Genomic DNA, 118,525 nt, shown 5'->3' on the forward strand with positions numbered 1-118,525 from the left:
TACCCCTAACAAAGCTGACAGGAAAGAGTCAGCTTGGCAAAGTTTCCTGCACGCAGCCAGCAGGCTGATTCAGTCACCTCAAGAAGCTCATGGACTTTGGTCCTACCCACTGCCCAGAGCTGTGTGACAATCTGCATAGTTTATGGTTGCAAAATACTCCCCTGGTAATGATGGGGCTTTTGTTTAAAGGTTTCTTGTAGCTTGCAGTATCCCACAAGCACAGAAAGAAATCCCTGCCCACTTAAGAAACAATGGGGACAGCTACCACCGTGCCCTGGAGGGGCATCATCAGGAGTCGCTTCTACATTGTGCTGCTGCCGGGTGAAAGCTGGAAGTCCCCTGCGACTTTGAGACAGTTGGTTCTGGGAAGCAGCAGTGAGGTAACTTCTGTTACCGGGCAGAGCAATACTAGAGCTGTTGAAGTGCACTTGAGTGACGTGGGATGCTGGCGTGCGCCGTGTTTGCGCCGTGGCTCTGTGCTTTCATCTCCAGGAGCTCAGTCCCGCGCGATAACCTTTACACCGATTGCCTCTGGAGACACACTCAGCTAGGGCTTGTTCATGTAAAGCTTAGAACATCCTTGTCAGTGGATCGTGTGTGCTGGAGGACGTAAGGAGCAGCCTGCCAGCTAGATCAGAAGCAGGCTTGCTCTTTCCCCAGCCTCTCTCTCAGCAGGAGTGCCTCAGACTTTTACTAGCACTGCTATTCCAGGACCGTGCTGTCAGTGCAGCTTCTCACGGGTCAGAGCTGAGCTCATCCATTTATCTTCTACCTAACCCCTCCGTGGTGTTTGTTGTCTGTGTGACCATGAGGACACCAGCAATTCACTGCTCCGAGGCTCTCTGCACTGCCTTGAAAACAGAATCAAAAGAGTGCCACAGGAGTATTCCAACTTGTCCTCTCGTGGCCTGAGGTTCCAGTGCTTGGGACATGGAATACTTGTTAAGGGGGTGAAGGAGGAGAGGGGAAAGATCTCTGCTTCTTTAGGATGTCGAGCAGTGACAGGACTGGGGGGGGAATGGATCCAAGCTAGGGGAGGGGAGGTTTAGATTAGACCTTAGGAAGAAGTCCTTCACCATAAGGGTGGTGAGACACTGGAATGGGTTGCCCAGGGAGGTGGTGGAAGCCTCATCCCTGGAGGTTTTTAAGGCCAGGCTGGATGTGGTTCTGAGCAACCTGATCTAGTGTGAGGTGTCCCTGCCCATTCAGGGGGTTTGGAACTAGATGATCCTTGAGGTCCTTTCCAACCCTGACAATTCTGGTTCTATGGGCTCAGGGGTGGGCTCAGGATACACCACATGTGGATGGCAAAACAAACCAAACTTTCGCCATTGGATTTCAAGACCTTTGCAGACAGGGGAGCTCCAGCAGCATAACAACTAAGTTATTAGGATATATGCTAATTCTTTTTAGGCCAGCATGGCTGATAAAGCCATGTTGACATTGGTAGTCACCTGTCACCTCTTTTATATATATATATATATAAAATAAAGCCTAGCCAAGTTTCCTATGTCTTGTTTCCCTCATGCACACATCCAAATGTGGGGCTAAGGAATAATTCATTTCCCAAAAATGCAGTGAGAAAACAGGATCCCCCTGTGGAGCCAGAATAGTCCTGTGTGCTAAATTCCTAAATATAACTCTGCTGAGCATCCCCACAGCAGGTGTCAGGCTCATGCCACGTACCACAGCTTAGGATAGCCAGGACTAGATGTCCCCACTGCATAACAACCATTTTCTTCAGCTGGGTGCAGGGGAATGAAGTTACCTGACCCTAGAGCCACTTCCTGCCAGCCCAAGCCATTCTTCCTGCAAGAGGAGGTCATCTGTGCTGAGGGATGGTTTGTAGCCTCTGCACTGACCCATCTGATGTGGAGGTTTGCATCTGGCTGAGTGAGTCCTCTGAGGGGGTCTCGAAGTGGGGTGAGCACAGAAGTCTGCTCTTGGGTTCCAGCTGCAGTGGTGGATGCAGGGGGGTGGTGGATGCAGGGGGGGCGATGGATGCAGAGGGGGCGATGGATGCAGGGGGCGATGGATGCAGAGGGCGGTGGATGCAATGTGCCGTTGCAGGGCAGCTCCAAAAGCAAGTCCCACGTGCAGAGATGGGAATAGAGATTCTCCAGCCCCCAGGAGCAATGTGCCCACCTTACAGAAGTTGTCAGCACACGTTGCAGGCAGTGGGTGTCGTGGGAAGGTGCCAGAAGCCCCTAGGGCGAGAGTAGCATGGCTGCTGTGCCGCTCTGCTGCCTGGGACAGCAATCTGCTTTCTCAGAGGCTTTACAAACCCTAATGTGCTTCAGAACAGCTCCCTGGGGCCCAGCTGCATTTCTTGCCCTTTGCTCTTTGGAGCTCAAGCGGCTGGAAGCATGGCACAGACTGGAGGCAGGAGCAAAGTGCCAGCCAGCACAGCGATGGGCATGTTGCACGCTGCCTGTGCTCCCCACGCACACCACTCCCCAGGGCCTTGGGGCAGGAGAGGCAGGGCTGGAAGGTGCCACGTGAGGACCAGCTCACTCCTGATCGTGAAGAGGTGATGCACAGAGCTGCTGCAGCTCCCTGCTTCCGTGCCCCTGAGGAACAGGCCAGCAGTACCATGTCTTCCAACACATTTCAGGTCATGATGCTTCCTGAGGGGTCTGATGGGCCCTACACAGGGGTGAGGGCAGGGGTTTTGGGAGCTTTGTGTGTTTTGAAGTGTGTTCTGCTCTTCTGCTGTGCCCCAGATCCAGCCTTTGTTTTGCTGTGTTTAAGGTCCATCCTACTGGAGTGTCACACAACTGGCAGTTCACTGCATTTGAATGGGTTTAAGGGAGGTCTTGGTCCCCTCTGATCTTTTTTCCCCACTCTTGTTTTCACCTGCTGTGGCTGCTGTAAACTTTGGCTAAAAATGCTCCTCTTCATACCATGACCCAGCCTTTCCCAGGCCTACACAAACTCTGCTCAGATGCCTGGCAGCCTGCACCTGAAGATGCCATTATATAGCTAGTGGTAGATGTTCAGAGAGCCCTTGGTGGTGGTTTGTTTCCTGCTGCTTTTACTGCTATGGAGGATATTCTGCTGCCAGTGCTGCCTGGGTCCTAGCTGTCCTGGGAGCTGACAGTTCTGTTGTTTGTCTATCAGGGTATCTAATATTCCAGCACATATTTCAGAGCACAGCCTGAGCCATCTTGGGATTGTTGTCCTCGAATTTCCTTACATATGGATGAAGGCATTGTACATCTCGTGGCAGATTGCTGAGGAAACTAGAAGGAAGTGCAAAATCCTGCATGGGAGAGAGCCAGCCAGTTCAGCAGGATGGCAGCCAGCATCTGCCATGAAGATGGAGCTTCTGCTTGAGGACATGTGTCCCAGTGACCTGTAAGTCAAAGAAAGGGCTGATGGAAACTTGGATTCCTTGGCCACGACAGGCAAAAGAAAGCCTGCAAAAGCCACGTGCAGGGCTCCTGCTGGCCCCTCCAGATTAGGTGATGCATGAGCTCATGCAAGCCCTCTGCCAGCAGGAACTGCTGCCTCTGTAAGCCATCCTCTGGGCCAGTAACCTCGTCCCACCATGGGACTGAGAGCAGGCAGCAGAGTGGCTGAAGCAAGAAGGGAGCCACCTGCACTACTGCAGGGCTGCAGGACGATTTGCTGCCTCAAAATGGCAAGGAGGGGCCTGGCTGCCCCTTGTGCTCTGTAGAAGGGACCCTTAGCAACCCACCAGCATTATCTTCCTGATCTCCCTCTGCCTGCCCTGAAGTCCCACGTGGTACCAGCTTTGGGGGAATGCTACCAACAAAAGACCTCCACTGTCTCCCATGACTTCCCCACTCTGAAGGAAGGCAGCAAGAGCAGGACCTTTCTGGGAAACCCCTCAAAAATGAACACTTCTGCTTCCCTTTGCAGGTGCTGGCAGGCAACAAGCACAGAGTTATTTAGGGAGGATGGGAAGAACCCCTGCCAGAGCCCATTAGAGTGACTGACGGCCTGGGAGGAGGGGAGAGCTTGGGGGAGGCTGCCAGGCCTCGGAGGCTGCTCTTTTATATTTCATTTATGATCTGCTGATTTGCATCTGGCTGGGGTTTGAGCCCACATGATTCACGTTCACATGGGCAGGTGGGAGCGGCTCCATTGTTTCCTTTTGAATCACCTCACATTGCTCTGTCACCAGAACAAGCTTTAACAGCCACCTGTGCCTCTGTGTCTGGGTCTGTGTGCACAAGACCCAGCGAGCCTGCTGGGAGCAGGCTAGACTGACTGTCTCAGCAGTGTTGGCTTCATGGTTGGACTCAATGATCCTCAAGCTCTTTTGCAACCTGTAGGATTCTATGATGCTATGATAGTAGTCAAGAGCCCCTTTATGACTACTCCACTGGGCTCTTGGACACCAGTCTGCTTGTTCTCCTTGGTGTGCAGCTGGGCAGTGTGAGCCTGCAGCAGTCACTGCTGTTGGACCTTGGTGGTGGTAGGGTCATCACAGACCTGCAGTTCCCACACCCTGTCCAGGGCCTTGTAGAATAAACTTGTCTTGCCTGTTGCATGACAAAGGGTAAAGAGGTAAGTCACTTCTGACTTGTCACTTCTAGCTACATGTGAGCAGCATCTCAGGAGGAGGACTTGGAGTCAGAAGATGGGATTATCATCTGCTACTGCATTTAGGGCAGCTCAGCTCCCAGGCAGCAACCCGAGCTGGGGCAACACAAGTCAAGAGAGGTGTTCAAGGTATGGCTCACAGCAGCAATGTGACAGCGTTCACCAGAGGCTGCTCTGTGAAGCTACTTGTCACAAAGTGCAGCCCCCTCTCTTGGAAGGCTGTTGAAAGCTCCAGAAGCAACCTGAGTCTGCGAGCAAAGGGCCTGAAATCACTCTGAGCCGGCCCAAATCTGTAGGAGTTAGGGGTTTGCTGTGTGGGATTCCTCTTTTGATAGGCAGCCACACAGAAATGCTGAGGATCACATTTCTGCATGGGAGTTTGGCTAAATGCTTCTTCACGTAACTGTGAAAAGTTTGAGCACAGGTCTGAGCCAGTTCCTCTCCTAGAGCCTTGTCACTGGTTTCACTGGGAGGCTTCTTGAGGCTTGAAAATGAAATGTCTGTCTCTAGCTGTTGCCATGTGCAGCTTGGCAAGTCTCTGCCAGCAGCCTCCGAGGTGCTACAAGAGGGTTTGTCAATGCAGGGTTTGTTTGCTTGTGTCCTGGGCAATGCCCAGGCAGGGGGAGAAGGAGCAGGGGCCCCATATCTGGAGCCTGCAGTGCGGTGTCTGTTTCCTCCTTGGTGCCTTTGATAACGAGCCTCTTTTCCTTGCATGCAAAGCAAAAAGGGTTAGTGTCAGAGGCTGATCTGCACAGACAGCCCTGCATGGAGTCCTGCTCTGTCTCCTACATTGCAATGCTGAAGTGTTTCTCTGGGCTAAATGGCCAGCAGGTAGCTGAGAGCAGCTCCCTGCGCTGCTGGTACTGGAACCAAACACCTCTGTGCACTCTTCGCTGAACACTGGCTCCTATTCATCCACCTCCTCACGGTGCAGCAACACCCCCCCGCCTCACTGCACCCACACATCCCGGGGGCGCTGTCTCGGTGCTGCACCCGCTGCAGGCACAGGGCTGGAGATGACCAAGGAAGCGGCAGGAGAGCCGGGAGGAGACCTTTATGCTGTTTTGTAGGGGACTAAGGAGCTCGGCAGCCAAGTGCAGCTGGCCAGGACCTCTGTGGCTGGCGAGGACCTCTGCCAGGGGTTGCCTGCCATCTGCTGGCAAATCTCGTGGGATGGTTGGAGGCCAGGAGGGAGCTGGAAAAAGGAAAGCTGTTGTGGTTTGGTCGTACCACTCCAGCCAGATACAATAGTATGTTTGGGCTGGCAGGACCAGGGACCCCTCAGAGAGTTGCTTCCAGCTGGTGTGGCTGAAAGCTGCCTTACCACCCAGCCTGTTTCTGCAAACCCATTGCTCTGGCCGGGCTGCAGAGGGCTGCAGCCCTGCAAAGCAAAGCCCAGAAATACCTGATCTGCCCTTGCCCTGCATCCATGTACCTCCTGGTGCCAACATCTCACCCCAGAGCCCAACATTTGCCCACCTCTGACAGAGCCTGCAGTGCCCACAGAATTAGACTGTTCTCTGTCATGTTCCATGGCCAGGAACCGTGCTGGATCCAAGGCTGTGGCACCTTCCTGCCAGGGCAGCCATCATCAGTGCCTGTGTGGGGCGGGAGGAGGAGGGGATGAGGATGATCTCTCAGGAGTGTTGGTTACAGGGCCAACAGGGCAAGGCCACAAGGGGCAGGAGCCCTTCACCTGCCCGAGCTGGAGGTAGTGCTGGAGCTGAGGCTGAAGTCCTGGGCAGGCAGAGCAGCTATGTCTGTCTGGGCAAGGGAGTTGCAGGCAGCTGGGCACTCTGGTGATGCGGTGGGGCAGATGGCAGTGAGTTCAGACTGGCCAGCTGGAGTTTGTGACTCTGGGCAGCAGTGCCTGAACCTATTTACATAGCAGAGTGCTCTCCTGGTCTGGAGCCTGAGCAACCAGGCAAAGAGGATCTGTATGTGCTCGCAGAGCAGGAAGAAGGCTGTGATTTGCAGCAAGTGCCTCCCTCCCTTGTGTCTCTGCCATGGAGATAAGCTGTGGCCTGAGCCTTGCTGCTTGCACAAGGAACCTGTTTTCCAGATTGCTAGGCACATATTCTGGCTTCTTCACACCCAAGTTGTTGCTGGAAACTTAAGTTAATGCACAGAGCAGAGGCACCCCAAGAGCCCAGCCTGCCAGGTCAGGCACCTTTAGCAGGCACAGCAGTTTTGCCCACATGCCACAGGGCTGCTGTGGCTGAGCTGGGATGCTCCATGCCCCTTCCCTGCTTAGCTGCCGTGCTCTTCTCTGTGGTGGAGGCTACCAGCAGTGGGGACACTGGGCAGCCCCATCCAGCACAGGGAGTTTTGTGGCAGAGCAGTCTGGAGTAGTGCCAGCCCCTGGTTTTGAGCACTGGCAGTTGTGTGGGACAGAGATTTTGGTGAGCTTCTGTGGCATGCCAACGTATCTGTCCATGCAAAACCAGGCAGTCTGTCTGCTCTGCCCCTGCTGCACATTTTGAACCATCTCTGAACTAAAGCTATTCAGAAATGAAGCTGGGGGCAGTTCTGGCGCAGGGTGACAGGCAGCCTGGGGTACCAAGCCTGCCTGCTGCCACAATTATGTCTTTAGGGACACCAGAGCCAGTACCTGTGAGGCTTTTGCTGCACCTTGGCTTTGACTTTTTTCATCCCACTCTGATTAACTCTCACTCAGGTGTGCTCAGTGTGTCTCTTTGGCAGCCAGCTTTCAATCTCTTGCAAACAGGACTGCATCCCTCACCTGGGGAGGGGATTATTCCTCATTGCTAGAGTTCCCATCTGGAGCAGCCAGCTCCTCTGCAGTGGCTTCGTAACAGCACCTGGAGGCAGACACTTGGGCTTAATGTGAAGTGGGATGGGTTCTGTGACTGTAAGAAGAAAGAAGACCCTGCTGCCTGAGGAGGCTTTGTGCTATGTATGTGTGCACCACTTGCTCTAAAGCTGTAAAAACTCTCTGTCTTCCTCTCCAAGCCACAGCTTTCTGGCTGTGTTTCTCTATCCACCTCCCCCAACCCCTCCTCCAAATTGGAGCTGTTGAAATAGTTCTAAGCAATAGGGAGGGGTGTTGCAAAACTTGAGATAACACTGCCAGGCTTGGTCAGTAGCAGAGGGATAATACTGGCAGGATCTTGGGGGGGAATACCTGCAAGGAGAGATCCTGTTTTCATTTGCTTGCTTGTTTGTTTTAAGCTGAATTGCTCTGTTTGCATTTGCTGTTGCCAAATTCTTTTGCTCCTTCTGCCATATAACTGAGTGCTGGTTTAGTTACCTTAAAAATGCAGCCTGAAATAATTCCCATGCTTCATCAACTGCTGCCATCCATGCAGCTGAGGAGAGAACTCAGGTGTTTTCAGGAGATGCTTTGGCAGTGCAAAGTGAAGGTGATGCCCAGGGGGTTGGCACCTCCCCTGCAGCTCTCCAAGGGAAGGGGGTAAGGAGGAACAGCACCGCTCTGCTCCACTTGCAGAGCTGCAGCCTTTCACCCTGCTTTCCCTGAGCCACCTCTCTACCTACCCAGCACTACCACTAAAAATCATACCCTATTCATCTCTGCCATTAAAAATAGAGGACTTTCTGTCCTGCCAACAGAGAGGGTGTCTCTGCCCAAGAGCACAACCCCTGAGCCCTTCGGTGCTGATGTGAGGGCTGCCATTGTCTCTGGTGGCTCCTGGCTCCTGGCCCAGGATAGGCATTGCTCCAAGAGCTGGGCTGCTGCCTGCTCTGCAAGCGAGAACCTGATACCAGGGCAAAACCCAGGACAGCTGCAGCAGGCACACCCCAGTGTGCCATTTGGAGACTTACACAGGGGCACAAAAATGAGCTGTGCCTTAATATAACCTATTGCAGCCAGCTAAGCCACGCTTTGCAGGCGAAGATGACATCCTCCACTGTGCATCTGAAAGCTGCCGATGCACCCAGGTGCTCTGAAGGGCAGAACGAGGTTTAAAAAAATGCATCAGGCAAAAGGAAAGCATTTCCTTGTGGTGTCCCAGACACCCCAGTTAGGGCTGGGATGCACCAGTGTGCGAGATGCAGGGCTTCTGAAACGGGAGCTGTTGGTGCGAGCGTTGCCTTTGCCCTGCCTGCTGGGAACAGAGCCTCGACAGGAAAACGGCATCTGCAAACAAATGAGCAGAGAGACACCAGCGAGTCCGCAGCTCGGAGGGAAATTAGCATTTTAATATTCTGCACGGGGCTCTGCGGGGCGGCCAGGGCTCGGAGGTGCTTTGTAATCATGACACCGATAATTAATAATAAATCTGACGCTGAAGCGCCGCGGAGTCAGGGCTGCCCGCGGCCCCGGCGGCAGCTGGGGGCTCGGGGGGAGGGCTGCTGGCACGGCAGATACCTCCCCGAGAGCGTTGTAGAAACGGGTAGGAGATGAAGGGATAAGAGGGGTGGCTGGTAAGAGAGCTGAGTGGCGTGAGAGTCATGAAAAAACTTTGGCGCTGAGGGAATTGAAGATGAAGGTGTTCCAGACTTGATGCTGCTCCTGATGTTGTGCTGGGAACAAGCATCCTTCAGCAGCACCGGCCCAGGTTTTCCAGCCCTTGCAAGCAGCTGGTCCCTCTGGCAGAGACTGCAGGAGAGTGGTGTGGGGAGCAGGATGAGTAAGGGTGGAGGCAGGGGGCGTTGGGGTCCCGGCAGCTCACAGGTGGTGAGTGACTCAGTGACACTGGGGAAAGCAGGGGGTAGAGCCTGATCTAGGGGACAGCTCTGAGGCTTCTCTCAGCAGAAGGAGAGGATGAGGCCGAGCTGATGGCAGCCCAGGGGAGCAGCATGAAAGAGAAGTAGGAGAGGAGATGGCAGAGAGGATCCCCATGTGCTTGCAGGGAAGTGGAGGCTGCTGGCGTGAGTCTGAGCTCCTGGTCTGGGGACTCACATTTCTCTTCCACAGCCTTGCACAGAGCTGGGAGGAGATGCTGCTGCTGCAGTTCCCAGCTGCCCCATCTCTGCCACCCATCTCAGCTTCTTGTAAAGACAGGCTGCAGAAGTCATCAAAACCGTGTGGTGCAGTTTGCATGGGGAACCTCTGCCACAAGCAGCTCCTCTTGTGCCCAAGTCGAGACCACCAGTTTGAGATGATGAAGGTCTGAAGCCTTCCTGGCATAAGGTATTGAACCTCCACCTGCCCCAGCCCCGTCCCAGACTGTGGGATCTAGGCTAACTGGGAGTGTTGATCCTGCCAGACAGCTTGAGGTGTTTTATTCCCCAGCATCACCTGGAGAGAAGCGCTGAATGAAAGTTTTTCCCAGGCAAGGCACATCTTGTACCATCTCAGCGTGTCACATAGCCATGGTGAGGCATTTCTGGCAGCATCTGTGGCTGTGGCAATTAATTAACAGTGGGCACAGCAGGTGCCTCTTTAGCCCCAGGCTGCAATTTCACCACAGGCATTTCCCCATAACCTGCCTCTGATGTCATTTTGCTGTCAGATGTAGCTGTTGCTCTCACTCTTCTTTCTTTCATTATTTCCCCCCCACACACACACATTTTACCAATGCCTTTTACTGCTCTCACCAGAGCCATTTGCCAGCTGCTACCATCAGCTATTCCTTGCACATGCAGGAGGGGCTCAGAGCAGGATTTCATCTCACAGAAGGTGAGAAACTCCCAGGCTGAGGCTGCTGCCTGGCACCACTCCCTCTCCACGGTGTTTTCAGAGCCCTGACTACATTTTCTCTCTGTCTTAGGCCAGGATAATCTCAGCCTCACTGCCCTGGACAGGAGTTTCTGAGGGCTGATTGCACTTCACTGCTCATCTCCTATTTCTGTGTATTTTGGAGGCCTTTCTCAGAGCTCTTCCTGGGTGGCTTTTGCCTCTTCTCTGGGATTCTAAAATTATCCCAGCTGATGCTTATTCTCTTCATTGAGTGAAATGGTTACAGCCTCTTGCTAAAGCTCAATGGGTCCTCTCTAATTAGGGTTTATGGCTTCTTCTGAAGAGAGAGATATTTTGAGCCCAAATTAGTTGTCTGGAAATTGTACTTGGAAGGGAAAAAAAACCATACTGCAAACCACTGCTGACTGTGCTGTAGGTAAGGCTAAACCCCAAGCAGTAGCTGTGTTCTCTTGCTGGGGGAGATTTAACTGGTCCCCTCAAGTGCCCCTTTTGCTGTCTTGTAAGAGTATGAACAGAGTTAAGGATCCCTGTTTTCCTAAGTGTGCTGCAGCCTCTACTGGTAGCATCTTAATGCCCTGTGCAAACTACTGAATTGAGATCAGCTTCTTGTGTTTGGAGTTGCACCTTGCCCTCGCTACCACCTCAAGTCCACAGGTTTGGCATCTGCTGTTGGCCACGAGCTGCACAAATCACAGAAACATTCAGGTTGGAAAAGACCCTCAAGATCACCAAGTCCAACCCAGAACCTCACTCTACAAGGTTCACCCCTAAACCATAGCCCCAAGCACCACATTCAAACCACCTTTAAACACACCCAGGGTTGGTGACTCCCCCACCTCCCTGGGCAGCACATTCCCATCCCTGACCACTCTTGATAGGAAATTTTTTTTCCTGATGTCCACTCTAAACCTGCCCAGTTGTAGCTAGAGGCCATTCCCTCTGGTTCTATCACTAATTACCTTTAAGGAGAGACCAGCACCAGCCTCTCCACAAGGTCCTGTCAGAGAGTTGTAGAGAGCAATGAGGTCTCCCTCAGGCTCCTCTTTTCCAAACTAAGCATCCCCAGCTCCTTCAGTTGCTCTTCACAAAATCCCAAGCAGGGAATGCCCATGCAGGCTGGTGGTGCTGAAGCCACAACCTGGAGCACCTGTGGAGGCAGGTAAAACAGGGATGGGTTGGTGAGCTTGTAATTTGTCCAGGGAAGGTCTAAGAAGTGCACCTGCCCAGGAATGGCTCCCAGCTGAATGGGTGAGAGTGTTTGAGCGGTGGGTTTTGGACAGGCAAAAGGACAGCACATGTAACCACAGAGCTTCTGGGAGAGGAAGATCAGGGCTGTAATTGGAGCTGCTGATGCCTATGGTTTTTCAGTCCCTTCCAGCACGCCTTCTATGCAGCTTGGAGGCAGCTTGGGGTTAGGCAGAGCTTCCTTATCCTGCCACCCTCTCCCTCTGCTTAGTACCACATCATTCACCACCACACCAGCCTTGCCCCAAAGTAAATGATGCATCAATAAAGCAGGAATGGCAAAAATGTTGCTGTTGCCATCTCAGGCAGGAGTCAGCCAGATCTGCTCTAGTCTTTATTCATTTGTTTCCTTATGGCTGGGTTAAGTCCTCTCACAAGTGCAGCTCTCCAGGCCGTCTGTAAGAGCTGGAAGTGCGAGAGCACACTTTCCAGAGCACACTTTCCACAGTGGACTGTGCAGATCCCCAGTGTTACACTCTTCACTTGCTGCAGGAAGGTAAGTCTGGAACAGCAAGGGAGCTGTTCAAGAGATGTCCAAACACCCCTCCATGGTTTGGCTTCTCTCCCTGGAGAGGGTGAGGATGTTACCTGCATTCTCAGCCATAAATAAAATGTCTGCATCCCTCTGCTGCCCAGCCCCCAGGAAGAGCTGCTCCTTCAGCCTTCCCTCATGCACTCCTTCAAACACCCACAAAGGACCACACCAGGAAGCAAGTCACAGAGCCAACGCTGCAGTTTTTGCATCCCTGAGGATCCAGCCAGGGCTCTGGAGCGAGGTTGGAGATATCAGCTAGAGCTCCCAAACCAGCGCCTCCCCAAGCAGGAGGCTATCTGGAGCCTGACTTTTGGATTTACAAATGTGTTTTATTTCTCAGGTTCTCCTCAAACCGCCTGCGGTGCTGCCTGCCTCTGCTCTCCGGCGCTCACATGCAACCTGGATGGAGATAAAGCATCACCATCTACTGGCGGCTGGGAGGATGACGGCAGAACGTTTCAGGAGGTCACGAAACAAAAGCGTTGGCTGTGCTTTTGCCAGGTAGCCACGGGAGATGCTGCAGAGTGCCCTGCTCCTGGGAAGGAAGGGCAAGGTGGCTCACGGTGACACTTTGCACCGCCTCATCCTGCGGGTCCCCTCCCCAAAACCTCCTTGCCTGCTTCAGAGCAGCTGAAGCCTGGTAGGATATTTCTGATTCACGCTCACTGGGGTTGTACCTGCCCTTGGGTCTCCTGTGCAGGAAAGGGTGGCACTCCTGGCACTGCCCAGGGTCTGTGTGACAAACTGGATGGTGCTCTGATGGGCTGGAGAATTTGTGGCTTGGTTGCTTGGAAATGGGAAGCGAAGGCTGTGCCCACAAACCACCCTACCCCAGGAAGCAACCAGTCCTTCCTTGCAGGACATGGGCTCTGGCCAGCTGGGCAGCTTCCAGGCTGGCACAGCCAGGTCTCAAATGCAGAACAGATCCTGTTTCTGCTATGCCCTTTGAAGTGAAGTGGCCAATGAACCCAGGGCAGGGGTGTCTGGAGATAGGAAGATGCCATTTGCTGCTCTGAATCACAGGTGTTGCAGGATTGTTGAGATCAGACAGGGACATGACAAGCTGTGGTCACCTGGAGGACAGAGAGGAGGTGAGTTCATCTCCTGGTGTCAGGGAGGGCACTCCAAAGCCCAGCACCCAGCAGATGGGTCATGTAGACTTCTAGGTTAGATATCACCTGGCTCTAGTAAGTGTTGGCAATCAAAGTTACAAGGCAGTCCCATGGAATGGGGACCCCATCTTTAAGTGGTTTATGCTGTTCCTTACTCTGAGGACATTATGACTTCTCTCTAAGAAGCATCATATCCTCCCTGTTTGCAGAAGACCCTCAGAAACCAAAGAGAAACACTTCTGGATGTCAAGAAAACACTGCTCATGGTGAGCCTCTCTGCCCACCCATCACTGCTGTTCGATGATTTGGGTTTGTCTCACCTAGCTGCAAACCCCCAGTGCACCAGATGTTCTACAGGAGCAGCTGCAGCAAGGCTCAGAGCATGGAAACCCAGGGGCTGTGGGCTCCTGAGGGGCTGTGGGCTCCTGAGGGGCTGAAACTTACGTGGCTGGGTGCATGATTCCTAGTCAAGCAAGCAGGGAACAGCGTGGGACACGTGTGGGCTCTGCTGGAACTTTGCCAGTCACAACCTTTCCACAAACTGTTTCAGCATCACCAAATTGGCAGAGCCTTAATGAGAGGAATGTTTCAGCTGGTTTTTGTCTAACTTTTTCTTGTGGGTGACACATGGAACAAAGAGAAGAGGGGAGTTAGGATTCAAAGAGAGAGAGAGTTTTCATTTTCAAGAGGCAACCCTTGCAAGCACAGACTAGGATGCATTGGGATACAACATTCAGCTATGCAGTCACTTTGCAGGGCAAACATAGAAGGGACTAGGACTGAGGATGCAGAGGCTGCTGTAAATCCAGTTCCTTATCATTTTCTGACTCTCACTTTTTCAAAAGGAAGAAAAGCTCCCGTGGTCTTCCATGCCAGTGTATGCAATAACACAAATCAGTGTGCCTTGGAGCCAGTGCAGGAGGACAAGAGCCCAGCATAAGAAGTAATCATCTTTCTGGAACAGCAGGGAAGAAACTGTCCGGCAACAGGGTTGTGCCCCAGGCTAGAAAACACAGCAAAACATTTTTTTGCCCCATGGCAAATGCAGCTGCAGCAGCTGCCTGCCTCTGCCAGAAAGGAGAGGGGGACAGAGGCTCACTTTCCTAGGTGACTGCTGCTAGAACCATTAAGATTTTGGTTGTTCTCAGATTATTTTGCTTCCACTTATTTTCATTGGAGCCAAATGAAGACACTGAGACTGCAAATGACTAATGTCTGAGCTAAATGCCTCTACTATTTTTTTCTCCCTGTACCACCATGAGACAGAAGAGAGAATGAGGTTCAGCTTTGTGGTCCTTAGCTATTGAAAACATCTTCAATGTGCCAGTGACTGCACAGGGAATAGTTGTGTGAGTTTTGAGGTAAGTCCATGAACCATTTGCCCTGCTATTTTTTTCTCCCCCACTGCTAGTGGTTTTGCAGTTCATTTTGGCTATCTCTTTAAAGAAATAACCCCCCCCCCAACCAACCCCCACCAACAAAAAACCCCAAACAAACAAAACAACCAAAGAAAAATAAGCTTTAAGGCACACCAGGCATTAAATTGTGCACTCTGGTTACCCTCTGCTGCTCTTAGGAGTCCCACAAAATCAGTACACTTCTAAACAGGGCATTGTGAAAATACCCTGCAGCTGGGGGAGAAAACAAAAGGGAAAACAAAGAAAGAAAAGTGGGTTTAATATAAAACTTTGTGCCTCAGCCCTGTTTTTCCCCTCACTGTTTTGTTGGCAACCACTGCTGTTGGATCAGAGGGAAAAATGTGTTCCAAAATATATTTTGCAGTGACTGTTCTGGCTCTTGGTTGCCCATTTGGTTGTGCCAAGCAGGGCAATGGTCAAAGCACCTTACTAATAAGACTGACTCCTGCTTGTTTGCAGAAGCAGAACACCAGACCGATGTGCTGGGCAGAGAAACACTTGAAAAGATATTCCACCCTCTCCAGTCACGAGCAGAAGCCAGTTGTTTGGTTAGCTCATTGTCACTTCCATACAGACAATTCTGCTTGCTGAGGGCATGGTTTTCAGAGAGCTGCTAGCTGGAATCAGGGTTCCAGCAGCCCTGGGTCTCCCCTTGATGTTTTTGACTGTGTAATTTTGTCTCTGACACCTGCTGGACCCAAGTCCTCTCTGTCGCTGGGGAGAAAGCTTGGGCTTGCCTTGGTGGTTGATGCTGGGTTTAATAATTTGCTCTGATTTTTAAAGGTTTGTTTCCCCCAAATGTTATATTTCAATACTCAAAGGAATGCTCTGGAGAGCAGTGTTGGGACACCTTCCTCAAGTCTCACCTGAGATCCTAACACTGAGCTTGTCAGCTTCAGGAGTGCCCTCCTGGCACTGGGTTCACCCACTGAGCTATGGCTGGTGTTGCTGTGCCTTGCTACGTTTAGCCAAAGTATTCTTTTGTCTGTGAAGCATTGTCCCCAGCACAAGGGCACTTGCAAGACTGTGACAGCTTTTAATCCCATAGAATAGAATAGAATAGAATAGAATAGAATAGAATAGAATAGAATAGAATAGAATAGAATTAACCAGGTTGGAAGAGACCTTCGAGATCATCGAGTCCAACCCATCATCCACCACCATCTAATCAGCTAAACCATAGCACCAAGCACCCCATCCAGTCTCTTCCTAAACACCTCCAGGGATGGTGACTCCACCACCTCCCTGGGCAGCACATTCTAATGGCCATTCACTCTCTCTATGAAGAATTTCTTCCTAACATCCAGCCTAAACATTTGGAGTGTTTTGGAGAGCTGGAGCCACCTCAGCCAATGCATGAAAGAGGCTCCAGGGAAAGCCTGGCTTTTGGCAGCTCTTCAGTGGGGTAAAAGCCCAGGACACAGGAGTCCCATTAGGTGCTGATGTCACATTGCTTCTCCAAGCACTGAAGAGCTTTTGGCCAAGCTGCCCTCCAGTACTTTTCGGCCAAGTCAGTGGTTAAGTGGAGATTCAAACCCCGAATCACACTCTGGCAGAAGTATTTTGGGCTTTCATCTGATAGTCAAATAATTTTACAGCTGCAAGAAAGTCTCCAGATGTGCCATAATCCTGCTGCAGTAAGCCTTAAATAAATGTTTACCTGCTTGAAACAGGAAAGTTGAAAGAGCTGTAATGTTGCAAACAGAAATAGACGTGAAAGCTTGCTCCCTGTGTTAACAGCAGCACCAGGGCTCCTGGCCAGCCTGGGGTCAATGGCTGCACCAGATATTAATGATCTCAATCAATATGAGGCTCTGGTTTGTTCTCAGCTGCACTGCTACGAATCCAAACCTTCTCCCTGCTGGCAGAGGAATTGTTCCATACTGCTGGCCTTAGGAAGAGCTCTATAAGTAGCAATGATATAATTATATCAAGCAGTTAGGATTAAAAATGGGCACCCAGCAGGTTAGGTTGTAATTATGTCTTTGATTTCTGAAGTGGGGTGCAGTTCCACACAGTGTGATTCAGAAGAGGAAGATCTGAGTTACCTTACATGGTGTTTCCTTGCAGATTTGCTTAGACACTTGGTTTAGAAACAGGTTTCCTTTCACATAAGTTACAGAGATTTGCTCAAGAATCACACAATGGTAGGGCTTGGGGAAAGGATTTACTCTTGACATTAAACAAAATGGATAAATGAGCCCCTGAGGTCAATGGGTTTGATAATCTATTTCATTTATTTGGATCCCCAGCTGTATTGTCAGCAGCAGAAGTGTTCAGTGGAAGGACTTCATCCTTGTTTTGAAACTGCAATCTAATTCTGGGAATAAATACTTCCAGAAGTTTGTTTTCAAAATGGATAGTTTTGGTTCCTAGCCCTGCTCTTGTGTGCTGAAAAACTAAATAACTGTTGCCTGTCTATCTCCTCTGGGCCACTCCTGATTTTATGGGTCTCTGCCATAGCCTCTCTCTTAGCTGGGGATCCATCCAAGTTTTAGTTTATGTAGTTTCCCATTGCATGGAAATTACTTTTTCCCTCTTGCTTTTCACTTTGTCTCTAGTTCTAGCATGTCTGTTTTGGAATGGAATGGAATGGAATGGAATGGAATGGAATGGAATAGAATAGAATAGAATTAACCACGTTGGAAGAGACCTTTGAGATCATTGAGTCCAACCTATCACCCAGTACCATCTAACCAACTAAACCATGGCACCAAGTGCCTCATCCAGCCTCCTCTTAAACACCTCCAGTGGTGGTGACTCCACACCTCCCTGGGCAGCACATTCCAATGGCTAATCTCTCTGTGAAGAACTTCTTCCTAACATCCAGCCTAAGCCTCCCCTGGCACAGCTTGAGACTGTGTCCTCTTGTTCTGTTGGTGGTTGCCTGGGCCAGGTTGCCTGTTGGTGGTTTTGGGACAGAAGGGCAAAACCTATGCATGTGCAGCACAGCCATACCTCGTGATTGGCACAGGAATAGGAAGACTTTTGATTTGGTTCACTCCAAACAAAACACAAAGTCTCTGACCAGACACTTTGGCGCAGCACAGCTCAGCTCTGGATGGAGGACTCCACTCAGAAGCATGTGGGGAAGGAGGAGCATCTCTCTGAAAGTGGTGCTGCCATCTGGAAGCTTTCCCTAAGCCAGCCAGTTGCCATCTTTCCCAGTGATTTATGGGAAAGTCAAACTCTTTCTAAAAAAATAATAGATCTGACATGGTTTAGAGCTTCATCCAGAACTTGAGAATAACAACCCCCTGGTACAACATGGGAACTCGTGGTGAATCCCACAGGAACATCAGCTGTCCAGCAAGAGCATGGCAGGCTGGAAAAGGGTGCAGGAGAAAGCTTGAACTTCCCTTTCCTCCACTGTCCAAGCTTTTCCTCACCCTCATGCTCAAGCTTTGGCCTCCTCCACTCAGAACAGCAAACTCTCCCTTGTGGAATGGCACAAACCCCTCCTGCACCAGTTTGGTCTGGCTTTGTCTTCGTTTTCACTTGGAGTTGAAGTGTGCTGGCTGTGCATTTGCATAATCAGGAAATGATGTGGACGCACAAAAGGGAAGAAGAGGGCACTTCGCCAGGGAAAGGACACAGCTTGCTGGAACAGCCCCTTGGGTAGCACGTCCAAAGCCACAAATTGGCTCCTTTTGTCCCCTCTGTCTTTTTCGTGTGTGCTTGAAATCAATCAGAGTTGATGTGCCCCGAATAAAAGGAAGAAAGTCCAGCTCCTCATTATTTGGCTTCTTCCACTTCACAAGGCTTTGCTCACTTTCTCCCTCTGAACTGTATCAGCAGACGAGGGCCCCAGTTATGCCCTGTCACCAAGTTTATGTCAGGACTAACTGTCCTGGGATGATTTGTGTTTGTATGCTGGGGAATCCCAGAGAAGCACAAGTGCCAAAGTGCACAAACCCACTCCTTCAGTTTCCTGAGCTGCTGGTGTTAGAGTTGTCAAAATACTGATTGGGTTGGGTTGGGTTGGGTTGGTTTTGCAATTGAGTGCTTCTGCTAAGCCCTGCTGTGTTTTAATGATGGCCTTTGGAAAATTCAGCTGTGTTTCATGTGTTATTTGTTCTGAACAGGAACAACATTTAGTACCTTAAAATAATGGTCTTGAGAGGACTGGAAGTCCTTCAGCATGTGCAGATTTAGTTCAGTCCCTCCAGAGGCAGCCAAGCAAATGCAAAAGTAACAGGAGCAGCATTCTGAGTAACCACTGCTTTCTGCTGGAGACCTCACATGGGCCAGTGTGACAGGCTGTAGGAGGAATACTAAATAAACTGCTAATCCCAAACCCTTGGCAAGAACTCGCTGAGAATACCTGCCTCACTGTGGTCTTCTAGCATATAGCAGGCTTCAGCACGCTCAGTGAAAGATACACTGGGTCAGCTGGGAGAAAAGCAACTGCAAATAAGTGGCAGTGTAATCCAGGCCATTTTTACTGCAAGTTTTGAGAGCCAAGTGTGTCAAAGGGAAAAGCAAAGCAGCAGAGATGCTGTGAGCACATTGCCTTTGCTAGCACCTCGCCAAAATCCACGTTGTACTTTCACAGCAACGTTTACCCAAAGAACAGCCCTGGTTTTGCTGGGACAGGATCCCAGGCTAGCCATGGGCTAGAGGTCATCAGCAGGTGTGAGTCAGCCAGGACAGCTGACTGGAGTTGGCTGCAGGTGTGCCCCAGACCATCAACATCCCACAGTATAAAGGAGGAAGCTTGGTTGGGCTTTCTCCTTGGGCTCCTTCACACTCTCTTCTTCCTGCCCTTGAAGACTGCCTGCTTCCCTGATCAGTGTGACTGCTGTGCCTTTGGTGGGCTGAGTATAACTTTATATATCTTGCACTGACAGGGGGGTTAATGTGGCCATTTTGTTAAACCCCTTTTCATTCCAACCTGTGGGTCTCCTCTCCTTCTCCTGATTCACTTTCTCTGCTGGGGAGGGGCTGTGTGGTGATAGAACAGTTACTGGAGTTTAGCCCCAGATACAGACAGCCTGCAAACAGAGTTGCTTGGTTAAGTCTTCTGTAAGGTCTTTGCTGTAGTGTTTGCCATTTCCTTGACTTTATCATTATCTTCATCTTTTCCTGCTTCCCTTGCATTAATTCTGTGTGGAAAAAACCCATCTGGAGTATTGCTTGATGAGAGTGAATGCTTCACATCCCTTAAGAAGTGATGGATGTGTCAATAAGAGTTGGATTAAGATTTTCTATGGGGTTGTGCTTGGGCAAGGTTGTAGATTTGAAGTTTGGGTTTGCTTTCTAGTAATTTTTGGGTTTCACCTGGCTCATCTTTGCAGTAACCCTTAAAACATTAAAGTGTTTATGTAGCAGATCTTAACCTGAGGTCAGACTTTGAGTGAGGGATGCTTGCATGCTTCATCAAAGGTTCAGACAAATCAGTCTCATTTTTCTCCTTGGCTCTTCATAGCCTAAGTGCAATTGGTCCAGTGAATGCAAACCCAGTTGTGGTGTTTTGTATCCCTAACTGCATGCAGAACAGGAGTGATTCTACAGCTCTGTGTAGTAATAGCTTTGGAATCTGTTGGCAAAGCTGTCTAAAGTTTTTGCCTTCAGATGAGACTTTTTGATGAGAATATCTGACCTCACCTCCCTGCCTATCAGTGTATAGTCTCTGTTCACTTTTTGCTAAGCACATACAGAATTTCAGTTACTCTTCACCCTGTGTTAAAGTCCTTCTACAACAGGAAATAAATAGCTCCTACTGCTGTAGGGACCACAATTTCTGCTTCTCAGCTTGATGAGCCAGGGTGCTGCTCTGCAGCGTACAGAGCACACAGTGTGTACTCCAGATCCCCAAGGTGCTTGTGCTTGGCCTCCTTCCTGCTCTGCAATCTGTGCTGCCACTTCCTCACTGCTGGGACCACCAACAGGCAGGATGCAGGAGTCCAAAATGCAGTGGTTTAAGATGCTGCTGGCACTCGGGTCCAACCCACCTTTCTGCCAGCGTATGAAACCTGTACCTCCGCCAGCCTCTTTCACAGATCATATATTTGCTGAGGCCTCAAGCAGGGAGCCATGGAGCAGACAGCTGGTATTGGTATCATCTTCAGTCACTTCATCAAAGTCTGACAGATGTCTCTTGACTGTGTCCTTGGTTATTCATGTTAAATAGCTTAAGCTAATGTGATATGCTGCAGGAGTTTTGTTTCCTGCGCTGTTAAGAGGCCACGATGCTGTCTGTGAGGTTCCAAAGAAACTCCAGTTTTACTCCAGCTTTCAGAGAGAGCTTCAAACATCAGCATGGCAGCAGTGGAAGGACTTCAGTAACTGCCAGCATGATTTAACTAATCAACTGCAGGCAAAAAGAAATTAATCTCCTAAATTTTCTCTCTAAGCTAGAAGTCACCACTTGCATAGCTGCCCACTGGCACGACGAAGGCTTTCAGCTTCTTTTCTTATCCAACTCCTTTGATGACTATCTCTTATATAAAGGGAACACCCATCTCTCTGCTAGGCATACATGAGAAAAACAACTAATTTGATGATGTTTAGAGCACTTCAAGGAAGTTTCCATGATGAAGTACTCTGTTCACATGCATTCATCATCTGTATGGTTGGAGGAACTCCAGACAGAAGGATGCCATGCAGGGAGAGTTCTTGGACATGAAACTTGAGTAGCCTGTATTGAAGTATCATGATTAGATGTGTCCTTGCAGACGCCCACAGTACAACTAGGAGACACTTGCTAGGCTTCCAAAACCCTGTCTGGGCCTTTATTGCACTGAGTAAAAGTCCTGAGTGGGCTCTTGTCATTATTCTGGAGTCTCATTCAGGAGGCAGTGGAATTAAATACGACCAAAGCCATAGCTAATGACTTCAGGCTGTTACAACTGCCTTGTGCCTGCCTGCTCCGCTGTTTGAGTAGCAGCAGTGGTGGAAGGAAGATAAATTGAGCATATATGTTGAGTAGCACCTGCTGATAAACCACTCTCCCATCGTCCTTGCTATGGTTCTGGTTCTTTAAGGTTGATGAGAAAAAAGCTTGGGCTGTCATGAAAAAACACCCACCACCACCAGGGAATTGTAGAGTTCCTTCCTAGTAGTTCAGAAGAATCCCCAAAAGAGTTTGCATAGCTGGGTGCTGATCCACTTGCTTGCTACACTACTGACCACGTTTTGATGTCTGTTAACTGCATAGTGATGCAGAACCTATTGCAATCTAATTGCAAACCAGCACCACCCCAGACCACTGACGTGAAACCTACAATGCCTCATTTTACTTTCCAGCAGACAAAAGCAACATCTGCATCCTCCCTACCCACCCCTCCCCCTACTTTCTGTGAAGGTGAGTTTTCTGCAAGCCTTTTTTTCAAGGCCAGCAAGTGGATGGCTAACAGACATTTATGTAAATAAGGCCCTTTTTTTGGCTTCTTCTCTAGAAGATTCCAGTGTGTTTTCATTGATAAATGCATTGGCAGTGGTCCTGAAAGGGAACAGAAACTGACAGCTTCAAAACAAGAGGTGGCAGGAGGTTAAGTTTGAGCTGTGTTGTGGCTGATTTCAGGGAGGTTTCTTCCCTAGTGTGCTAAAAGCATTCATCAGAGATGGATTCCACCCACAGGATTGACTTGAGTGCTGGTGGCAGCAGGTGGATCTGTTTCTTGCTTCACACAGCTGCAGCTCCTGCACTCCCTGTAATGCTGCTCCTCATCTGTGGGTTACAAGCCTTGTCAAAAGGAGTGGGGAAACACATGGGGGAGAAACTGGGCTCCTGTGTTCATGGAAAGGTGTTGGCACTGCTGCCAGGTATCTGCTGTCCTCACTACTTTGGCATTTAGGGTTCAGCTGTGATCTGAAGCTCAGTGGGCTTGGTTCAGTGATGAGAACACACAGAAATGTGCATCACAGGCATGTTCCTCATACACCTCTTGTATTATGGTGACATTGTCATTTGACCTACAAAAAAGGGGACCAGCAACAGCTCTTGCCAGTAGAAACCCGTTTTTTCCTAGTGGGAACGGCAAACTGAAGGAGATTGTTTTGTAAGCCATCTCTTCTCCCATTACAAGTCACTCAGATCACTTCTTCCTCCAGGATTGTGCAATATTGAATGTCTCTGAACAACAGCCTGCTTGTGAGTGCCAGGAGGGAGGCTGAACCTGTAACTGAAGCTTTTTGTGATGAGCTGTTGCATGTTCTCCAACATCTTAAACCTCAAACCTGTTGTGAATGCCTTCACTCTTCCCACTCTAGATGTTTCCAGGAACGTTATAGGAAAGGGATTACAATTCCTCTTCAGTTTCTTCAGTAAATATCCCCCCTAAAATTCTGAAGTATGTAGAGCTTGGGTGTGGATGGTGTCATCTGGATGCTTTTATAGGTATCTTTCATTTCTTCCTGACGTATGCCCTGTGTCTTCTGTAGCACAAGGGTTTACCACATGGCACAATCCTCTGGAAAGCAGCCATGCACTGTATGTGAACAGCACTATTTCTAGGTGGCTCTGGTGAAAAACCGACTCTGAGTACCAGCAGTGACTAAAAGCACAGCAGCCCTGGTGTAACAGGGTAGGAGGAAGGCAAACTTAAAGCATGTTCTGCCTCTTCTCAGGCTTGAAAGGGACAAGGCAAAGGTGTGACCCCCACATGTTTAAGAGAGCAGGCACTGCATTGATAAACTTTGGAAATGAAGGTATAGGAGTTCATTAACTTCAACAAGAGTAAGTGCAACTTTCCTCACTCTGATGTGGGCTATAAAGTCCTGCTTATCAGGGAGGCAAATATAGAGAGGGATGTGTGCAAGAATGCCTGTGAGGGAAAATTATTTATGGATCTTCTTAGGCCTTAAAAATGGTGCTGAAAGTGACTACATTTCTTTCCTGCTTGACTTTTACACCAAAAATAGATATTCCCTGTACCCTAATGGTGTTGAAAACGTGAATGTGCTCCTTGTGGGAGGCAAGACACTGCAAACAGGCATGTGAACGGAGAGGCAATATTTAGCTGGAATGTTTACTATACACTGGTGTTTGGTTTTGCAAACAACTATTTAACTAGTGTGGCTCTTTGGGGAAAGAAATGCTTTGTTAAAGCACCAGGGCTGCATTTCAGCAGGTACCACTTCAAACCTGAAAAACATTCCCCAGAAAATGACCCAGGAGGATTAAACTCAGTGCTGATATTTACAAGGTAAAATGCAGGCAGCTGAAAAATGCTTCCTGAAAGCAAACCAGGCTTACTGACCTGTCCTAAGAAAGCAGCTGCAGCAAGCCCTAAATTCAGGGTTACAAACATCCTCTGCAGATGCACAGGGACATATGTGGGGAGCTTTGTGCAAGGCAGCAATGCCTTCAGAAGCGCTGGGTGAGGTGAAGGGCCTGGCAGCACACTAGCCATGAGGAGCAATCCTCTGTTGATCTGGCTGTTCAGATTCCCAGTTGTGTAATGTGAGATTTGCTCACTTTGCTGCTCTGACCAGGAGTCACTCGGAGCCAAGGAGCCTGACAAACATCTGCTCTTTCCAGGTCTATGCTGGAACAGATTGTCACCCCAAAGCCCCAACATCTGCTCTGCACAGAGGAACAGTTGTGGTGCCTGCCTGGTGCCAGAACCTCTTAAAGGCACATTTCCCTGCAAAGCAGTGGAGCCTGACAGCCTGTGTTGTAGCAGGCTTACTTGGGTCTGGTTTTGGGAAGGGAAGGTTAACTTCCAGTGATTTCAGAGCTTCTTGGCTTCTTCCTAAACATTTGTGCATATAGTAAGATTGAATTGATTTTGTTGTTGTTGTTGGTTTGGTTTGGTTTTCCTCCCTTGTGTTTTTCAGCACAGCAGCCCAGAAAGGGCTCTCACAGTCTGCTGGAAATGTCTTTCATCACATAATAATATAATTTAGGTTGGAAGGAGACTTTGGAGGGCATCTGGTCCATCTTCTCACTCGGAGCAAGGGCAGTTTTGAACCTGGATCTGTCCAAGAAGGGAAATTAAGTGTGTTGTGGAGGAAAACCTTCTATGTGAGAGGGTATCTTCTGTAATTCTCAGAGCTGAGCTGCTAGAACCTATCTGTTCCAACAAAATCTACTCCTAAGTTAATTACAGAGGCTGGACTCGATGATCTCAGAGGTCTTATCCAGCTTCAATAATTCTGTGATATCACTTTGAAACTGGGGGTTAGCAAAGGGATTATCTTGGCCTGTTCTGGGTAGGACAGAAGAATAAGTCCAATACTTGAGGCTTCAATGTCAATTGGAATACTAGTGATGGTCATTAGGGCAAGGGAAACGCTGCCTATTTCACCTTCAATGACAATGTTGTTTTACACTGTGTGATAAAACTTTGGGGGTAAAAAAACCCCCACGAAACTGCCAAGCAATACATCCAAATAACAGAGCAGATTATAAGGAGACTGAAAAAGACTTTTATTAGCATTCAGATAATGTCGGGGCGGGGGGGGGGGGGGGGAAAGAATTGTTTATACCCTCCTCTAATTGAAAACGTCTGCATGAAATACACCAGAGCCTGCAATATCAGATTATTGATGACTGCCACAGGAAGGTTTAAACACGTAATTGCCTCGCTTAATTTAATTTTAATGGGGGGTGGGGGTGGGAAAGGATCGCGCTGCAGATGCTGCCCGACGGGGCAGGCAGAGGGTCATCTGTCAGAGGAGAGCTGGAGGCGTGAGAGGCTAAATCGCCCCGCGGAGCCGCGGCAGGACGGCCGGGACCGCGCCGCCCGCTCCCTCCGGCCCCGCACCGGGCAGCGGCCGTTGGGGCGGCGACCGTTAGGCTGCGCCCCGCCTCTGGCCCGCCCGCTGGGGGGCGGAGGGGGTACGGGATGGGACGGGACGGTGCCTCTTCCTCGCCGCGCCGGGACAGCGACAGCCAGGCTGCCGGCTTGCTGCCGCCCCACCATGGCTCCCAGCTCCGAGCGGCTCTTCGATTCCGTGGGACACTTCGGCAGGTACCGGGACAGCGCCGTCCCGTCCGATCCCGAGCGGGGGCACTGTCACGCTCGCACGTCCCTGCGAAGGGACCGGCGGACGGCCACGCAGGACGGGGTGGCAGAGCTGCGCCCGCGGGGACTCACCCGGAGGTGGCACCGGGTGGCATTGCCGCGCACCGCGGGGGCTGGCGGCTCGGCTGGGGTGGGGGCGGGGACAGGCGCACGCTGCCGGACACGCGCTTACACACACGGGGCGTCCCGGTGTGTGAACTCACACCTTACGGACACTGCACCCCCCGTAGATACCCATCCGTGACACACGTGCTCGCACATCTGTAATGCGCCACCTTCATCCAGGCACCCTCGCGCTGTCCGTTCACACCCCTGCCAGCTCCCCGTGTGTTCAGACACACACTGCATGCAGTCACACCGATGTGTAGGCTCTCGAAGCCCACACATTTCCTGCACAGACGGATGTACGCCCCCCAAAACACACACACATGCACCCCACGCATGCTGAGCCCCAGCCCTCAGAACAGCCTGGGCACTGGAGAGGTGATAGATGGGCACAGGGCAGTACATAGAGGAGTATTTGTGTGGTACACAGTCACAGGGCTGTTTGCACAGGGGCACAGGCTTGTGTGGGGTAGATTATGTGTTTTTATTCGAGGTTGGGCAGGTTGCATGTAATTGGGTAGATATGGAGGTGTATATAGGTGATATGGAGGTGTATATATTTACTGGCAAGGGATTATCTGGTAAATGGGGTGAGAGGTTATCTGGAAAATGGGGTGATGTGCCACGGCGAGTTGTCTTTGGTGTGGTTTGTGGCTATGTTGTGCATCTACAGGCCTGGGTTTGTTCTGTGGGTTACACAGGTGTGGGGAGTGTGTGTAGCTGTGGATGCAGGGCTGGTATGTGAGGCTGCTTGTAGCAGGTGATGGAGAAGAAACATTTGGAGTGGAAACAAAAGTTTAGAGGATGTGACTAAGAGGTGCACAGCCTTGCAGCGGGGTTCTGTCCAGGGCTTTCTCGAGGTGCTGATCAGCGTGGGTTTTGCAGGCAGGTACTGCCTGAGCAGATGTCTGGAGCACACCCATGTGTCACAGTGTGGCTACAAATTCAGGTTGTTGAATTGCCCTGTTGTACTTTGCAGCTGGGTCACCAGTGGGCTAGCCTAACCCACCTCTCTATCAGGAGTAGGCAGGAGTGGGGTTTTGAACAAAGCCTGGGAGCTTGTTTTAATGGTAGAAGTGCACACTTCAGTAGAACAGGCTTTGAATATCATGTGCAAGTGTGGTGGGTATCAATAGCCTCTGCAGGTGGCTAGGATGGAAAGACCTTTTCTTTGCCTCACTAGGACCTATGCTTAAATTACATGTTTGGCTGAGTTGTGACTTACAGGCACATCTATCTGAACAGTATCTCATTCATTTCCAGTTCTGGGTCAGTAACCTAAATACCTCCTTCTGTGCAAACTAGGAGAGAAATCATAGTTTATTCTGCTGTTGCTTTTCTGTCTTGCATGCTCTTTGTGGAAAGCAGGCACTTGAATACCAAGATAACACAGAAGTTGTTATTCTGAACCTGAAGTAGATCTCCTACTTGGAAACATTTTTCAGTACTTTAAAGGTCTCACAACTACTTCTTTCAGTTAAAGGGAGAACAATTCTGCAGTGATAACCTCACTGTCCAGGGGGCAGATTATTTGAGATGCAGTTCAGTAGGGGTTGCATCAGGTTTGGGACCTTTGCCATGAACTGCAGGCTGCCCAAATTTGCATAGTCCTCTTAGACTCTTGGTTCCCAAGACCACATGCTCAAAGTAAGGGTAATTGTAGCCTAGGGTCGATGCAGCTGTCTAAAAGCTGTTGTGAAAACCTTTTTATTCCCTTGATATCCTAAGATAAATGATCCTGCTTTGCATGAGAAGTTATTCTTAACTGTAACAACAGAGTTAATTCTGATTAGTTTGTATTTATGCATCGTGGTGGCACTGGCAGAGAATAAATCATTTCTTCAGTTCAAGTAGTTCGTGCTCGAGAGGTTCATGCAGCCTGTGCACTAGATACAGGTTCTGTGGATTTGCCACAGTCAGATTCTGAGCCATCCAAGGATGACTGTTAGTATTTTGAGAGTCTTTGGATTTTCCTGAAACCTGACAGATGCAGTAAAGAAGGAGCAGCTGTTTATGAGTATGTAAATATATATGGGCAGAGTGTGTATGCATTATAACATACATATATATAGGGCTATGTAACAATTATACAGATAATAAAGAAACCTTTCATCATGAATTTGCAGAACTGACATTCACATGGATGCTGACAACAGTTTGCTTTCCAGTTGGACTCTCTTGCAGAAGTCTCAGTGATGCTGTAGTTCTTACTGGGGTCTTGAGACATGTGTGATCAACCATAAAAACATAACAGCTTCTGTATGCTTTGCCATTAAGGCAAGGCTTTATGGCTGGCTGGATTTGGGCATGGATAGCATCTGTGGCCTATAAATTCAAGAAGGTTCCTTGAAACATTGTTCTTAGGACTGGTTATGGAAGATGAGATCACTGGAAATGAGAAAAAAAAATAGTCCTGTTTGCTTCATCTCTAATGAGCTACCAGGTCTTGAAGCTCCCAATTTACCTGCACTGAGCTGCAGCCTTCTCCCATGTAGCAGTTTCTGACAGACTGTCTATGGGCTTTCACCCTCTGCCCCTTCCTCAGCCTACCCACTCCAGCTACAAAACCCCACTCGGGGGCTCATCAGGTAAAGGGGCTGTAGTCAGCCGCTTGGTGTCACTGGGAGTGGGGAGACACAACTGATGGGCATAGGGTTGGTAGCACAGCGTGGGGAGGTGTACCTGAGGACCTGGCTGGCAGCTGCTTCCCAAGTAAGGACTTCTGATACCTTCAGTAACTTTAATAGACCAGCAGGACACAGATCTTGCTTATCTGGCTGCTGGTGAGAAACAGGTTGCATCCTTCTCAGCTCTGATCTATGCCATGGCAGAGTGCTGAACAGAGGCATGATCTAATCAGGAATAGCTGTCTAGAGAGAAATCTGGCAAGGCACTTACTACAGTAAGTGTAGATGAGAATAAGGATTTGATTTCCCAGCTGGCATGTCTGGTAGCTATGAGATGCAGCTCACATGGGATGCAGAGTTTTCCCTGTGATTTACAGTTTTCAAGCCCTGGCTTATAGTTTAGCCAAAAGCAGGTGGCTGAAAATTGTCAGGGAGAGCAGGGAAGATTGGGTGTCACTGGTGCTGTTTCCAGGTTTCATAATGAAGTATTTCCAGAGTCTTTTCAAAAGTAGCATTTTCTTTTTGAAGTATTTTGTCTTCTACAAGGCTGAGTGAGTCATCCAGATTTTCAAACAGGGATTTCACAAATCATTCATTTTGCTGGCAGTTAGACTAGCTAATAAACGAACAGTGATTGCTCTTTAGTGTTGATGCAGTTTCTAATGTCTTTATCTTGATGTCTTATGTGAACTTGTTGCCTGGACTTTATAAGCAACAAGTAACAAGGCTTAGCAATGGCTGCTGAGAGGAGGAGAGAAGCAGCACAGGCTGCCAGTTAGGATGGGATGCTCACCTGTTGCAGTCAAACATTTGGTAGAAATGAACACACTTAGAATCAGAGAATTGTCAGGGTTGGAAAGGACCTCAAGGATCATCCAGTTCCAACCCCCTTGCCATGGCCAGGGACACCTCACACTAGATCAGGTTGCTCAGAGCCACATCCAGCCTGGCCTTAAAAACCTCCAGGGATGAGGCTTCCATCACCTCCCTGGGCAACCTGTGCCAGTGTCTCACCACTCCTGGTGAAGAATTTTTTCCTAACATCCAATCTGAATCTATCCACTTCTAGTTTTGCTCCATTCCCTCCAGTCCTATCACTACCTAACATCCCAAAAAGTCCCTCCCCAGCTTTCTTGTAGGCCCTCAGCATTTTCTGTTAATTTCCCTGGAACTTCTCTGGTATTTACAAACAGAACAGAAACTTGGCTTAGCTCTTAAAAACAAACAACCAAAGGCCTGACTTTTCTAGAGATTCTCACAACAGCCTTCTACAATGCAGACCCTGCTGGGCTGGGCCATAGTAGAGTAGTTTTTGAGCACTCAGTCTAACATAATTTCTCTCCTCCTTACTTTATAGAGCTCTTGGTTCACTTCTGAAGTCCTACACCAAGTGGTCTATGTTCCTGTTACACCTTTTTTTCCCAGGCTCCTATTTTCATGCTCATGCCCTTATCCTCTCTCTTGTTTCAGCCCTCACAGCTCTTGTGATCAGATTACCTCTTCTGCAAATTGTTGTGCGTGTGTCCATGTTGCTTCCAGGGTCCCTTGGGTTTGTATCAGGTAACAAAGAGCCCCAAAGTATCTCAAAGATCATGCTCACCATTTCTTTTCTGCAAAAAGAACAGACTGCCTTCAAGTAATGTTCAAACTCAAATACTTCACAGATGCCCTGAAAGGTTCTTCTCCAACAGGAATACATTTTTTTTTCAAGTGGAGAAGTGTACTTGCTGGGCATGCAAAGACATTGCTTTTCCTTTTGCATAGTTGGTGTGGAGAAGGAGGCAATCAGATTCACACACTGGCTACTCTATACAGTGGGAAAGTTTATCACAACTTCTCTGTCATCCAGGTTTCAAAACCTATCAGTGAACAGCTGTTTGTGTTTACCAGAGTATGCCAGGCAGAAGAATCTCAAATCTAAGTCCTCCCTTGACCCCTAGTCAGGGGTGGTGTTTGACAGCAGTGCCTGGGAAGTGTTCTTCAGCTTTGTATCTATGTTGCATTACAACATCTGAATCTGCCTGTGCTCTTCTCAGATGTTCATGGGATAAAATAAGTGGACTTGGCTGGGTTTCATTTCCTTCCCCCCTCCCCCCCCCTTATTTTAGGAGAGGGACTTGTCTGGATGTTTTGCAAAGAGTTTTTGATCCAGGTGTTTGCATGGCATCATAATAGCCTTGGAGAAGCAAGAGACATCCTGTGTTCTCACTGAGCAGACTCTAGCAGCTTAAAGACAGATAATATGCTCTATGCCTGACTAGGCAAAAGTAGAAATACTCTCAAAACTCACAATCAAAGTTTGGTACTGCCTAGTGCTCCTGAATAATAGCAGTGTGGTCTGCACTAATCCTATTTGCTGGGATCCAGGAGCAGTCTAGCATAGGATCTGCATAGATTTAAGTGTGCTGCACCAGAATGTGCTGGCAACCTCGCCCTGCATGTTTCTGGAGTGAAAAAAGTAGATGGTAATAGAAGTAGGTTAAAACCACAGAAAAAGAACTAAATAAAAGTAAGATGTAATTGCACTGGTACTGTCCTCTGCTACTCTAAGGCTAAAATCTGCAATAAAGCAGCACTCAAAGCTCGTGAATCAGTTATGGTTGTAAACCAGCTGCTGGGATTCAGGCTGCACCTCTGAAATCTTGGCAACCCCCGGGGTGGCTTCTAGACAAAGCTGTAGCATGAGCACACTTACAGCAGCATAAACCAATTACCACACACCTCAAGGAGCTGGTGATCAGCCATTTCATCCCAAAATATTCAGATATGATGAAATACATAAGGCACTGCACAGTGTGTTCCCTGTAATGCCTAGCCTGGGGCAGGGAGGTCACCCCTCTAAAAGCTCTGTCCATTTTCTCATCATAGTCATGATTTTCAGCAGTACTAAGGTATCTCCAAGCTGGAGAGAAATGTTTTATAACAGGGCTTACTCATGGAAAGTTTGACCAGTTCATTGCAGGAAGTGATACGATGCAAGTAGGGAACAACATCGAAGCTGGAGAATTTTTCTAAGGCCCCAGAAGCCTTCAGCACAAGCTGTGGAAATTTCTGTGCCACCATTTTGCTACAGACAGCAAGAACGGAGCTGAGGTCTATACACAGCTAACATTTTATTCAAGGTAGCCTGAGGTGTGAAGCTATAGCAGCTGAGCAAGAAAAGGAGATTCTCAACTTCTCAGAGCTATGGGAAGACAGAAAATATCAGCTGAGGTAGCTATGCCTTGGTTGCAAGGCTGGGGATGGAAAACAGCATTATTCCAGATCATTCCCTTGTGTGAGCTACTGTAAGAGAAAGGCTGAAGGGAAGAACCTGCCAGTATTGTGGAGATATAAGCAGGTAAGAGAGCATTAGAGAATATATTTAATAAGAGGTCAAAGTGAGTTCTAGCCTTGGGAACAGCCAAATCTCTAATTTACATTTCTTTGTTTTTAACTTAAACTGCTTCCAGTTTTAACAGCTTAAAGAGAAAGGTAGCAGAGTCATCTGCCTTGAGTGACAGGAGACTGAAAAGGCTGCTTGGCATTAAACAATCAAGAAGAGTATAGAATAATTCAGTGGGGCAGTCATGGAAGAGATAAATGACCAATAAACCAAATGAAAATACCTTTTCTTTGGAAAGATCAATACTGCTGTTCAGGTTTTGACTTGTCTTCTTGAGAGAGATGGCAGAAAAGCTTTGTCTGGTTAAAATGAAAACCAGAATGTCAAATGTCCAGGTTCTGTCAAATCTGCTTTGGGCATTTCATACTATTTGGAGTACTCTCCAATGTGTAAATCTCTCAGAGATTTACAGAAAGGGTTTTTCATGTCTTGTGAAGACACAGGGCTAGCCAAAGTGGTATCTGGGGCTGAAGCTGGAAAGGGATATAAATAAACAAAAATTGGACAGAAGTTCATGACCAGGCTGCTAATCAAAACAAACCAAACTGAGGAGCTCACCAGTGGGAATGAATCTTTTAATAAGGGCTTATTATGGGGGCAGATTCCCATGACCATTGGGGAGGAGAGAGCTGAGGACTTCCAGGCAAAGAGTGGGTTACACATCTGCAGTGAAGAGGACCAGTTTGGAGGGAAGGTGAGCTATGAACCTGCAAAACAAGCTGAAAGGCCTCTTGTGTCATCTTCCTTTATGTGGGTTTAGAGAGAAGCTGTCTTGCCTTGGAGAAGACAGCCTGTTGGGCACAGTAACCTGGCCATAGCTGGCTGTGCCTTAAATCAAATCCCTTCCTTCAGGCTGCAGACCTGTAGCGCTACGAGCATAGAATTCCCTCCAGGTGCAATTGCAGCAGCAGCTCCAACACCTTTGGTGGCAAAGCTGGGGTCAGGCTATTTCAGTCTAGTTATCCACTTGTCCTTTCTGCCTTAGCTGGGTCAAGAGTACATATCAGCTGCAGTTTTGAAGTTATTTAGCTTTGTTTTGGAATCATTTGGAGTGGTGCTAAACACAGCAGAGTGGCTACACTTGAGCAGTAGTAACACTTCAGGCTCTGTGCTTGGATGTTTCCATTCCAGAAATGACATTTTTATAAACACCTACCAGTTTGAAAATGTGCCTGTACCCTGTCTGCAAGATACATTACTAACAGTGCTCCTCAGAGGGGAAAAAGTCACTGCCAGACTCTTTGGTGACACTGTTTTCTTCCAGTCAGCCTCTGTTGCCATTGCAGTCTGTTCTTGCTTGCCAGCTTTGTTCCCATGGTGACTGCTGCCCCCTTTGGAGCTGGGACCTGTGTAAAATGAAGTGTAAATGTGTGGCCTTTAATTCTATAGCTTGGGTGTGGTGTTTTTTTCACACTGATGTGACTTTCTTCATCCAAGCTGTCACACCAGCTTAGCTGTAGTAGTGAGCAGCTGGTGTCTTTTCCTTCTTGACTCTGGTGAACAAGTGCTGGCTGGTGGAGCAGAAGTGTAATGGGATAGGTGTGTTACAATGCAAGAAAGACAGGGGTCTGCTGGAGAGGGTCCAGTGAAGAGCTATGAGGATGATTAAGGGACTTGAACATCTCTCCTCTGAAGAAAGACTGTGAGAATGGGGATTGTTTAGTCTGGAGAAGAGAAGGCTGAGAGGGGATCTTATTTATGTCTATTAATATCTGAGAGGTGGGAGTCAGGAGGAAGGGGACAGGCTCTTTTCAGTGGCACCTGATAACAGGACAAGGAACAACAGATATAAGCTCCTCAGCATGAGGAGAAACTTCTTTACTGTGAGGGTGCTGGAGCACTGTAACAGGCTGCCCAGAGAGGTGTTGTGGAGTCTCCTGGACTCTTTCAAAGCCAGCCTGGATGTGTTCCTGTGTGGCCTGCCCTAGGTGATCCTGCTTTGGCAGGGGGGTTGAACTCAATGATCTCTGGAGATCCCTTTCAGCCCCTAACATTCTTATGCTTCTATGAATTCTTTAGATTGATGAGTTGGTAAGTGCCTGCTGTCTGGGGACACACATTGGCACCTCCAGGGGCCTTCCTGATCCCAATAGGCTTTTTTTATTCCTGTTGCTTCTCTGCTGTTGGTGCCTTGAAACTGGATATCCAGCTTAGCATCTTCTGCCTCTGGAAATAACCTTCTTGGTGATGCTGGTTGAGACCAAGTATTAGCATGGTTTAAACTGCCCTTAGGAGGGAAGGAAGTTTACTCTTGACACTTCAAGTCAAATAAAGCTGTGTCTGCTGCTTCTAAATCTGCACCTCTGCACCACAGCAAAAACACTGCTCCCAAGTCTCATTCAGCTGCTTTCCCCTCAAGAAAAATAAATGTGTAAGGGCACACAGCTTTTTGGTTTAGAGTGGAAAGAATGCTGAATGGCTTTTCTCACATTCAGGATGGAATACAGAGGTGCAAGTGGTTACTGACACAAATTCTTTCAGAAATAGTAAATAACTGGAAATTTCTTTCCACTGAAGCCATCCCCTTGAGTGTACACTGCACAACAAAAACATGCTGTGTTTTCTGACTAAGCAGTGTGCTAACAAGGTGGTTGAGAAGACAAACACTATAAATAGTTCTTCTAAAACCTGTGGAATAGTACAAATCACAGAATGGTTTGGGTTGGAAGGGACCTCCAAAGGTCATCCAGTCCAACCCCCTCTGCAGTCAGCAGGGGCATCCTCAACTAGATCAGGCTGCCCAGAGCCCTGTTGAGCCTCACCTTGTGTATCTGCAGGGATGGGGCCCCAACCACCTCCCTGGGCAACCTGTTCCAGTGTTCCACCACCCTCATTGTGCAGAACATGTTCCTAACATCCAATCTAAATCTCCTCTGCTCTAGTTTGAAGCCATTGCCCCTTGTCCTGTTCCTGCAGGCCTTTGCACACAGTCTCTCTCCATCCTACTTGTAGCCCCCTTCAGGTACTGGCAGGCTGTTATTAGGTCTCCCTAGAGCCTCCTCTTCTCCATGCTGAACACCCCCAGCTCCCTCAGCCTGTCCTCACAGCAGAGGTGCTCCAACCCCCTGATCATTTTTGTGGCCCTCCTCTGGACCTGCTCCATCATGTCCATCTCCTGTCTATATTGAGGGCTGCAGTGTATCTTTTGCTAATCCTTTGCCTTGTGGCTCTATCCTACACTTGAAAGTATTTTAATACAAGCTTTTGATGAGTATCTAATAATCCTCCCCTTCCTTTCTTGGATGGACAGGCAAGGAAACAAGTATCAGGAGAAACATTTTATTTAGCATACATTTAGTGTCTAAGAACAAATTTTATCCCTGCTGTCCACTGCAACAACTGACAACAGTCAAAGTATTCTGAGCCTGCGGATATGTGGCCATGTCCACTTCAGGTGTTTTTGCATGCTAGGTGTAGCACCTTCCAAACAGGGTGCTGCAGATTATGTGCATGAATGCAATGTCTATTGCATCAAGCAACTAATCCAGCATGGTTTCTTATTTTTCACCATTCTGTTTGGATGTTTTTGTGTTAAGTTAGGTCAGTTTTGCAGATAAAGTTCAGAGCTGGTCCATGCAAAAAAGTGCCATCACAGATGAGAGCAGAGTGCACTGCGTCTCAGGGGATGAATGAACAGTGGGAAAGGAGAAGGGAGGAAGTATTTTACAGTGACAGTGCCACAGAGATGTGTCATGAGCTGTATCATGCAGTGCCTGAGATCTAGTTCATTAACTTCATGGAAGAGTATTTCTTCAATTCAGGGACTTGGCACTATGATGTCATTGAATCATAGAATTGTTAGGGTTGGAAGGGACCTTAAGGATCACCCAGTTCCAACTCCCCTGCCATGGGCAGGGACACCATTTTTCCATTCCCCCCAGTCCTATCACCCCCTGACACCCTAAAAAGTCCCTCCCCAGCCCCCTCAAGATATTACCAATTGCTGCTCTTACTGGTGAGATCTTCAAACCTGTACAGAAGAGGTAGAATTTTTTGCAGTCTTTCTTTCTATGAGCTGTAAACTGAAGGAAAAAAAAAAAGATAAAGTATTAACTGGGGAGAAATTTCACAGAAATATTTTAAGAAAGACTGGAACTTTTTCATGTTGTGTCTTGCTCAAGCTCTTGTGAAGAGACTTTTATGCTCATTTGACTTCTGGCATTCATTAGGTGTCTCCACACTGGAGCAGTAACCTATAAAGTCTTCTTGACTTCTATATTTGACACTCCTGGCAAGAGTGACAAAACGTGCTTGCCAAATAATTATCTTCCATGGCAAGTCACTGAAGGGATGGAAAAACACTGAGGGAGATTATCATACCTTTTAGGACAGTCATCATCTTCACACCTCTTAAAAAATGCAAAAAGAGTGGGTTTTAAGAAGAAACAAAACCCAGCAATCTGTGCAGTAGGTCACTGAAAGCTACTCTTTGCAGTAATATCTTCTGTAATCTGAGGTGTACACGGGAGGGCAGCTGGCACAGAAAATCCCCTTGCCAAAACCTGCCATTTTGGAGATCACCCCAGGAAAATGCATCACAGAACTTGCTTCCTTTTGGTGATTTTCAAGAGCATGCATTGCTGCTACAGTGATGTTTTCGTACTACTTCCATGCAGCAGTGGCTTCTTCATGCAGTAATTGACCATTGGGATGTGCTGCCCAGGGAGGCGGTGGAGTCACCAGTGTTCAACAAAAGATTGGATGTGGCACTTGGAGCCATGGTTTAGTCTTCAGGTGGTGTTAGGTATTAGGCAATAGGTTGGACTCGATGATCTCTGAGGTCTTTTCCAACCTGGTTGATTCTGTGAAATGTAACATTTGAAACGGAGTTTGGGGAGATTACTGACATGGTTATGTTACGTGTTTGCCTGCAACAGAGAGATTAAAGGAGTTTCTTATCAGTACTGTGTTCATAAATGAAGAATTTGGGGGGGAAAAAAGGTTAATAATTGACAGCAGGTAGCAAGGACAGCACAGACTTTAACCTGTGCCTCAGGGTCGGTGAAGTATGAGCTGCATACATTCTGCTGTCACTGCCTGCCCCAGGGGCAGCTCCAGGCTCCCCAAGCAGGAGCTGTTGTGCTTCTCCAGCACCAAGGTCTCCTGCAGAGAGGAGCTGCTCAGCTGTGTTTGACCATGGGCCTCAGCATTCTATGATTGGGGAAGAGCCACAGCAAGAGGGCTGAGAGCAAACTCGTGTGTCTGAAGGTCCCAAGGAAGGGGATCCCAGGCTAGTAACAGAGCAGGCAAGAGCTTTATGTTCCTCCTCACTCAGAGCTGTCTGCTGCCCCCACCTCTGTTCCAGCAAATCTGTGTCTACCATGAGGCTAGGCTTGTGCCTTTGCCCCTTTTCAATCTTCAGCTGCTCTGGAAAGCAAAGTTCAATGCATCTATAGTACTCTCCCATCCCACATATCATCCTCCCTACATACTTCTCATGCTTTCTATATGTTGTCACTACTGGCCTAATGAATTCCTTTTTGGTAACCTTAGAAGTTAACACACTTCCTGACCCTTATGCAACTGGCCTTTCTAGAAGAAAAGCTCTTCCTGCTTGCAGGAGGTTCTCAGCAGCTCATGAGCTTGGACATCTCAATCTACCATCAGTGGGGTTGCTGTTATCACTGTAGCTGGCAATGAATTTTGCCTTCATAGCACAAGAAGGTTTTCAGGGTATTTGTGGGGTTTATAGGTATATAGCTGGGGGAGTGTGCAATAAAAGGCATTAATATATATGAAAATATATATAATTAAAGTACTAATCAAATATATACATATATTTTTAACATATTTAATATCCAGTAAGATGTGTATACATGTGGAGAGAGAGGCTTAGCCAGCCCATTGTGGAATTTTACTGGACAGAGCAGTAGATATTTTTTACAGCCCATTAGTGTGGGTTGCCTTCAGCAGCTGGTGGTGTTCAATACTTTTCAAACTCCTCATCAAGCCTTAAGCCCTGCCTGTTGCTTGGCCCTTCATCGAGCAGTTAGAGGTTACGAACTGCAGTGCAATCCATCCTGCAGGGGTCTGCAGCAACATGGCCATTTTGGTGTAAACCCCACGTTTTTCCTGCTCTCCAGTGGAGTTATAAACAGCATAAATGATGGCTTTTAACATGTGTCTGGCATTCTGGTTTGGCTTTTTGTGTTGGCTTAGTATAGGTGCTTCAAATCAGGCAAGAAAAGTAATGAGGCTACAGAGGGGATTTCTTTGCTGGGACTGAATGAGATTATCATAATAATGACAATGAGAGAATGCTTTTCCAAGTATCAGTTGTATCTAGTTCTAAGTTAAACCCTTGAAGGAGGGGGTGAAATATGGCCTGACACAGATACCTCTCTAAAATGATTCTTTTATTGCTTTTTATAGAGGTGGAAACTGTTCTGTGGGGCACAGGAAAAATGAGGAAAGGCTAAGGGACTGTAATTTATATAGTTTTACGAAGTAATTGGAGGAGGATAACTGATAATTCTGTCCAGCAAAGTGATAAAAGGCAAGGAAGATTTATTCAAGGTTGCACAAGGATGTTTTATAAGCTGCTAATAGTCTTACCCTGGAAAAAGGGACAACGAGATTAGATGTAATGAGAAACTTTCCAACAGCAAGATTTGACAGCAGAGCAGTCTGTCAAAATGGTTACTGAAGTATGATCACAAGAAGTGGTCAGGAAGAGAGAAGATAAAACTCTCAAGGGAGCAGTTAGTGGAGAGATTATCTGGATCTGAGCTAAATCACAGCCCTGCTGATGCTCTTGGGACTTGGGGTTTTAAGAAATAATGCAGTGCCTTAATTCATGCCAACTTCCGAGCCTGTATTCTTCCAAGCTGTCATCTTCTTTCAAGCCCCTCCAACAATTAAGGGTATAAATACATTTTTCCTGTTCCCTCTACTGGGTAGAAGATAAGTGATGAACAGGATATTTTTATTACTGGGAGAGCTAATTAGGAAACTCAAGAAGAATCTATGGGAGTTGGAAATGGTTTTGTTCTTCCTTTGTTCTGGGAAATACCAACTGGGCTCTCTGACACCTCAGTTCCCTGCACGATGACAGGAATGCTGCAAATCCTGAGGCTCCTGGTTCCAGGTATGCCACTTTTTATTAGCTAGTAGAAGATGTAAGTGCACAGCTTCTAGGGATTCCATCTCTCAGTTTGTTAGAGGTCCTCTGGAACTGATCTCAGTCATTCCACAGAGCCCAGCTTGTTGAATTTGGTCTTGTTCTGCTATTTTGCAAATCACTTGTGTCTTGTGATGGGACTAGTTAAAATGAAACTAGAGAACAGGAACTGAAAAAATATTGTTGACCAGCATTAATGAGAGGCCAAAGGCTCCATTTCAGGATAGTATTTGCTTGTTGTTGTTGTTTTTTGGTCCAAGGTAGTCCAAAAGCTTTTCAGAGCCAGCTTAGCCTTGCCTTGCTTTATGGCCAGCTACTTAGTCCTCAGGAAACTGTTATCTTCAGAGGGAACTGATGGGCTTAAGGGTTGCTGTGGTTCTGTTCAGTTTCTCTCAACCATAAGATCTGTTGGGAAGGAGCAGCACAGCACCTGTGTGAGGATTACCTTGAAGCACCTTCATGAGGGAAGTGGAGCCAACTTCTGAGCTGCCATAGTGGGTTTAGCAATTCAGCACTCTGCTCGGACTGCTATGGAAAATGCAATAGAGATATTGTCTAGAGAAAGGGGGATTAAAAGTGCTGCTTCTGAACAGCAACAATGCCACTGGAGAGACAGGATGGGCAACTGAGTTTACATTTAGCAAGGAAAGAAATAAGAATCACAAGGTGAAAGGTCAAGGAGATTGAGGATGGTGAAGGGAGTTAGGTTGTATAAGAGAACTGTCCAACTGGGAAGGTTAATTAGATGTTAAGACAAAGTATGCAGTACACTTAGGTTATAGGTAGTTTGGAAATTCATTAGAAGTTGTCATGACAGATGATTTAAAAGTCCTAGGCTAGGTACTGTTGCAATCTTTACTGCTGGAATTCAAGATTAGATTAGATACATCTTGGAGAGGAGTGAGCTAGAGGATGCATTTGTTACAGGGGTTGGAATTGCTCTGACTTTCCCCACAAGATGTTTCAAGGCAGTTGGGGTTTAGGTATCATTTCCTGCAGCTTCAGCAGAGACAGCCTCTGCTCACTTCAAAAAATGCTGCTTTTTGTTTCATACTGTCAAGGCCTGCTGCCTACTGCAGTAAGGATGTGTATAGAGAAGATCACTGAATGCTCCTTCAAATCAGTGCAATCGAGTTTCCTTCAGGAAATGAAGAGGAGAAACCAGCCCTATGCTGTTTGTTTTCTGAGCAGATGCTGTACCAATTACATGCATAGTTTTAACCTTTAATTGAGGAACAGACCTCTTATGCTCAGGTTATCAGAAACTGTCTAGAATTTGCAGTCAGTGATACCAGAGTTCATTGCAAGCCTTTTGAAATTCCAGCAGGAGTGTGGAATTTACTCACTAAGATTTACTTCCATCTCAAGCATGTTTTGAAAAGCTATTAAAATGCCAAAATTCAGGCTATGCATAAACCCTTCTTTTAATATGTTTACTTCATGATACAATCTTTAATGGGTAACTGCACATCCTAAGCCAAAACCCAACCCTGTTTACAGCTATTTTTTTGGTACGAAGCACTTCATACTCTTTAGATTCTATCTTCCTCTACAAGTGTCCACATGTATTCTGTTTGTCTTTTGGAGGCAATAAGGAGAAATGGAAGATAGGTGGAATTCAGTTTTATAGGTACAGTTAGGTCAAATGAAGGGCCTAGTGTGTTTGGGTTGTTTTATTTGATGTGCATGTTTATCCCTGAGAACCCTGAGGTTGCAGTGTTTTGGTTCTTCATAGAATCCTACACTAGCTTAGGTTGGAAAGGACCTCAGAGGTCATCTACTCCAACCTCCCCACCATGGATAGGGACACCTCTCAACTAGACCCAGCTGCTGAAGGCTTCCTTCAACCTGGCCTTGAACACCCCCAGTGAGGAGGCATCCACAACCTCCCTGGGCAACCTGCTCCAGAGTTTCACCACCCTTGTACTGGATCCAGTCTAACCTTACTCTCCCTCAGCTTCAAACCATTCTCTCTTGTCCTGTGTCTGGACACCCTTATGAAAAGTGCCTCTCCAGTCTTGCAGTACGAGGGTGGTGGAATACCGGAACAGGTTGCCCAGGGAGGAGGTGGTTGAGGACAGCCTGATCTAGTTGAGGATGCCCCTGCTTACTGCAGAGGGGCTTGGACTGGATGGCCTTTGGAGACCACTCTGTGATTCTGTGATTTACTGATACTGTGTTGGGTTTTGTTAGTGTACAGAAGGCTTTTCCTCACTAAATGTTTTTTCTTTCCCTTTACAGATTTCAAGCATGTGTTTATTTTGCCTCTGTCTTTCAAGCTATGTCCTGTGGTATCCATTACTTAGCATCTGTGTTCATGGCTGTTACTCCCAACTTTGTGTGTGGTATCCCTGGAAATGTGAGTAGTGCTCTTTTCTACAACTCCTCTGAATCAAGTCTAGAGGACATCTGGACACTATGGACATCAGCTGAAAATTACCTTGTAGTCCAGCTGGAGAATGGAGACATTTGGGAACTTAATCAATGCAGCAGGTCCAAACGAGAAGTCAGTTTGGATCTGGCATATGAGTACAAAGGCAACAAGTCCACATTTTCCTGTTCTGATGGATTTCTCTACGATGACACTAAGTGGAAGAGCACTGTTGTTACGCAGTGGGATCTGGTCTGTGAGCGAGAATGGCTTGCAAAATTAATCCAGCCTACGTTCATGCTTGGAGTCTTGATTGGAGCAGTGATTTTTGGGGACATTGCTGACAGGTAAAGTGGAAAACTGCAGCTCTCAGACTGCACTAACTCCATGTGTATCGGCCTGTTTCGTTGTTTTCATTCATTGTGTGTCCATAAGTGTGTGTGTGTTCACTTTGCATATTGTTTATTCACAGTACTAATTTTATGTTTTATACCAGGTAGTTAGTGTACCTGTGCTTTGCTCTGAAGGCTGGTTTTGTGTTATCCTTTTCTATAAAGGAGCTTATTGACTTATAGCTCTGTTAAGTGGAGGGTGATGCTTTGTCCCACAGCTAGCAGAAAAAGGAGACCATGTGAGTTGTTTTCTGCTTTTCCAGCACAGCAGTGTGGTGGGACAGTTGCAACATGGGAACAGAAAAGTAAAGGGTGGCTTCTGGTTGATTTGGCTTTTAGAACACGTGGAATCCATCCTGCCTCTTGATCCAAGGCTTTGTAAAAACCCTCTCTAATACAAAGCCAGAATCTAATGCCACTATTTGTTCTGCATCCCTTTAAATCAGTCCTAGCCTCATTAATAATCCGAAGTGATTTATAAGGTTGTGATCATATTGTTCTCATTGTCATTAATTCAAGCCATGGACAGCAGTTAAGATAAGACACACATTCTGAGCTACAGATGTACAACTGTAGAGCTTACAGCTGAAAGTTGTTATTTTCTGACACATCCTGGCTGGTGGGAAATAAATTTGTGTGTTCCTCCCATTCCCACTTAACAGATTTCCCAACAGAAGAGCTCCAACAGCTAGGACTCACTGGGATCTCTTCTGGCAGGGACCAGAGACCAAGTGTGCATGACTCCATGTCAAGGTTGGAGGAAAACAGGAGTTGTTTCAATGTGGTAGCAAACACTCATGGAAAAAAAAAAGAAAGGAAAAACAGCAGGCAAGCTCAGAGCCCTGGAAGTCCTCAAACTCTCTGTCTACATGTAATAGCCACATCTGTGCAAAGTCAACAGTGAGAATCTTATTAGGGAAGAATAAATTATTCCATGCCTTTTGTATTATAGAACATTTGTAGACAGAACCTAATGACTCCTCAGTAGAGCCTTCTATGCCTACTGCAGATTTCTAAGCTTTGTCCCCAGCTGAGCTTCCCATTGATAATGTGCTCACTGTCTAGGCACAAGTGGCCCTACTTAATGTAGTTTCTCCTTGAGATATGGGAAGAAGATAAACAAACAGAAGTTCCCTTTTACTAAATGCCCTTCTTTGTCACTGGCAATCACTGTGTTGTTGATGGGAAGCTGGTATTTGGCATGATTTGTTCTGCTGCTAGTGTGCAAGCTTCCTGGACTTCCAGGTTTGTACATGCCTGCACGTGCACTGTGATGCCATCAAAAAAAATCAGAGGAACTATGTAATTGTTACCTGTTGGGGAACTGAAGTCTTAGTAACTGGACAAGGATATGTCACAGAAGCCTTTCATTGTTACCCAAATTGGTTGGCACTTTGGCAAGAGATGGCATGTCTTATCACAGCTAACTTTTGTTAGAAATCAACTAGACACTGCTTCACAGAACATACCTGGGAAAAGAGAGCCTTGCCTACTCTCCTCATAAACAAGCCAGAGTAAATGTTGCAGATTTTGTGTAGGTGGTAAACTCAAAACTGGAGATGAGCTTAGGGGATGCTCACTTCCACATGTTGCTTCCAGCCAACAGCTGTGAAATGAAAGTTTCATCCGCAGGAGCTTCCTTTTTCGCGGAAGTTGAAATTGCTGACAATTAATACAGGTGACTAAGCCACTGGGGTATCAAAGGAGAGTGTTTACAGACTGCCTTCCAGACAGGCTCTCTGGAGTTAGAGAGAGAATGTTTGTGGTTATTCAGCATCTCATCACTGCTGTGCTTTGCAGGCTGGGAAGACAGCGTGTTATATGGTTCACAAGCGCTGGGCAGTTCGTGTTTGGCATCGCAGTGGCCTTCACGTTTGACTACTACAGCTTTGTGATTGTGCGCTTCCTCCTCGCTATGGTAAGAAAGGGTGCTCACCTTGGCTCTTTCTGTGTGTCATTTCCTACCCCTTCTCAGGAAAAATCTCCCTTTTTGTTGTTGTTTCCTCCCCTAATTCATTATTCTAAAGCCCCCTCTGTTGCACTTATTTCAGCAGAGCAGGGAGAGTCTGAATGTTCTTGGACCACAGCACTTTTCCTCTTTGAATTAATAGAAAGCCATCTGTGTGAAGCAATGTTTGGTACTTCCTCCATCCCAACCTCTGCTGGACTGGTAATTAAATACCAAGTGTGAACAGCAAACTGGATCCTGCACTGCAGCCACCATTGCATTTCTCCTTCCTGTTAGAAATGGGGTTTATTTTAATTCAGATAACAGATCTATAACATGTATGGCTTTTACCTCTACCATTTTGCATGGTGGAGGAGAGATGCACAGTTTCTCTTCCATGCATCCCTTTTGGTCTTTTAATATACCTCTGGAGTACATGAGCAGACCTGTTGAACTTCTAGGTGTTTATAGTATACTTAAGGGTATTGCAGTGTATGTGTTTATGCATCTCTAGACACATTTGTTTCTCTAGATGGGTGATATATAGCCAATTATCTGACATACATTCAGTATTTCTACAGGGAAACCAATTTTAAATGGCTGTTTTACATTCAAAAGTATAATATTTGTAGTATTTCACTATATAATAATAATAAGAAGAAATAAAGACATTAGAATGCTGTCATAAGAAATATTAGCTTAGACACTTGAAAATAGTCTCATCATGTGTTTCATTCTTGCTGAAAGTGCATTAGTCCAGACAGGATTTTGCTCCTAGGGCTCCCTTTGCCTGATCAGAGCTCAGAAGGATTTCCTAGGAGGAAAAACTGCATGGCAATCTTAGCCTTGAACAGTGAGATCATCAGGAGCCCCTCTACTGACTCCCTTGGCTGTCAATGCTCAGGGCTGTGGTAGTTCAGAAAAGCAAAGAGCTCTGACCAGACCAATGCTGCAGGGTTTAACTGCCCACCAGAGCTCATCTGTGACATGAGCTTCATCTACCTCTTCATCTACCTCTCCCCCCATGCCACTGAGGTCAGTGGCTTCTAAATCAGAGTCTGTTAGCTGGAATATTTTAATCAGAAAAATCAATTAATTGAAAAAATATTCTGGACTATTGGGTTGGGGTTTTTTTGAGCTGTGTTTGAAAATGTTTTGAGATAGCAAGAGTTTAACTGTGGCTAGAGAAAATGAAATGTGTGTATTATTGCACATCTACAGTCAGTGAAGAAATACTCTCATGCAGAACATGCCAGGAATTACTTTTGCTAGGTGCTGTGTGAGGATCTATAACCACAGATAGGCAATTTTCTTCCAACAGTATTAAAATTTGATTTAATGGGATCATTTAGAAGGCTGTGGAAGGTAATTCTCAACACATTTGCAGTTCCCTGACATGCCAGATTATTAATAGTCTCCTTAAAAGCCAAGGTTAAGATCTTCAGAAGTGGCAGTTATTGCAGAGGACCTAATTTTAATGAGTGTCCAGTTTGTGATGTCATTAAGGGACCTGATTGTTGGAGCTGAAGGGCTTAGTGACATCAGCAAATTAGGCTCTTTTTCAGGTGTCTCTTGCTGCCTTGCTCCCACCACAGAGGAGCATCCCAAAACACTTCACATTTTTAAATACAGTGTCCAGGCAGTCTTGAAGCTTTGAGTGAACTTTGTCTCCAGCTGATTTGTTTTCAGGGTTGCCTTTATTTTTTGTCTGCCAGTGTGGGCCATGCCAGTGCTGTGGCAATTAAGCTCACACAAATGTGGAACACAGCTGTTTGTTTTTACTGCTGTTGCGCCAGGATTGCTGATACAAACCTCACTCTCTCTCTTTTTCTCTCTCCCACCCCCCCAGGTTTCCAGTGGCTATCTGGTTGTGGCTTTTGTTTATGTGACTGAATTTGTTGGCATTAAAGCACGAACCTGGGCTTCTATGCATGTCCATGCTTTTTTTGCTATGGGAATTATGGTTGTGGCACTCGTGGGATTTTTGGTTCGGACCTGGTGGGTCTATCAGATATTTCTCTCTCTAGCGACTCTCCCCTTTGTCTTGTGCTGCTGGATGCTCCCAGAAACACCTTTTTGGCTCCTGTCAGAGGAAAGATACGAAGATGCACAAAAAGTCATTAATGTAATGGCAAGATGGAATAAAGTAAGCACTCCCTGCAGAGTCTCTGAACTGTGCTCAGTCCAACAAGATGACCTGGCCAGTGGTGGAACGGGTGACAATGACACATCCTCAGCAAAGAAGCACAACATCTTAGACCTGTTCTGTAACTGGCAAATTGCAAGAAGGACCATCACAGTCTGGCTGATCTGGTTCACTGGGAGCTTGGGGTACTACGTCTTCTCCCTCAGTTCTGTCAGTCTAGGAGGCAATGAATATTTAAATCTCTTTCTCATAGGTAAATATTTTAGTACCTTATTCTGTTTATGACAGAACGAGAGCATAACATTTAGACACGTTTGGCAGCCAGGTTTTAAACTTTTGTCCATTCAGCTAGGAACCCTGCTTGAAAGTTTCTTGCTAACTGGTCATAAAGTTGACTAACAGGAGTATCACTCACTCCAAATCTCAGTTTCTAAAGGAAAGTAAGAATAGCTTCAAATTTATGAGTGTATAGAAGTTGTCCCTGTGATTGTAAAACCATATTCTGCTTCTCTCCTCGTTGCCTTGCAAGCATCCAGCAGATGCACACAAACACCAGAGGAAGCAGACCAGCAACACAAAATTCACACAGCTCTGTTACAGCCACTAACTAGCAAAATGAGAGGGAAGGAAAAAATACTATTCCTTTAATCAGTTGGAGTCATGATCTATTTGGTCTGTGTAGGAAATAGATTCATAATTCTCAGAAGCAGGAGTAATTTTAGATTTCTCAATAGTATAGCTTTAATTGAGCTGTATTCATTTGATGTGGTTGATCTGCCTGTAATCTTCCTCTGGTATGTAAGTTGTTTGTAAGGGCAGCTCAGTGCATTCAAAGCTTGATCCAAAGTTTATTAAGATCAGTGGGAATATTCCATTGCCTTCAGAAGACTCTAGATCAGGCCTGCAGCTCTGAGCCAGCAAAGAATTAAATCATGCTCTTTGCTTTATGCAGCCGAGCGCTCTCGGTAAAGTGAATGTGACTGCTCATGTACATCAGCACACGGAAGGGCCAGGACACTCATGAATTGTTTGTGTTGTCACCTACAGCATAGTGGTGGTGAAGAGTGGGTGCTGGCACTGCACAGATGGAGTTAGAGTGCACAAATCAACACAGCCACCTCTGCAAAAAATACTTTAGCAGATTGGCAAACACAGTAATTGCAACCTGCTTTTAACAACTCAAGCCCAAAAGATTGTTTCCTGCTGATACAGATAGCGTGATGGGCTGTAAATGCTTGGTAAAGGAATGCAGCATGTTTGTTCAGGGCTGTATCTTCTGTTATTTCATGTTGGACATAGTAGCATTCTTCATAACCAAGTTGGTTTAAAACATGTCTGAACTGGCTTGGGCTCAATGTGATTTGTCTAGGGGCAGATCATGTTTATGCAAGGTTTGTGAACTATTCCTAGCCAAATGCCAGTTCCTTTAGAGCTGCACAAGATTTGCTGTGGGAAGAGACGTTAGGAAGAGGTGATCTGAGAGTGGGATGTTGGGAACAGCTGTCCTCTTTTTAATGGAGAGGAGAGAAAACTGGCATCTCATTCTCTGTGTTTGGGGAGCTAACTCAGAGAACTGGACCTGGAGAGAGCCTGCCTGCTTTTTACACGGGGGTGATTCTGGGCTGCAGCTGGGGGAAGGTGCCTGTGGCTTCAGTTCTGTGTCCAGGTGGAAACTGGCAAATCCTGAGAGGCGTGTCAGGGCAACGCTGGCAATATTCCTTGTGGGCACACTTAAGCTGCTGATGTGCTTGAAGCAGAAGAGCAGCAAACAAGGAGCTTTCACTCACCAGGGCCGGTGTTGTAAAAGCAGAACCGTGGCCTTGCTGTTCTCTGTAATTTTCCACCCCACAAAGAACTGGAGCTGCTCTGTCTGTGAAACACTTGTCCTCTTACATCCTCCATTACCACATTTTAGGTCATATTTTCTACCTTCTGTCATCATTTCTTGTTACCAAGTGAACTGGCCCAACATGCTGATTAATCTCTAGTTTTCACACATTCATTACCCCCTAGGATTAAATTAATCCACATAAAGAGGGAGTCGTAACGTGAGTATGCCTATGGCAGGGGGGGGTTGGAACTAGGATGATCTTTAAGGTCCCTTCCAACCTAAACCATTCTATGACTCTATGTGCCATCATGACTTCAATAATTTCATTCTGACAGGTGCTGTGGAGTTGCCTTGCTACATCATTGCTTGCATTGCAATGGACAAACTGGGAAGGAGAAACACACTCATTCCGTTCCTTATTTTAAGTGCTCTGATCTGTGTTTTAATTATGTTCATACCTCAGGTTAGTCACAAATTGTTGGAAGCATTCCTATAGTTAAAAAAATATATATCTAAATCTATTTCAAAGGCTCTTAAGTCAGTAGATGCAGCTGCTCTAAGTCATATAGCTGGTTAAAGGCTGTTTTATAATTGCAACTGCCAGTCTAAGATAGATCTCTGTATTTTCAGGGCAGGTTTCGTTGTCATTGCTGGAATCAGATGTAAAATGTTCCCAGGGCTTCAGCGACTCAGGGCTGGTAAAAAGTGCTATGGACACCAGCTACTTACTGAGACTGACTTTTAAAACAGCAGCATGACTTTGGAAGATCTAAGTCAGTTTTGAGAGGGGCGTTATGGTCTGGCGATTCACTTCTTTATGCTCTCTTTCAATAGGATTTCAATATATTAATTATCTTAGCAAATATGGCCGGAAAATTTTCAATAGGTGTGGCATTTGGCCTCATCTATCTCTACACAGCAGAACTGTACCCAACAATTGTAAGGTAAGAACTGACACCAGGGATGGGTTTTCTGTTGCTTTGCTGTTGTTTGTTTTCCTCCGTTATCCTCCTGTGCCAGACCCAGCAGCTTTTTGGCATCGCTCTTGGTGGTCTCAAAGGCTGCTTCGGGGTTTGTCTAATGTTTGGCTGTCCCATGAATGATTTGTTTTTCATTCCATGCTTATTGATTGGTTTCACTGAGGGACCAGAATACTCAATACTTTCTTGAACATTATTTATGCCTTTCTGTAAAGTCCTGGTCGTTGATCCTGTGCTGAATGATGATTATACTTTTAATCTTAATAATAGAAGCAGGTGGATTTCACTGCAGTATAAATTCACACTGGTGTCACAACAGCTTCCTAGTATTCATTGGTTAAAGACACATCTCCTACTGATGTTTAAGTGACTGTGCATTCCTAATTGTTTCCTTTATCTGCCAGGATTCTTATCCAAGTCCTTGTTTTATGTGTAGATCCCTTGCTGTTGGAAGTGGAAGCATGATGTGCCGTGTAGGAAGCGTGGTCGCTCCTTTCTGTGTGTATCTGAGAAGTGTTTGGATTTTCATGCCACTTGTAAGTATTTATTTCAGTGGTGAATGCTTCTGGTTTTGAAAAGGCATGTGTGTGGCTTGTTTTCTCAGGAGCCAAAAGCAGAACTTCTGCTTTGAAAAGGAAGGTGAGGGAACCATTCTTGTCCTGAATTCTGAGTCTCAAAGATTAGCAGCTTTACGTTGCTAGAGGTTTGCAGCTATGGCAAAAGGGAGGCCTTGAGGCACTGAAGTCTTCTGAAAGGGTTTTGTGATGGAAGACTTAAAAATAACACTGAATTCAGTATAACATTGATAATATCATTACCCAAGGCATAGATATTCATATCCAAGGCACAGATACTCAAATACTAAAGCTTTAGGTGGAGAAGAGTTTCTTAGTTCTCTTTAAGTATCACAGTATAACTAAGGTTGGAAGAGACCCCAAGGATCATCGAGTCCAAAAGTTTGAGTGAAATTTAAATTGCTGCCCCAACTAGGGAGAAGGACATGTGAAAAAGGATGGGAAATGTTATTTATTTAAAGTTTTCTATGGTAGTTGTTGGAAGCTGCTGTACTGGAAGGGTTTGCAGTACTCAAGAGTTTGACTCTGCTTTGACTCTTTGAAGTCAGCTTTCAAATTAAGCCTCTGAAAACAACAATGAACTTAAGCAAATACTCCTGTCAAATTAACTTCAGTGGGGCTTAAGTGTACTTAAATACTTTGTACTAGAGTACACTTAAATCCATCAGCATTTAACTCATTGGCTACACCAGAAAATGATGGATTAACAGTGGAAAAGAGTTTTGACAAAGAGAGGTGAGACTTCACTCTTTTGGAGTGTATTCTCAACTATCACTCTTGCCACATATTTATGGTTCCCTCGGTGCCATTACCTCTAGTCCTATTGCTGCTATGATTGGGTTTTTAATTTATCATGGTAAGAGCAGCACTGTTTTGGTTTCACTGTAGTTTGTAGCACTCAATGCTATTTTGCTTAGTAAAAACTGTTTTGTCAGCCTCTATGTTTAGTGCAAGTGCAAAAAGAGGAATGTGTGCAGCGGTGGCAATTCTGCTCCTCAAGAGAGTGCTTGAGACAAGCTGTCCTTTTGGGCAGGAGGGGAAACAAAGGCTGCATGGTGCAATAGTACTCTTCAAGGGAGAGTTAAAGCACCTTTCTGGCTTAGCTGCAGATGGTAGCTGGCCAGTTCTTGTCTCAAGCTCTGTGCAAGAGGCATAGGCATGGTAGTTCCAAATGTTCCCTCTCACACTTGGAAAGAAAGTATTAAACAAACAGGACAGACCAGAGAATCAGCACAGGGCAAGATAAGGCTGATACAGTACAGTCATAAAATGGAAAAACACTGAGGCCAGGCAGGATGTGCTGTGTGGAAGCATTTCTGTCAAGAGAGATTTGAGTCGTTTATAACCTGCTGTTGGAAGAGTATCAGGATTTTAATGCTGCTCTGTGCTCCAGAGGAAGAAAGTATGGACTGTTCTCATTGAACAAGACACAGCAATGAAGGGAAAGGAAGGATATTCCTGGAGCATGTGTGTGCTTCTGTGACTGCCCCACACGATCCTGATCCTTCTGCTGAAGTAAGCTGTACACACCGTGGACAAATCCAAGATGTGATCCCGCTGCTGCAGATGTCTGTAGATTCCTGCACCCCTAACAGCTCTTTCAAACTGCGTTGGGCAAAGCACTCCTGTTTAGAGTTAGCTCACTCTCTGCTGAAGAGCTCCCCAGAGCAGGGATCTGCACTTCTGTGGCTCCAGGTCAATGAGCCATACTGAGAAATTCTGTTCTGGCCGTGTGCAGGAGGAACAGGCACACAGGTACGGGAGGAACAGATTCAGGAGCTGGAGTGTGAATTGAGATGACAGGTTAGAGGGATATTGGAGCTCTACGAACATGCAGCTAAACAGAAATGTATGCAGTCCTAGAACCAGTTCTTGAATGCATACCTGATAGCAGCAATGCCAAACAAAGATATCTCTGTCATTTTCTCAGACAGAATTATTCCTCCTTGCACTGAATTGAGCCCTTGTGAACAAATCACTTCACCTGCTGTTCATTAATTCTGCTGCATAATCTTTCATTCACGCAACAAAAAAAGGCAAATCTTTTTTACTGTACCTTTGCTTTACATTATAGTTCCTTCTGCTTCACTTTAAATGTACTCTCAAGCAAGATCCAAAGATGTGTAACTTGAAAGGCACTTCTACCTTTACAGCTCCTGTTCTTGTTTCTTCTAGCTGCTTGTTGGAATCATGGCTCTTCTGAGCGGAATATTAACAATAATGCTTCCAGAAACACTGGGAAAGCCATTGACTAATACTTTGGTGGAAGCTACAGAAATGGGAAGAAACAAGAAAAGCTGTTCAGAAAAGACTCCTCCAGCACACAGTGGTGCCACGTTGGAAAAGATGGAGATGTTTGGTCAAGAAACAGTCAGCACTGAGAAATAAAGCAAGAGCAAAGTGGCTGTTCCCAGCTGTAATCATTACCTAATTTATAAGGTCTTTTTATTCAAGAACTGTGACTGTTCTATAATACCTGTGCCTTTTACTTTGTATCCAGTCTTGCCTTTTTAATAGAGCAGGTACTGAAACCTTTTCTACGTGACTGAAGTACTGCAGAAACTTCGGTAGGATTTCTAAATCCCTTGATAAACCTACCTAGGCTTCAGCAATCCTATCTGGCTTGCTGTGACCAGTTGGCAGAGGTTAAATGGTGGAACCTACTGATTACATATATGTAAATTAATACACCAACTCTTTGCTTCACACTTTGTACAATTAGGTTTGTAAACCCACCACTAAGTGCCCTATCCCCCCTCATCTTGCTGCAGCTGACTTCAAAACATGGTCAGCTCAAGACAGTTACAAATCAAGAGAGAAGCCTTAACACTGCATTGAGTCATATCAACAATGTCTAACTCCTTTATTCTCTTTTCCCTCCAAGTTTTCTACTAGAAAAAGTGCAATTTCTAACCAAGGATTCTATGGAACAGCTTCTGACTGAAAAAAACCAACACCAACAAATCAAAACAACTAAGTTTGCAATATGTGCAAATAGTTTGTATATTCATTCTGTTTGAATGGCAAATGTATTTTTACTTGTAGTTTGAGGGGGGAAATATAGTTCACTGGATCTGCTGCTGTCTTAGTTCTTTTCAGTTTAGGTAAAATTGAAAAGCCTGGAGCCTTTGAAAGCTGCATTCATTCCAGACCCTTATTTCAGCGCTGCCCTTCTCGCTCACTTCAGCTCAGACCTAGCATCAGATTCTTCATCATTTCTAAAAGCTAAGCCAGCAGCTTTGCTAAGTGCCTCCATCAAGGCCTTTTCAGTCCTCAGGTGAAAAGACTAGATGAGCTGAGTCTTACTCAGGCTCTCTGCACAGAGAGGGATTTAGTTGTTAAGGAATGTTTAGTAGACACGGTATGCACACACCATCTTTTTTTCCTCACAGATCAGCTGTCTGGAGCTCATTTTTTCCTTATACCACACAAAATCAGGTAGAAAAATATAATTGAAAAAAAAAAAAAGATAACTGGAGACCACTGATTAATAGAAGTTTATTCTAGTAGTTTTAATCAGTGTCTGTAAATGTCTCACTGTTTCTACACCTTGCACGTGCATCAACACACGTGCTGGTGCAGGGATTCTGCCTTATGACTGTGGACCACAGAATACTGTTAGATAGGAATGAATCATTTCAGGTGCTACTTTTATGGCTCTCTGTCCCACCTCCCCTTTTTCAGTCCACCTTCAGACCTGGAGGTTTCTTCCTTGCTGGATCTTTATCCATTTCACTTGGCCACCCTTGGTTTGAAGGGAGCAGTGCAGGAACCTTTGGCATGTTGAGGTTCAGCCAACCCTCTCTTTCCTGGGCTGGTTTGAAATCAAGAGGCTTTGTCACCCTGGATAGCTACTGTTATGTTAGCTGGTATGATCCCATGAAAACAACTCTTTCTTGTCTTATTTTGGGACACATGGCAAAGAAGTAAACATCTATAGATATGTAGGTAAACCTCTGTAAATAAGCACTCTCTATACTGGCCATTGGAATGTGCTGCCCAGGGAGGTGGTGGAGTCACCATCACTGGAGGTGTTTAGGAAGAGACTGGATGGGGTGCTTGGTGCCATGGTTTAGTTGGTTAGATGGTGTTGGGTGATAGGTGTTGGATGATCTCAAAGGTCTTTTCCAACCTGGTTAATTCTGTATATGCTATAGAACTTTATGAGCAGAGTTTTCAATTATATCTGCACAGTCATATTGGTTTCAATGACCAGAATAATGGTTTACATCCCCCTGTAAAAGATTTTGTCTTTCACTGCACTGTCCTAAAGTGTCAAGCAGCATTTTCATCCTGGTATTAGGGTTAGTCTGTGAGGACTAACATGCTTCAAAGCACGCAAGAATTAGCAAGTTTTAAGTCCAAGGAATTTGTGTGATAAACACACAGAAAGCAGAAAGGAGTCTCTATGCTCCTTTCAATTCTGTGGGTGTTCCAGTATTTGCAGAGAAAACCTCCAAAGAGAACTGCATAGAATAGTGTGGCTTCTGTCCAGGCACATGAGTTCAGCAGGAGCATGTGCTCAACCTTCCCCGCGTGAGTAATCACATCATTATTCAGAATGAAAGTCTGAAAGCAGACTTTGATGACTAAAGATAAGATTACTCACATGCTGTGGTTTTCTGTTTTGCTGAAGAGCAGACCCAGTATTCTTCCACTGCTCTCAGATCCCACCCTGTGCTTCCCAGAGCAGAGTAACTCTCCTTATCTGCAAGATCTGCTGCCAGGCCCTGCATGCCCTGCCTCAAACAGGGGTTTAACCATGTTAAAAGAGAAAACACCATGCAATACACCTAACAAGGAATTAAACTGGTGGTGTCTGGCATTACAACCACCCTCCCCACACACAGAGCTCCAAGTGACTGCATTCTTTCAGGGTTCTTTCACACTACTACTCCTTCCTCGTCTAAAGCTCCTTAGCCTGCTGGGAACAGTACAGTCTATTTCTAACAAGATACTACATAGTAAATTATTTCTTCCCCTCCCCCCCAATTTCCTTACTTGCCAAATAACTGGTGGTTACCTTTCTAAGTACAGACAATGCATGTTCTGTACTCCTTTGACTCGAGGAATCCAGGACCTGGTCATCTGTAATCAGTATACATAAGACAAAGGCCAAAAACCCCAAGAAACAAAACTTTAAATGCACAATGAGACTGAGCAACTCCTCCAGGCTGAAATTGAGTGATGACTCTAAAAGACAATGTGGCTTGATGGCTTTTAACTTCAAAAGCCCATTTTTCCTATCACTAAAGTCAGTTGGTATTTGGCTTTTGATTCAAATGAGACCTGAATTTCTTTGAACTAATGATGTTAATTTTTTTCCCCCTGGAAATAAAATGTTTATTGGTCTACAGGTACATCTTTTGTGCTTCTGTATACAAACAGCTTAGAGAATGCCTTGGGCTATCCTATTCTTCAACCTGAAATCTGTAAGGAAGGCAACAGCATATATCTCTATGTCTCTAGGATCTCTGTTTGCTTGGTTTTCCCATATGGGCACTAATATGTTTAGCATTAGTCATACATTTTAAGTGTGGCATAGACAGGGTGAGTTGATTTCTTGTTCTAATATATTCTGAGATTATCTAAATCCTTTTGCCAGAACACACTGAGTTTGAGGACAAATACTTCTGTTCCTGTGAGGTGTATTTCCTCTCATTGCTCATAAAAGTAATTATTTTGTCATGGTTTCTTATCCCAGTCCTTAGGTTCTTCTATCTTTGTATTTGCCATCTCCATCTTAGTCCAAATTCATTGTGCTGATCAGTGTCTTGGGAGTTGCATCATGGCTTTAGGAGATACTGGCTTAGAATCCTTATCTGTCTGTCTTAATTGCTGGTCACTTGCACAACATCAAATGGTTCTGTCCTAAATTTGGTATCATATTGCATTAGAGACTGTTGTAGTTTGCTAACTGTGACTTCCTCATGCAGGAACTGGAATGAGCAGACAGGGCAAGGAAACTGAGAGTGGCAGCAATTTATAGCCCTGTTCCCTTCTCCCCTTAACCCTTCTCAGGAAGCTATTTGTTTTCCCCTTTCCTCAAATCTTCCTTAATCTTCCCTTAAATAAGTGCAAATTTCTCAATTTTCCCATGCATATTTTATCAATCTGATGTTTCCTGAGCAGGTTACACCCATCACTTGGCTTCAGCATTCATCATTTTAGTGGCTTTATGTGTGCTTGCCAGATGATTTAGGTTCCTCCCTGAAAGTAACCAGAGTGAATGGCTCAAATATTTGTTTGCTAAGGCTGGAAAGTTTGAACCACCCCTGATGCAGTGGTAGCAAGAGCACTGAGCTCCATCAAGCTGAGAAAAATCAAGAATGATGTACCTCACAGGGGGAAGTACCCTGGTTTTAATGTGACTGATCTATAGAAATGATTGCAAGAGAGGCTTGGACAAAACCAGATCTTTCAGAGCAGGTTTATGAGTAACCAGAAGTAATGAGGAATACCTCATTTAGTGACAACCCAGCTCTTCCCCCCTCTGCATTGCTGTCTAACAGACATTTGGATGCTGCTCAGGTGTTTGTTGCAGATGAGTAAGAGCAAGCCACGGAGTGCTCACAGGCATCTAGTTATTAGTGTTGCCTCATAAGGTTCTGTGTGGAGAGGAACTGACTTGCATGGGAATTAGAAGAGAAACACTTAGAGGTGATCCCTGGGAAGATTCCACAGTCTCAATGTCAGTGATGAGAATGAAAAGCAGTTTTGAGAGAGGTGATCGTGAACACAGCAAAAGAACCAGGGATAAGAGGCCAATCCCTCAGTACATGTTTTTCACAAAGCTTTTTCCAGTGGGAATGTCAATGGTGCTGGTACCCTCCTGATACTGAGAGAATTCCCTGGGAAGTAAGTAAATAACACAGGGAAACAGCAAAATGAGCAGCACCTAAACCCCTCTGCTGAAAGGGTAACTTCCCAAGGCTACTGATGTTTGACTTCATATCCTCCTTAGGATCGTAAACAGGCCAGCACAGTGTTTACAGAGGACATCTCTGCTTATAGTCACTGCTCTGTACACAAAGCAAAGGGAACGCTGAGAGCAAAGGAAACACTTAGGCAGTGTTCCGGGTGGGTTAGTGGTGAGCTGGGATGCCCCTGCCAGTCATTGTTCAGACACAGCTCCAACTACCATCAGGGCTGTGTTTGTTCTGTGCCAGAAGGCTGGCACACTCCTCCTGAGTGACTCAGGCAGAGGATACAATAGCCACACACAACTGTTACACAGAGTTTGTCAGGAGTGCTCTCGAAAGACAAACAGGTGAATGTTGCACTCGGAATATGTTTTGCCAATCGTTTGTTAGTTCCAGACGACACAATACATGAAATACACCTACACAAACAAACATCCACAGGGGTCGTTAGGAGTGGGGCTGTTACGCCCAGCTTCTGGTCTGTCCTTGTGCCTTTCCCCATCTTGCATGAAAGAGCACCAACGTCTGCAGCAAAAAACTTCTCAGGTCTGAAGGCCTCGGTACTGATCTTCATTAGTGAGGGCTCTGGGGAATAGACCACAGAGTCTTCATATTCTGCTGTGCATTGCAGGGAAGAAAAACAATGGCAGCATTGGAGAGTTGAAATTGTTTCTCCTTGTGGACACCTGCATGGATAAACAAACATTTGGGGGGGGGAAGTTGTAAATCTAGGTTACACAGAAAAGGACAAAGCAAGCTTTTTCTTCATCCTAAAATAGGATGTACCTTAGTTAGGGGCTCTTCAGTAAGACACACAGTGTTCACTGTTCCAAAACACTTTAGCCTGTGGAAGAGGAAGAGTTTCTTAATGAAATTACTGTAAGAGAGGGTGTCCCAAACCAGCTTGCATTTCTTGAGTCTCTCTCTCTCAGGAAAAGACACACTGGGAATGTCCTGAAACGCTGAGCCTTGCACAAATATCCAACACAGAAGATTTCAATCTAAGTCACTGAAATTTTGCAAAGTTATAAACAACAAGCAGTAGAATCTTGGGAGGAGAAACAGCAGGCAAGTTTTATCTTAGCTGGCACTGCAACCTCTGTTTATATCTGAAGGATCTTTTCCCTAGGTGAAAGGATCCTCTCCAAGGCTGTTGCAGACACTCTGCAATGACTTAGAATAGTGCACATTTTACAAGCAATACACCAAGTCCATCAACCATTTCATTTCTAAGCAAGCAAACCTTCTCTGTTCCTCTGCTTCCTTCCATGTCTTATTCAATACCCTATTTTTAGAACTCTCAGAAAAATCAGCCTATTATTCCTTGTTCCTTTCACTATTAAATGGGGGGGGGGGAAGTACACTAAAAATGATGCATCTAAAAAGGTCAGTGGTTACAAATGTGCAATATATCCTGCCTTTAGTTTTACCAAGTAAGAACACAGCTAGTCTAGGAGACAGGAACAGCTGGCTGTGTGTTCTGCTTGCTGTTGCTGTATGCACTGGGGCCCTTCAGTACTGTATCTAAAATGTCTATGTAGGAAAGGCACCTGCTTGGAAGAGAAAATAGTGTTCCACAGAGCTGGAGGGAATGGTCTGCTAACAACAATCAAGGGACAAACTCAGGTCATCAAGTTGGCCAAAATATCCTGCCCATGGTAAATGGCCCAGAGTCACAGAATCACCAAGGTTGGAAGAGACCTCAAAGATCATCAAGTGCAACCTGTCACCACAGACCTCATGACTAAACCATGGCACCAAGTGCCGCGTCCAATCCCCTCTTGAACACTTCCAGGGATGGGGACTCCACCACCTCCCTGGGCAGCACATTCCCGTGGCTAACAACTCTCTCAGTGAAGAACTTTCTCCTCACCTCCAGCCTAATCTTCCCCTGGTGCAGCTTGAGACTGTGTCCTCTTGTTCTGGTGCTGGTTGCCTGGAAGAAGAGACCAACCCCCTCCTGGCTAAACCTCCCTTCAGGTAATTGTAGACAGCAACAAGGTCTCCCCTGAGCCTCCTCTTCTCCAGGCTGAACAACCCCAGCTCCCTCAGCCTCTCCTCACAGGGCTGTGCTCAAGGCCTCTCCCCAGCCTCGTTGCCCTTCTCTGGACACATTCAAGAGTCTCAATGTCCCTCTTAAACTGAGGGGCCCAGAACTGGACACAGGACTCAAGGTATGGCCTAACCAGTGCAGAGTACAGGGGCACAATGACTTCCCTGCTCCTGCTGGCCCCACTATTCTTGAGTCAAGAAACCCAGCTACAGGGTCCCATCCTGGTGATGCTGCAGACAGGTTGGTTTGGTCAAGCTTGTGTTTTGCAGCTGGGGAAAGAAAAAAAAGGTTCATGCAGACAATCCTGCTGGCTGTGTTTGCCGGGTATTTGCAACGTAGAGGATTTTCTCCTCCCCTCCACCCCGGGATGACCACGGATACACCGTGTTCCTGCCGCCCTGGCTGCCAGCCCAGCTGCTCAAGCGCCGCGGCACTCTTAAGGCAGCTGCACCGACTTCGAAAAACATAATTAATTGCTTGTTAAGGCGGGTGGGGGTGTGTGAGAGCAAAACAAACAAAAACCCAACCAAAGCAAACAAACAAACAAAAACCCCCCGAACCAATATATTCTTTACAGGGCAGCGGGGCCCCTGGGTCCTCCTCTAATCAAAGATGAAAGTTGGGAGCAGCGGCGCAGGGCAGCGCACACGGGCAGCCAGAGCTCTCTCTCCCGGGACTGCTGCCAGCGCCGGAGGCCGCCTCTGTCCGGGACAAACGGCCGCTTCATTAGCGGAGGGACGGGGGCTGCCCGCTCGGGAAGCAGCCCCGGGCGAAGCGAGCCCCGGCCCCGCCAGCGCACCCCAGCTTCCCGGGACTGTGGCACCTCCAGGCAGCCCCGGGGGCCTCGTCCTCCTCCTCACCTCCAGGTATTGCCTTCTCTCCCTGCTTGTTTGTTTTGTTTGGACCGTACTTCGCAGTCGAAGAGGGAGTGAGAGCTGCTGGGTGCCACAGCCCTTTCGCTGCCGAGGGCGGGGGAAGGCGACCGCGGGGAGCTGAGCGCCGCCCTGGGGACTTTCCACAGGGCACAAAGCAGCTCTGGAAGCTCAGGCAGGGAGCGGCGGAGCCCACACACCGAGCGGTGTTTGCAGTGCATGCGGGCGGCTGGCACGGCCGCTTGGGGCGGTGAGCCACGGGGTTTGGCCGGGTGTGTGAGATCCTCCCTGCTCAAGCTCACCTTGGCCTTTCAAATCCTCATCTTCTCCCTGCTCCCCACCCCACACACAGAGGCAATAGGCTCAACAGTCCTCACCCTGCAGGGGACAAGGGCCACAGTCCTCTCCAGTTTAGGAGGAAAGGGGAAGCAGCACTCGAGGTGTAGGTGCTGTAGGTGGAGGTTACTAGCGCTAGTGACTGATAGATTAGGTATAACCTACCAACCTTTAGGAGGTATTTCCTGTGCATGCTTGTGCTAAAAGCTATCTGGTAGTCTTGGGGTCTCCTGTGAAGTCTGTCAGTGGTGCTATATATTGCAGAAGGCTGAGGGGATCCCAAGGAACCTCCAGAGTCTCTTGTTTGGTCTTCTTCCTGTGGCAGGGCCTGAAAGTACGTCTCACAGAGCAGCCCAAGTGACAAGAAAGGGACTGGGACAGAGTCAAAAGGTCAAAATCAGGTCCCCCTCTGCAGCAAACCCCCCAGAAACGAATCAAGCTTCATGAACTACCCTTAGCAAAACTCCTCTCTGGGGTCAAGTGAAGGGAAGCAGCATGGAGGGTGCTTGTAAACTGGGGAAGTGAATAAATAGAAGTGTAATCTGCAAAAAAAGGAAAGGATAAAATGCTCCAGGTCAGGCACAGATGGGGATGGTGGCTGCAGTCCCCCCCGAGGAGGAGGAACTCCTTGGCAGCTCAGAAAAGCTGGAGCCTTTGCTCCCTGGTACTGCAGGCGTCAGGTGATCCAGAAGAATGTTTCAGCATTTAAATATGGTGAGAGTTAGTTTGGAAAAACAAAACAAACCCCACACACCCCCCACAGGGCTTGTAACAGGGTTTGGTTTTCTTTAGTTAGTTCCTGTTGATCAATTTCCTGGTCACTTCCAGTTGGGCTTTTTCAGCTGTTCCTTTGGGCAGTAAATGTGCTGAGTCAGCTGGGTTGTGACACAGGCAAGGAGCAGCCAGCTGCAGGGAAGCACACACATGGAGCTGGGCCACAGGGAGAAAAGGGCAGGGCAAGGGGCCATGCCTGTAAGAGATATGCCAAAGCCGTAGTGCTCTGCAGCTTTTCCAGCTGGGAGATGCCCTTTTCCCAGAGCCTAAGGAGCAAGCTGGAAGGACCATGGGCCAAGAGGCTGTGGCTGCAGCTTGCAGAGGGTGTGCAATGTTCCTCTGTGTGTGTGCGTGTAATCAGTGTGTTTATCCATATTGATCAGTTGTCCCCTTCTAGGATGACATTAAAGCTGAAGATTAGTGGCACTCAGTGGTGGTGCACAGCTATAAGGCAAGAAAGAACACAGACATAGAATCATAGAATTGTTAGGGTGGGAAGGACCCTCAAGGATCATCTATTTCCACCCCCCCCTCCATGGGCAGGGACACCTCACACTAGATCAGGTTGCTCAGAGCCACATCCAGCCTGGCTGCAAAAACCTCCGGGGATGAGGCTTCTACCACCTCCCTGGGCAACCTGTGCCAGTGTTTCATCTGGCATACTGTGTCCTGAGCTGCAGGGGGTGGAAGATTGAGTCACATCACAAAAACGTTGCAGTATTTGTTCTGGCCTGATAGGAGCAGGAGGGGCACTGGGATGGGCAGCCAGGTGACTATCAACCAGGAGCTAACAAGGCAGAGGGAGGCAAACACACAGGCTCCTGGGGACACTGTGTGCTGCCAGGAGAGTGTGGCAGCCTTGGATGCCCATGAATCTGTCCAAGGCCATGCTGGCAGGTAGAGGGGCCCAGGATGGATGTCCAGCAGGGGTGTTGGTGATGTGGGTTCTGTTGTTTCCAAATGCAGGCAGGTAACTCTCTCCTCTGACTCTGCACCCTGGAGATGGCGGCGCCCAAGGTGGCAGTGGTCGGCGCGGGAGTCATCGGCCTGTCCACAGCACTCTGCATAGTGGAGGCTTGCCCCAGCTGCTCTGTGGCTGTCCTCTCAGAGCAGTTCAGCCCCAACACAACGAGTGATGTTGCAGCTGGGATGCTCATCCCTCACGCCTACCCAGGTGCGTGCAACCTGCCGTGGCATCGCCCGTGGCACCTCCTGCGGCTGCATGCCTCTGTGCAGCAGTACACAGAGGTTCAGGACAAAAAGTGCCATGACCTGTGCTCCCCATCTGTCTTGTCTCCTCCACACTAGCTTGTGTGCTTCTCTTCCTTGCACTGCTGCTCTCTGCATGTCTGATTTTGTTCCCCTGCAGGCACACCAATCCACGTGCAGAAGCGGTGGTTCAAAGAGACCTTTGCTTACCTTTTTGCCATCTGCAACTCAGCAGAGGCATCAGAGGCTGGCATTCACATGGTCTCTGGGTAAGAATGGCCCCTGGGGCAGCTGTTGGTATGTTTGTTCTGTGTGGTGGAGCAGGCAGAAGGGGTTTTCCATGTGGAGTTCAGGGTTATTCCCTTCATGGAGGAGCTCTTATTACCATATTCCCAAGACAGTGCATTGCAGCTGTTCAGGTGTGATGCATTTTCAAGCAGAATTCCTACAGAGGTGTGCACAGAGAGACCATCCAAGACTGGCCAGCACCAACATTTTCCATACTGTCACCCACCAGTTGCTTGCAGCAATGGTGGTGGTCTTAGGGCTGGGACTGTAGGATCCTCAGCAGCTAGGTAAAGGGATACGGACTGGGGAGTGTGTTAGGAGTGTTTTGTGCTGCTTATTATGTACACAGACATTCACCTCTTGGGAATGTAGAGGCCAGGCACGCTGTAGCTTCATGGGATACCCAAAAACTTGTGACCAGGTGTGCAAGTGGCCCTGTATGAAAATCCAGCCAGGGTGGCTGCAGCCATAGTGGGGACACTGTGTGAGGGGGCGTTGTAGTTCTGCAGCTGGAAGTGCGTATAGCTGTAGTTTACTGTAGTATAGCTGAAAGAACTTCAGTTTATTTACCCCAGTGTGTCCCCCTCAAGCTTGGCTCTGGCAGCCCTCTGCCAGTTTGTCAAGGCTGGCAGCAATGTTTCCCTGTTGCCCTTAGCCTTGCAGAGCCACGCTGATGAGTGGGAACAGCTTCCTGGACTGCTGGGTTTGTGCCACGGCACACAACATGCTATGTTCTGCAGCTTTTTCTGTGTCTTCCTAGGTGGCAGATCTTTACAAACACTCCCAGGGAAGAGTCACCTTTCTGGTCAGATGTTGTCCTGGGATTTCGACCCATGTCCGAAGCAGAGCTCCAGAAGTTTCCACAGCACCGCTTTGGTCAGGCTTTTACCACACTGAAGTGTGACTGTCCACCCTACCTGCTGTGGCTGGAGAAAAGGTTGGTTTTGCTACAGGCTGGGCACTCAGAGAAGCCCATGCAGGGGGCCTGGAGGTGAGCCCTAGGACTGCTGGAGAAGCTTAGGTTTGAACAAAACAGGGAAGGGGCTGTTTCTCACAGGGGAAACACAGCAAGCTCTCCCCTGGGGAGAAGCACAAGAAATAAATACCCAGTTTTTCCAAAACCTGGAAAGCCCCACTTATGTCCACTTTTTCTAGCACTGTGGCTCTGCAGTGGGGCTTAGAGTGGCAACACCTCTAGGCATAAGACTGGCATAGCCACAGAGGCCACGCTTTGCCAGGCAGACCTTGAAGGTACATTGGGAACCTGCCATGTCCAGGAGGGGGTTGGTCTCTTCCCCCAGGCAATCAGCACCAGAACAAGAGGACACAGTCTCAAGCTGTGCCAGGGGAGGTTTAGGCTGGATGTTAGGAAGAAGTTCTTCACAGAAAGAGAGATTGGCTATTGGGATGTGCTGCCCAGGGAGGTGGTGGAGTCCCCATCCCTGGAGGTGTTCAAGAGGGGATTGGATGTGGCACTTGAAGCCATGGTTTAGTTAGTCAAGAGGTGTTGGGTGAGAGGTTGGACTTGATGACCTCTGAGGTCTTTTCCAACCTTGCTGATTCTATGATTCTGTGATTCTAAAATGTGTGGGTACTCCTCCTTTGCCAACTTCCCATGTAATATCCCTCTGCTCTTGAAGGGCACCAACCCCTGGGACGAGAGCATGCCTGGGAATACGTCTGATCTGTGAAAGCTTTGCACTTAAGAACTGGTCAACAATTGGCAATTGGAGTAATTTCTTAATCCAGTCAGGAGAAAAAAGGTCAAATAGCATCATCTCAGTACAAAGCTTTTGGAAGTGTTTGCCTGCACGAGGCAGGGGCTGCACTCACTCTGAGGAGTTGTGGCTTCAGAGTTCATGCCTGGATTGAGTTGAACATCAGAAAGTTTGCCAACTTCCAGCTGCCCACCAAAATGTGTGGATTTTGGAGAACTGTAGGAGAGTCAGGGTGCAGGCCTACAGAGGTTCTGCCAGCTGGGATATAACATTTAATCCAGTTAAGTGGGAAGTCAGCTGTCTCTGCTTGAGAGAAAGCAATAGCTGCAAGCTGATTTCAGGTTAAGTGGAGAGATGTGCACTGACACCATGGTACAAATTGTCAGCTGGTGGCTTGGATGCCTTTCATCTTGCTGCAGAACTGCAAAGAACCATTCCTTGTCTCAGCAGCCAGCCAGGCTGGGAGCACTCCAGTGGCACCAGTGCCATGTTAGACCTGTGCTGTCTCCTTGGTGCACATGCTCTGTCATGTTTCATTGCCTAGCTGAATGGGAAACTCCTGCTGGAGCACAATGAAGTTGTACAACCTATTTAGTGTCTGCCATGCCATCCCTGCTCTCTCCTTTTTCCTGCTGCAGCCTTCTTGTTTCTCAGAGGATGTAGTTTAATCAGATGATCAAGCTCGCTCTTTCTTTTCTCTCTGGTGGTGAGAAGTGAGAGCATATTAAACATGTAACTACTTCTCAACTCCCTAGTGACCTGAGCAGTATTTATAGACCATTCTCCTGGCAGTCCACCAGGTAAATTGGTTTTGTGCCCACCTTGCTGGTCCAAAATGGACTTTGGGATGGTTTTCCTGCTTGCTTGCTCGCTCGACTTCAGGAGTTTTCCTCAGGTTTTTTTATTGGTGTGTTTTTGATGGCATGATGGCAGAGTCTCAGTTACAGTGCTTATGATGAGCTCTCCCAGCCATCTGCCCAGCCAAAGCTGCTGCATGAGACCTCCCCTCTTTTTGCCCCAGCCAGCCTCAATGTCTTGCTGCACCCGAACTCCAGTCCCCAGAGCACCAGCTGTGTCCTAGATCCTCAGCACACTCCCTCCTTTATGGGAAACCACTGCCTTTGTAGCAGTGTTGATCACTTTGCCAGCTGCCAGCATATTGCAAAGGACAGGATTTCCCACTTAGTGCATCATCATCATCATCATCATCACAGATCTATCTCCTCGTTTACTCATGCTAAAACAGCCACTAAAGACTCAGCACCTGGATCCAGCTGGCAGCATGCAGTGACTCCACCTCATGCCACTGTTTGTTTTTCAAGGGAGAGGGGCTTCAAGCTTTAGGCAAGTTCAGGTTGGCATTTAGCTTGAAGTTTAGCTCAAAGACAAACCTCAAGAAAGGTGAATTTTGCTGAAGGGCAGACATGGATGTACGGTGCTCTGAGCTGTCCTGGTTGATTCAAGGCTGCTGCTCTTGAAAGGTGTGGGTCTCCTGGGGGGCCCATGCCACATCTGCCCAGCCTGCAGGGACACCTTGGGTACCTCAGGGCTTTGTACATGATACTAGATTGCTAGGTGGCTCCTGGTACTGGAGGGTGAGTTGGAGATGAATGTGATGGTGTAGTACACGAAGAAGAGTGCAGTACAACAGCACTGTCAAGTTAAGTTGGGGAATAAATCTGATATTTTTCAGCTTGCTTGGGCTGTTACAGCTTGGTATGTGCTAGAAATGAATCAGTGAGACCTTAGAGGTCCTTCCCAACTGAAACAAGTCTATGATTCTACGAGGACCTGCTTGCCTGCCTGCCTAGGTGCTTATGCCAGACCCTTCTCTAACACAGATCAACTTGCTGTACCTTTTTCAGCCCAAACAAGCTTAAAAAACCCACCAGCTGTCATGAGACCAAATCACAACCAGAACCCCCATGGCATTGCCTCTGCTGTTGTTGAGTCGTGATCGGCATGTTAAAGACAACCAAATCACATTAACTTAATGTGCCTTGAGGGTTTAGGGGTTTGGTTTCTGCCTCACTTCTGCAGGTTTGGGTTTGTTTGTTTGCAGGTTGAAAGCAGCTGGAGTCCAGATGTACACCAGAAAAGTTTCAGACCTGTGGGAGCTGCACAGCGAGTACGACGTCATCGTCAACTGTGCAGGCATTGGAGCTCACCAGCTGGTGGGGGATGAGAAGCTCTTCCCTGTCAGGGGTCAAGTACTGAAGGTTCATGCACCTTGGGTCAAGAACTTCATCCGGGATGGGGATGGCTCCACTTACATCTACCCAGGGATACACAGGGTAACCCTAGGGGGAACCAGGGAAAAGGACAACTGGAGTCTCGCCCCTGACCCTCGCACTACCAAAGACATCTTCGACAGATGCTGCTCCCTTGAGCCCTCGCTGCAGGGAGCTCAGGATGTCAAGGTGAAGGTGGGCCTGAGGCCATCCAGGCAGAGTGTGAGACTCAACAGAGAGGTCTTGAGGCAAGGAGGAGTTAAGCTCCTGGTGGTCCACAACTATGGGCATGGGGCAGGTGGCTTTTCGATGCACTGGGGCACAGCCCAAGAGGCTGCTCGCCTGGTGGGAGAGTGCATTGCTGTTCTGCAAGGCTCCTCATCAAGGGCCAAGCTTTGAATCCTAGGGGCTCTTTTTCCATTTAGAACAGGCTAGTGTTGCATTTCCAAGTAGCAGCTTTGGACTTTTTATTGGGTAGCAGGAACCTAAGATAACAGCTTCTGCCATTACAGATGCTCAGTGGTATCTCAGCTGGCTTCTGCCACCTTAGAAAGGCATGATGGAAGGAGCAGAACTGCACACAGTACTCATGATGGGGGGGTAAACCTTGTAGTTAAGTGATGACATCTCTCTTCCCTTCCTTATTTTCTTATCTTAAATTGCTTTATAATCAGTAACAAGCTTTTAACTGACATTTGAACAGAAATTCCTAATCCCAAGTCATCTGTCCTGAAGGGTACCAGCTGGTTCAAAGCATCAGAAGAACACTGGCACAGGGGAGAGGATTAACAGTGGAAGGTCATGAAACCTCCACAACTTCCCATGCTGATGAGAGGTGCATTTAAAGAAAGACTCAGCTGTCACCTGTGCAAAGTATTTGATCCTTGTGCCATTTTCTCCCATATGTGTGCAGACAAAACTGGCCCTAGCGGAGCCATTCCCTCTGTACCAGCACTTTCTGATCTACAGTGAGCCAGGACACAACCCTGGCAGATGGCAGTCAGCAGGGCAGGGAACTTCAAAGGGGTAATTGTGGCATAGACAGGGAACTATTACACTCTGAGCCATTTGCATCGGTCCTTGAGACTGCAGACAGCAGAGGGGCTGCATGGCAGATTTTTAGCGATTGAGCACAAAAACAGTTTTGTGCAGCAGGGAATGTTGCTGATTTTCATTGCAGAAACAAAGCTGTGAAGACACCTTGTCCTGATCCAGGCTTTTGCCCCTATTTAAAACAAATTTGTCCAATTCCTGAAAAGAAAAAGGACAAAAAGCACCAGGAAAATTGGCATTCACTACAATTCTTTCCCAGTCGGAATTCTGTTTGAGATTAAACTTCCTTGTGATACATTCGAGTTAATTTGGAATAAATGCAGTAATTAGAGAGAAAATCATGGCCTGGACTGACATCTGTATTGTTTTCACAACTGTCTTCTGTCTGTGTTGCTGTGAGGTTTGGCTTTCTCCTGCTTCATTCCCGGGCTCCCACCAGAGGGGGATGTTGGATCGAGCAGTCCCTGCAGGAACCCCACACGCTCTGTCTCCAGGAGCAACTGCAGCGATGCTAACTCAGTCAACTCCCACACACTTAGAAGGCTTGGAGGACTTGGGTGCTGCTGTAGGGGCTTAAAACAATCGCCAATCAGTAAGAGAGCTGCAAAAAGTCATGGGGAATGTTTAAAAAGGAAAAAAAAAGGCATGTTGAGGAAATAGCTTCTGGTGTGCTGCTACCTTCACAGTTCTGTGGTTAATAAATAATCCTAGACAAAGTTGTTGCTATAGCAGCACTTCCCTGAGCTTTTCCCCCCACCAAAAGACTGGAGGGGAAAGCACTGTTTTGGATAACCAAGTGTCTTCAGATCCCCAAGCTGCAGGGACTTGGGACTCCCCCATCCCCTTGAGCTGTGCCTGGGACTGATAGTTCACAGGGGATCCCTGCAGAGCTACAGCCTGGACCATGAGCCCACTGCTTGTCCTGGCTCCTGGCAAGGCCACTCACCACTCTGGGTGCCTCAGGTCTTAGAAACCATCACTAGTTTAAGGCTGATCTGAAATGGTTTGTCCCTCTGGGAATCTTCTCCCCACATGTCTGTTTTTGTCAATGAAGAAGTCATGGTTAGGTATTTAGGAGAAGGAAAAGTGGGCATGAGGAAAACTAAGCCTTAATGAGGAAAGGGAGCAGCTGGGGAGAAAAGAAAGCAGGAAAAAAACTTCCCTGAAAGTGAAAAGCTTCATGAAAATGGTATTTCAAGGGAAGTTTCAAGGGAAGCTTTGCCCTGAGTTTTGTTTTGCTTCCTTTGAGACTGTCTCACACCTCTGATGGCTGCCAGGACTAGGAGGTTGCCATCCTCATGTTGCTTTGTTCCTCCTCATGTCCTTTATTTACCATGGGACAATGGATTCCTTGCACTGCCAGAAGCATGCACCATGTGCTTCTGTCACTGTCACCTGTGCTGCTTTTTATTTAACCTCTTCAAAGCCTCATTTAACCAGCTCATGTTCAAGCCCTGCATTAGCCTTTACTTACATTTATGAGCCAGATAGGCTAGGGGAAGCTTGTTTATTTTCTGTGTCACCAGAGAGTTAAGCAACCAAGCCAGCTGCAGGTGTTTCTGAAGCACCTGCATGGGCACCTCCAGTCGGTATTTTGGTCTGGAAAACAATCCTTCCACCAAGGAATGCACTGGAGCCATGGAGGGAGCCTCATTCTTGATTTTCTCATTGCCAAATGAGTGCAGGTTTGGGCTTCAGGGAGATGAAGCCTCTCCCTGCATGCCTTGGAGCTTGGTGAGCTGCTTGCTGGTAGGACAGCTCATCTCCTTTGAGCATTCAAGGAACTGGATTTGGACTTCTCCATCCCATAGTGCTGAGACAGGGGCTACAAGAGGAGCAATCACTCTGGTAGGTATGCTCTGAAAGAAAAAGCTCCTTTCCTTTTTTTTTGGGGGGGAAGAAAGGAGCTCAGGCATGTGAAGTCCTGGCAAAGGCTCCAAGGAACAACCTCCTTCTCCACAGAGGTAAAGTGTAATTAAAGCCCTTCAGAAGCACTGGCTGCCCAGCTTCTGGAAATCCTTTGGTGGGCAAGGGCTGTGCCTGTTTTCTGTGGGGTGAGCACATCTGCATGATGTCAGCACTCCAGAAATAATCATGGGGGGAACTGCCATGGAGATCTGCAGCAGGATAATTGACTCAAACAGAAGGATAAATAGCTTTTTTTCCCTGGCATTTAATGGGCCTCTTAAGTGAATGGCAATAAGCTCTATGCGAACAGATGTTTTCCCTCCCTTTTTTCATCCTTTTGCATCTTACCCATAATTATGCACTAAAATCTTCTTGTCTGGGTTGCTGAGAGCAATTTTGCTGCTGTTTGTCTCTGCAGTGCAAGACTGAAGACTTCAGCACAAAGGCTGAGGGAAAAGCCTGCAGCTCCTAGAGGATGCTGTGGCTGTACATCAGTGGTGTTATATCAATGTCTTGTTAAGCTTGAGTGAGGAGTTAGAGGGGAAAATTTACCTCTTCCAGCTGCTGCTCTGCAAGTCCCAGTGCTGGGTCTCTCCCTGCTCCAGCCAGGAGATTCAGCACACTCCTGGTTTCAGACATTGATTCAGCTATGGCTTTGCCTTTGCCTCGTGGGGGAGCTAAGTGTCCCCTGAGACAGTCCTCCCTGCTCTCTGCCACCTCTGCAATGCTGACTGGACTGTGAGGAGATGGAAGGGCAGTTTTCCCTCTCTACCCTGTGGCTTTGCTTCCAGCCTTGCCACCAGGACAGCAGCAGACACCATGCAGGCTCTGAAAAGAACCTTTATGCTTTCAGGAGTGTATGCTCCTGACAGCACAGAGGAATTACCTTGATCCTGAAGAAATTCAAAGGGTTGCCTTCCTAACAGCCTGCAAGCGAGGCAGGAGCTGGAGCACAACTGTAAGCATTAGCTTGGCTGAGGTTTTATTGCATGGAGTGATGCCTGTAGAAGCATCTGCATCTTCACACTCCCACTCTGTCCTTACCAGAGCATCTTTGAAGCATCTGACTGGCCTCTGCTGTCCATGACTGTGGCTGAGGATGAAGGCAGACACACTGTGAGAAGACCTGCACTGAAAGGAAGCCCCCTGCAGTAACACCTAATTTATATTCAAACTCTCAGCTGTGGAGATTATCCTGCTTTGAATCAGTACCAGTATCTCAGTGCCACTGATGGCACACATCTATGTGGCACTGAGGGCAAACTGCCTTGGAAGAAGCCTGCGGGAAGAGCACAGAGTTCTGTCCTCACCGTCTGGTCCCAGCCAGGTTGCTTGGCTGCAGGGGAGCTGTGGCATGTTTTCTGCTAAGGGCAAGGCCATCTCTCTCCTCCCAGTTGGGATTCTTTTAAAGACATTTCAGATGTAACCAGTTGGAGGAGATGATTGGCTGGCCTGGTAACAGTTCAGAAAAGCAACCTTTTTGTTACAGGTAAAGACAACGATGTTGAGCCTGGTGCCCTGCACAAATGGGACAGTTTTCAGACATGAGGGTGAGACTTTTTGGTATTAAATGTGGATCCATACAGTTAAATTGGCCTGCATGCTGGCCTGGGATATTTTTGCACACCTCCTATCCTATAAAACCTGCTTTTCACCTCTTGGCTCCTTCACAGAATCACCAAAATTGGAAGAGACCTCAAAGATCACCAAGTCCAACCTGTCACCACAGACCTCATGACTAAACCATGGCACCAAGTGCCACGTCCAATCCCCTCTTGAACACCTCCAGGGATGGTGACTCCACCACCTCCCTGGGCAGCACATTCCAATGGCTAACAACTCTCTCAGTGAAGGCCTTTCTTCTCACCTCCAGCCTAAACTTCCCCTGGCACAGCTTGAGACTGTGTCCTCTTGTTCTCATGCTGGTTGCCAGGACTGCTGCCAGCCACTCAGCTTTTGTTTGATCCTATTGCCTTTAATGAGGCATAAACTAACTCCACAGACACATGCCAGTGTATCAAACAACACTGTGAGACAGGCTGTAGGAAAAGTGCACAGGGCATTAATTATGGTCTTAGTTTGTTTGTGAAACTGCTGCCTGGAGAGGTTGCTGCTGTTGTTCTCAGTAGCTCCAGTGCTCTGGCTTGCATCCCTTCTCCCCTTGGAGAGCTCTTTTCTCCAAGTGCTTGCAGGTGAAAGTCATTCTCCATGATCAAATTGTGGCACCTGCTTGATGACTCCGGTGCCATTGCCATCCCCTGGATAAATATTTGGCATTTGTACTGCACTGTGTAAAGCCATTAAAAACATGTAATAAAAAGGCATATAGAACTTCTTAAAGCCATAATTATTACTCCAGCTGTGATGGTTCATAGAATTCTGAGCATTATAGATTAAGCCCTTTGCCAGATTACATTTTTGTACTGAGAGACGTTCATCCTCGAGCTCAGAAGTGTGAAAATGTCAGTAAAATTGATTATATCAAAACAAAAAGAGGGGGGGGGAGGAGGGAAAGCTGAGCTCAAAGTAGCAACAAGGTAACAGCAGTGTGTAGTAGAAATGCAGGGCAATTTTTAAGCAAACCCAGACATCTGTCTGGGATTACAGCATAGACACAGGGGAAATATGGGCAGCAAACTAACATCACCAAAATCTCTGTGCAGTAGCACAGGAGCCACATCTGAGCCATCACTCCTTAATTCCTGCAAACTGGAGATTTTTTTTGAGTGGTGATACCCGTTTTCAGGTTTCATGCTAATATCTGTTCAATGAAATCCCCAGCCCCTCCTTTAAGAAGCAGGCAGAATTTTGTTTGTGCAGAATGATCAGACGGTTTAGTGAGAGGCAGCCCATAAAATCACTGTTGCTCTTCGCCAGGCGTGAAACACAGCTGCTGGAGGCAACACGGTTGTGTTTGTGGGTACCACAAAAATCAGGGTTAAATCAATCAAGGTAAGGCCCAGGGATAGCAGAGAGCTGCAGAGCATCCTCTGCTGAAGGGCTGTCTCATTCCTCTTCTCTCTCCCACAGTGAATGCATGTGCACAGGTACAGGTATGTCTGCGTACAAATGCACAGGCGCGTGACTCAGAGGTAAATCTTCATCTGTAATCCTCACTCCAGGCCATTAATTGTCAACTATCTCTTTCATCACGTTCAGAGCACGCCAGGCTCTGGTGTTTGAGTGGCTCTGCAGCCGGAGGGAAAAGGCAGCTTCTGCCCGTGCCTCGCTGAGAACAGCAAGATCCATCTTGTGTTAAGCTGCCTAAATAGCCCACGAGTTCAAGGAGAGCTGATGGGAGACTGCATGAACATATTTCTTTTTCAGCTGTTATCTTCAAACCTACCAGTGGCGAGCCGAGAAGTGGTTTTAATGACCCAGGCAGCGGAGCTCTATCCTTGGCAGCTGCTCAGGCAGGTATTTCTCAGCAGTGGTTAAGTGAGTAACAGACCAATGCGGCCAATTTACTGCTCAGTTGCTAACAGAGAGGTTCTTTTCCTGAGTTTTCAGTGGCATTTAAGGCACAGGAAGGACTGTACCTTCCTTGCAGAGATACTGGCCTCAGGGAAGTCTGTCACTTAGTGCATGGAAAACTACTTGCAGGGTTTGGATATGGTGCACTTGGTGCCCCTGCCCGTGGCAGGGAGGTTGGAGTAGATGATCTCTAAGGTCCCTGCCAGCCTAAGCCACGCTGTGATACGACTTGGCACTGCCGAGTTACTGGCTGGACTTGATGGTCTTGGAGGCCTTTTCCAACCTTAATGGCTCTATGGTTCTATGATTTCTAACTGCACTTTTAAGGAACAGAAGTGAGACTGGGCTTGCACCAAAGCTATCACTGAAAGGTCACCAGGGGAGCTATAAACATTTCATTCCTTGTTCCTCAGAGGTCTGGCAGAACTTTGGCATGTAAATGTACAAGGCAATAAAACAGGCCTGGACCAGAGCTCTGAATTCTGCAGACTGAGAACTGGAGGCACACGCATCTTCTGTGGGGAAGGACAGACTGTGCTTGTCTTCAAGTAGCTTTTAAAATGACCTAATGAAAGTTTCTAACACAATACACTCCAATACTGCCGGCCAAAATCGTACTACAAAATCCTTAGTACCGAGGTTGTTTTTAACTGTCAGCATCTGGTCAATTACGGAGTGCAAAGTCCTAATAACATAGAAGTTTGTGTTTGTATGGTGATGGAGAAAGAGGCACAAGGTAATGCACCTCCAGACCATACTGACGGGCTGATAGAACAGTTTGGGGGGGAAGTTTTTGCAACAGAAGCCGTCTGAAGTTCTTCCCCAGACAGAGTGGGTCTGGATGCGTGCAACAGTGACAGCGGCCGGCCCCACGCTCCTGCCCGGGCACCGACGACCGCCCTGACGGCCGGCCGAAACCGGACACCTCCTGCGCCCCGGAGCCTCCCTCCGGGCCGGGGCAGGGGCAGCTGCATCCCGGCCCCACCCCGGCCGGCCCCGCTCGGGGCGGGGTCTTCCCAAGTTTCGGCGGCAGCCGCGGGGCCGGTCCTGCCGGCGGCATGAAGCCTGCGGCGGGGCGAAGCGAGCCCCCATCGCCATGGCCAAGGAGCGGCCGCTCTGGCGGCGCCTGACCTTCCGCCTCTGCTTGCTCTCGGCCGCGCTCGTCCTCTGCCTGCAGCTGGGTGTGAGGCGAACCTGGTGTCCGGAGGAGAAGCCGCCGGTGGCGGAGGCAGCGGCGGGGCGGGCGGCTCCGCTGTCCCGCGGCACGGAGCAGCAGCCGCCGCCGCCGGCGGGCAGGCGGCGAGTCACCTACGTACGGAACGGGCGGCGGGGCAGCGCTGCGCCCCGCTGCTGCTCCCCGCAGCTCCCCGGGGGCCGCCGCAGGAAGGTAGGGCAGGCTCGGGGGGCTGCCCCAGAGGCGGGGCTGAGGGTGACGGGGCTCCAGCGGTCTTAGGGTGTCCCCGAGAGGGGTGGGCTGGGGGATACCCGAGCGCAGGAGCCCCGCCTCGCAGAGGTGGTCTCGTCCCGGTGCTGTCCTCTCAAGTATGGGGTGATAATGCAAGACGAAACAGCCTCAGCCTGCATGACAGGAGGTTTAGGTCGGACATTAGGAAAAGCTTCACCAAAAGGTTTGCCAAGCCTTGGAACAGGCTGCCCAGGGAAAGGGGGGAGTCCCCATCCCTGAAGGTATTTAAAAATATGGCTTAGTACATGGTTTAGTGGTATCTTCAATCAAAACTGTCCTGTGATTCTGTATCTGTGTTCTACATCTGCGTTCTATATCTGCCTGTATTTGAGATGATTATTCTGTGAAGCGTTACTGGCACCGGAGAGGTGACTGGAGCGTACTGCTGAGGTGCTGTGATGGAGGCTTTCTAGGAAGGTGTCCTGCGGTCAATAGAGTTTTGGAGCAGAGCTGTGCAGTTGCAGGACAGGTAGGAGTGTGCTCCTGTGGAGCTGAACCTAGGTCAGACCTCGTTTTGGAGAGGAGACTGTGACACAGGACACAAAGTCACCAGGCTTGCTTGACAGGTTGAAACACCCCCAATGGGAGCAAGCTTAGGAATAGTCACAGAATCACGCAGCGTGATGGGGGTTAGAAGGGACCGCTGAAGATCATCTAGTTCAACACCCCTGCGTAAATCACCCAGGAATTCATCCAGGCGGGTGTGGAATGCCTCCAGAGTCCTTGGCCCTTGGTATTCGGGGCAAGGAAATGCCATTTCGTTTGCTGAAGGACATCAAGAAATGTTTCTCAGACGTGGTCTGCATGAGAATGAATGAGTTAATGAGTTGGTAAATGAACCTGTAATTACGTTCAGATGTGGTAATGATTGTAAAGCCCTTGGAGAGGTGAGGACCGTCATTAGCGCCTAGCGTTTAGCCGTGCGCGGAGGTGGGGAAGGCGCTGCCGGGCGGTGGGCGCCGGCTGCTGCCACCGGGCTGCTCCTTCCGGGCTACCCCAGCCGTCCCCCTGCCTCCGCTTTGTCTCTGCCGCGATGAGGACACTGTTGTCGCATACTTCTTCAGCATAACGACTGTGGCATCCTAGTGTGCTGTGGTGTTGATACCATGTTGAGGCATCTCGATCTCGCAGCGCCAAATTCGTTGTCAGTGCCACGTTGCTTGGTTCTTTTAAAGCCCCAGCTTTGAAGGGATTGCAATCATGGGAGAATCCCAGCGTTCACAGGGCAAAACCAAAACGGCAATCGCGTGGATTCAGGCGTTTTCTTGAAAACGTGTGCTCTGGCATCAAAAACCAGGAGGCAAAAGTAAAGCGTGTCCTAAGTACGTAATTATTTTGGAGGAAATCCTAGTGGAGAAGTAGCACCAGGAGAGGCTGCTCAGCGTGCCAGAGAAGGAGCAGTGCCTTGTGGTGCTGAAGAGCTGGAGGCTCTGGAAAGCTTACAAGACGTTTTAGCGTGTCTCCAGGTGAAGTGTGTGAAACATCAGTGCTGTGGTTTGTGGTGGTGGGCATGTTGATGCTGCGGTGTCCTTTGAATCCCGCTAATTAAACCAAGCAAAACACTTTGGTAAATACAGGGAGGGGCTGCTGGGTGGAGATTGAGACAATGAAGTGTCTTCCATCTTCAACTATTTGACTTCATGCTAAAAAAAAAAATCAGCTTGAAGTGAAGATAAAGCTTTAGAGAGAGAGGGGCAGAAATTCTGGGAATTACTGATTTTGAAATAGAGTTGTTAAATAAAAACCAAGTGGGGAAAGGGGGACAATGGCTTTAAGTAGAAAGAGAGTAGATTTAGATTTGATATAAGGAAGAAGCTCTTCATTGTGAGGGTGGTGAGACACTGGAACAGGATGGCCAGAGAAGTTTGGGTTGTTCCTTCTTTTGTCTGTCCATAAACCATTGCCAGTCCATTCTGAAGCCTGCAGAGACTCTCAGGTGTGAGCTTTTTCCCTGATGGAGGTGGTGGTGTGGGAGTGTGTTGCAGTGGATGAGACAGCAGGGTGGCAGGAATGGAAAATCAGCCAGGCCATAACTTTGGTCTTTTTCCCTAGTGCTGCATGGCTGTGACTGTGCTCGCACTTATGTCACTGAATTAGTGCAGAAGCCTGATGAACAGAGTGTTTCCATAGATCAAGCTGAATATCCTACTTTGTGACTGCATAAAAAATGAATTGCAGAAACACACAAGGAAACTCTTGGATGCCTGCTCTGAATCCCTCTAAAAGTTTCCTTCAGCAGAGTTGGGTAATTTCTTTCCCCAGCTCAGCTGCACTCTAACACACTAACAGCACCAAAAGGGTCAAAAAATACCCAGACAGGATGGGAAAGATGGAGACTCCTCCATCAGTGGCCTTTGGGTCCTCAGGGAACTGCCTGTACAGTTTTCTGTGCCTTTTCTGATCCTTGGTAGAACTCTGCCAGGAGAGAGAGTGGCTGTGCAGCAGATGGGAGGGTTTGACCACCAAGGTTACAAGTGCCTGTTTGCGCCTTAAGATGCATGAGTAGAAAATGCTAGCTGAAGGCATCAGGGAATAAAGTAATTTAGCTGTGTGACAGCTCTGGGAGCTGCTGGAGCTGCCTGTTCTGGTGCTTTGGGGAGCTGTGTTGCTCCCAGCTGGTTTGCTCCTTGTGGAGCCTACCAAAGAGCAGATGCTCCTGCTCTTGCTGACAAATAATAAACAAAGCTGGGCTTTGAGAGGATACCATGGTCATGAGAAGAATGGGAAGAGTTACATGATGTGAAGCAAAAGGAAGTTTCTAATCCCAAACATTTGTGTTTTGGTGGGAGTGCTTAAAACTGTGTGGCTACTAACAAAATGCCCAACTGTTTATAAACTGTGACCCCAAGCTTTGGTTGTGTTAAGCAGTGATCTGGTAACCTGCAGCAGGTGCAAACTCCAGCTGGATGGAAGCACAACAGTTCTGCCACCTGCACCTGCTCTCGCCATAGGGACTAGCTAGGTCTGCATCCAGAGAGTGCTGCAGGCACATGAGGTGTGTTTTAAAATGTCATTGCAGGGTCTGATGGAGGAAAAGATGGGGGGAGGGGGGAGGAAAGGCAACAAAACAACCAACCAAAAATGTGTTGCACATGGAATTTGAAATAACAGTGAATCCTGACCAGAATGATTGCAATAGCAAGGTTGTGTTGGCTCTCCTGCTCTGAAAAGGGGAGGAGCCCTCTCCAAGAGTCTGGTTAAGCAACACTGGAGCTCTTTGCCTTCTGGGCAGATTTATTGCCATGGAGGAGGAGGGAAAAAAGGTTATGCATGAAGGAAAACAAAGCCAGTGTTAGCCTGGGTGAGTGTTTTAAGTTCCTGCAGTTGTGCTTGCTGGTCTGTCCTGAAAACTGAGGTCTGTCTTGCTTTCAGCTGTGCTGTGCTTTGGAGATCTGGAAGGCAGGCTTGGAGAACCGCTGAAGGCTGCTAAGGCTGCTGCCACAGGTGTGTCTTCTGAAGATATGCCTGGTGGAAGACAATGGCTAAATTTCATTTGAAAAGCACAATATCAGCTGGAAATCACTTTGTTGTCGTGGCTGCCCAGAGGTGGGAAGGTGGCACGCTGCTGCAGTTACCCTGATGTTGTTTTGGATGCTCTTTGCCCTCCTGCCTAGGGCTATACAAATATTTGCCTTCAGTGTTTAAATGCTAAGAGGTAGATTCTGCTGCTGGGGCCTGTTTATGTTTTGTCTGCAATTATATTTTGAAACGTGAAGTGTCGCTGCCAGAAGAATCTCATGAGATTATAGTTTTGTAGGAGATGCTTACACTTGTATACCTTTGTGCTTTCACTCTGGATAAATACAGACAAACTGCCTTTTGCTTGTTGGTTTTTCTTTAAACAGGAGCTATTTCTGCTGCTGCTTCCCTGCAGTAGTGGTTGATAACAAGTCTGATCTTCAATGCAGTTGGAATCTGCAAATTATTTTGGAGCGAGATCATTGCCAAACAATTCTTTCACATAATTTCAGTTCATGACATGGCAGGCTCAAAACCAGCCCCATGTATAGAATCATGCAATTGTTGGGGTTGGAAGGGATCATCCAGTCCCAACCCCCCTGCCATGAGCAGGGACACCACACTGGATCACATTGCTTGGAGTTACATCCAGCTTGGCCTTAAAAACCTCCAGGGATGAGGCTTCCACCACCTCCCTGGGCAGCCTGTTCCAGTGTCTCACTGCCCTCATGGGGAAGAACTTCTTCCTAACATCCAATCTGAATCTACCCATTTCTAGTTTTGCTCCACTCCCCCCAGTCCTTTCACTCCCTGACACCCTAAAAAGTCCCTCCCCAGCTTTCTTGTAGCCCCCTTCAGATACTGGAAGGCCACAGTTAGGTCTCCTTGGAGCCTTCTCTTCTCCACACTGAACAGCCCCAACTCCCTCAGTCTGTCCTCATAGGAGAGGTGCTCCATCCCTCTGCTCCTCCTCGTGGCCCTTCTCTGGACACCTTCCAGCACCTCCAGATCCTTGCTGCACTAGGGGCTCCAGAGCTAGGGGTGCAGTGCTGCAGGTGGGCTCTCACCAGAGCGGTGTAGTTTTAACATTGCTGCTAAGATTTTACTGATCTTTCACATGTTGATTTTGAAATGGCTTCTGTTCATGGCAGTGATCCGTGGAGCTCATGCAGAGAGTCCTTTTTAATTCTTCTGCAAATCTGGTCGAAACAAAAAAATAACAGTATCAGACATCCCCCATTGCCTGTTTGTGTGGATGGTGTTTCCAAACTCACTTCACATCTCTGAAAATCTGGTAAGCTTTAAATCCCATGATGTAATAGCTGGATTTGGGCTTAACTTTTATACCACTTTATTCATGATGTATGCCTGGAGCAATGTTTCAACATTACAGCAAAGTTTAATGTGACAGGGCTTTGGATCCTGTGCAGCAAGTTGCATCAGGCTGTGTCTAAAGGAGCAGAGCTGGCCAGGCTGAGCTGTTGGGGCAGCAGCATGGGTTTAAGGCAGCCTTTTGGATCTCCTTATGTATTTAAATCCAGAGATGATCCCAGTCACCTCACCTGTGTCCCAGGCATGACAGGCTTTAGAGTGTGCAGCACTGTTCTCTAAATGCTGCAGTGAGTAGCAGGTAGCTCTGGATGTGATGCAGAGGGGTGCAGCACTGAGGAGCTGGATGCTGATTGTTCATTTGAGTGTCCTTGCTTCTAGGCATCTCCTTTAAAAACAGGTAGACAGACTGGAGAGAGTCTGAGTGGGAGGGAAAAGGCACTAAGAGGTGCAGGGAAAGCCTGGCAGAACTGGTACTTGTTTTGGACAGGGAAAAGTAGGTTTTGAGAGGAATGTGCCAAGACTCTTCCAACTAAAATAGAATCTTTTTGGAAGGACATAATGACCAATTGCTCCCTAGGTCCACTGCAAGTAGGACAAGAAGTAGCTGGCACAATTTTTGAGGCAAGATCTTAGGAAAATCTTTTAACTCTGAAGCTGTGTAAGCAGCATAAAGACTCCCTAAAAAACTTTGGGTATCTACAGAGGGAAGGTGTAGGTGTCCTTGTGGTGCTTCAGGGCAGGGAGGTAGAGTCAGTCAGCCTCCTGAGGTCCCTCTGCCTACACTTACACCACTCCCCCCTGCTATTAGAGGGGCAGTCTGGCAGGTATGATGTGATTAGCCAAACTGGAATTGAGCCTGAACAATCATCTAATGTCAGCATAATAAAAAGAGGTAATGTGGTCTTTAAAGGCTATACCTGATCCTTGTTTTACCTCAATACCTCCCTGGAGAGACCAGATCCCACATCACCATAATTGTCCAGGGAGGAAGGAACACTACTCAACCCCTTTTTCCCCCTCCAGCACTTGGGGGGTCTCTTACCAAATATAAACTGGCCCAAATTTGCTTAGCTTGTAAGATAAGCCCAAGGTAGGAGCTTATGGCTCCAGGCCATTAGTACCTTGGGGAACAGCTGTGAGAGCCTTGGCTGGGTTTTGTTCAAATATTCAGGCTAATAGCACAGACTGAGAGAGGTTATTGTGTTTGGAAGAAAGAAAGGAGTATAAACTTCTGCTGATAGCAGTTCTCAACAGCAGATGACCAATTGTGAGGAGAGCCAGCCAGCTCTGCCTGAAAAGGAGGGGCAGCTGTGGCACTGTAAGGCACCCAAGCACAGCAATCCTTCTCCAGGCAGCCAAGCAAGGCCAATATTTGGCTTTTACTGTATTTTAACTGCAGATGAAATGTGTTTATGGTAGACTGTAAAGAGGAGATGGAAATGTGCTTTCTGACAATGATGTCGCTTCTGAGCTTGTGAGGTGGGTGATTACAGGGAATAACCTCGATTCTTACACACATTTGATTACCTAAAATAGGTTCTTCCTTCATGAATTTTTGAGAAGTAGCTGGGGGGATATTATCCTTCCAAAGGGCATTACAGCTTTATGAGACTTAATTATATCCAATAATACAGATTTCTTTCAAATACCTATTCAAGGCTTTCTTTCAGCATATAAAGAGAGCCAGCCATGGCACAGAGAAAATGCTTTCCAGGGTGTATAAACTTTCCTACTTAAGGACATAACCCAGGCATCAAAGTGGTAATTGCTCCTGCAGATGCCTTGCTCCATGGTAGCTGTGACAGTTGTGCCATCTTTTTCTTCAACCAGGCTAGATGTTCCACAGGCTGTGTACAAAATGCGACCTTTATGACTGTGGTAGCAGGTGCAGGGAAAAACCTCACCCTGATGCAGTTCTGTTTGCTGTCTTCAGCTCAAACTGTTGAATGGGAGTGTTCTGTGGGGAAGTGACCCACACTGCCCCTGCAGTGATGCTAGAGAGTGGCTGAACAGCTCTGGTCATGGCCTCTGTGTCCCACTAAAGGGCAGCAATTCAGTAAACACATTCCCTGCTCTCTCCTCTTTCTTTCGCCCTCCACAGTTCTCTGTGTTTGGGGTGCTGGTTGCCAGATCTTACTGGCAGTGAAGAAGCATGACTCCCTTTCACATGCTGGGCACATGCTTGGACAAAGAAGGAGGTCTTCTGCCCAAAACCAGCTGTTGAGCAGGAGGTGGGAGGAGGTGAACACTGGTATGAAAGCCAGTTGTACAGTAGGTCACAGACTTGTCATGGGAAAAGAGCAAGAGTCCTTGAAAGTCAGGAATTTTCACAGCCTGGAAGACAATGAGCACAGTTAGAACAGAATAGTTAGTTCCAGAGTGCTCTTTTGTCATGTTTCACTCTGGTTTTACTAAAAATAGAAGAGAGGACAGTTTGGAACATGCAGCTTTCCTTGATCAAGCAGTTCTCAAGGTGGCTGAGCTTGCTTCTTTGTTGTCTAAAGCTTCCTCCTTTGGAGAGAGAAGCCAGAAAGAGACATCTGAGATAAGTGAAATTCTTCCAGAAAGCCTTAGGGTTTTTCCTTTACATGTCTGACCTTTAGCTGTCTTCTTAGGAGACAAATATTTAACTTCATTGCTAGTAAAGTTCTCATCCTGGCTTGTTCAGTCAATTCCCATCAACATTTACCCATCCAGGCAGTTAACAGAGATGTACATCTGTGTCAAGGCTGCAGAGTGGGTGCTGGCATGCCAGACATCTCTTTCGTGATGCCACTTGTACTGAACACTCTGGGCACAGTTCAGACTGAGGTGCAGCTGGTGGATCTTTGGTGTGAACCCAGAGCAAAGCTCCAGTGGCCCATGACAAGGGATGCAGCATGGAAATCCAGTGGTGAAGAACAAAGCCCTCTAAGAGCTGCCTGGCAGACTTTTACAGGCGATGTGACAAGTGCAGTATCTCTCTTACAAAACAGATGTAGAATCTGGAGGTTTTGATAATGTTAGTGAGGGACCTTACTCTTTACACAAAGCAGTTTGATTTGATTGTGTTAGACCACACTGTCCTCCTGCTGCAGCCTGGCAGTGATGGCTGTCACTCAAGGCATAGCTTAGATAAAAGTCCTTACCCAATAGATGAGAAAGTCCATGTGATCTACCACTACTCTTTGATGGCATCCCCAGCAATCCTCTCTTATCACTTGTTCTAATATTAACTTTGAGTGGTGTTTGTCTTGGACAGCTGTTCAGGGCTCCAGAGCTGTCTGCAGTGGATGTCAGGCATTTCATCAGCGTGGGTTTGTAGCTAGCAGATAACACACCAAGATACTTTTGTCTATGGTGAAGCATTGTCTATCTGATACGGTGCTCTGGTCCATAACATCTCCATCAGGAGCAGGGAGGTTATTGTCCCTTTGTACTCAGCTCTAGTGAGGCCACTCCTCGAGTATTGTGTCCAGTTTGGGGCACCTCAATACAGGAGAGAGGTGCTGGGGAAGGGCCTGGAGAATAAATCTTACAATGAGCAACTGAGGGAGCTGGGGATGGTTAGTTTGGAGAAGAGGAGGCTGAGGGGAGACCTCATTGCTCTCTGCAACTCCCTGAAAGGACATTGTAGAGAGGCTGGTGCTGGTCTCTTCTCACAGGTAATTAGTGATAGAACAAGAGGGAATGGCCTCAAGCTGTGACTGGGTAGGTTTAGACTGGACATTAAGAAAAAGTTTTTCCCATCAAGAGTGGTCAGGGATGGGAAAGTGCTGCCCAGGGAGGTGGTGGAGTCACCAACCCTGGATGTGTTTAAAGGTGGTTTGAATGTGGTGCTTGGGGCTATGGTTTAGGGGTAAACCTTGAGGAGTAGGATTATTGGTTGGACTTGGTGGTCCTGAGGGTCTTTTCCAACCTGTTTCTGTGATACTGTATTAGTGCCAGGGGTGCATGTGGTTGGGGAACCTGTGCAGCTGAAGATGGTGTTAAGAGTCAGTGAACACTGCCTTCACTGCTTTAACCTCTGCTTTGCCACATCCATTCCCAACCCTCTTCCACATTCCTCTCCTAGCAGTCAGCCAAGTTAAGCAATTAACTGGGAGCCTCAAAAGTCAGTATGCTTTATTTAGCATCCTCTTTCATATAAGAGAGGGTGTTTGAAATGCTGTGGGGAAGAGATGGTGATGTCTATGGATAATGTGGCCTGTAATGTTAAGTAACACTTGCCTCTGAAAAGCCTAAAATTGACAAGAATCAGTTTGAAATCTCTCCTGCCCCCTGCAGAGCTGACAACACTAGGGAAGGATTGAGATTTATCCCAGAGGTCAACGCTGCAGGGTTGGAGCTGCCTGAAGAAGCCCCCAAGGAACAATAACATTTGTTAATGCTTAAGGTCTTGCCTCTTCTTTCTTTGGGCTTTCCTCGTGGTTGTTCTGCAGCTTTCAAAGCTGTGAACTTTGTTTCATCCTGAACAAAGCAAAGCAATGGCATCTTGGTCCTTCCCCCTTGCTCTTTTTAAACAAGAAGCAATTATGTGTCAATTGCCTGCTCCTGACTGATGTATTTCTTCTTAGATGTCTTGATTAAGGCTTTGATCGTGCAATTATTTTTCATTATGGAATCGGTGGGAGTTCTGGGTCCAGCAGGAGCTGCAGGGTCAGCCCATGTAGCTTTTCAGTGCTGTAGTGTGTGCAATGCTCAGAGCTGGTAATAAACCACTGGAAAATGACCTTAACTAAAGAGGGTGGTGCACATCTGCTCAAGCCCATCCTCCATGAGCTTGTGATACTTGGGTCTATACTTGTCTCAAACCAAAAAATCTTTCAAATTGTGTGCTTTGAAACAAGCTTGATTGTGGTACTTTAGGAACTGGAAAATAAACTTAAAGTCCTGACAGCTTGTAAGCCACATCTGCCCCTGTGCTCAGCGCTGGTTAGGCCACACCTTGAGTCCTGTGTCCAGTTCTGGGCCCCTCAGTTTAGGAAAGATGTTGAGTTGCTGGAAGGTGTCCAGAGAAGGGCAACAAAGCTGGGGAGGGGTTTGGAGCACAGCCCTGTGAGGAGAGGCTGAGGGAGCTGGGGTTGCTTAGCCTGGAGAAGAGGAGGCTCAGGGGAGAGCTTCTTGCTCTCTACAACTACCTGAAGGGAGGTTGTAGCCAGGTGGGAGCTGGTCTCTTCTCCCAGGCTAAGGGCAAGAATCCATCATTATCTTAATAATAAAACAGGAGTATGTTTGTAGACATTTAAAGGTAGTATGCATTTCATTCTGGGGAGCTCTGCTACCTTGCTTTGTTAATTAATGCTTGCATGAAATAAGGAGTTGAGAGGTGAGTTTTGGCTCTTTTTAGTTTTCCCTGGCTGTCCAGTAAACCTCAGTAAGATCAAGTGAACTGAGGGTGGGTTGGAGGGGTGGAAGCCCCTAGGTACCTGTTGTGAATATTTTTTTGCCTTGCCTTAGGTTTTGTGTTATGAAATCCAAATACCTGTGGAAGTCACTCAGCCTTTTGGGTTGCCCTTGGATAAGAGTTAACTTTTACTTGCTTGATAACATTACAATAGAATAAACCAGGTTGGAAGAGCCCTTCAAGATCATCGCGTCCAACCCATCAACCAATCCAACACCACCTAAACAACTAACCCATGGCATTATAGATGCTTGGTGACAAATACTGCCTTCTCCTGCTCCCTGGGCACAGAAGGCCCTCCTGGTCCTTGCCCAGGAGGGGAAGGGATTTTCTGATGTGTCAGATCTCGGGGCTCTGGACAACCTGACCTAATGGAGGATGTCTCTGCTCACTGCAGGGGGCTTGCACTAGGTGACTTTGGAGGTCCCTTCCAACCCAAACCACTCTATGATTCTAAGGTGCAAACCATTTTTACTCCACTTGGATGAGAGAGAATGCTGCACAAGTGTGAAATGCTCTTATTTATGTGAAAGCATTAAGTTTTACTTTAAAACACCTTCTGCTCCACTCCTCAGCCTCAGGCAGAGCCTGCTGAAGTCAGTGGAGAGGCTGCCAGAGGCATCCCTATCACAGGGTTGGAATTTGCACAGGATGAACTCTGCTTATCAGGCTGGCTGAGTGTTTACTGGTAATTCTGTTTGTTGTGTGCTGTGATTTGAATATTGCAGTGAAGGAAAACAGCTTTTTGGTGGTGTTTTGGTTTTTCCTCCCTATTACATGGATGATGACATCTGCCACGGTTTCTCAACCAAAGCACTTCATTTAAAGCAGTTATGAATACAGGCTGAAACCATGGTCTTGCCCCTGCTTGGCTAAAGCCTGAGTTTGACAAGCAGTGACCAGTACTTGCTGTATCTGTTTCCTGCTGTTGCCCTTCAGTGCTGGCAAAGGTGTGCAGGCACTGGAAAGAATTCAGCTGATGGAGTATTGCACTGCTTAAGCAGTTTGGAGAATTTGCTCCCATAAATTTCCATCTGTTCTGGCTCCTGCTTTTATCTCCATCAGAGATAACTGATCACACTGTCAGCCTCTGGACAGCACTGGAATGCTGCTGCTGCCCCATTTATTCTGTTGCTACAGCAAAGGAACCTCCCTTGACTGTTGTTTTTAAAGCTGTGTCTCTCTTAGCAGTGCAAAAATCAATCTCTCCTTCAATAAATTCTCCCTGATGCTGCTGGGATTTCCAATGGCAGAGCTGTCAGTCTGTGGTGACCTTCAGAGGTCTGAGGAGGGGCTCGCCACTGCAACGCTGCCCTTTGCTGCCTCCTCCTGCATTGCCTGCCATGGATTTATGTCTCAGAGGTAGTGAGGGGTGGTAGTTATTACACAGCATAATAAGCTGGGTGCAATGCTTTCTGAATGCCTAAGTACCCACAAGTTACAGTGCTGGCAGGTGCTCCAAAACACATCCTGCTTCTAAGCCACAAACCTGCCCCCAGTACATGAGTCACTGAGGTCCAGGTCTGCCGATGAGTTTACAGGGGTGTGTGGGGGGTGTGTATAATTGTCCACAACAACTAATTTAAACCTCCACAACAACTAATTTAAACCTAGAAAGCTGGATCTCATGTGCTGTGGGAGTCAAGGCTTTGATTTGAATTCAGGGGAGCATTAGTCACCTAAACTCCTCTACGGATCTGGCTGTGTCACATTAGTTTTGGAAGGCTCTCTTTATTTTTCCAGAGCCATTTCTTTTCTTAAAGTGCTATAAATTCTATCACTGAAAGTTGGTGCCAAGCATCCTCTTTTTTTCCCCTGTCCCTTCCTTATGAGACATTCGTTTGGGGGAAAAGACAAAGAGCTCACAGTAGAGTTGGAGAGAGCTTGAGCGTGGTGTGCCTTGCCTGCAGCTTAGGGCAGCAGCTTGAGCCAAGAGCTGTGATTTGTGCGTGTGGCTCCTCTTCGTGTTTCACATGGGAAATCAGCAGCAAAAGGAGCAGAAAATAAACATGAATATTAACAAAAGGAGAGCAGAGGTGAAACGGCTTGGTGATTGCTGCCTTTCCAGGGTTGTTACGTATGCATGTTCAGACTGATTTGCTCTGCAAGGGTAAAGACTCTTTTGGTTTCTAATGAGAACTGAAGTCAGAAAATTGCTTTCTCCATTTCAATGTAAAACTTTGCATTCAAGAAGCGTTTCTGCTTTTTCCTTCCCCCTGATGAAGCCTGAAGAGTTTTACTTATAGGGCAAACTGCAGCCTTGGGAAGCAAGTGCTGATAAACTGCTCTCAAGTGAAGCCCTCTGGATGATGTTCAGAGCTGCCTGAGCTGGCTCTTGGAGCAGTCACATCCCACTCCCAAGCAGACAAATGTGTGCTGCACTGCAGAGGCTCGGAGGAGGTGATGCACAGAGAGCAGTGAGCAGCTAGGGGAGAGTAAAGTGTATCCTAGAAGCTCTCTGGACAATAACAAAATGCAGGTGTCCAGACATAGAAACTCGTCCAGTTATTAAAATTCTTCTTTTGACAAGTCATGTCAAACACTCATCAAATTGGAGGGACCCACCCAATGCAGAAAGTGCTCTTACCACAGGCCTGGTTTCCAGGGTTTGCTGTGGTAGTAGCCACGCTGCACAGGAGATGTGTTATGTTGCTTGCTAGGTTGTTCCCCAGCCTAACATTTCACACTTAGATCTTTGGATCAGGTCATGGAGCAGATCTTCCTGGAAGATATGTCAAAGCATGCTGAAGACAGAGAGGTGATTAGGGACAGCCAGCATGGCTTCACCAGGGGCAAGTTGTGCCAGGCTAGGCTGGCAGCTGTCTATGATGGAGCTCTGGATGCCATCTACCTGGATTTCTGGATGGCCTGTGAGAGTCCCCCACAACATTCTTACCTTTAAATTGGGTTTGATGGATGGACTGTTAGATGCATAAGGAATTGGCTGGATGGCTGCATCCAGAGAGTCATAGGCAGTGGTGCCATACCCAAGTGGAAAGCAGTAACAAGTGGTGTCCTTCAAGGGTCCATACTAGAACCAATACTATTTACTTGGAGCAGCCTGATCTGGTGGAAGGCATCCATCCCCCATGGCAGGGGGCTGGCCTAGGTGATCTTTAGAGGTCCCTTCCAACCCAAACCACCCTGTGGTTCTGTAACCAGCACATTATGGTTTTGCAGCACTGGAAGTTATTGGTGTTGGGGTCTGTGCCTGTGTGGTCTGCTTGTCCCACTGCACCAACCCCATGCACACAGAGGACAGAGCAACCAGTGACTCTTAGAATCGTTTTGGTTGGAAAAGACCTTTAAGATCCTGTGATGGCTGGGTATGAAGAAGGTTGTGTGCTTGTCTGCAGTGTTTCCAGAGCTTCCTTTGCTTCAGATAAACTTGTCCAGTGCATGAAAATTTCAGTGTTGGGGTGGAGAGTCTCAGTTTCAGTGGCTGCAGGACTGGATTTTCAGCTGGGTTTCCCTGGGTTACTCTCAATGCCTCAGAAGAACCTGCTGCTTCCCTCTCAATACACACACACATGCAGAGCAGGAGTGTGTGGAGCAACTTCTCCAGTGTGGTTTCTGAAGAGAAAACCTTTTGTGTTTAAGCAAGCCAAACTGCAAATTAAAATAGAAAATAATGGTAATAGAAAAGAATGAAAAGAAAAGGAAACAGTTCAGACATGTTGGACATGAAATCACTGGGAGCATTAAATATGAGCCATGGCCACTTGGTGAGCCTGTGTTTTAAATTATAGCTCACTGAGCCTGTGCCTGTCCCTCCTGCTTCCAAAGGAACGATGTAGCGTGGCTTGTTTTCATCAGTGTCCCTCCTGTGAGGCCTCTGGGTGATGCTGATGACACTTAGCTAGATGACACAGTACAGGAGACAGAATTAACCAGGTTGGAAAACACCTTTGAGATCTTCAAGTCCAACCTATCACCCAACACCATCTCATCAACTAAACCATGGCACCAAGTGCCCCATCCAGGCTCTTTTTAAAAGCTCCCTGGGCAGCACATCCCAATGGCCAGTCGCTCTTTCTGTGAAGAATTTCTTCCTAACACCCAGCCTAAACCTCCCTTGGCATGGCTTGAGACTCTGTCCTCTTGTTATGTCACAAGTTGCCAACAGACCTTTCCCAAGGAGGTCTTTGCCAAGGCTGAGGCATACTTGTTCTTTCCTCTTGACACCTCTGCTCTGAGGTGGAGTTTGCCTGCCTTGTGCCACGTTTGCAGCGTTTGGAGTCGCTCCACCCTGCTGGAGAATGGAGCCTCCCAGCTGGGGAACAGGCAGGCTCAGCCCTCTGAGATACAAACTTGTCTGCAGCATGGCGTGTATGATGGTCTGCCCTGGGGTTCCTCCCCTGTGGTTTTGAATGTCTATGGTGTAGCAGCATCTGAGCCTGTCCTCCAGGCTTCCTGTGCAGGTCATGGAGAGGAATGGATGTTTCCAGTGCATGACTCATCTTACTTATTTTAGACATCTTCTCTGTGATGAGATGAATCATCCCCTTCAAGAGCCTGACTGCTTCATCTGTCCTGTCAAATAACTTAGCTCCTCAAGCCCACTATGGGAGCTTGGTCCCTGGCTGTCCTCACTGCAGGAATGTTCACTCCCAGCTCTCCCTTGAAGCCTACCAGTTAATTGCCTCTGAAACTAACCGTGGGTGTTTGCAAGGGATTCTTTGCCGCCTGAGCCACACTGTGGCATCAGCAAGGGGAGCAATGTGCCAGGTTTGGCTGCCTCCACCCTCAGCAGTGCTCCCACTCACCTCAGCAGGCTTGTTGCATGTCCCTCGTGAGGCAAAGCCAGTACTCAGGTGGGCTGCAGCACACTGCTTTCACTATTCAAGGTACTCTTGAATTAAGTGAAAAGCCCCTAAACTCACAAAACAATGTATTTAGGGCCACTGGAGAGCCCAAAGGAAATGATGGCCAAGCCCTGTAAATCATGGGGTCAATGTACCCTCACAAGGGCTGACCTTCAGGCATGAAATCCAGTAAATACACACTTGCCTTGTAGGTGTCTGAAATGCTGCAGTTTGAATCCCACTCACTGCATTTCAAACTGAAAAAACATCCCTGCAACATTTCACCCACAAGCAAGCTCTGTTGTGCTGTACCCTCCTGAGAGGGGTGAGAGTGGTGATGCACAGAGTACAGCCAGAACTGGGCTGGGTGCACTTAATCTGCAGGGCTTATTTGAGGAGGTTTACCTGGAAACACTATGGAAGGTGATGAGAACATGAAAAATGATCAGCAATGGCTACCAATGCACATAGAGAATGGCTAGGTACATAAACAGCTGGGATTCTTCAGGAGGGTACTTTGTGAGTCATGAGTGTACCTATACTGCATCACCCACACCCACTGGGAAGGAAGGTGTACCTGGTCCAGGAGTGGTACTGGATTCTCATCCTCATTCATTGTCTGTGGATCTTGCTGTTGAAGGTCCCCACTGAGTGTTCAGTTAGGAGCAGACCCCTCCAGTGTCCTTGTTAGGGAGTGGGAATAGGCTGCTGCTTGGTAAAGAGCCAGGGTCTAAGTGTGAAGTTTGAGGAGCTGCTCAAAAGCATTGCTGTCAAACTGGAGCTCAGGTCTGCTCTCGCTCACAGAAAGAGCATTTGTGTAGTGCTCCCTAATTGAAACAACTATTGAAAAGGTAAAGCTCCTTTTTTTTCCCTCCTCCTTTTCAAATTTTAACCAAAACTGCATAATTAAGTCCCTGGGTTTGTTAATCTGTATAGTTGTGTGTTTATTGATGCATTTTGGAGACAGAGGAAAGGCAATTTGTGGTCCTTAAGATGTGAAAGGACCTGAGGGGAAGCCACAGTGGCTCTTTCACATTGCACTCTGCTGAGAGAGCCTCATTCACGTGGTTAATTATGGGGAGGTTTGTGATTAATTTTTGTATGTGTGTGTGTCTTTTTCTTTCCCCCCTCCTTGTCAGCTCTGTGCAGAGGGAATTCTTGCTGAGTGTGCCATAATGGCCACCCTGCAATCCCCCTGCTTAATGAGCTGCTGCTCACACAAACAGGTTTCAGAATAACTCTGCACAGATGTTGGAGTGTCTGGGGCTGCTTGGGGGTTTTGTTTTGGTTTGGGTTTTTTTTTTCTCCTTGAAAGTGATTGTCAGCCTTCGTTTTCATTTCAGGCTCTCAAGCCTGTTGAAATGGCAGCGCTCCTGTCGTCGCAGACAGCATTCAGCCATGTGAACTGTGACTCATTCTGAAGGATTACACAGGCATTTCCCTCCCCGGTGTGCACCTTTCCTCCTGCTGGTAGCTGTTTGCAGGCTGCCTGTTGCAGTCAGCGGGTCAGGGGGACCTGCTGCTGCAGAGCTCGCTGGCTGGCTTGCTTCCAGCTTTGTGCTGGGCAAGGGTTAGAGGAGCCTGTGGCTGCCCTGGGTGGGAAATGCTACTTTTGTCTGCTTCTGGGGGGGGGCAAAAGATGTCTTGCATGTCCTTTTCAGCATCTCTTTTCAGTCAAACAAAACAAAAAACCACCAACCAACAAAACCAACTCAAAGAGAAAGCCCTAAAGGAGCAATAAACCTCATGGAGCCCTCCTGGCTCACGTTCACTCCAGACTCTGTTTACTTAGGCTGCAAAAATATCAGTTTGTGATATCAGCTCGAGGCAAACACCATCTGGTCTGGTGGTCCCCTTTAGTTACCTTTCACTCACCTTCTCTCTCTTCCCCCCCCCCCCCCCCTTTCCTGCCTTCCTCTCTGGCATCAGCAGATCCCTGCTGTCACCACCCTGGCTCTTGTGGCTCCACAGAGCAGCCCTATGGGGCTGTCCTCTGCGGTGGGGCTCAGCACCTTGCCTCCATCCTTCTCCAGTTAATTGCTGTTTCCTACATGTTTTCCAGGGCTTCCTTTGAAATAAGTTCCTGTGGGAGTCCTGAACGGGGTTTCTTTTCTTTGTTTGGTGTTTTATTGCATCTCAGCATGAACCTGTGGAGGGAAAAAAAAAAACCCAACCCTCCATGCTGTTCATTATGGAAGCTCAGTTAATTGGGGATGATTAAAGGGAAGTTTGACACCACCTGCCCGGCCGTGGAAGTGAGTTATGGCGCCTGAAGATGAAAAGCCACGAGGAATCAATCTTAATTTGGTACAGCTTAACACCATGCTTGTATTTTTGTCTGCTTGAGGGCAGGAGATGACATGTCTGAACTTCCCAGCACGACAGAAGCAGGCAGGATTCGGAGAAGGTGGCACAGATGGGAGCACAGAGCCCTGTTGCTCTGCAAGCACGTGTCTCAAAGCCCGCTTTTGTCCCTCTCTGTCTCTGTGGGAAGTGTTGCTGGAAAAGCTGATCCTTCAGGTTCAGAGCTGAGGGGCCTCACAGACACTGCAGAAGAATAGAATAGAATTAACCAGGTTGGACTTGAGATCATCAAGTCCAACCCATCACTCAACACCATCTAATCAACTAAACCATGGCACCAAGGACCCCATCAAGGCTCTTGCTAAACACCTCCAGTGATGGTGACTCCACCACCTCCCTGGGCAGCACATTCCAATGGCTGATCTCTCTTTCTATGAAGAACTTCTTTCTAACATCCAGCCTAAACCTCCCCTGGTGCAGCTTGAGAAGGTATCCACCAAAGCTACATCCCTGTGGTCATGAAAATGAGGAGTGGTATGGCTGTGGGCAGCCCCATTGAGGACAGCAAAGAGTTTTGGTGTATCTTGTCAGGCATGCATGGGGGAGGAGGAGGACTCTTCTCAAAGGCTGCAGGAAGTTTGCTTTGCTACTGAATTTTGAGTTTCAGACAGGAAAGAGATTGTTTGCAGAGGCTTCCTTTGGTGATTAGTGTTTGCAGCCCAAGTTCTTGTTGTAGTGGACCTTTGTGATCGATATGAAATCAAAGTTATTTCCCTGTTTTCAGACGCTTTGCTGGAGAATTCAGCTCTGCAGATCTTGGTTTTCTTCGTGGCTTACTTTGGGTGTCCCAGAATGCCTGTGTTGACACATGTATGCTGGGGAAAGAGCCCTTCCTGAATGACCTATATCTGCTTTCAAGCTGCTGCTGATCAATCAGTTAGATCCTCTTCCACTGCAGTTCAAACCCTGCTTTATTCTGAAATGACTTTCATGTGTAGACAAGTCCCTAGGATACTCTTTTAGTTGGAGATTAAATCTCCTTAGTTTATTAGTCCTTGCATTTTATGCATGGACCAAGGAGTGAATCCTGTTCCCTTAAGGTGTGTTTTGCTTTGCTTCGCAGACCGTAAGGTGGCACATTGAACTGCAGCCATGGGCAAGTCCAACTCCTTCCCTCAACTATGAGGCCCTGAGGTTCCTGAAGTACATTAGCACTTCTCAGGTAAGATTTTCATTTCAGTCTCCGTTTAGAAATCAGGCTGCTCCCTTTCAGGTAAGGAATTAACTTCACACCAGCCTGGTTTTGACAGTGCTTTGTTTCTAAAGGTGCTTTAACCTAGCAGGGATGGTTGGTGTGAATGAAAAAGTCAAGCCCCAGGGTAGAAAGAATGCAGTATTTCCTGGCTTTTTATTTCCAGATGGGCTGCTGTCCTGACAGGAGTACAGTAAAACTGAAATTCCAGTGATACAGAACACAGAATTATCCAGGTTGGAAAAGACCTTTGAGATCATCAAGCCCAACCTATCAGCTAGCACCATCTAATCAACTAAACCATGGCACTAAGTGCCTCATCAGATCTCTTTTTAAACACTTCCAGAGATGGTGACTCCACCACCTCCCAGGGCAGCCCATGGCAGGGTTGGAACTAGATGATCCTTGAGGTCCCTTCCAACCCTAACAATTCCATGGTCTGAGGTCTTGGGTGACAGGTTGGACTTGATGATCTTTGAGGTCTTTTCCAACCTTATTGGTTCTATGATCACTTCTACATTACCCATGCATACACTTCTACCATTTACCCATGCATTCATTACCTGCAATGAAAAATGCAAGAGGCTCTGGGTGCCTCCAGCTGACCCTTGAATACTCTCAAATACAGATGAAACTACACCATTGCTTACACTGAAGAACAGCCAAAGGCCTCAGAGGCTGATGTCACTCCCATACAAAATATCATTCATGTTCCCAACGTGTGGAATGTCATTCACATACAAACCCCTTTGTTAATGCAATCCTTACAAGGCTGAGACAGGAGATCTGTTTGAAACGTGTCTAAAACTACACTGGGGTGGTAACTGGGAGGTTAGCAGAGTGGTCACTTACCCTCCAGCTTCTGGCTACCCCAGGCTAAATGCTCGAGAAAATGACATCTCTGCCTCTGCTGATGGCACCACTGAGAGGGCAGGAGGCAAGATGATGCATGTGGAGGCAGCAAGGGATGTGTGTAGAGCTGCTTGTGTTGTGGTACAGAGGTTCAGGCTGCAGCAGACACATGAAGCTGAAAACATCCTTCTTCTGGGTGACTTAATAACCGGTGGCAGATGCTGCCAAACTCCACTAGTTGGGTCAAAGCCTACAAGAGCATCAATTAGCAGAGAGCTTATTGCTTCTGACACACTAATCGAGAAGCTTCGTTCCCAGAGTAACTGACCCTGGGGTTGGGGTGGGGGGGGACAAGCATAAGTGAAAACAAAACAAAAACAAAAGAAAGAGAGATAAATCCTTGTTCCTGACCTGGCAGATGTTACAGGGTTAGCAACTGACAGGATAACACCAGGACTGGCAGCAGCGCTTCTGGAAGTGGGCTGATGCTTAGGCAAGGGGCTTGCTTAGAGCAAGGGGCTCTCATTTTCCTTGTTTGCTGAGCAAGTGTCTGCTAATTGCTGTGCCTGAGTTCAGCTCCCTGCCATTAGTGGAGGCTTAGAGGAGGCCTTCTCACTCTCTACAACTACTTAAAAGGAAGTTGTAGTCAGGTGGGGGTCAGGCTCTTCTCCCCGGCAACTAGTGACAGGACAAGAGGACATGATGTGAAGCTGTGCCAGGGGAGGTCTGGGTTGGGTGTTGGGAAGCACTTCCTCACAGAAAGGCTGATTAGGCACTGGGATGTGCTGCCCAGGGAGGTGGAGGAGTCACTGTCACTGGAAGTCCTTAAGAAAAGATTGGATGTGGCACTTGGTGTCATGGTTTAGCTGATGTGGTGGGTCATAGGCTGTACTTGATGATCTCAGAGGTCTATTCCAGCCTCAATGGCTCTGTGAAGGGCTGGAGCTGTTAGAGGCAGAAAATGCCACATCATCAGGGCCAAGGTGTGTCCAGAAAAACCTTTTCCAATGCTGGTATCTCATGGTCAGAAGAACCTTCTCACCTTTGCTGCTATTTGTGTGCCCGCAGTGAGCAGCAGCCCAGAACAGGACGTGAGCACAGTGCTCCAGGGGCTGGCAGTCAGGGCAACAGAAGGGTGATGGTGCTGGGTTCAGGGGGTTTCATTTTTGATAGCAAGAGCTATTAGGTTTTCTCCAAACTCTGAGTGTTGTAATTGCTCCTAATACCATGAGTCAATTAAGTGGCAGCACTGCAGAACTGTACTTTCCTGTAGAGAGCACGTGGTTTTTCTGTGTCTCAAAATCAATGCTTGTTATGGCAATGCCATTTATGCCTTGAGTGTTATGTGACTGAGGGGAAATAGATGGTGGGGTGCAGTGCAAATCATTGCTTAAACCTTGGTGAATCCTGAGAGCAGCAGGAAGAGGTGCTGTGGTAGCCTTTGTGAATTTTGCCATGGGAGTTATGAGCTGAGCAAGAGCAGGGCAGTGGTGATGCAGTGTGCAGCCTTCTGGATGTAATGCTCCCGATAATGATCTTTCAGAGCTTAAGCTTCTTAAAGAATGAGAGTTTTATTGACTTATTATAAGGCACATGATGGAAAGTGCCTACCACAGTGAAGGCTGGGTTGCAGTTTTCACTCTCACCCCTGTGTATAATTGTCTCAGTTCTCTGGTTCTGTGTGGGGCCAAACCTGGATGGTTTAGTTTGGCTAAAACTGAGAGCTGAGCTTGGACAATCTGTTGTAGGAAGAAAGGAGCAATCAGTTCAGGACTGATGTTTAACCTGGTTTTGTCTCTACTGTTGTTCTTTCCACCTTTGTTATTGTTGGCTTTTTGGCAGTGCCAGCTCCCATCCCTGCAGCTAGGGTTGGCACTGGGCCCAAAGAAGAGCTTTTTGTCACAGTGCCTCTGCTGAGTTCCTGCAACTCTTCTCACTTTGCTTTCCTAGCTGTGTGTTAGCAGCCTGTGCCCTGCAACTCCTGAACTGGATGGCCAGTCTGCATGTGGCCTGAAAAGTCCTTCAACCACATGTAGGCTGATGGTGGTGCAGAGCAGCACAGACTCTCCTGGCCAGATGCAGCCACAGCTTTGGTGCTTGCTTCTGCTTCCTACTACCACCTTACCACATGCTCTGGTGACACTGGCTTGCCATCACCTGCTCTGCCCTGGCTCCCAGATGCTGGAAAGGCTGCAGCACCCTCATGCCTGCCTCCTCTAGAGTGGGTCTGGAGGAAGAAGGCGGTGCAGAAAGGTGTGGCAGAGCCTGGGGGTGAAGTGCTGGCCCCAGCCGCTGGGTGGATGGGCAGAGCTGGTCCTGCAGGCAGGGGCTCCTCCATAGCATGTCCCTCACGGGGACACAGCTTGGCTGGCTCAGTCACTGCTCTGTTCTGGCTGTTGCAGGCTGCTGCTCAGCTGCTGGCAAAGCTGGCTTCACCTCTCAGGTAAGTGAGTTTTTGATGCTTGCAGGTCTCTGATGATTCAATCCTTGCTTTCTTGGTCCTTACAAGGACTTTGACAGTGTTCTTCCCTGCAGGGTCTTTTATCTCTTCTCCTTTTGCTGTGCTTTCATCCTGGCTTTAGGCTCTGGATGTCTGAGCCAGCACAGCACCAACACACACACACATGCTCATGTTTGGTTAAGCACTTGCTTAAATCCCCCTGTTGTAGGAGAGGGGATGTGTTGGGGTGATGATTAAATCCCTTCTGGAACTGTGCTCCAGGACACTCTAGGTAAGGTGTAGAGTGTACATCGCTGTGACTCTGCAACTTGTGATCCCCATCCTGAATCATGAACATGATTTGAACGTTATTCAGGATGCAGAATCCACTCCAGGGTTTGCTTACAAAAAAAAAAAAAAGAACACACAACCAAAATATTTTAATGCCCAAACAACTTGTGCTCAGGAAAATGGAATGTTGGGTATGGTACTAATGCTTAATTATTTGCTTTTCAAACTGCATTGCTCTCAGGGGGATTATATAAAGCCTTACATTTCACCAAGCAGAACAGATGAACAAGGGGGGCTGGAGGGGGGGGAAAATCATCAGATCTCCATAGCTGTGTATCAGATTGACAATCAGATTTAAATGAAACCAATTAACAGTTTTCTCCTTTCCACTCTTTCCCCAGAAGGCAAATTACAAACAAATTAAAAGTCATGTCTGGGACTGAAACAGCCTTTGATTTCCACAGATTTCCTGCGAACACTTGAACCTGAACAGCCTGGGAGGGTACTCTGAGCCCACAAAGAAGCCCTGGTCGGTCTGTCTTGACGAGAGGTTCAGCCTCATTCATCGGATCAGAAGCAAGCAATGTCGTCTCTACTCCCTTGGGTAAGTGCTCTCTTTTAAAGCAGCAAATTGTTTCATGACACCTAGCTTGTGAAGAGCCCTGGAAATGCAACACAGGCTGCAACGAGGTCATCTTTTAAACCAGAGGATGTTAGGAAGAAATTCTTCATAGAGAGAGTGATTGCCCATTGGAATGTGCTGCCCAGGGAGGTGGTGGAGTCACCATCACTGGGGGTGTTCAGGAGGAGACTGGATGGGGTGCTTGGTGCCATGGTTTAGTTGATTAGATGCTGTTGGGTGATGGGTTGGACGTGATGTTCAGGTGTGCTTGGAACCTGTGGGTGTGCTGCTGTGTGCTCTGGGTGCAGGGGAAAACCTTTCTCCACCAGAGGCTTTGCTTGCTTGCATTTTATTATTATTATTATTTTGATACCGGTATGAAACCAAACTGATGATGGTGGGCATGGAAATGAGTGAGAGAAACTGTACTCAGCACTGCTTAGGCCACACCTTGAGTCCTGTGTCCAGTTCTGGGCCCCTCAGTTTAGGAAAGATGTTGGCTTGCTGGAAGGTGTCCAGAGAAGGGCAACAAAGCTGGGGAGGGGTTTGGAGCACAGCCCTGTGAGGAGAGGCTGAGGGAGCTGGGGTTGCTTAGCCTGGAGAAGAGGAGGCTCAGGGGAGACCTTCTTGCTCTCTACAACTACCTGAAGGGAGGTTGTAGCCAAGTGGAGGTTGGTCTCTTCTCCCAGGCAACCAGCACCAGAACAAGAGGACACAGTCTCAAGCTATGCCAGGGGAGGTTCAGGCTGGATGTTAGGAAGAAATTCTCCCCAGAAGGAAGAGATTGGCCATTGGGATGTGCTGCCCAGGGAGGTGGTGGAGTCACCATCACTGGAGGTGTTTAGGAAAAGACTGGATGAGGCACTTAGTGCCATAGTTTAGTTGATGAGATGGTGTTGGGTGATTGGTTGGACTCGATGATCTCGAAGCTCTCTTCCATCCTGGTCTGGTCTATTCTATTCTGCCTTGCCTGAGCAGCACTGACTTGTGTAATTGCCAGGTACTTCAGCAGCAGTGTTGTAAAACTTCATTAACCTACCCTTGGAACAAAGCAGCACATTTCTTCATGAGAGTGTGTTTGCCAAGCACTTCAGGGGTGACCTGCTGAAGTGACAATAATAAAGGCAGCTGTGGCTTTTATTTTACAATGTTTTTGTAGTGTTCACAATGCTTACAGGCACTTGAGAGGGAAGTTTTCACTCTTCACGGCACAAGTGCTTTCACAGGTAGTAAAATCACAACTTCAGCCTGTTTCCCTGCTAATAAAACACTTTGCTTCCCAGGAGGATGAGGGAGGTCACTCCTCAGAGTTTGTCAGGCCGCTGGCCTGGCCTTTTGCATTAGCTGTCAGTGCACAGCTGCCTTGGGAGAATGATGGCTGGGATCTGCAGCTGGTTTCACACAGATCACAATAAAACTGTCTTTGCTGTTCTGGCAGCCAGCTTTAGCTTAGAGGTGTGTTGCAAGGCTCCATCTCTCTTCAACCAGCACAGTTTGCTCCTGTGATTGTGCTGCTGTGGGTTTAGGTCTGGTGGGTAGCAAGGGTCTGAGTGGAATTTCTGAGTGATGGTGGAGTTACTATCTCTGGAAGTCTTCAAAAAGAGCCTGGATGAGGCACTTGGTGCCATGGTTTAGTTGATGAGATGGTGTTGGATGGTAGGTTGGACTTGATGATCTCAAAGGTCTTTTCCACCCTGGTTAATTCTGTATTCTGCATTAGCACATGGCAGTTAACACCAGCAATTAGTGCAAAGTGGATGCACTGGGCTCAAAGGGAGTGTTCTGCTAATTTGGGTGGGTTTATCTGGGGATCAAACTTAACTGTAAAGACCAAGCCCTTCTGAGGGTGAGGGACTGTCAGGTTTTGTTCAGCTGTGCTGCTCTGTGGCAGAAGATCAAGAGCATGCACAGTGTATACAGAGAACAAACTCCTCTTGGCTGCTGCTGCTTCTTATTTCCTGACTGTTCTTTGCCATCTGTTTCAATGTATACTTACTTGGGTCTAATGCAGAATACAAGTTTGCATTATTTTTTTACCTCTCTCAGTTTTTCATGTTGCTGTGATAGTTAAGAGAGAAGCTGAGTTACCCCCTGCTCAGATCCAGACTTTACCTGCATGAGTGTTGTGCTGGCTCACTGCCTGAGCCACCTCCTAGCAGTCAGTAGGGAGAAGCAGACACATTCAGGTGGAAAATCAGCTAAGCTAAATAGCATTCTGGAGGCAGGTGGAGCTTTCCTTCGATTATAGAAGCCTGTGTTAATGTGGGTGCTAACTTCAGATGTCTTGGCAAAGTACTCAAAGTTCAGTGGAATTAATCTGGACCTTGCCCTTCAAGTTCCATGGTCATTGAGCTCCTGCATTAATGACCCTCTTCCCTTTGGGACCAGAGTGAACTGAGAGTGGCATTTTTGTTGAATTGGCCAGGAAGGTACAACTGCAGAGTTGACTTCATCTGTGGCAGGAGATGCAGATTTGGCAGGAAGCTGACTGGCACAAAGAGAACTTGCTAACGGTTTTGAACAAACCTGAGCTAGTGGCTGTAACCCAGTGCTATGTTTGTGATGTTTTGGGTATGGTGCAGGGAGCCTGAATGATGGATTTGCTGTGCTGGTGGACCAGTGAGGCTTAGCAGAGATTGAAAGTGGTGTTGGCTCTCCCATCAATCATCAGATGCACATGTGCAAGAAGTAGCCAACCACGATGTAACAGCTAGAAAAGAAAAGGGAGCTATTGGAGGTTAAGGAGGCTTCAGTCCTCCAGTTTACTACTGCAGCCTTAGAGCTCATTACTTTGTAGTTCTTCTCTCAAACTCACTTCCTTTAGTTTATGACAGGCAGAAAAGCAATTTTGTTCTGAGTAAGACAAAAATCCCCTTGAAACATTTTTGTTGTCTCATAGGCTTCATAAAGAGCAAAGGAGGAGCAGCTGCTTCCAATGAAGAGCATCCTCTGTGGAGAGGATGGATGGAGGACAAATGTGAAAGTTCAGTGTGAGTGTTGCTGGGAACCCTGAATTAAATCCATCTATCATTAAAAATGGAACAAAGCTTGCTGCTCAGGCTTTGCCTCCTTGGATGCTGGAGAAGAGTCTGTGAATGAGAGAGAGCAGTGTCTGAAACCTCTGGAGATCTCTGAGATTCCTACTAGCTGCTTCCACTGCTGGGAGGTAGCAGTGTTGTTCCTTGGGGAACAGGATTTCCCAGTGTGATACATAATTGCAATATGCATTAGTCAGCTCTAGTTATTAGTGATAAATCTGCTTAGATTAAGTTAAGTCTGTTACAAACACCACAGGCAGGCACTCAAGCTGGGATAATACAAACAAATAGGATTTCAGAAACTTACCAGTCTGTGGTTTAGAGAGTCTGACTGCAGTACTCTATAGAACCCCTCTGAGGTGGATCTGAAAGTGTAGGGGCTTTAGGAATCACACAGGGGATGCTTGGTTTTGCCCCCAGCTGCAGAGCCTGGTTGTCTTCCTTTGAGAAGGAGGAGGAGCAGGGAGGGGGAAACACAGAAAGGGAAAACTGGACCTTAACGTGCACACTTTTGAGCTCTGTCCTGCAGTCCCTGTGGGAGCTGGAGTGCCAGGAATACCTGCAGTTATCAGGCTGGATCAGCTGCAGGTGTCCACCAGAGCTGTGCTGAAGGAGACAAAGCAGCTTTTGTGCCTCCTCCATGCTCGCTGCACTCCAGGCTGAGGTGGAGGCTGCAGCGATGCTCCGTGCAGAGCAAGCTGCAGCCCAGTGTTTATCCTCTGCAGGGCTCTCTGTCCCCTGACCCTCTGTGAACCCTGGGAGCATGAGGACAGCCAAGGGACACTGCTCTCTGCTGTGCTGACCTCTGCCTTAGGTCAGTGTCCCTGCCCTGCTGCCAACAGGGACCAGTGCCAATGAGCTCTTCCTTGCCATTTGCATGCAGGCTGGGAGAGCTGGTCCCCAGTTGCTGCTTTGAAAGCCCACCTCTGTGAGGGGCTGTGTGCAGCTGCCCTGGCCCAGCTCTCTTCTGTACAGTGAAAACAGGCCAGTGTCTTTAGCTTCCTTTCTTTTACTGCTGCTGGAGGCAGCAGCTGCTCTCTCCTCATGGCAGGGAAAGGGCCTCTCTAGCCTTCTGTGACCCTTCTACACTAAGAAACACCAAATCTTTCTTGGGAGACCACATTTGTCTACGTTTTTCACGCTCTGTTGTCCCTTAGCATGATCATATACAAGCCAGGAGTTTTTCAGACCAGTGCTTTTGGAGATGACCTTATTTTGTTCTCCTGCCTATTTGCTGTTGGTTAGATATCTCTTCAGGCATAAATCTGAGCTATTAGCTGCAGTGCCAGAAGATGTACCACCGCTTTCTTCAGCCTCCTCTGTATTACTTTTCCTGTTTTGCACTGCTGTGAGCCTCCCCTTGCAGCCCACATGAGAAGCAATCTCTTTGGAGGCAGCCTGAGGTATAGCTGCATCCAAAGCATCTGGCTCTCTGGGTTGTACCAGCTGGCACAGTTGGAAGTGTGTCACGGACCCATGTGTCCATTGGTCACTGGTAGCTCATCACTCTAATGCTGTAACTGCCCCCAACAACTTCTGAGTTGTTCATTTTAGCCAGCTTCTCATTCCTGAGGGATTACACTGGTCCTTGTTCAGCAGTGTCCCCTCTGCAGAGAGCCACATGCAAACAAACACGTCGATTCACTTGGTTCACTTCTGAACTTTTTTCCTCATGTGTGTTGAATGTACTGAAGCAAATGCCTCTCTCTTCCTCCTACACAACTGCATGGGCTGGAATCCTGTGGAATGGAGCTATTCTTAAAAGCACACTGGGCTGTTTTTGCAGTCTCTGTCTCCTCCTACTTTCCCAGGATGCCTGAAGGAGAAGATGGTTGAGAAGAATAGAACAGAATAGAATTAACCGGGTTGGAAGAGACCTTTGAGATCACTGAGTCCAAAATATCACCCAACACCATCTAAGCAACTAAACCATGGCACCAAGCAGAAGCTAAGGGAGCTGGGGTTGTTTAGCCTGGAGGCTCAGGGGAGACCTTGATGCTGTCTACAACTACCTGAATGGAGGTTGTAGCCAGGTGGGGGTTGGTCTCTTCTCCCAGGCAACCAGCACCAGCACAAGAGGACACAGTCTCAAGCTGTGCCAGGGTAGGTTTAGGCTGGAGGTGAGGAGAAAGTTCTTCCCAGAAAGAGAGATTGGCCATTGGAATGTGCTGCCCAGGGAGGTGGTGGAGTCACCATCCCTGGAAGTGTTCAAAAAGGGATTGGATGTGGCACTTGAAGCCGTGGTTTAGTTAATCATGAGGTGTTGGGTGACAGGTTGGACATGATGATCTCTGAGGTCTTTTCCAACCTTATTGATTCTACGATATCCAGCACCACAATTCTGATTTAAGGTTTAGTGCATAGCTTGAAGTGTGTTTGGAACAAGAAGACATGCTCCTCACCAGACAGGTGATGACAGTGGTGAAAAACTTCTTGGTTTTAGTGTGAGCCAGTGGGCTATAGGTGTTGGGAAGGTAGCACAGCCTTGTAAGGTGCATTTTCTTCTTGCAAAGATAAGGACTGAGACAATTCTGTACAGTGGGGCTGGTATTTTTCTTCTCCTTTGAGGTCTTTGCCAAATGAGTAGCAGTCTTCCTCTTAAGTCTGTGTAAAATCTCTGCTACTGCTGTGAAGGGGCTGTTGTAAAACTTGCCTCTTCTTTTTTTCCTCTGGGTGTCTTCCTGTGCACAAAGAAAGTGAGCTGCTTGGTGCTTGTGTCTTGCTCCCACTTGGCATCATCATCTTTGTACCATTAGAGTGTAGGCAGGGTGGGAGATGTGCCTGATTTTTACAAGGCAGCGTGGTATAAATATTAAATGTGTTTGCTTTTCTGTTCATGGCTTGGTTATTGCAAGTTTGTGCACTGGGGACCAAGGAGAGTGTTGTCATCTTGTCAGGAGAAAAGCCAACTGAAAATAGGGGAGCATATCTATGAATATAATATAAGAATAGAGGAATAGTGACAGCACAGAGGTTCTAATGTTTCATTTACTTTATTGTAAGTGGTGTCAACTGCTAAATTGAGCAGAAGCTCTCTGGGAAAGTTATCAGCCTGGCCTAAAAGTGGTTTAGTGCTTGCCTTGAATCCTTCATTCTAATCATAGGCAGCATATTGCAGTGAGCTTGAATTCTCTGGTGAGGTTGGTTCATCCAGTCCAGTAGTTGAGTTCTGTAGATGAAAAATGCCACTACAAGTTTCTGGAGGCAAGTTATGAATGTGACACTGGGGGAAACCACAATGCTTTACATTTCCTTTATCTAACTACTAATTCCAAACCTTCAGCAGCCACTGTTGTGACTATTAGCTTTATCTGTGGTGATCTTGTCAGAATTAGGGTTAGATTTTGCTCAGGGCTGTGGGTGTATCCCTCAAAGGAGCACAGCAGCTCCTCCATTTCACTTTAGAAACAAATAGGTTGGGTTTTACCTTCTTTAACTGTGAATCCCCAGAAAGTTCTATGCAGCAGTGGTTCTTTTTGCAGCATTCTGCAGTGTGTCTGGAGAAGGGCAACAAAGATGGGGAGGGGTTTGGGGCACAGCCCTGTGAGGAGAGGCTGAGGGAGCTGGGGTTGCTTAGCCTGGAGAAGAGGAGGCTCAGAGGAGACCTTATTCCTCTCTACAACTACCTGAAGGGAGGTTGTAGCCAGCTGGGGGTTGGCCTCTTCTCCTAGGCAACCAGCACCAGAACAAGAGGACACAGTCTCAAGCTGTGTCAGGGGAGGTTTAGGCTGGATGTTAGGAAGAAGTTCTTCACAGAAAGAGAGATTGGCCATTGGAATGTGCTGCCCAGGGAGGTGGTGGAGTCACCATCACTGGAGGTGTTTAGGAAGAGACTGGATGGGGTGCTTGGTGCCATGGTTTAGTTGATGAGATGGTGTTGGGTGATAGGTTGGACTCGGTGATCTCAAAGGTCTTTTCCAACCTGGTTTATTCTATTCATACTTACATTGGTTTTGTTCTGCAGGCTAGGCAATGATGACAACCAGTTTGAGATCAACATGGCCAACAGTGGATGTGAGGTGCATCGTTTTGACCCCAGCATCAAGTCAGCACACATCCAGGAGGGTCAGCACCTCTGGTATCATCGCCTGTCCATTGACTGGAGGGATCCCAATCCAGCCATCGCTGCTCACAAGCCCCACAGCAGCACAAAGAAGCTGGGCACAGTACTGAATGAATTTGGACATCATAAGGTAAGGACTCAGGCACCAGGTTTCTGACTGCAGGATTAGGTGTTGAGAAAGATCATAGGATCACAGGGTGTTAGGGGTTGGAAGGGACCTTCAAAGATCATCAAGCCCAACCCCCCTGCCAGAGCAGGACCATAGAATCCAGCACAGGTCGAACAGGAGCACATCCAGATGTGAAGTCTCCAGAGAAGGAGACTTCACAACCTCTCTGGGCAGCCTGCTCCAGGGCTCTGTGACCCTCACAGTGAAGAAGTTCCTCCTCATGTTGCGGTGGAACCTTCTGTGCTGGGGTTGATATCCATTGCCCCATGTCCTGTCACAGGGTGCAACTGAGCAGAGCCTGGCCCTGTCCCCTCCCTTTTGACTCCCAGCCCTCAGATATTGATAAACACTTATTAAATCCCCTCTCAGTCTTCTCTTCTCCAGACTGAAAAGCCCCAGGGCTCCCAGCCTCTCCTCCTAGGGCAGATGCTCCCTTAATCATCCTGGTAGCTCTCAGCTGGAAGTTCCTTCTTGCTAGCTCAGGAGGGCTTCCCAAGGCTATCTTCTGACAAAGGGTCATTCTTCAGCAGTACTTATCATGCATTCCTTGTAGGAGTGTCCTTTCTGCCTTGCTTTCTCCGTGTGCTGATAACAGCCAGCTCGATTTGGAACCACCAGCCGTGTGCTAAATCCTTTCCTCCTCCTCCTCCCTTCCTTTCCCCTTCACCTAGCTGGTGACATTGGGTGCTGGTATTGTGGGTCCTGTGAAAGTTCCTGGCGGTTGGCTCAGCATGAGCTCTGAGCTACTCGCACAGCCAAGTTCATAACGAGAAAAACCCACGGCTTTGCAAGAATAATTAGAAGAGGTAATGGACGGCTTGTTTACATTGTCAAGGTCACTGGTCCTAATTACAGCCTTCCCCAACAAAAACATCCTGTTGTGGAGTTGGCAGCAATCTGTGGGATTTTTAACGTTCTCCCAGTTTGTTGTTTTTTAAGGGCCTGAAAAGACATCAGAAATCTTCAAGTCTCAAATAACTGTTGCCAGAATACGCTTGAGGAAGTTCCTTATGTTGCTTTTAAGAGGAGGGTTGGGGTGGGTTTATTTTTTTTCCTCCTTCGAAGGATATACGAGCGTGAATTCAAATGCTAATAGACTTCATCGCCTGCAGGTAGTTCTGCTTCTCTTTCTTTTGGAAAGAAACAGGCAGCCCGAGCTCAGGAGGAGCTTTGCTGTAAGCTTTACAAAGCAAGCAGGGCAATGTTTGTTTGCTTTGCTGTTACAAAATGCAAGATGTCCTTTTCACTTCACCTCTTGCTTCTATTTAGTGTTTTCTTTTGGTTTAGCTCTACTGATTTGGTTTTGAAGATAAGGGGGGGGAGGGAAGACTCTTTCCTAGCTCTTAGTCGTGCTCTAGCTACAGTGGGCTGTGCACTAGGGAAACATCTGGGGGGGAGAGATGGCTTTGCTTTGACGTTGGCCTTGCACTGATTTGGTTAAGAATAATTAATCGCAGAGCAATGATTAATGACCTGATCCAGAAAGAGCATATGAGTCTTGTGACCGTCTCAGAACAGTCAGTTCTCAGGCTGTCCCAGTGATACAGAGTGATTGTAAGCCCTCCTGTGCATGAGCAGGGTGTAGCTGTGGCTCTGTGTGATTTAACTTCCTGGGCAAAAGTTACCTGACAGGAGAGCAGCTGGCTGGAGGGGTAGCTAAGGAACATAAGTTTAGGCTCGAGGTGAGGAGAAAGTTCTTCACAGAGACAGTTGTTGGCCACTGGAATGTGCTGCCCAGGGAGGTGGTGGAGTCACCATCCCTGGTGGTGTTCAAGAGGGGATTGGTGCCATGGTTTAGCGGTCCTGAGGTGTTGGGTGATAGGTTGGACTTGATGATCTTTGAGGTCTCTTCCAACCTTACTGATTCTATAATGCACATGGAACACATGTAGTCAGCCTTTCCTCTAGCTGCATAGACATGGCCTGTGAGCTGGTTAGGTGTGTTGGTGAGTTCTGAAGAGTATGTACAGCATCTAGCTCTATTAGCCCTCTGGTAGCTCTCCCTGTGCAAAACCTTTGCATTGGTGATGTCAGGGCTGACTTCCTCCCAGCGAGGATAAAGCTGCTCCACACTCTGCCATCTTCTGCTGCATCCTATTTGGGAAATGGCTGGCTGGGCTGGCTCTGCTCACATTGTTCTGAGTGGCTTTTCTTTCATTTTTGAAGTCAGCCTGAGAAGTTGTATGTTGCATCAGAATAGAATAGAATTAACCAGGATGGAAAAGACCTTCGAGATCATCAAGTCCAACCCATCACCCATCACCATCTAATCAACTAAACCATGGCACCAAGCACCCAATCCAGTCTCTTCCTAAACACCTCCAGGGATGGTGACTCCACCACCTCCCTGGGCAGCACATTCCCATGGCCAATCTCTCTTTCTGTGAAGAATTTCTTCCTAACATCCAGCCTAAGCCTCCCCTGGTGCAGCTTGAGACTGTGCCCTCTTGTTCTGGTGCTGGTTGCCTGGGAGAAGAGACCAACCCCCACCTGGCTACAACCTCCCTTCAGGTAGTTGTAGGGAGCAAGAAGGTCTGCCCTGAGCCTCCTCTTCTCCAGGCTAAACAAGAGGACACAGATAAGCTCCTAGTTACAGAAAGAACATCCAAGGCAATACTGCAACGTTCAAGTTGTCATTCTTCTGGTGCCTGAGAGTGGAATTTTCCCTTGACTGAATAAATAAGTTAATTCAGAACAGTTCCACAGAGGATTTTCCAAAACACTTCTTTTTTTATCCCCAGCAAGGAGGTCAAAACATGCTGGTCATCCCATTCCTCTTAATTTGAAGATTAAGAGGATTCCTCCAAGCCCTTCAGTTCCCACTTCAAGGCAGGAATTCCACACAGCTGCATTTGAAGTTAATGCTTCATTTTCTCCTTGCTTTTGTTCTTTGGGACTTGGTCCAAGACCCTCCAAGTGATTAAGACTATTTCCACTGATTGCAGAGAGGTTGGGTTGTGCTGATGAAGAGAGGATGGACAAAGCCTCTTGGAGTTCTGGATAGTGTAGCCTTGAAGTGAAAAGGTGTGATTTGGGGGCTTGATGTGCAAGGGAGTCAAAGATCTTGGATGGGCTGTTGTGCACTCTGGCTGATATAAGAGCACACCTTCTACCCTGCAGTCAGTGCTGGGACCTCATCCACAGAAAGGGAAACCCATCCTGATGTTATGGCAAGAAATACAAACAAGTTTTTGGTGTTAGAGTGGATTTGAGGAAAGATTAGAAGTTGTTGATCTGTCTACATTGGCTGTGTGGTGCAGCAGTCCTCAGCTCTCTGGGGAGTGTGAAGAGCCTGGAGGTAAAGGACTTATCCAGTGCTATATTAGGATGAGTCTGACAAAGGAAACACATTCATGGTATTTTTGGGAACTGTTGGAGTGTGAAATCTTTTAAGCTCTGGAATAATCTCCAGAGGCTGTCATGAGAGTCCTCCTTCCTGGTACACAAACCTAAACTGAATGTTTACTGGTTTGTCCTCTGAGAAGAGCAGTATTTTATCAGCCTGCAGGGAGGGATAAAGATGTTAAAATTGATCTTGCTCATCTTCTCTCCCTGTCCCCACCTTTTTTTTTCTTTGCTAAACATGAACACTGTGTAGCACACTGTTGGCAAACAGAAAGCCACCGAATGCACAAGACTTGGTTACTGCAGTGGAGTTCAGCTTTATGAAAGCTTTCATTTTCTCTTAACTGCCTGCTGGGGTGAGGATGCTACAGTGCTGGTATTCCCCATGGATTAGGGATAGCTGGATGGGGACCTTTCTTCATACAGATGGTTCAAGTCAGAAGAGATCTTGAGAGGCTCATAGTGCAATCCCCTGCTCAAAACAAGACATGCTGTGAGCTCAGACCAGGTTGTTCAAGGCTTTATCCACTCTGGTCTTGAGAACCACTTGCTGGATAGGATAGAACAGAATAGAATTAACAAGGTTGGAAGAGACCTTTGAGATCATTGCATCCAACCTATCACCCAACACCATCTAATCAACTAAGCCATGGCACCAAGCACCCCATCCAGTCTCTTCCTAAACACCTCCAGTGATGATGACTCCACCACCTCCCTGGGCAGCACATTCCAATGGCCAATCTCTCTTTCTGTGAAGAACTTCTTCCTAACCTCCAGCCTAAACCTCCCCTGGTGCAGCTTGAGCCTGTGCCCTCTTGTTCTGGTGCTGGGTGCCTGGGAGAAGAGGCCAACCCCCCCCGGCTACAACCTCCCTTCAGGTAGTTGTAGACAGCAATAAGGTCTCCTCTGAGCCTGCTCTTCTCCAGGCTAAGCAACCCCAGCTCCCTCAGCCTCTCCTCATAGGGCTGTGCTCCAAATTCATTCTCTGTGTAGCACAACCAATGTCCTTGGAGTCAGGGCAGAGCTGCAGTTGGAGCACTGAGCACTGCTGTACCTGAACCTTGTGTTTGGGAGTGGGGCAGTGAGTTGGTGAATTTTACTCCATTTGGTGAAAAGGGGCAACCAAACTGCAGCAGATGTTTCCATCTGCAGCTGGAAGTGCTTCCTCCTTTAACCTTGTGTTGGTTGCCCCTCAGTAATCTACAAGCTCCTGCCAGGTGATGTTTCTTCCCTGGCTGTATGTACATTTTAATTTCAGTGCTAATGAGATGAGAGTGGTAATTGCTCTGCATTTGCTGAGTCAGCTTGGAGGGTTTGAATTGTAACCAGGCTGAAGAGTTTGGCTGTGAGGAAGAATGAACTTAACCACCTCACATTTCTGGAAGCAAAGATCCTTGGACAGTGATTTACTGCTCACCACCTCTCCCACCCTGTGCGAGGAATGCCTCATGCACATTCCTGCACAGGCTTTGCTCTTGCTTCTCCCCTTTCCTCTCATTTAAATTCTCTGCAGCAGGAGCAGTTCTCAAGCTGTTGTTAGAGGAGTTGTGGTGTTTCTAGGGAGCGACCTGGAGGTGCTGTTTAGTATGCAGTTGTCAGGCACAGCTGCAAAGATCCTCTTAATGATGCTGCTGGTGGAATGTGGTGCAAGCCAGAGCCTTTTCCATCCCTGGGAAAAGGGCTAGTGCCATGCCTGGGTTGTGATGAAAGCATTTCACTGCTGAAGCAGAGCTTGTGCAGGTCATATTTACCAAAAGAGAGAACATATTATAGTCTGCTAAAAAATGAGAAGGAAAGCAGGATTGGGAGGGGGGAGGAGGGAGTATTTTCCCTTTTTTTTTGTGGCCACCTTGGGTTTGATTGTTGAGACCCTTCAGAAAAAAAAATCAGGTAGTAAAAACCTGCTTTCCCAGAGGGCTGCACAAGCTGTGTTCAGTCCCCAGCACAGTTTGCTGCACCAACATGCTGTGTGTTCCACCTTCTTCTCAGCAGCAGTGTTTCACTGTCAGCGTCAAGCAGTTGCATTCAAAAGAGCTCAGCACTTGCTGCAAGCACCGTGGAATCGTCACTGAGGCTGCTGTAGGAAGCCAGGCACTCCTGATTCTCTCCTCCCACCCAAGCCAGAGTTCAGCAGGAGCCTGGGGACCTTCCTCTGCTTCACAAGGTGGTACCAGTTGCAGGGCACCTGCAGACCTTAGACCTGTATTCATGCTCCCCAGCTCCTGCTTAACCCAGTAACAGCTGCTTCAGCACAGAGATGGAATCTGTATGGTTTGAATCTGGCTGAATATCTGCTCAGGGTGATGATCCATGAGAGGACACTGGTTTTATGAGAGCTGAGAGCAACCCCCTTTCCATAAGCATCCTGGGCTTTCTCTGCTACTCATCTCTCTCACAGTTTGCAGGAAGTGATTGGCACTGAAAAGTTATTGACACTGGATGTCAGGAGAAATTCCTGAAAGAGTGGTCAGGCTTTGGAACAGGCTGCCCAGGGAGGTGTTGGAGTCTCTAGAATGCTCTGCTGGGTCCAGAGAAGGGCAACAAAGCTGGGGAGGGGTCTGGAGCACAGCCCTGTGAGGAGAGGCTGAGGGAGCTGGGATGTTTAGCCTGGAGAAGAGGAGGCTCAGGGGAGACCTTATTGCTGTCTACAGCTACCTGAAGGGAGGTTATAGCCAGGTGGGGGTTGGTCTCTTCTCCCAGGCAACCAACACCAGAACAAGAGGACACAGTCTTAAGCTGCACCAGGGGAGGTTTAGGCTGGAGGTGAGGACAAAGTTCTTCATAGAAAGAATAATTGGCCGTTGGAATGTGCTGCCCAGGGAGGTGGTGGAGTCACCATCCCTGGAGGTGTTCAAAAAAAGGATTGGATGAGGCACTTGGAGCCATGGTTTAGTTGTCAGGAGGTGTTAGGTATTGGGTAATAGGTTGGACTTGATATGTCTAAGGTCTTTTCCAACCTGAATGATTCTATGATTCTGTGACAGAACAGCAGTGCTATCCTGTTCTACTGGAGCTGCATGTTGTCATCCTGCAGGAGACGTTCTTTAGGGTGTGCTGAATGTTTTTGGAAGGTGGGACTCTGAGTCCTTCAGTTCCTTGCACTTTGAAGCCCCCATGGGCACTGTATTAATGAAGACCAGTGGGGCTTGCAGGCAGAATGCTGGTTTCTGTGTACAACCATTGTATGGTGGCCCAAGCTCTGTCCCTGGCACACAGTCACATGTTTTGCTTCTTGGGATTAGCTGCTGCCAGGGGAGGTTTAGGTTGGGTGTTAGGAAAAACCTCTATAGTGAAAGGGCTCTCAAAGACTGGACCAGGCTGCCCAGGGAAGTGCTTGAATTGCCATAAAGTGTGCTTAAAAGCTGTCTACATATGGTGGCTCAAGGATATGGTGTAGCAGTGGCCTTGGTGGAGTTAGATGATGGTTGGACTTGATGATCTTGGAGGGCTTTTCTAACCATGGTGGTTCTGTGATTCCACAACTATTTGCCTTCTAATGCAAACCTCCTGCCTTGACTTGGCTGCTTGTCTGCTTGTGATGTGTTTGCTGTGTTGCTGCTGACTTTCCCCTTTAGCAAGACCAGGACAACTTGGCTTTATGTAAGTGTGGAGCTGGCTCCTGCTGGCCTTGCATGGTGCTGGGGCAACATAAACAGCCTGCAAACATTTGTTCCTCTTTAGGGGCAGAAACTTGAGGGTCCAGCACGCAGCATTTATCCTTTTGAGTAAACATCCGTTCCCACAGGCATCCAGCAGTGTCTGACAGAGAAGATCAAAAGAACAGAAATGAAAGGATTTTCTCCCCTCTTTGCAGGGGGAGCAGGCAGCAGGACATCTCCTGTGAGCTGAGATGGCTGAATGAGCTCTTTGCAAAGCAGCTTGCGCGCTGGGCCAGGGCTGTGCACAGAGCAGCTGCACCTCCAGCCTGGGCTGTTGGCTGCTGCTGGAAAAGGGCAGTAGTTCATATTTCACAGGTCTCTGGGCTTCACCAGGCTCACCAGCTATTTGAGATCAGGGTTTCTGCAGCTCTCTTGTGGGGTATTTTTTCCCCACTTGGGCAATCTAGTGTGGGACTGAGGGACCTGCTGAGAGGATGTTGTTTTCATCTCGTTCTGTCCAACCCAAAGGCCATGCAAGCTGAGAAGAGGCAATACAGGGGTGTGTGCTTGTGAGCTGCTGCCAGTCTGAGCAGGCAAGGAGGTCACTGTTGGGGTGTGTGTGTGATGTCCTCATGGTGGCTCCTTACCTTGTTTCCTCTGAGAAAGCATCACTTTGAGTCCTTAGCTAGCAGTGAGGTTCCCCTTGCCTGCTCTGGAGGCTGGCTTTGGTTTAAGGAAATGGGCTGCAAAGATTTTTTTTCATGCTCAGGTTTTTTGTGAGGGGCAGGTCCTCTCCTTCAGCATTGTGTGCTTGTAGTGCCAACCTACCCCATGCTGAGGGCTTGTAGATCAGGTTCTCTGTGTCACTGTACAGGATCCTTGGTCTGGCTGGGTAGCAATCTAGATAGGATGTTAAGCACAGTACCTCTGCCTCTAAGGTTGCTGTGGTGTAATGCTAACTGAAGCCACCAAACCTGGCTGAAAATCAGCTTGGGCTTGGGGACATGTAATATTTTATGACCAGAAGATGAGTAATGAGCGAGCTGCCATCTCTGGCTGGTCCAGTGCCCAGCGTGAGTTAAGATGGGAAGATGCCAGGAACTAATCCCACAGCAAAGAAAGATGATTGTGATGACAGGAAAGCCACAGGTGAAACCCTGGTGCCTCCTGACCAAGTGCAGCCAGGGAGAGAGGATTTCAGGCCATGTGAATTCCCCTAGTAGAGGACAAAGTCTCCTGCCAGCTACAAGGCTGTCTGTCTGTCTGTCTGCTGGAGTAAGTGACATTGCTTAAACTGGGCTGGACTGGAGGATGCAGGGGTGGTGGGGGTGTCTCTTTCTGTAATGAGTTTTCAGAGAGCAATTTAATTCCATATGGAGAGGGTATGTGGGAAGCATCGTGGCACCAGAGACCAAGGGAAGAAGTGGGGAATAGAAGTGTCAGCTCACCCTCGCCCCTGGGCTCTGCAGCTGTGGGAGGGAGGCATTTTGGCTGCCTTTGTGGGTCCTTGCTGGGAGCAGCCCCCAGTGGGACACCATGGGCAAGGTGCTCATAGTGCTTCTGAGCACTCAGCTGAGCTTGATGCTTCCTGCATGCACTGGGTTGGCTTCTGGCTGGGTACTGTTGGCCATTGCTCCTGGCAAGCTGTTTGTATGCTGGCAGTTGGCTGTCGGAGAAAGCTGAATAAGTTTTCTTAATATGATTTGGGAACATTTTCTCCAGCTTAAGTGGTAGACATAAAATGACTTCATATCCTGCTCCTGCTGTGTCAGGCTTTAATGGAAGCACATCTCTGGAACTGGGAGCAAAAGGGGGAAAAAAGACTCCGCTGTCACTCAGGGGACTGTGGAGGATCAGCAGTGAGAGCAGAGGAACGAAGCTCATCTGCCCTCGCTGCTGGTGCTCTGCTTCAGTGCCATGTCTGTTGTATGAGTGACTTCAACTGGACAGTTGCCCTCTACTGTAAGAGAAAAAACAAAGACCAAAGAGCATGTAAGCACCCAGCTGCACAGACTGGCTCTGTGGCTTTGATGCCTGAAGCACATACTTAAGATGTACTCAGTCTGTCAGGTTGGGAGCAAATAATCTCGCATGACAGATTGGTCCCAGCCTCACTTTGAAGCTGGCCACAAGGACCATCACAGAGGGGAGTGGAAAGCTGAATAGGAAGGAAGTGAAGGAGTCTAAAGAAGTGCTGCTGTCTGGAGTTCTACATCACTGGCACTGGTGATTGACTTTCCTCCTGATTTCAGTATCCACATTGCTCAGAACATGCCCGCAGCAGTCCCAGTCTCCCCATGGATGGCTCAGAGAGCTGGGGTAGTTCCACCGACTGCAGGGAGCTTGGAGAGAAGGAGTTGCAAGCTGCTGGGAGCATTGTTTGCTGTTAGGCTGTCATTAGGCTGTCTGCCATTAATTGCAGCATGGGTTGAGAATAAAAGGGAATGAATCCTAGTGCCTGGAGGTGTTCAAAAGCAGCAGAGATGTGATGCTGAGCGTCGTGGTCTAGCACCAGCCTTGGTAGAGTTAGATAATAGTTAGACTTGATGGTCTTAAAGGTCTTTCCCAATCAAAACAATTAAGTGATTCTGTGTGAAAGGGACTTCACACCCAACCCATTGCCTGCTGGAGAGGAGGGGCTGTAGGTGCATTTGGAAAGGAAAGTGAGAGGAGTATGGTGCTGAAAGGCTGCAGATGGGAAAAGCTGGTGGTAGTGGTATAAATGTAAGAAAACCACACTCAAGAACCTGTTTGTTACCTGCAAATCCGGGTGTTACCAGAGCAGGAATGAAACAGCTTTTCCTAGAGTGTTGCCTGCTGAAAATAGGGAATTGTACTTGGGTGGAGAGGGGAAAACCTGATGCATAAGCAAGCAGTTTGCCTTGCTGTAGAGCTGATGCCAAAACCCAGTCTCAGGGGAGCCAGAGGCTCATTTCTCGCAGCCTCAAATCCCAGGTGCAGCACTGTGGGTCAGGAGGATGTAGGGTGGTTCAGGGCTCCACTTCTCTGCTCCAAAGCTGTAACCAGCTCCCTGCTCCCAGTTTATACCACAGAGCTGCTCCCACAGACAGGGAGGGATGCTCCTTCCCTGACCCCGCACCACGTTTGCTGGTTTTGCCTTTCCTGGCTGCAGCTTGCACATGCTGAGCTCCTGCTGGAAGTAACGCAGCTAAATTGCTTCCTCCAGCTACTCGTTCTCAATCGACTCCTCTCTACAGGGAGCTTTAAACGGTGCCCATGGGGCAGCACAGAGCCTGAGAACCCCGTTAACCCTGGTGTTTCAAAACCCATCAAGGCAGGCAGGGCTCTGATCTCTGCTTTAGGAAAATGATGCTCAGTTGTAACAAGTCATTACCCTAAAATGAGCCCTGTGCAGTACGAGTTAACCTTCACTAGGGAAAGCAAGTTCTTGTTTCAGCTCTTTTATCTGCCTGGTTGTGCATGAGGAAAGGCTTTTTTTTCCCCCTGCCCAAGTGTAACTGGTACAGTGCTGCAGATCTTTTTCCAGGCAGCTAAACAGGAAACAACCCACCTTGCTTTTCTGTGATTACCTAGTGAGTTGGTGGAAGATAAGAGGATTTATGGAAGATAAGAGGACCCAACCTTAGTCTGAGCGCTTGAATCTGGTGGGTAATCAACTGCCATCCTTTACCTTCAGGCACTGTAGATCTTTGCCCTCCAGGATTTACTCCTGGCAGCAGACTCCAGCTGTGCTCCAGGGTGAATTAGAGCTCTGAATTTATAGATTTGGCTACTAATCCTTTCACTAGCAGTCAGACTCAAGGCATTGGAAGGTGGTATTGCCTTTCTTATCAGCAGTGCACTGCTTATCACCGATGGGAAATATCTCCTGGGCTGTCTAATCATCACAAAACTTACATTTGGTGTTAGCAGGATGCTTGTTGTTCTCTCAGTCTGACACAAAGCTGTCCTGCCAGTTGTTTTAACCCGTCCATGCCATAAAATGGAGATTCTGGAAGCCCTGCCTGGAAAGCAGTCACAGAAGTTGGTGGGTAGAGAGTCACCTTCCTCCCTCCAGGTCTCTGAGCAGTGCACAGCACTAAGGGCAACAAAGAGGCTCTGGTTTGTGCATGCAGCACATCCCCAGTGGCTGCTGGTTTCTTCCTTGGTCGTTTCAGTGTGTGTTTAAGCAGTTATTGTAGTAACTCTTTGTATCCTACTGAGGCATTGGTTAGCAGCCACTTTTCAGATCAGTTGTTGCAGATACTGGCAGGGCTGCTGTGCTTGCTGAGCAGCCGGAGCAGCTCTTAGTGCCACCAGAGAACAACAAACAAACCTGGATGATGACTGGAAACATCACCATGGGGGTGGGAAAAAAGACTTCCTGCTGCTGCTATACAGCAAGATCATGGGAAAACAAAAGCAAACACACTTCTGCTGCCTACCCCACCTCCTCCAAGAAAAAACCCAACCAAACAAAGGGCTTTGGCTAATTTGTCTCCTTTCAGACTTACAGGAGTCTCCCAGAGATAAAAATCAGTGGGTCCTGAATTGTGGCAGCAAAGTCCTGTGACATTTACAACCATGTAGAACCAACTACCTACAAAAGTGCATTACAGGTAGAGCTGCAAGTGGGTATCTGCAAAATAAGTCACCTGTTTAAAGGTATGAAGGAGAGCAAAGCAGCTCAGCCGTGCAGCGGTTCTCAGCTGAAATTGCAGGAGCAGCCTTCCCTTTGGCCCTGGAGGAGCTCCTTGTCAAGCTGTTCCAGGGCCTCAGGGATGGACAGACTGACAGGCTTTCTGTTGCAGACTCAAGTTAGGAGCTAAGGCTGTCTGTGCAACCTTCCTCTCCACATGTGGACGTGCCACAATGCAGGCTTTAACTCTGCAAGCCCTTGCTCATGTCCCCCTGGCTCCCTGCCTCCCTCGGTGTGGAGGAGGCACAATGCTGCCTTAACGAGCAGACAGGCAGTGGCTTGGCTTTGTCCTCACTCAACCTGTGACCACGGGCCTCAGTCACACCCCACTCTCTAAGTCCTGCTCTGAAAGTCCAGTGTTGTTTTCAGCTCTTTTACAGCTTGTTCCATGAAAGTCTTGCAGCCCTTCATGAGCACAACCCTTGCACCCTGCAGTGCTCAGTGGATGATACCTTTTTCCACAGCTTTGATGCCACCACAAGATTTGTGTGGGATGATCTGCTTTGGCCACCCAAGGTACAAGACTTTCCAGAGGCAGGAGAAGGGCTGTGAGGCGACAAGTGTGGAACCTCGTGTGCTGTCTGTGTTAGCCCTAGGATACATCTTGAGTACTGTGTCCAGTTCTGGGCCCCTCAATTCAAGAAAGATGTTGAGTAGCTTGAACATGTCCAGAGAAGGGCAACAAAGCTGGTGAGGGGTCTGGAGCACAGCCCTGTGAGGAGTGGCTGAGGGAGCTGGGGTTGCTTAGGCTGGAGAGGAGGAGGCTCAGGGGAGACCTTCTTGCCATCTACAACTCCCTGAAGGGAGGTTGTAGCCAGGTGGGGGTTAGTCTCTTCTCCCAGGCAATCAGCACCAGAACAAGAGGACACAGTCTCAAGCTGTGCAGGGGGAAGTTTAGGCTTGGTCTTAGAAAGAAGTTCTTCACAGAAAGGGTGATTGGCCACTGGAATGTGCTGCCCAGGGAGATGGTGGGGTCAATGTCCCTGGAGGTGTTTAAGAAAAGCCTGGATGAAGCACTTGGTGCCACGGGCTGGTTGGTTAGATAGGGTTGGGTGATCAGTTGGACTTGGTGATCCTGGAGGTCTCTTCCAGCCTGGGTGATTCTATGCTCTGGGATGTTCTAATGGCTGTTTTTCAATACAGGTAAGAACAAGGTGTGTTATGAAGGGGCCTCAGGTGCTGGTAACTGCAGAGCCCCTCACTGTCACTCACTGACGGTGTTTGTGTTGCAGATCGATGTCCTCAAGGCAGATGTGGAGAGCGCTGAGTGGAAGATCTTGGAAAACCTGCTGCTGGAGGACGTTGTGGAGCAGATAGGGCAGCTGGTGTTTGAGGTGCACGTCCACTGGCCTGGCTTTGAGGTCAGCGGCAACGACAGCAGCGTGGTGCGGTACTGGTACAGCCTGCTCCGAGAGCTGGAGCTGAAGGACTTCAGGCTTTTCCATACCTACAAAGACTTGTCAAAACCACAGATGTTCCTCAAAAAGGAAGCCTTCAACGCTAGTAGCTGTTACAGGCTGAGCTGGGTAAACACAAGATGGAAATAGCAGAGAGGGATTTATGGGCTGTGACTGTGAGCCATCTGGCCCCGCGGCGCCGCTCGGGAGGACTTGGCCACCGCTGGCTGGGCTTGCGCAGCCTGCACACAGACTGCCAGCCAGGTGCACTGGCTTGTGCTGCCTGTGCTGCTGAAAGAGCTGCCTCTGGAGGATCCCTGCTGCAATGCACTGGCCAGTGGGTGCACTGACAGAGGCTTCTGGAGAAGGTTGTCTGGGGTGGGGCTAACAGCACGGCTTTACCAGGCTGCCCTCTGCCTCTGGGTGCTGAGGTGGAGGCCATCCCTGTGGGGCTGCCCTGGGAAAGCATGAAAATAGGGGCCCTAGTACCATGCAGGTTGTTCCTCCTGATTAGTCTCAGGGTAATTAGCCTAGCAGCTTATTGTAATTTAGGCAAGCAGTAAATAAGGGTTGAAAACCAAATGACATGATCTCTCACAGATGGTAACATTCCAAAGGGCTGCACATCTTCCATCACTGATTGCCCTGAATTAAAAATGGTGATGTAAATGTGAGTTCTAGAACTGCTGTAGAGGCTGATCCTGGTTCTTCTTCCCCTGCTTGGTAGAATCTCAGCTCATCTCTTGCTCAGGATTGCCAGGCAGTGTCAGGAGCAGCTCAGGCTGCAGCAAATACATCTTCTGGAAGAAAATATTCCAATAACTATGGTAATTTTAAAGGAAACCTTATCTGTGATACATGGTAGATAAAAGCCATTTATCATTCTCGAGGCAGTTATGTGATACTATGGGAGAAAATGAACAGCTCTTATTTTATGCACTATCTGTGCCTCTCCCCTGCACATCTCTTCAGGCAGACTTGCAGCCTCCCTTCCTGAGGTCTTGCTTTTGTGCCCTTACCACTTTTCTACTGCTCTTTTTCACCTAAAGCAGAGACACTGTAATGAATTCAGTTCCCATCTCCTGAAGGCTGAGCTGCTAGGTACCTGTATGGGGGGCACAAGCCTGCCTGCTCCAGAGAACAGGCAATGCATAGCCATACTCTGCCACCTACCAGGTGCTCATGACACCTTCAGCTGGCCCAGATCTGCTCAGCAACACCATGAAGAGTATGGCTCAGCTCTGCTCTTCCCCACAGCCTTCAGTCCCCAGGTGAGTTGGGCATCTCATGTCTGCATCAGCTCTGCAAGGCAGCTGGCACATTGCCTCCCCCCTGGCACTGGGTGAAACCCAGCCCCGGAGCCTCCTTACTGCCCACACCTCAGGACACTCATGGTGACTACAGCCAGTACCAACCCCAGCTAAGAAGGACATAATGAGCAGCATTAGCTGGACACCTCCACCAGGAGTTGTTTGAGCTTGGTCTGAAATGGATCTTTGCAGAGATGCCCCATGTGTGGTGGCAGGTTTATCTGCACAGAGCCTGCTGTGGGGGTGAGGCCATTTCCCCACATCTGTGACTCAGAGTTTACAGGTGCTGCCTGTGACCTGGTGAAGATGAAGAGCAGCAACAGACCTTCACAGTTCATACTGCAGCACTGGATCTCCACAGAGAGCCCACAGCTGCACAGGGATCATTGTCAGGACACCAGCACACCTCCCCAGAGAAACTGGCCCCTGAGTGCCACGCTGGCTTCCTTCAAGCTTCTAAAATTCGACCAAAGAACAGTCTGACCTCCTGCTGCACTCTCAAACCTGACATTTATCACCTGCACTTCTGGCCCCAGGCTTTGATCCCATGGGTGACTTGTGAAGGGCTGTTCTTGAGCACCTCTCAACTGTGAAAGATCAGAGTGTAAAGGGACCATATGCCAGACCTTTCCTGGCAGATGCCAAGAAGACAATAGCAGCCAGTAGCACACCTGAAGAAATAGCACTCCTTCTCTCTGGGGAATTATTTAACAGCTGAGACCATCTGCTTCATTCAAAAACTTTGATTTCATGAGCTTCATTAGCTGCTCCCGTGCCCTTGGAAGGATCCTCAGGGTTATTCAGCAGGAAATCACTCTTGATTTCTTCCTGCTTGTTAACACAATGTGACATTTAATTGCAGTCAGTGGAGACCTGGTTTAGCGCCGGTGGAAGTTCAGAGCTGACCTACATACAGAGACAGATTTATAGTTGCCT

The 118,525-nt window shown here is 47.8% G+C and overlaps 3 protein-coding genes across 4 annotated transcripts; all 3 read left to right on the forward strand.

Moving 5' to 3' along the window:
- The first annotated feature begins 25,313 nt into the window (after positions 1-25,313).
- Positions 25,314-52,421, forward strand: SLC22A16 (solute carrier family 22 member 16). 2 transcript variants are annotated; one of them, XM_054174042.1, is made up of 8 exons: positions 25,314-25,427; positions 40,960-41,436; positions 43,282-43,399; positions 45,279-45,828; positions 47,742-47,869; positions 48,241-48,350; positions 48,823-48,922; positions 51,137-52,421. In XM_054174042.1, the coding sequence occupies exons 1-8, from the start codon at positions 25,378-25,380 to the stop codon at positions 51,347-51,349; spliced, it is 1,746 nt and encodes a 581-aa protein (XP_054030017.1). In that variant the 5' UTR covers positions 25,314-25,377; the 3' UTR covers positions 51,350-52,421. The 2 variants fall into 2 exon arrangements, with proteins under 2 accessions (XP_054030017.1, XP_054030018.1); XM_054174043.1 differs by lacking the exon at positions 47,742-47,869 and having other exon boundaries at positions 51,137-51,332.
- An 8,474-nt stretch (positions 52,422-60,895) lies between these two features.
- On the forward strand, positions 60,896-66,630 carry DDO (D-aspartate oxidase). Its single transcript, XM_009896435.2, has 4 exons — positions 60,896-61,093; positions 61,289-61,397; positions 62,177-62,353; positions 65,197-66,630. Exons 1-4 carry the CDS (start codon positions 60,922-60,924, stop codon positions 65,762-65,764), a joined length of 1,026 nt encoding a protein of 341 aa, XP_009894737.2. The 5' UTR covers positions 60,896-60,921; the 3' UTR covers positions 65,765-66,630.
- Positions 66,631-72,822: 6,192 nt separating this feature from the next.
- On the forward strand, positions 72,823-117,378 carry METTL24 (methyltransferase like 24). Its single transcript, XM_054174127.1, has 5 exons — positions 72,823-73,187; positions 91,675-91,773; positions 95,851-95,990; positions 103,011-103,239; positions 116,115-117,378. Exons 1-5 carry the CDS (start codon positions 72,897-72,899, stop codon positions 116,427-116,429), a joined length of 1,074 nt encoding a protein of 357 aa, XP_054030102.1. The 5' UTR covers positions 72,823-72,896; the 3' UTR covers positions 116,430-117,378.
- Positions 117,379-118,525: the final 1,147 nt, after the last annotated feature.

The sequence above is a fragment of the Dryobates pubescens genome, chromosome 28, assembly GCF_014839835.1.
Source record: "Dryobates pubescens isolate bDryPub1 chromosome 28, bDryPub1.pri, whole genome shotgun sequence".
NCBI classification, from domain to species: Eukaryota; Metazoa; Chordata; class Aves; order Piciformes; family Picidae; genus Dryobates; species Dryobates pubescens.

Bases quoted from the DNA above. Each gene is read 5' to 3' on its own strand.
- METTL24 (XM_054174127.1), top strand. From the start codon at position 72,897: ATGGCCAAGGAGCGGCCGCTCTGGCGGCGCCTGACCTTCCGCCTCTGC. The intron at 91,774-95,850 runs GTAAGATTTTCA...TGATTTCCACAG, and splicing joins AGTACATTAGCACTTCTCAG to ATTTCCTGCGAACACTTGAA. The intron at 95,991-103,010 runs GTAAGTGCTCTC...TTTGTTCTGCAG, and splicing joins TGTCGTCTCTACTCCCTTGG to GCTAGGCAATGATGACAACC.
- DDO (XM_009896435.2), top strand. From the start codon at position 60,922: ATGGCGGCGCCCAAGGTGGCAGTGGTCGGCGCGGGAGTCATCGGCCTG. The intron at 61,094-61,288 runs GTGCGTGCAACC...GTTCCCCTGCAG, and splicing joins CATCCCTCACGCCTACCCAG to GCACACCAATCCACGTGCAG. The intron at 61,398-62,176 runs GTAAGAATGGCC...GTGTCTTCCTAG, and splicing joins GGCATTCACATGGTCTCTGG to GTGGCAGATCTTTACAAACA.
- SLC22A16 (XM_054174042.1), top strand. From the start codon at position 25,378: ATGGCTCCCAGCTCCGAGCGGCTCTTCGATTCCGTGGGACACTTCGGC. The intron at 47,870-48,240 runs GTTAGTCACAAA...CTCTTTCAATAG, and splicing joins TAATTATGTTCATACCTCAG to GATTTCAATATATTAATTAT. The intron at 48,923-51,136 runs GTAAGTATTTAT...TGTTTCTTCTAG, and splicing joins TTTGGATTTTCATGCCACTT to CTGCTTGTTGGAATCATGGC.